The sequence below is a fragment of the Corvus cornix genome, chromosome 12, assembly GCF_000738735.6.
Source record: "Corvus cornix cornix isolate S_Up_H32 chromosome 12, ASM73873v5, whole genome shotgun sequence".
In the NCBI taxonomy this organism is placed as follows: domain Eukaryota; kingdom Metazoa; phylum Chordata; class Aves; order Passeriformes; family Corvidae; genus Corvus; species Corvus cornix.
Genome location: NC_046342.1, coordinates 12,047,318 through 12,191,496, shown reverse-complemented (window position 1 = coordinate 12,191,496; position 144,179 = coordinate 12,047,318). Strand labels below are relative to the sequence as shown.

General features: G+C 37.7%; 1 protein-coding gene across 3 annotated transcripts; it reads left to right on the top strand.

The window, feature by feature from the left end:
• The first annotated feature begins 70,107 nt into the window (after window positions 1-70,107).
• On the top strand, window positions 70,108-142,738 carry CFAP20DC (CFAP20 domain containing). 3 transcript variants are annotated; one of them, XM_010390177.4, is made up of 18 exons: window positions 70,108-70,215; window positions 71,129-71,346; window positions 74,564-74,651; window positions 76,867-76,956; window positions 77,443-77,536; window positions 79,482-79,554; window positions 90,391-90,505; window positions 92,363-92,519; window positions 96,078-96,236; window positions 101,653-101,789; window positions 102,960-103,134; window positions 103,666-103,812; window positions 108,946-109,277; window positions 111,028-111,441; window positions 116,881-117,033; window positions 123,251-123,312; window positions 136,940-137,031; window positions 142,265-142,738. In XM_010390177.4, exons 3-18 carry the CDS (start codon window positions 74,616-74,618, stop codon window positions 142,375-142,377), a joined length of 2,349 nt encoding a protein of 782 aa, XP_010388479.4. In that variant the 5' UTR covers window positions 70,108-70,215; window positions 71,129-71,346; window positions 74,564-74,615; the 3' UTR covers window positions 142,378-142,738. The 3 variants fall into 3 exon arrangements, with proteins under 3 accessions (XP_010388479.4, XP_019135792.2, XP_019135793.3); XM_019280247.3 differs by lacking the exons at window positions 136,940-137,031; window positions 142,265-142,738 and adding an exon at window positions 124,456-125,266; XM_019280248.3 differs by lacking the exons at window positions 70,108-70,215; window positions 71,129-71,346; window positions 74,564-74,651; window positions 76,867-76,956; window positions 79,482-79,554 and having other exon boundaries at window positions 77,453-77,536.
• Window positions 142,739-144,179: the final 1,441 nt, after the last annotated feature.

Sequence of the window (144,179 nt, the reverse complement as noted above, 5' to 3'; positions counted from 1 at the left end):
TATGGGAAAAATGAAAGAATGATAAATAAAATTCTTCTGATTTTGGAAAAAAAAAAAATTCATTGGTGTGTGTTTATCACCCAGGTCACACAGCAGAGAAAACATGGAAAACAGCCTGTCAAAACGAAGATACAAACTCTTCCTTAAAATATAAAGTGAACCAGATCCTACTATGGTTTAGTCCAAATTAAACTCCAAGAATCCACCAACACTGGACTATGACAATCAGGTTCTTCAGCTGCTTCATACGGCAAGCACCAGCTCTCTCTTTGCTCTGAAAAAATCACAGCCTCCATTGTACAGCCTTTTTCAGTCTCAACCCAGGCTCTGTTTTGTAATGTAGCACCAGGCTTGTTTGAGAGACACAGTCACATTTGGTGTCTTCAGCTTGTGGTTTTTCCTTCACTTTGTACAAGTCACTTCCAGAGTAATTCTCTCTTACATGAGCAGGGAGTCAAATACCATAGAACAAAGTGTACTGAGCTCCCAAGGACCAGGACTGATGTTAGTGGAAGAGCAGGGGTACAGAGCATCCCTGGTGGAAAAGCTGCTAATCTTGATCTCTAACGACAGTGATCAAAGTGCCTAGCAAACCTAGAATACACACACATAATTCAGTCTTGAGATTCATATAACAGCCTTTCCCACAGCACTGGAATTCAAGTGCTGTTTTGAGTGCCCTAGCTCAATTCACTAAAGGGAGCTTCAAAACCAGCATTTCAAAAGGTCCTGAGTTCCTTGCAATGGTCTGCCATCCACAGCAAAACCAAGATATATTACCTGAAAAATATTCTCCTAAATAATTTCCCACAAGTTAGGAAAATGAGGAGCAGTCCAGGCAAACTGCTTCCTTTTACTCTCTTCTAGATGCAAAAGCAGAAGCACAAACCTTTCCATTTGCATTTTCAGGTTTTCAAGCTGTAGAAGTTGTGCTATATAACACAGACTTGCTGAAATGCTCCTAATTTGAGTGGCAATTAATAATGAATGTATGCTGGAGTTTTAACTCAGTTTGGATTAAATACCTCTTCATCTTTTACCATTAATTATGTTAATCACTGACTGTCAGCTATATGTTAAATTGTTACATACACCATGAATTGTCTAAAAAGCAGGTAAACACAAGGTCTGTGCAATTATATTTGCCAAGAATGCAGCATATTAGTCTAATTAAATAGTGTCTCAGTTAATTTCATTTCAAAGCAGAAAAAAACCTTTTATTGCTCTGAGATTTCAAAGATTTCTACTCTCCTCCTGTATACAGGGATTGTTTTTGCAAAAAGCAAAATCTTTTCTTAAACACGAGCTGTAGAAATCAGGTCCTTTCAGTAAATGAGCCTAACCTGTTTGTTTCCTTCCTTCCTAGACTTCAAGGTACACCTCTTGACCCCACAGCCTTGACTTTCACCCTGTGCTGTCTGTGTGGAAGTGATCAATGAAAAACATGTTAAGGAGATGGAAGGGACTTGTCTTGCTCAACCTGAAATACTTGTTGGGGGATTTCTGCAAAATTCATTTTGGATTGATCCAGAGCATTTCATTTGACCAAAAGAAAATAATCCTGGGGTCACTATATGGATTATTTAATTTATTTTTTTTGTTGTTGTTTAACCTTGAAATTCAGGTCACACCTTTTCATGAGAAATGCTTCTTTGTAACAACAGGTTGAAAAGTTTTTCTTGATGCAGTGTGGCTGTGCAATGCCAAAGTGAAATGTTTCATTTGATTACTGTGGGGAAGAATACATGGGGATGCTGCACTGGGGTGAGGCTCCTGCCACATCACAGGTCTGAGCCCCCATCATGGGCTTGGCAGTACCTGCAGGAGGAGAGAGGGCTTCAGCCACCTGTGAGAGAGTTTTGACTTATTCTAAGTTTCTGTTCCTGTTTTACTATGAGTTACTGAGAAAACTCGATCTTAATTTGTAAATAGTGTACATCACACCACCAAAATCTTCATGTCTTAGCATACACACTCTTCACCAAAATATCACCAGTTCCTTCCAGACCTCCTGGACACTTGAATAAGACACACCTGAATCAAGTTTTCACTCTGTAGCTTTGCATCCCAGTGAACCTGCACTCCTCCCCAGCCGCTCTGCTCATCAGCATTTTCCTGGGACACTTCCCTGCGAGACCTTGGAGTGTGCTCCCAGAGGACTTGGGCAACCACAGCTGCCTGAGCTTACCCACATATTTCCATCCACAAAACCTTTCACAAGCTACAACAATTGGAAGTACTTCATACACACAGTCCCAAAATTTTACATCCTTCACTGTGTACCACCACAATTAAAAATCCCAGGAGACACAGCAGTAGCTCTCACTGACATGCCAAATTGCAGCCAATTCACACAGCATATTAGTAATGTTGGAAAATTTAAGTACTATGGGGAAAACCAACCTTTCCTCCAGCCAAAACACTGTACTAATTCTTCAGTAGAAAGCCACATTCTGTGGCAATGATCTGAGTTTAAATGTCTCTGTTTCCACTCATTTATACCCAGATGACTGTGAATCAAGGAGTTAGAGCCCACTTATTCCCCCACGTCTCCAAGTATTTTTAATTAGTAATTTCAGCCAAGAAAAGGATCTGGTTTTGCATGTTTACATTTTTGCTACTCTCAGCTCTGACCCCTCTTTGGAATCTGATTTACAAGTGACAGCTCTGCAGAAAGTGCTTTTAACAGAGTGTACTAATAAATTATGAAAAAACAGATTTACAATCTAATCTCCTCATGTGCAGTGATGTGTATTAAAGAAATTGTTAACATCAGAAACCACTGTAAATTTGGTGTATGCCTAAGAAACTCTAGTACATATTATCAACAGCAAAAAGTTGTGGGTTTTCCTCAGTCCTGCTACTTAGATAAACTGGGCTCAGTCTTATTGCAAGAAAATATAATTTTCCTAGCATGCTCTTCATTAGTTCAAAGCAGCAACAGTCCACCCCAAAAAAGAAAAAAAAAAAAAGTTAATGGTTGATTTTTCTGACTAGTGTCTATTCTTTAGTCATTAGCTAGCAAAATGTTTACTCCTATAAAAATATCTGTTTCCTAAGGATTGTTAATTACACTTTATTGAGAAACAATCAGTTATTTAGTTGAGTTACCTACCCCTTAAGAAAATTAAAAAGCTGAGATATTCATTTTTGCAATGAATATCTATCCAGTAATTACCATATTTACTTTTCATTTATGGGGGAATAATCTGTTTTAATTAAGCCTAACTGAAGAACTTTTATCAGATGTAATTATCCCTTTCGATAAATATGTCTCTACTAATTACAGTTAACCATGGGATTTATAGCTCTTAAGTCATTTGGTGGGAAACATAATAAATCTTTAGTAATACATGCTAAATTACAATAAATTAATTCAGATCATTAACATAATAAACAAATTAGGAAATTTTCACTTAATTAATTTGGGTGGTTAACTCAAAATCCCCTGTAAAGCTTCGTAGTAATCAAAATTTTACCAGTATTTTTAGAGGTAATTTTTTTGTAACAGACCTGTTTGAATATTTACACAGAAAATTAGATCACTGCTGGAACCCAGGATGCACATATTCCTTTTAGATCATAGAGCCTTTAGGAATTGATGCTGGGTAACATTTTAAATGCAGTTAATTGTGCCTCACAGGTTTTCAGGTCTGTACCATTGCATAGTGAAGAACCTGCATGGTGGTCGAGTAAGATTTTAAAAGTAAGGTACTTCCTCTCTCCTTCCCTTTGCTCATTTTTGTGAGTCCTCAAAAAGCATGGAAAGGTAACAACTGAGCATTCGGTGACCAGGAATAAGGGATTCCACAGGGAAAACAAAGCAGCTTGACCAGGCAGGGGTAGGTGGCCAGCCTGGATTAACCCACTGCCTGCTTCCCCCCTGCATCAGGAGCGATGCACTGGGGGAGCAGAACTGAACTGACAACCTACAAGGATAATCCTGCAGCCTCTTACCGAGGCACACCCCAACGTGCACTGTCAAACCAGCAAGTGCAGGTGTCTCCTTGCAAATAACTCATTCCCTGTTCCATGCCCAGACAGAACAAGAACAGTGGGGCAGGGAACTGATATCAGGCATGTGAGGTAGTGGCTCTCAGAAATCCCTCTGCCATCTTCTTCTTGAACTGAACTGTCGGTGTATCCACCAAAGACTTTCCTGAGTGGATCCTGTTACACGAGCATTGTTCTCCTCCTCTGCACAGACTGGCGAGACAAGCACTACAGAATGTCGGTGTGCTGGCACACAAACAGTTTACACCTCCTGCTGACAAACACACCACCCCAGCAGTGTTTCCACCTCCTGCTAGTTGGAGATAAGTCTTGAGCTTAGTTCAGACAAGTTAAAACCCATCTCTATATTTATACCAAAACCACTCATCAGATTACATGTTCAAGGTGAGGAATACAGATGAACACAGATGAGCTTTTTAGACATGAACTTTTGGAGCTTAATCTTCTTAGATAAACTCAGAGAAGCAAAGAGCTTCCCTGCAGGCAAAATATCCTTTATAAATAGAGAACAAAACAATCACCAAAACTTATTTTAAAAGAACATTTTAAATCCTTTTTTCCCCAAAGTATTATTGGATCTTTTTGGTGGGAATGCCCCCTTTATTCCATGCTGTCCTACTTTGCTGTGGTGATCTGAGAGGGACAGGGGGTATTTGGCTCAGGCTTGCTGATTATTTCTGCTCTTTAAGTCGCAGCCTGTATAGGTGAAGGACATAGGAGAGAGACAACTTTCTATGTCCTGGCTTCAGGTCCCAGACAATTCACTGCATATAAAGAAAAATGAGAAAACCAGTCTGGGGGATCTTGACTCAATTTTTATGTACCAATTTTGGTTTTAGCATTTTCCCTACTCCCTCCCTGCCTAGCACCAGTCTTTTTGGCTCCCTCTAAGCAGTTTTTCTTCTGGCCTCCATAGGCAGTTCTGCCCATAGTGATCCAGGGTCCAGAGAATATATCCTAGCCAGCAAATGTCACCCTCTGCCTCTCCTTGCTCCAGTCTCAGAAGTGGGGCAGGCAGGCAGAAGAGGCAGAAATCACAACTCAATCACAGGAGCTCTCAGAACATCAGACAGAAAAAGGAAGAAGAAAGCAAATCGAAGTCATTACTTCAAACAGTCCTTTGTTTCACCCAGGAGCCCTGGCAGGACTCAGCAGCACCCGTCCACACCAGTCTGGAGGCTGGAGAAACTGCTCAGCTGATACCCAGTACTGTTTAAACTGTCCCAAGACAGAAGAGTGCACAACAGACACCTCAGGGGAGGAGGCAGAGCAGATCCTCCCTTCCCTGAAAGCTTTGACTTTCAGGGATCAAACCCTTTGGAAAAAATTCCCTCCTACATGCTACATAATACCATGGACTAGGGGAATACAAACAATGCATCATGCACAGAGTTGGAGCTGTCCATCTGCAAATGAATGAATTTCACCCTTAACTGAAGCTTTTAATATATCAGAAATTGTCCATCTTCATGCTTTATTTTCTAAAGATGGATGGTGCAGATGTTTTATTCGACTTAACGCTGGGAAACTCAAAATCCTATTTGTATTTCCAAACTGCCATGCTAACTTTCCTCCCATTTTTACTTAACTCATTTTTTACCTTAGTCATATTAATGGTTATGTAATGATATTAGACAACGTTTGCTAACCATTAACTCAAAAAATAATGGTTGTGCTAAATCAGAGCTAATTAGTGTGTCACAAACTCCAGTCCTAGCACAGGGTGATGACTGAACGAAAATAATGTAATGTCACTTCACTAAGAATTACATATACAGTTTTAAGAGGTATTTTAAATATTTTTCTTAATAGCTGTCAGCAGAAACGATGGGATGTGATTCTTTAGAGAGCATTGCTCTTTACTAAGTACAGGCAAGTGAGTCATCACCAGCCTTACACTGGCTGCAGAAAACAGATTTAATATTAATTTATGAATAGCTGAACTTTTTCTCTTTAACGTCTAACAGTGAATTATGTTCTAAAGCCTTTATATTTCACTGCACATCAGCAAGGTTGACAGGAGCAAAAGATCAGGATAACATAATTCTTATGGCTTGTTCTCACGCACCCCTCATTTACTCCTGAAGCAGCCTGAATCATCCTGAAAGTAAGATGCATGGGGTGGCAAAATTTAAATGTGAATGGAGTTGCTCTTTAAGGGCCATCAAATTTTTAAAAGCGTAACTTCCAGCTGAAACCGTGGGAGTGGGATTCGTTCTCTCAGACAGACACTGAGTCATTCACATTCATTTCCAGCGTCTGTGAGCAAAGGAAGGTCAAGCCACTGGCCGTGCCTATGTACCTGCATCCCAGCTCGCAGCAGGGGCAGGAGGAAAATGCAGATGGCAAAGCCTCCTGAGGCTCAGGATTTTTACCTTTTCAGATCTTCTCTCTAATTCACTTAATGGCACGAAGCAATACGCAGATACACCAGTTCCTCGGTGCCTCAGGGGTTACAGACCAGGCTGCCAAAACAGTAACTTCTGCCATTATAACCAACAGATCACAGCATTTTATGGATTCTATACATTTTTAACTCTCCAATGGCTTTGCAATGTAGAGCTGATACATCAGATCTCCACACAGAGTGGAAAACTACATGACAGCTTTGGTAGTCACCACAACCAGACCCTAAACCGAATTTTACAACTGTGTAGACAAAAACACTTAAAACCTGTCCATGGAATGCTGCAGAATCAAGGTATTAGCACTGGGTTTCACTTTTAACTTTTTCTTGATTTTCACATTTATGAAACATCTAAAAATATACGAAAGATCAGATACCTCTCTACTGCCAGGAAGAAGATGAGAAAAAATCAGGCCTATAGTAATGCAGGGCATCGGTGGATCAATGCCATGTTTTCCCACAGGGTCCCTGGAGGAGACATTGAGGCGGCGCTGTGCCAGCAGCCACGCGTGCACCGGCCTCGCCCTCGCAGGTGGTCGCGAACAGCCGCTCGCACACAGTCTAAGCACGAACCGGAGACGAAAAGAGGAGAGGGGTTCTCTGCCTGCAGTTCTGAGGTGTTTAATGGAACCAACACACTCGAAGGGAAACAGAGGCAAAAGAACCAAGAACAAAAGCCCACACGTGGTTTTCTCCCGAAGGCAGAGGCAAGGGTGAGTGACATACCAGGGGCCAGTGGGAGAAGGGAGGGCAGGGGGAGAGAGCCAGTGACCAGTGGGGTCTCGGTAAAGGGAGAACTTTCTAGCACAGTGGTGTGGGGAGAGACCACTTCATAGTATCATGGGGGGTGTAAAGTGGACTTAGCCACCGCAACACTAAAGGATCCATTTATAGAAGATATCTTGGCAAATTTTTTCTTCTTTTTTCCTTTCAAATGTAAAGTCATCACCTAGGGCTTCACAAGACCAGCAGAAAGGGTGATTCCATCACCACACAATGCAGTACCTTGGCAAAGCCCTACCCACCTTCCTCCCAGTACTTCCTGTGCAACGTGGGATGAGGAGCAACACTACCAAAAAAAACCCACACACAGTTCACTGATGTCACATTGGGCTGAGCTTTTTGTATTAACTTTGAGAGATGTCAACCCCATTCCCCTTCCATTCCTTTCTTGATATTCCATCTTTGATCTCCATAGATGACAGCTCCTACCCTGCCTTAGGATTCCCAGAAAGCACTGAGACAGTCTTTAGCCCTTCAGTGCAAAGGCTTACAAAAAACCCTCAAGAGTACATAGCCACAAATTGCCCTTCTGCTGCTTCTGTCATGGTATGCTTGGACACATGCATTCCACATCCTGGAAGTCTGGGCATCATTTTAGTATTGCCAGTGAGTGTGGAAGGAAGAGGCTTCAAGCTCTAGGGAACAGGCTCCAGTTTAGCTGCAATCAAAAAGGTAAGTAAGACCAAGGTGTAAAGACATCAAATACCTGGTGCAATGTTCAAAGACACGCAGGCTGCTGCAGTATAACTTTCACTGCTGAGCTTTGACAGATGAACTGCATTTCTCTAACATTGCAGAAACCCCAGATCCTTCGATTAGGCCCCACAAGAGAGACTCTCTAACACCTGATGGAGGAGAAGGCTTCAGTTAAGGATCTGACCTCTGGTATTATGATGATTTAGGAGGACAGCAAGTCATCCACAGGAACATCCACAGGACACTTAACAGAACAGTATTCTCTTACCAAGCAGACAATGGAAGAAAGAAGGCAAAAGGCTTTTGTGTAGGATTCTTTATTATTACCACTTCCACCTGGGTGTTCTGTCTGCTCGAACTATCTCTGTGATCTCTCAGGTGTGGTGAAACACTGACTAATACCGGACATAAAATTGGTTAGCCTCGATGATCCTAGTAACTCTCAACATTTCCTGAGCAGTGAAATCTCGACAGGAGGCTGCTCTCTCCTCCCCAGGCTATTTTCTCTGTGACAGTAAATACATCCAGCACTACTGCTGTATCACCCCTTCAAGTGCTGCTGGTACAAACCATCGATTATAATTTTATAATGCCATAGAGGCTGGTTGTTATATTAGGTAATCATGAGACGGTTACAGAACTACACAAGGAAAGTGAAGCCTCTGGCTGTTACGGTAGCTGACAAACCTGTCATTAATTACTGAGAAAAAAACTTCCTGCCTTTTAAAAAATTTATACAGCTGGATCTACAGTAGCAAAAGATTAAACCTAATTAAAATGGAATCTTTAAATTCCAAGGGAAAGACTGACCTCCGGACTCAGCCAGCACCAGCAGAGCACAGATAAGCACCACAGCTAATGACAATCCTGCCCCCAGGCTGGCACACAGCACTTCCAACTCTCTCTCTGGGCTGGGATTCCCTTTATGAAATAATTTCAGACAAAGATAAAGACCTGTTAATCTCAAGCTTGCACATTGGATGCCTTGCTTAAGCATTTTATCCCTATGACCAGCATATCTTTGGAAGGGTTTCTTTGTTTTGGTCTTTGAGGTTTAGTGAAGGGTAATGTAATCTTCCAACAGGGTTACTGCCCTCCTAGGTTTCAATTTAATTGGGCTGTGCTGTAGTTCAATTCCTATGTACATTCAAAAAATTCTTTGGGTGAATTCAATCCATATAAATAATATAGTCTGCTAGTATGCAAAGCAGTGTGCGAATGCACTCCACACTCATTTGCATTCTTCTTTCACAGGAAGCAGCTTTTATTATACTGTATTTTAAAATGAAGTAAAATGTGGCAAAATATTAATCTCATCATTATGCTTCCTTATAGCAGTCCTTGCTGTATCTCCTGTTATGTCTGAAAATAGATCAGTACTGCCCCAGTTTTCTGAACTCCAAAGCTTACTGAGAGGACTCTTTTTTCCAGTCTGGTGATTCCGGTATCAGGCATCAACAAGTTCTCAGATCAAGTGCTTTCAAAACTCTTGGACAATCTGGCTTTCAAACTATAATTTGAGTAATTCCAGAGTTCTAAAGATCTGTCCTTCTAGCATAATATGGAAAAAATCTGCATATACATTTATATATATATACACACATATACACATACATACACTGTATGTCCCATCACTGTAACAGGACATAACTGTGCCAATCCTCAGCCTATGCAGTCCATCCAATGGACATCCCAATCAGTAAAACTAACTTCCAGCTATGCTGAGGCTTTAGGATTTTTTTATTTATTCATTTTAATAGTACTTCAAAGCATTCTACTCTATTATCTCCAGCTAGATGATAAGAGACCCTTGCTTCAGTGCAGATTGAGGCCTTTTTGTATATATCCAATATCTTATTTTCAAATAAAAATTGTTGCACCACTGCCTCCATTTGTCTGCAGGCTCTAGTCAATACCTGTGTTGCTTTATCTCTCTGCACAGAGGGACCACATCACACAGTATATATTTCTCATTACTGTTACAGTGGTTTTCCTTAAAACTACCTACCAGTTAAACTTTATTATTACTTTTCAGTCTTAAGGTTATCTGAAAAATGTTATTTGACATTAGAATCCACCCATTATAGTGAGTATTCCCTAAACCACATTGGTTAACCTCAGCTAACCTCCACATGGTTAAATTAGCCTTTCATGTCTAATTATGCCCTGTGATGGGATATATTAGTTCCAATCCTCACAGTCACAAGGGACCTGTAGTTTTAAGTGACCTCTATATTTGGACAGTAATCCAAATAGAAAGAGACATGAAAGCAGGACCAAGGCCTAGACATGTAGGATTTTGTACCAGTTCCCAAGGTCAGTTTAAAGATTTGAAGACTCTTGCACTGTTCTAGTTGGGAGCTCCTGGAAAATTAACCTGTTTCAAAACTGATAGCAGGAAACAGTAAATAATCTGAGCACAAATTAACTTTTTATCACATGTTTGTATCCTGACAGATTCATGTGCTGTCCTCAGCTCCTCATGCTAGCAATTCACATACTATATTGGAGACCATCCAGAAGCACTTTGGAATGAGCTAATGGTTTTACCTGAATGATAAACTGTCATTATCTAACTGTTATACAACAATCAAAGTGGGTTTTGATGCTCTGTTAATTTATTATTTCACAGGTGATGATCTTCCCATCCATTTACTGTTCTCATTTATCTAGCCTAATTCTGATGTAATTTGGTTGTTTGGTAATTTTGCTAAGCCATTCAATTTGCATTTAAAACTCATTCAATATAAGTTAATAAAATTGTGTCAACTAATCAGCATGGAAATGTTAAATTGGTATAAAATAAACCTCACTTAAAGCAGATCTCAGAAGAAAAGGCAATTGCTTTGCAGACTGGACAAAGCTGTTCAGACGGGAAAGTTCATGGAGCCAAGGAGAAGAGTCTTAAGTCATTGCTGTGAACAATTCTTCATTGAAAATTCAAATATATTAAAACAAAATTAAAAGCATGTGGGTCTTAGCGTTACTGTTTTTCTCACATGGCAACTGTTCCTCACTGCATTCCTCTTAAGGCCACATTTCAGTTGTGCAACTGTGCATGAGCAGGATGAAAGGGATGTGCCAGGAATACTCAGCCAAAAATCAAGACATCTTGTGTTCTTATGCTCCACATCACCAGCCTGAAACTGGCTGAACTTTGCACAGCACTTGAAGCAGCTTCTCTCTAGCAGGCTATAGACTCTGAGGGCATGTCAGGTGGAGGAAGAAAATATCACTGCCAGATGATCTTCACAAAATAAATTGTGGCTGCAGCAGAGAACTGAAGCCTGAAGTTCTTTTTTCTGATTGTTAGATATCTAGAGAGACATCTGGAAAAATGGGAGTTTTGCCACTGGCTTCACTAAGCTGAGGACATTGGCCTTCAGTCAGAAGTCATTCTGAGCCTCCAGTGAACCCCAAAGAGAGCATTTGTTCAAGCAGATCAGCAACTTCCCCCTCTTCACATGTTGCTCATGCTGAATGCTGACCTGGCCCTTTGGTAAATTCCCTGCAGGGTCACACATCAACTCAGCAACAATCATATCTATTGGGTGTCATTATTTTATGTAATCTCTAGCTCATCCAAGAGATACTTTTGGCCCTCGTAAAATATTTTGTTACTGTTTAGCACAATGTGGGGGTTACATTCATTTCCTCTCTCCCTTTCTACATTTAGGTTCAGCTGTCACATACAGTAACAGGACGTTTGTTTATCAGTTCTGCCTCCCCAGTAATGCACCGAGGGCACAGTAGCATCGCTCTCACAGGTCACCCCCTCCCACAGCTGGCAGTCACCATGTTTGCACATCTACCACTCACTCTCCTCTCTGCACCACACTTTCTTCTCAAACACAGCTGAGGGTCCCTTCCCCACTCTACAGTTCAAAACCCCTCTCGTGTTGGATGGTCACCTGGCTAAGAAAAGCAGAGGTGCCTTGCCACCATGGAGGGCTGTTACCTGCCCTGCAAGGACACAGTCCAACAAAAAATCACAGGGCAGGAAACAGAGTATGCCTGAGTAACCCCAGGCTGTCATGTCGACTAACATCAAGGGACACCTTCCCCCAGGCAACCCTCCAGGTCACCTTCTGCTATCTCCAGCTCAGGAATGAAAATGCAAAATGACAAACCCTTGCTCTGTGTTGTCTTCCCTGGAGTATTAACATTTCCCATACCGTCACTTCTGCCACGGACTCCATAGAAATGACAAAACTCACAAAGTTCAATATTTTTTCCAGCTCCAGCTCAATGGCAAGTCTTCTGGCAGCTATTCAGCAGATACAAAGCAAGACAGTCCTGTAGGATAGGAAAGAAGCTGAAAATCCATGAAGTTGCTCTGGTTGTCACGAATGGAGGATCTAGACCACTGTAGTTTACAAGAGCTGGCTAAGGATCAAAGCACTATGAATATTTAGGGTCTAAAGAGCTATAACCAATAGAACATTCAAATCAGGCAGGGAAAAAATACCTGAAAGGAGAGAAGATGTAATTATGTTCTATAATTTCCTAAAGTACTTTCAGCACCCACACCTCAGTGTATGACTTTTATTATTAATGACTTAAATGCATAAGTAACAAATGACTGTGCTACCATTTGCAGTTCATAATTATGCCACATTTGCCTGCCACCACTGATTCACTAATACTAATTTTGTTTAACATATACTGTGTTGAGAACTGTACAATAAATCTTGTGATATAAAGCAACAACCACTCCAGCCTTGCCTGTGTGATTTCTCTCATTTCACCCAGAATAATCTTTTTTGTATTCTCTATACACTGTTTTAAGAATTAATAGCTATAAACGCATGTTTGTATGGCATAAAATGTGAATTTTTAGCAGAATTGTATTTGTTGAAAGGTCAGTACTAAGAGCATCTCACTGAACATGTTGTATCAGCTGGGAATGAAATGTTTAGAAAGTATAAAATGTATTACCAGTGAAGTCAGAACACAATCTAATTCGGCATTTTTTTCCAATACACACTGCCATGAAAATATTTTACTTGTCAGTGCCTTTCTCCATTTGACACAGATATCTTCTTTAATGGTTTATTGGTACAGTCCAAGATAAATTTTACCATTTTTTCTTTTAGCCCTTTAACCAGATTCTTCAGTGCTATATATCTGAATAATTGGGCTAGATTTTATATTCATTTTCACAACAGCCCACCATATTAGTACATTACAAGTATTAGCAGCTAAAATCAATATTCAAAGTTACTTTTATATTCTGCAAGAAGTTTCTATATTTCTATTCTGCAACTAGAGTGTGCATAGTTTGTGTTATCCAAAGTTCCTACAGCAACCCCATAAATATTATAGTATTATTCTAAAATTAACTTTTATGTGCATTTTGCTGCAAGAAAGATGAGCAACGAATATAAATATGGTTAAGTCCAGACATAGTGACTTCTTCTGAACATGTTTTGGAGACAGTCAAAATGTTATATATCTGGGGAGTAAAACAATAAAATCAAAAAAATTGTTTTACAAAGTATTTGGCTTACAGAAACCTTTAATGAATACTCTCAGTAGAGAATTAAAATTCAGTGCTTATTCATTGCAAGACATTGCCATTTCTTACTGACTTTTCTTTAGCTTTTTAAGAAATTTAGGACTAAAAATAATTCAGAATTTGTGAGCCACAAATTACTGCAAATGTTATGGATATAGTAATATTTGCTGCACTTCTTTCTACTGCAATTGATTTTGGTCTGACCGGGCTTATTCCATATCTGTGGAGGACAAGGATGCTCCTGACCAGTTCTGTGGTTGCAAAACTTCCCCCATCATTCTCCAAATATCACCAAAATATCAAACAATCTACACTGAAGCATCATGCTGAGCTAGTAGGCAAACCAGTTACAGGAGGTAACAACTCTCTTCACATCTTTGTTTTCTCTTTTCTTATCATCCCACCAGTACAATTTTCTGTATAAAGCATGGACAAGTAGGATTTAACGACCCACTAAAAACCCAGAAGTGGAATGTGGCTGACACTTCATCTGCGGTTTATTTCCTCTAGTTCAAACCCAGGAAAGCAGTGCAGCAGCATTCATCTCTGGCTTTGTTCACAGTAATATCATAAGCACATGCTTAACTTTAATCATGTCGTTGCTCTCATCCTGGACTTGATTGTCACCTGGATGCAGATGCTTTCCAGAGTAATGTCTTTATGTCAGTTGTTAAGATTCATAGGCACAGAATTAATGGACCAACTCCAGACCCTTTTCTTAGTAATGTCAATGGAGGGTCACCAGAGACATCTGCACATTATGGGCAGGACAATGCCCAGACTTCTGACAGCCACACAGCCTGATCCTACCAACTTCACCTACACAGACGAGTTCTTCCTCAGGCAGGCAGCCCCTTCCCACAGAAGCAGCAGAAAGGGAATAATGACAGTTCTGTGCTGAAGTCACTGCTGGAATAGGCAGACACATCCAAAAGTTTCATCTCACACTCCAAAATAAAGATCAAACAAGATCATATTATTTGGTCCAAGCAGTATCTCTTCTTGTAAATGTATCTTTTTCTACTGTTCTGAATATCTTATGTCTTTTATGAAATAAGTAACATACAGCAAAACAAGGGTTTATCTCCTACCGAAAGGACCTGTGGGCAATCAGCTTTTGGATCAAGGTGTATCATTTCCGTAGCCTTTCAGAAAAAGGGCGATAAAAAATAAAACCTGGTTATATGAGTGATCTCTCTGATGCCAAAAGTTCAGCCTTAAACCATCTTCTATCTCGCAAGAAGGAGCACCAATTATCTGTCCTTGCTCAAGATACAGTGTTTGATCCATGTTGCAAAGAGGCACAACAGCATATTTAGATTGTATCACACAGGCGATACAAAGCTCAACACAAAAAGTACTTTGCACAGAAATCTCTGCCATCACTGCTTGCTATTCTTTACAAGATACCAGAGGTGTGCTCTGTGCTGGAGAAAATGTAGAATATGATTTAGTTTGTGTATCAAAGTGTACAAACCTAAATAAGGAATATTTGGAAGCTGACCACATCCTGCAATGATTTCCAGCCACAACAGGACACTGCCTGCCATGTAATGTGTTTTAGCTGGAATCTGCTTCTTTGTATGCTCAGACTTTCTCAGCTACATAATTACATTCTTTCTCTTAGGGGAGGGAAAATGTATTTTCAGTTATCCATTACATAATTTTCCATTATTAAGTGGAAAATTAGGGAGAAAGATGAAAGTCTTTATCCTTTACAAAACAAGAAGGGCCTTGACTGCATACCTTGGTATTTGAATTTTGGCACAATATTTCTGTAAGCACAGAGCTCCCGCAAATGAAAAACATGCCATTACACAACCATGCTGCTCACTTGATAGAACTTAACACTACATGAACTCCAAAATCTAAAATTTTCATAATGATGCTATTAACTGTCTATGCAGTGGAAAAGTTCTGAAACACTTGCAAAAAATCTCCACAAAGTACAGAAATTCAGATTTATACTTAAGCATTTTATTATAAACTCCAAAGTCCAACCAATATGAATTCATATCAGTCCTTAGAGAATGGAGAAAGAAAAATCTAGTTTGGACACAAGGGAATTTCAGATTTCTTCAGTAAAAAAGAACCTGGAAAAACTAAACTTTGCAGTACCCCAGCTCCTGCCAGATGGACTCCTGAACATAAGGCAAAGTTGAAAAAATGGCAGGATAATCCCTTCTTGGAAAGAAGCTGTTTAACTACTTTAGGTAGTGGCACTATTTTCAGACATCAGCAAACACCGAGACAGCAAAAGAACCCGCTTCACTCCTAAGTCACTGACACAAACCTGGTACACACAAGAGCCACAAAAAAGCCACTACTTGGGCAGCCATGGGTGAAGCAGAGAACTTCTGCACTCTCCTCCTGGCCAATGAGTTACTGGAGACTGAAAACTATGGCCATAACCTGAGTCCTTTCCCCTCTAGTGACAAGCTCCTGAATGAAATAAATGCCTGTAACCAGTTTCTTGTTCAGCTGTCATGATTTCGGCCCTGGAGACCCTTCATTCAGTCCCCTGATACATGTTCACTGCCTAAGAATAGATGGTTGCACTGTGCTCTAGGTGGATTTCCACTGCAAGGCTTGTCATCCTGGCACTGCTCACAAAATAACAATGCTTTTCTCCCCTGATGACTGCTTCATTGCTGTGACTCTGATGATGAATGAGCAGTAAACATACCACAAAATTAATTCAACCCTATGGCAGATTATCGTGAGAAGCTGAAAATTACAAAAATAAACTCATTCTTATTACAGCTTTAAGACTGATAGGTAAATCTCATTCACAAAAGGAAACTGTAATGACACGAACATAAATGTTAATGTGAGGTTCAAATGCAATTTTAAATATTTATCTTGCAGAGGTAAACAGCCACAGTGAATATCTGAAGAGTAAACACATATTAAATCAATTCAAGTGCTTGCAAACTAATCTATTCTCAAATGCATTTACTTAAAGTCAAAGATTCTACATTGCCGAGAACCCAGACATTCACTGATGTCAACGTACTTGAAAAGCACCAGCCCCTTGTAAGCAGCCATTTCAGCAGGTCAGCTCTCTGCCCAGCAGTCACATTTCCTGGACTCTCATCACAAATTTTCAGGACAGTTTTGTGCTCTTTAAAGTAGAGACTGAACATTTTTCCAAAAGGTGCACACTGGTGTCAAAAAAAACAGAACCAAAACCATCCTAACATCTCCCAGCTGTCTTTGAGATGGAAGACAGTTTAAAAAGCCAAAACATGGATCTACATGTGTATACCATTTTTATTTCATCATCAAATTCCTGGACTAGCACCCAATTGCAGTAGCAGATCTAAAACCCAGAAACTCCCATGGGCTCACCTCACACTGTGTAGAAATGTTGACTTTTCAAGAGTTTTGAAGGAGTTTATTTTGATGGTTGATATCCTAACATGCCACAACTTATAGCTTTGGAAACATGAATTGTTGCCTTAGCTTCTTCTGAACCATAGTTCTGGCATGCAGATGAACTACAATAGGAGGTCTCATGAACTGTGGTGGTCTTCTCTTTTAGCATGGCTGGCAAATGTAGGGAAGAACCACCACTGAAGAAGCCAGTAAGACCTTCTGAAACCTTCACTCTCCTTAACAAATGTAATGGTATCCTTAGAATGTAATACCGATTTCCAGGTACAGGGAAATGAGCCATATGGGAAACTAACATCTCTTCATAAGGTAATGATTGTATTTCCAGATAATAAAGCCAACAAGGTAAGCTTGTACCAAGACACAAAAAAAAAGCAGTTAGGAACTGTCAGATTGATCCACATTATACATAACATGGTTTAGGTATCAGTAATGAAAACTATGGAATAGGATAGTGAAGTCTTAATAGCTCTCTAGTTTAAATGAATACTTGGTCTGGAGTTTTTAACACATGAACCTTTTAAGCTTTCAGAATGTCTCAGGACAGTAATTTCACACATTGCCAGAGCAGGACATTACCTACAAAGCAGTAATTATGATATTCAGTGAAGAACAGTTAGTCAGAGCTCTTTGTAGCTTGATGTCAGAATACCAACAAAGAGTTGGAAACAAGGATATCTAATTTTTTCTGCATAATGAAACTAATTATTCAACAATTCACAGATTAAACAAACCTTGTATAAACATAATGCCTTCATTTGTAGGAATTCCCAAAGTTTAGTTAAGCAATTGCTTTTCTAATTCTTGAGGTATCATTAAAATCTTCCTAATTTGAATAGACACAGATGTGTACCATAATACCATTTCCAAATGTAACCCTTGATACTTCCATAAATAAATGAAGGAAGAATTATATTTTTCTCATGTACTACTAATTACTTGGTGTAAGAGGAAATAACAATTGCTAATGACAAAATTAAGGGTTTCAAGATGTAATTCTATTAGGTTTTTGCATACAGGAACATTTTTCAATGTGATTTCCAACTGACATGGGGCATAATGTATTTTTAAAGGAAAAGAATCAAAACCCCTAGTACATTATTTAAACTTGGTCATTTCTATAAAACAGCAGGAAATTCCTTGGCTATAACAGTAAATGATGGCTGGATATGGAGACCACTGGCAGTTTGAGCCAAAGAGGAAGGCAATTAATGGACCAACATCAGATGTTCTTAGATTATGAAGATGCTTATTTTACAGGATGTTATTATGCTAATATGTTATAAAAGAGTTTACAAGTACCTGGCTTTAATGTGTTTACCCCTGAAGACAATCATTGTAGGCAATGCTCATTAGTTATTACAGACCTAAAAAACAATTGCTGTGATATCATTTATTTCAGCTTTCAGGCTGTACATGCAGTAACAATAGTGAGCAATCTAGTAGAAGAGAGATCACTTACAGGCAGAGAATACAGTAATGTAAGATTGATTAGATAAAGTTAGGTAAAAGTAAAACCAGATAAATTAGATAAACAGACACTTTCTCAAACACACATGCACAAAAGAAATGAGGCTTATTCATCCAGGAACTGGAGCATTTCATAAGCATTCGGTTGAACATTAGACACCAAAGTTCACATCTAATTCAGTGAGCCACTTTTCCCCCATTACTGCCAACCTCTCACAGCAGCTGCTCCATACCTGGGAGCCTCTAGCAATGCCATCTCCCTTTTTCCTTCCCAGCTGTTCTTCTTGCATGTGATGAAAGGAAAACAGACTAAGATAGACACATCAGCCCAGGTTGACAGCCATCTCTGGAGAAACCAATCCAAACCAAACTTCTTTGCATCTGTTTACCAGGTCCCTTGTGGCAATGAATCTCACTTGAAGACACCTGCCTGAGGACATGTAGTCCTCACACTTTGACAAGTCCTGGGCCTCCTTAGGCAGACATATGCTCCCCATTCTTCTGCCACATTACTCTTCATTTAAGAGGTACAAGTCTCATCAGGCGCTGTAAAGCAGCAGACAGAGGTACCAGGTAACTGCTGGTTGAAAATGGTGTGTTTTATTTAAAAACCAGTCCAAGGGTGCCTCACAACCTCACTGCTGCAGCAAGAACTGGATCCGAGGGGCTGCACTTGGCAGTAGTGCAGGTCTTGATATAGCATTGTTTGGCACAATTTATGGCTATAATTTAAAAACTAAACTAAGACAAAGCACTGAACTGAAAAGAGCTCAATTAACATGCAGGAGGCCAAACTTCCTGCTGATATAATTTCTCCAACTTCAATGGAACCGTAACAGAAGTGAATCTGGCTCATTATTTCCTATTCTTCTGAAGACATACAGATGATACTATCTGTTATACTGTTATCACAGCGTGGAAGGAGTTCTGCAGTAGTGACCACTAATGCCGAATGCTGGGGAGAAGATAAATGCTATTTTTTGCTTCCAAACAATGAACAGAAAGATTGAATCTGGTCTCAAATAAGCCAATATACAGTGTAAGCCCTTATACCATGATAACTGCCATACCCAGGCTAAACATGAAGAAAGCCATGGATGCAGACTTCTGAACAAGCAAATTAAAAATTTTAAATACTTTTCTCAGGCAAAAGTAAGGAAACGTAGGACCTAGTCTAAATTCCACTGCAAATGTGGGTGATCTCACTGCTAGGAATAGAGGGATTTTTTCCTCAGATTTCAGACTTTACACAGTTATGGAGTTATGTCTCAAACATAATTCTATCTTTTTTGTTTCTAATTTCAAAACTGTAGCCTATTTTGCTTATCCTAGGGTTGGGCTTTTCATATTTTGGTCTTGGCATGCTGGTAATTGCAAAGCTCCATGCTGGGCTTCCAAAACAGAAATTAACTTGTCCCATTATCTCTTTTTATGCACAAACTTCCAGTCTGCCCATATATTCCCTATACCTGCCCTACAAACTAGGTGTCACAATTAAAGAACCACTTCCTGTGGAATCGGACACCAGAAAATTATTAAAGCACGTTACTCTGTGCTTTTATCTTCAAGTATTTTTGTGTTATTTTTTTACATATGCAAATATTGCCACATAGAGCTAACCTATGAACAAAAACTATATTTAGCCAGGCTTGGTGTCCTTCTAGCACTTAGTCCTTTTCAGCAATAGCAACCCAAGAGATTTCATTAGTCTCATTCTACTCTAGTCAAACATTTCCACTGAGGAACAGCAACTAATTAAGCACATCAAGATTAATGAAAAATATAAGAAGCAAAGATACCGCAGTTGTTAAATCTAAAATACTTCCTGTGCCGGTACTTAAAAAAATTATATATCAAATTTCATTACAGTCTCATTTGAAGAAATGGTAAGAATTAATATTAACAGCAAATCCTCATTTCTTAGCTAGTCATTAGCAGTTACAAGGCCAGATTCCAGCAGTGAGATACCTTCCTTTATTTCTATGAAAAATTAAACACAGTTGCATGCTGGACCGGAAAGATAAGAGGATGTCTCACAAAATTCCCTGAGAAAACAGGCACTGTCAGAAGATCCCTGTGGGTCAGATTTCACAGGTAGGCCATGTTCTGCCATCTGCTAATGCTATCACAGAGTATTATCAATTGAGACAGCGTGCACTGTTGCCGGTGAGGTACTGGACATGTCTACAGCTGCTTTGGAAGAATTAGCTAGGACACATCAATTTGGTAACCTTACTGTAATGAAATGATAGATGGCCAGCTGGTGGGAAAGGCCACAGATCCCTGGATCCATGCAGGATTACCTTCTGAATCAAAGCTGACACTAAGACAGGGACATCTCTCCTCAAGTGGAATAAGCCTTCAAGGAAGCCAAGGCTCTTGAAAGAAAAATATAAACCTAAGCTCAGGAGAAACTGAGCTGCAAAGAAAAGCATTGTGTTTAAGGAGTCCAATGTGTCCTGAAATTGTTCTTCCTATAGCTTTTTGGCAGCTGAAGCAACATCCCTTTCTTGCTAAAACTGGCTTAGAAGAAGAAAGATTTGCTTATGATAAAATGCACCACTGTCCAATGAATAACAGCGTTTGCATAAATAAATTGCAATTACTCTTGCACTCCTGTCTTGGAGATGAGTCCAATGTATATTTCCATGTATATTCATGCACAGATTTAAAAGATTTTTATCATGGCCAAGGTGCTACCTAAGTTTCGCACTTCACTATTCATCTTTTCATCAGCTTCCTAATTCCCTCATGCTGCATTTTTGATGGAAAACTGAAGGCCAGCCTTATGTAAATATTCTGTTAATTTCCAGCCTTCAGATTCCAACTTTCTTGAAGCCAAAAGAAGTTTGGCATTGAATTCTGGATCAGGCCACAGCTTTGCCATGGGATCCAAGATGCAACTCTAGATTCCATCCCATTTTGCTTTAGCCTTTACCAGCATTTGGCTTCTAGTGTGGCTGATTACACACCAGCAACAATCCTCTGCTATTCACTATCCCCACCAGATGTATCAATATCCCAATGAATTAAGCTGCAATTATTTTTCTCACACCTTTGGAATATGCTACAACCAATACATTAACAGCTTGTTTCCTTGTTGTATATCTCAGCCCAAATATGCTCACATAAAAACCCCTATTTTCTCATCATTAGGAGGGGGCAATGTCTGACCCTAATCCTCCTGGGAGACAGACGGCTGCCTTGGCAGGTGTAGCCGCATAGAAGCGCCCCAGACACTGCTGTCATAGAATGTTCAAGACTGCTGCTCAGATATTTTTTGTAGCAAGCCCATAAAACTGCCCATGATGTTTCTGGCTAAGTGGGTAAGAAAAAAAGAATGCTTCCTGCATGAGCTAAAAATGAAAAGGACTAATTAAATCAACTCTGAAATAATACTGAAACGAAACAGTAAAAGTTCCTCTCTCTCACGCAAATGCACAAAGTTCAGCCTGGTCTGACCCGATTACTGCAGCCCAGGATGACAAAAGAAATGACCCAGTGGAAGAAGAAATCTTTCTGGGCACTTGCTGGCATGTGGTTCTGAACAATGGGAAAATGCTGACATGCTGTAGGCTCATCAGGATGTCTGTGGGGTAGGTGGCACATGCTCATGAATCACATCCTATTCAAGGCTCTGAAACCTGTTTGTTGTGAGCAGTTTCCTTTGGGAGCTGACTACTGGCTAATGCTGAGAGTGGATCTGCATGCAGGGCTGCTGGAACAACCATAAGAAAGCACTGCTCGAAATTGGCCTGAAAGAAGAGAATGGCCAAACACTATTTTTTTTCTCTTTTTTTACTGGCAGACAGAAAGACAGACTCCTAAAGTCATTCATACATAGCCATGGGGAACATTGAGCTGCTGTGGTGTTCATCAGACAGTTCTCCAGGCTTCAGCTGAGCTTTTCCTCTGCTCAGAAGAATGGCAGCAAAAATAGCAGTCTACCTATTTTGGAGCATATTTTACTCTGCACTCACTGAGGTCGGTAACAAACCTGTCCCTTCAGGAAACTTTATTTGGCTTCTTCTCATCTCCTTTTTACAGCATAAAGGAGCATTAATTGTTACTGTCCAAATTATTAGCTCTCAGTTTCCTTCTGATAAACCAGCAGTACAGGAGAGTCACCTGGCATTCCAGAACTCCAGCTGGCCTTGTCATTCTGGACTCTAGAGGACTAACAACATTTACACTTGCTGGTGCCAAAACCAGGGCAGAGCAGACATAAACCAAACAAAAGGCTGTACATCTTCAACAACTATTTTCCAGATTAAAAGTCTAATCATACAGGTGTATTATTTCAGGCAATGTGACTTGTTTAGGAAGATTTTTCTTGTCTCCCACCAAAGTAGGGGGGGAAAAAAAGGAAAAAAGGAAAAACAACAACATACACACAGAAAAAGAAAAATCAAACCACCTTTCACTAGTTTTTCAGCTGCACAAGAACTACACTGTATTTTTTTATCTGTAGCTTGTTCAGATTTAACCTTTCTGCCCACATTGACATAAACATGCTGCTTGCTGATGCTGTTATTTGCATACAGACTTATGTTACTTTCTTATGGGGGAGAAAAATTACCAGCAAGTGTGCACTCCAGCAGACGGTATGTGCCGTGTGCTCGTTAGCAAGGTATCTGTATAATACCAAAGCAGTTAAATATTGATCATGAAGTTGAGCAAGAGCACAAATGCTTTATCTAAATTACCTGGAGGTCTGAGGAGGTTGCTGAAGATAAAGTAGTCTACAGGGCTTACAAGAAATCAGCCCACACACGCATCTGCTGTGGAACTATCAGCAAAACTGTTCCAAGACAGATCGCAGTCTGATGGCCCAGGACTTACATACTCTGTAACTGCTCTATCAAAATACATGCTGAGATGTATCACCAAGGAATGCTGCCAATTGCCTGTTATTTACAGGGGGAAAGTGCTGTATCCACCACAGCTTGCTTAATTCTGTAAGATAGCTAGAAAGAGCAAAGAGGACAGGAGTGGACATGGGATCCTGAAGTAATGTCACAGCAGGAATTCAGCTTTGGTCATTATGAGGGAAAATAAAGGGCCATGCAGAGACATTCCTTCTGGTCCTAGCTGTGTCTCAAGGATACTGCATGAGCCCACTGGGTATCCATACCAAGAGATTTCCAGACACCAGATAAAACAGGGACATGTTTCAGTATCTCCATTCAGTAGAAGATTAAAAAACCAAATAAATTAATTTGATTACATTTTTTCCAAATCTGACCTTTTCCTACCCATGTCAACACATCTTCCCCACCCATACCTCAGGGTCAGACCAGCCAGAAAGGGAGAGCAGATGCAAAGAGGTCTGAGGAGGTTTCACCTACAACAAGTAGAAGTATCTCACTTCTAATCCATGCAGTCAGCACCAAGTTTACACACCAGAATGATCTGCAGATGTGAAATTTTAAAAAGAGGGACCAAAAGAGCACATCTGCTTTCAATAGGCACACTGAGCCAAACTGAAAGACCGGAACTCTCTCAGTGCTGTTCCTGGAGGAGATGAGGACCAGACTGGACTGGCCTCTGCTCTGCTCCAGCCCCACAGCTCTCAAGAAACGGTGGGGAAAGCTGAGAACTCCAGTTACCATGACATCCCAGACAGCAGCCCTTCATGTCTTACACTAATGAGTCTGGTTTCTGCTGTTTACATGCCTAGTTTAAAAGTATAATGATTTAGGAGTCAGCAGGATTACATCAGAGTAAGAGAAAAGCATTTTGCCTCGAGGCTTTCTTTAGAAATTAAACATATCACTTTCAAACATGCCCAGTAGCATTTCAGTATACCTTTGAGATGTTTCAGCTCTGGCAGAGCATCTCAAAAGCACAGGAAGAAGAAAATGCAGGTCTTCAACATCTAGACTGTAGGAGGAGAGGGGGATGTTGGTGTCCCCAAGGAAACAGTTCAGGGCTTATGTATGGAATCACTTTGTAATTCAGACTTTCTAATAAGACTCTCACAAAAAAGGCTCCTAAATCTCCATGCCTTTTGACAGATAAAGTAGGAGTACCCCTGGGCAGAATGGGGACAGCAGCAAACATGCTTTAAATTAAAGGGAAAACAAGATGAGCAAGATGCGACCCAAATATCTGTGTGCCAATGTACAGGCAGCATTTCTTGTCCAAGCTTCAGAGAATTCACCAGGCACTGTTCAAGCACTGCTGCTCCAGCACTATATAGACACTCCAGAACAAGTGTTCACAGTCACATTCTCATGTATTATTTGCTCTGTACTTCTCATTGTAGCGCTGAGCCAGACAGACAAAACAGACCAAGTAGAGGAAACTAAAATTGCAGATACCGTTGGTGGTGCTTAAGTGTCTAATTGTCACCATTATGGGGCTTCAACTTTTTAAAAATAAGTTTCCCATAATTATTTCTGTATTTTGGGCTAATTCTGGTTGAGACTTTAATGGGACTCGTTTTGACAAGATACAGGATATTGTCCCAATTGAGTCTCATTTGGATATGGGCCACCTACAGTTACCAATGAGCAGAGCTGTGCAAGATTAAAAGCACAGGCAGTATAATTTCTACCTTGTGTCCTGGGCTCTGTGGATTTGTTACTCATCCAGCCTGTCCATCTGGGGAGCAAACAGCATGTACTCCTTGATGAGAAACTCTGGCCAACCGACCAGCTGTGAAAAAAATAGATTACTCTTGTCATTTTTTCTCCTAGGTAATTTGCTGGGAGTAAAAATATAATTTCTTTGAAGGTTTGCAGTTAAAAGAAGATCCAAGGGATGGGTCTTATTTATATTTAAAGTCCACCACACTTTTATTTGCTAAATGCAATTTGGAGATATATTGCTGATTGAACAGTTTTCCCTGTCATTTGGGACACTGGAAAAGTGAATTTCTATTATTCAGAATACGCCAATACCAAAAGACTGTTAAAGGGAAAAGTCCCTTTTTAAAGCACTACTACACTCTCTAAGAGAAAGAAGACTTTTTTTTTTCTATCATTTTCTTAGTATCTTTTTATTAATCATATGTTCCTGCTGCACCCAGGAAACTGAACAGACAGCTCTTGTCTTATTCAAGAGGGTTTTGTGCAAAATTCCATGGTCATTCTGAAATTCTAAGTTAAGAACAAGTCGTGACCTAGAACTGTTCTTAAAAGGCAGATTGCAAGTGACAGACTAAATGGCATTATAATATGAAAATTATTCTTTTTAGCTTGAATTCCATTGTAGTCACAGGTCTATCTGATAGCAGCTCACACATCATGTCTGTTAACAGATTCGCTGCTTGAGCTAAAGAGGCAGAGGGGTTTGCTATAGATTCTACAATTTTCTCCAGAAAACATCACAAGAGGGTGCCAGAAAACCCACTTTTTCTACAACAAAGAGTGAGAAACCAAGCAGCCTGGCTTTTAAATGTATTCAACTAATTTCTACTCTGTTACTCAGACCTTATATCTGATGAGCCAAGACTACTTCAATATGCATGTAAGACTACTGGTTTTAAAATTTTAACATGTTTTCCCAACTACCAACTCATTTTAGGAACTTATTGGTGATTAGCACAACAGCAGGACTTACTACTCAGCACCTGTCCTAAACTATACCAAGCAGTTGTAGATTTAGGTATACCAGTGCAGCAATCACCCTTTCAGGGACAGTAGTTCTGTGGGAGTAAATCATGTCATACAAACTTGAAAGCAGTGAACATAGTATGGCCCCAAACTGCATCATAAGAAGTGAAATGCTTTATATCATCCTTTCCCCACCACCTGCTACAGTTCTAAAATTTAAACAGTAAATACTGTTACTTTTTTTTTATGACTAAAGGAATATAAAAATCACAGAAATGTAGTCTGAAATAGAGAAAATACTGTTCTCCTTTATGATTCCTCCATTATCTCTGTTCCACATGATAGAAATACCTTTCCATGCGTACTGCACTTTTGATATTAGGTAATGGAAAGAGATGGATCTCGGTAATTACGAAGAGAGGAAGTCACAACAGGGGAATCAGTGCTTGCTGTGTCTAATGCAGCAATTGCTAACCTGACCTGACTGGCAGAGGTCATGCACAAGGTACAGCTCCAGTGCTGTCTGATGCCTCTGACTTTACCCACCAAACTCCCCCAGAACTCCGAGAGCTGGTGAGAGCAGCATCTTCAATGTTAAAAGGAGAGAGAACAGGTGTGTTCCCCCAATTGTGAAAATTCTCTGCTAACAGCTGAGCTGTGGAAAGGAGATGATGGCAGGGAATCTGCACTACAAGCAACTGTACAGACTTTCCCTATGATGTCAAAGACAGAATGTCTCAGTGGACAGCACTTATCCAGCACCTGCAGCACTAAAACACCAAGACAGGTGCTTTAGCAGAGATGACCTCAAAAAATTAAACTGCTCCCTATTCTTGTACTCAAAATTGGATCCTAGTAAATAAGAAAAACATGCCAAAAAGCAAAATTTCTTATCTTGCCTTTATCATTTGTATATTTCAATTTATCGTAAAGGGAAACGGTGACTAAATTCGCAGTGGGTTATGTGCAGAGTGAGTCAGATGGACCAGTTCACCTTGTAGGACTCAACCAGTCTTGATCTAAGTAAACTTTCAGTAGAGATAACAATGAAAAACAGCTGTCAGTGACTTAGTAGAAATCAGTAGTAAAAATTCTACCATTTTCAAACACTTTTCACCCGAAACTTATCCCATTTATCTACTTTTCCATGTAAGTATGTATAAAAACAGCATGGATGCACCCAAAGACACACATTGAAGTGGTCAAAATCAACATTAGGCCTTTCTTTCTTACATATTAATAAGTAGTCAATCCAATGGAAGTCATTCCAAATAAGTGCTTACGACAGTTTTATAAAAAAACACCATATATATGAAAGAAGATATTTTTTTGTATCCTGAAGCACCAAAATTCACAAGTCTGATCATTTAATTACAAATATATTCTACACTACACACAGGGGGATAAATATTTGAAATATATCTGCGTAGATGACATATATGTATCTTCAACCCAATATTTCAAGTGTATTCTGATCAATGATTTACCATAAATAGAAGACAGACTATTTCCCATTCATGATGTAGACAGCTGTGGTGAACATTATAAAATACTGACTCAATGCACATTTGTTTTGTTTTGACTGCACTGAAATCTATCTAGTAGTGAATATCCCCACTGCAAAGAGGGTCTGACACTAAATTAGGAGTCACTTAAGTCTGAAAAATTAGTCTTTATCAGACCTGTGCACAGAAGTAAGTTTCACATAATGAAGGCAACACAATTCAACTGCTCAAGGCTATGCTTTAAGTAAAATGGACAGAAGGCAACATGCCAAGAACCTACAGTGTTCTGCTGCTACATGAAATGAAAAGATATTTAGCCAAATATACTGCTGGCATATGCCCATGGACTTGGAGTCAAAGCAGTCATAGTAGTACAGAGTCTGCTAACAATTATCCATACTCTCACACAGAAATGCATTGACATGAATCCACACGCACACAAGCTTATTCCTCATGCAGTTTCCAGATTACTCATCTTGTGGGTACAAAAAGATACATGCTCATATTTTATACAGTACATTTGAAGTTTGAGCTACAAAAAGATTTCTGCATGTAAACGTATGGGTACATTTCCTCCGAGTGGAGAGGTATGTCAGGAGAATATGATTTCACAGCCAGATCTGTAGCAACCACCCCCGAGATAACCTCAGAGGCAGTTTCACGGCCAGCTGTTCCAAGTTCACAAAGAATTCAGGCAGTAAGCCAGAGCCAAGCCCAGATGCTGCTATTGGGAACTTTCCCAAGCTTTACATCTGGATCCTGCTTCTGCCAAAGGCCCCATCTGCCTGCAAGGTGATAAATTCCACCTCTCAGAGGACAAGAAGCAAGAGAACACAGCAGGGAAAGAGAGCACCAACGGCACCAAATCAATACGAGGGATAGTTAACATTTGGTTGGAATTTAATAAAGTATTTTCTCAATACTCTCCTGCTCCACATTCCTACATCAGCTTTCCACAGAAGGCCTAAAGTACTGCTTTTCCATGGTTTTCAGCTACTGGAACACTTCATATCCAGGAGACCTAAAGCAACAAGGCATATGCCAAATGTGCAAGGGCAATAGAAATGGTTTGTGGGGGGTTTGTTCTTCCCCAAGATACCAAGAGATGGCTCAGATAAGTCTGAAGAGTGCATGGATTTAAAAGAGTCCGAACATAGCAGCATCAATATGAGTCTGCCCAGAGGCAGGACTGTCCTTGAGAAGGGTTGTAGTTTTTAAAAAGACTTATCAGGAGACATAATTAGTACTGGGAGAGTTAAAACCATATCTATTTATGCTCATGAACAGCAGGGAGGAAGAGAAAACTGCACAGGAGCAAAATATACATCTACTAGTGGGGCAACATATCTTATTTTTGCAACTGAGGACAGTATCAGAGCAGTCAAAAAAGAAGAATTCAGTCCAAGAGATGTAACAAAGGATATTCTGTATCCAGAATTGTAAAGCAAGAAGAGATGAAAAAAAAAAACAAAAAAAACAAACACTGTGGAAGCAGTTTTATGTCCTTTAGGGTTTCTATTGGACCCCTTTTTGGTACTTTCTCTTTCAAAACCAGGAGTAGCTCAAATACCTCTGAATATCACAGAACTGTGAGCTCTTTGCTCACACTGAACTGCAGAAAGCTCAGCTTGGGGTGGGACCCTCAGTGAAAAGAGCTTCTCTGAAAAAAATCCATAGCATTATATAGCTCAAAGCCTTTGTAAGATCACTATTCTTAACAGCACTGGTTTGTACACCTGCAAGACTGCAATTATTTTTCAGTAGGGCTAAGCATTTGAGGAAAGCTTACATTGCAGCCACGCTTAAAACAGAATTAAGGACCAAACTAGAAAACTACAGAGCTGTAGCACAGGCAAAGATCCTAAGCTCAGTGATAAGGCAAAGAACAGAAGACTATTCACACAGGCTGCGTAGCAAATGGTCCAAGAAGCCTTTTAAAGGGGAGGTCATGCTCAGAAAAACTTTTGTGAGCACAGCAATGAAAAGCTGTTGGGACTGAAGCTAGAAATGCAAGGTACTGGAAATAAAAGGTCCAGGAATGCTTTTTAGATCATACTGTATAACACTAGTATATAAAGATTAATAAGTGTAGCAATTATAGCACAATTCATAGACAGGAAACAAGCTCAGTGCTACATGTAAATTCAGTGATTAGCAATAGATGGGTTCAATTTGGAAAGAGGGAGAAGTGAATTGTTTTACAATCTGGTTTTGTACAGGACCCAATTAATAAATAGGGCACAACCAGCACTGTGGAGGAAGCAACTGAGCTTGCCTCCTGCCTATACGGCCAAAGCCTTTATCAATCCTGAAAAGCAACACAAAAACACTTACACATTTTAAAGACAAAAAGGTAATTTGCAAGCTAATGACTTACACATAATATTTTAACATTAAATGTCACAGAGAGCTGCTTAGAGGCCTATCAAGCTGGTAACCCTTTGTACAAGGTACCATGTAAGCAGAATAAATATCACCCCCCACTTCAAAGGCCTTACAAAATAGAAAGTACATGATGCAGTGGGTTTGACATTTCAAGAAGATAAAAACCTAATGGCAAACATGCTAAAGAATCCACAGGGAAAACAGTCCAGAGCACAAAGACAAAAAAAATTTGGAAACCAAACAACAGGGGTCTGGCAGTGAGAAGCCATGCAAGCAATCGAGATTGACAATAAGCAACCCAAAGAAACCTCCTCAGAAGGTCTTGCAAAAAAGAGGTAGAAAAGGTTCTAAAGACAAGAGCTAGAACATACAAGAAGATATAGGCATGCATACACATACATGTGTGTATATTGACATATATAAACTGACACAAAGGATGAGACTTTCCTGGAGACCAAAGCAGAGATGTGAGCTCACAGAGGTGGTGACCGAGGACAGCGAAGGGAAGCAAGAACAGAAGTGGACTTTCAGCACAAAATTGTGGCTTTTGCTGTTGCTTTTTACTATTTAGTACAGCTAGATTCCCTAAAGCCCTTTTGGTTTGGGGTCTAATATAGGAGATTTTGGGTCCTTTTAGTTCTAGAGTGACCTGCACTATTTCCCAGTGTTGAAAGCTGAAGATTTATGTACATTAGTGAAAAGTCAGAATCTTTTACAAGAAGGCAAGAACACAGTATGTTGCCAAAAGAGCAGAGCCTCTTACTGGCAGGAGTGGAACACATTTCTGCAAAGGACTGGGCACATTTTGATTTAACAGAAAAGCAATGCTGCATTTCTGTCTATCAGCCAGTGTAAGATTAATGTCTTCTGATGTGAGACTACTGCACACCAGAGAGAGCTGACTGACAGAAGCATTAACTAATGTTTGTAACATGATGGTTTTACAATCACTACCCTCATATCTTTTTAACTAAGGGCTCCTATAAAGCAAGAGGCGATACCACATGTCACTTTAATAAATCTCTAAAAGCTAAATTAAAAATCTAGCTGTTTGTGCATACAGATATACATACGTGTGCATGTGCACATATATGTCCACTCCATGAAATTTCTTTTAAGATTAGCACTTACAATTACTGGTACAGAATTGCACAAGCTGAGAAGAATTGTCCCTCTTTAAAGCAAAAAAACCCCAGCATTGTTGAATAAGGGGTTTTCTAAATTTTAGGGAGAATATTTTTGGCCCTAAAAGTACTCCTCTGAGAACTCTATTTATTTATGTCATTTTCTATCAGGGCACATTAAGTTGGCACAAAAATCCTACCTCATTGCCAACCAAGTAGTCAAGTGGATTTACAGCAAACTTAAATATGGCTTACAAGGGGGAAGCCCAAATTCCAGCTTTGACTTGTCCTTTACCGCAAAACTGATATTGAGCAATTTTAAAGTTAGAGATAAAGAAAAATAAAAGGGCTTGTAGACTCAGGCTCCATTCTAAGCAAAAGCAAAATGAAGAACAAAATTAGTATTTTGAGGCCTGTGGTGAACTCTACTGAGCTGGAGACTTCTCATTTATCCATTGCTGGTTTGCAAAATTTAAGACGTGTCCCCAGCTTCAGTAAGACTAAAATCAAAACTATTTCTACTTTTCCTCAGCACTAATGCAGATTAATTCATTAAGAACTAAGCAAAGACCATCAATCTAGCTTCCAGGTAATCAATAATGAAGTCCTGTAGGTTCAGACTGACCCATCTTATTTTCACTGAGAAACAATTAGCAGGTTGAGTGTTATTAGAGCATATTGGACAAATTCCAATAGAGATGTAATGAATGGAATTCAACTGATTTCATTAACACCTACATATTGAAAGACATGCAGAACAGGCTTGGTGAGAAACCTACAAGAAATGTGAAATGTGATCCCAATCTGAATCTTCAAGCTGCTCTCTGGAAAAAGACAACCCTGCTCCATTGACTAAGTCTCTATGCTCCAGCCAGAAGATTTTTTTTTTTTGTTAGTTAATTTCTCATTCCCGTCCACTTGCCCTCTTCTTTTGCTTGCACATGAATAATAAAGCAGGATTTAAAAAATAATAATAAAGAAGGATAATTTGACAGCAATGCATTCATTCTTCTTTAACTCAACACAGTGACAACTCCAGCAGCTACCTCCTGTCTCCAGGTTCCAGCAGACTACTGGAAGGATTGATAACCAGCCTGAAAATAATTTCTATGTCTGTGAACACATTAAATACAGGCTGTTTCTCTTCTGTGCTAAGGAATTTCTGTATCATCATCCCGGTTCTCCTTAAGACTTTTCTTCTGCTGCTTTTATGTTTCACTTAGGGTGGGGAGAAAAACATTAACAGATCTCTGTTAATCTTTTCTCGACAGGCAGTTTAGAAGTGGCAATAGAGTAGGTAATGAGTTTGACCTTGTGGGAGTGGTGGGGGCCTCAGGGTAGCCTGCTCTCATGCTCTCTTTCTTTCTTTGGGACCCTGCAAGCAATGGACAGAGGCTTATGAGGAGATGAAAAGATTCCTTTTCAGTTGCTGTTGAAATTAACTGATCAGACTGTCATCTGCAGGGTCCTGCTCTTCCTTTTCTTGTATTCTCCCTGCTGTGGGAATAAAACTGCAAAGAGAACAAAAATGCCACTCAATTCAACTAAAAGGAGTTCTCCGAAATGGCGAGCTGTTAATGTACATACTAAGAATCATCTCCCCTTGTGCTTGTCAACCAGTTTGCCCATCATTTAAGCTAACGTTATCTCTATGCTTTATCTTAAAAGTCCATGAGTTGCCATGACAAGTCTGGGAAAAAAATCTTAAATGTTTCTTCAGATAATTGATGACATATTAAGCTTGGGTAAATAATGGCTAAGTACCAAATCCTGTCCATTTCAGCAAGGTAGGGATACTTCGGAAAAGAGCTCTGCAGACTTCACACAAAATCCAGCTACAAAAGAAAGGCTAAGGAAGTCTCCAGAAGTTTGCATAAGGGATACTCTCACTGGTGAGCAATGCCTGTGATGCTACAGCAGTAGAAGATAAGCCTAAGGACAACATTCCCAAATAATTCATTTTGATAGGTAGGATCAAAACCCAAATGATGCATCCACTGCAGAACAAAGTTTTATGAGAGGGACAGACTTGTTTTCCAGTACGAAGAAGAAGCAGACAAGTGTAACAAGTGAAGACTGTCAATGTTCTTTATGAGGGTCATCATCTTTACGTGAAACTCCTAAAAGAACAGAGTCCTGACCTTATATTAGGATATGCAGGCAAAACTCAATACATTATCAGCCTTCATGGTTAACTGTTTGCATTGGAAGAATTTTGGTTAAGTCAGTAGTGACTCAAGGATATTCTTACAATGGAGAATTAGTTTCAAGGTGGAATAAGTGTGATTTTCTGCAGGAAAAGGGCAGGGGGCAAGAAGGAACAAGAGCTAAAAACAGCTGATGAGCTAAATCTCCATGGAAAATAATTATTGCTACCATTTTTAATTTTTTCTTTAAATCTCAAGATCACCATTCGAAATTAATGCTTGCCATGCAAAGGTGCAATACAGCATAAATTTGATGAAGACTATGGTTAGATCAATATTCCTTTACATTGTAAAAAGGTGTCATGACCTAAAAAGCTCTAAAATACCTGCTGTCAATAAAGCAAAGTACATTTGCAAACTCTTAGGTAACATTATCTAGTACTTGATGAAAAACGTTTATAAGAGCACTCTAAAATGTTTGGAAATTTCTGCTATCTTTATGTTAAATTTGACAATTGAGCTACAATACTTGAACATGTGCATGCACATTGTTTGTGCAAGCAGCTTTCAAGCTGAGGGAATTTTAGGACACTGAAAATTTGTGTTTCCTTTTCATATGTGCATACACTGAATTACCTGGAAACCAGATGCTTTGAAAACGCTGGGACTCCTTTGTAGCTAAGGCAGAAATTTTCTACTAAGAGTTTCTAGCGTTTTAGAGAACACCTTACTTTAAATTATCTCTTCTTTCTTTCATCGAGATCATTAATTGCATGTGTATTTGCAGTGCTATCTGCGACAGGTGTCACATATCTTTGCCCAACTCATTTGATTAATTGCCTCCAAAGCCTGCCTCTGGCTAGGGGGCACGCCACCTCTTACTACAATCCCTGCCAGTCACCAGCAATTTATTTGTCACATGTACATACATAGCCCTAGCTAAGAACAGTAAGGGTTCATGTTACCATGCCCATCTCATTCAATTAATTGCTTCAGCAGCAAGCCCCTGGCCAGGACAAATTTGGATAACTGTAGTGTTAAATCACCCATACAAACATTTTCCACATATATACTAAATCCATTTACTGGATTTACCACTCACCCATTTTCTGTCACCATATACCCCAGTCCTTGCCACTCATTTGAAGGTTAAATATCACATGCACAATCTCGGCTCCAGCTGTTGATCTTGACTCTGTCTGCCCTTTGCTCCATGTTCTGCAGTTAGAATACACTAGGTAAGATGTTGTTTCTCCCAGATCCAAATCTTTTTTATTAGGTAGAAAGTGTCAGCATTAAGAAGGCAGATGGTGTGACACATAACATCACATTTTTTATTTTGTGGAATTTACCTACATCCCTTGTTGCTTCTGCCCAGAGAGCTGCAGTTTATACCAGGTATGCAATGACCAGGAACTTACACACCCTGAGGAGGATACAACAGTCAGAATGGGGAGTTCCAGAATCCCCAGCTCAATAAACAGCACATGTCATTCAGGCCAAGAAAAGTATTAGATCAGGGTACACACATCCATAGACTTTGATGGAGAAGATTCACACTATAACCATAGTTGTGACCTATGCAACGCGAATCAGGAACAGGCATGAGGAAAGGGAGGGAATACACTGCAGCAAGTTCCCAAATACAGGAAATACCAGATGAGTTCCCTTCAGCAGAGCCCAAATTTCACAAAATCAATGAGGGTTATGCAACTATCATTACCTACAGCAGGACTCCATCTTAGTCTGGCACTCATAGCTGATTTTACAAAGTTGGAATTACAACTGGTACACATCACTTCCAATTTCTTCATTATAATGATTAATCACTAAACTCTGTCTCCCTTGGAAGATACCCAGTAATGAAAAAGCATCATAAAAACAGGATTATAAATGTGTCTGATAAACAATTCAGCCTGACTTCTAGTAATTTTGTCGTGGTTTAACCCCAGTCAGCAGCCAAACACCATGCAGCCATTCACTCACTGCCCCAACAGTAGGATTGGGAGAGAATTGGAAAGGTAAAAGCCAGAAAACTGATGGGTTGAGATAGAGTTTAGTAGGGAGAGCAAAACCATGCACACAAGCAAAGCAAAACAAGGAATTCATCACTGCTTCCCATGGGCAGGCAGGTGTTTTCATCAATCTCCAGAAGAGCAGGGCCTCATCATGTGTAACAGTGACTTGGGAAGACACGCCATCCCTCCGAATGTCCCCCTCTTCCTCCTTCTTCCCTCCACTGCATATATTGAGCAGGATGTCATGTGGTCTGGAATATCCCTTTGGTCAGTTGGGGTCACCTGTCCTGGCTGTATCTCCTCCTAACCTCCCATACAACCCCAACTTCCTTGCCAGCACGGCAGTATGGAAAGCAGAAAAGGCTTTCTTTGTATGCCCTGCTCAGCAGTAACACAAGCATCTCTGTTATCATCATCACTGTGTTCAGCACAAATCCAAAACACAGCCCCACAGCCATTGGGAAGAAAATTAACCCTATCCCAGCCAACACCAGCATGACATTATTTAACTTCAATCTCTACAATAAAAGTGAGTCAAAACCATCTGAAGTATTAGTGCAAGTAATTTATGGAGCAGAATGTAACGATTCATAAAAGAAACAATACCGGAAAAATCTTGCTGGTCTGGCATGGGTGAGTTGGTTCTGACAAACAGGCACCTGCTGCCTGTGAACCCTTCATATGTGACAGTCACACTCTGCATCCCATCAGTCATGAAAGCACAAATTCTACCCTCAGACAGAATCAGAAAGAAGCTACATGACAAGCAGTTATCCTCCAGGTTCACAAAATTACACAAAAGGTCCCATCTACCCTGGCCATTCTTCATTTAAGAGTCACCCACACAGCCATATGTTCACAGGAGATTTATACACCAGTTAAGCAACTGCTGTTCATTCTGGATGCAGGACTGTGCTCAGACTAACTACTGTAGTATAGCTGTATGCATTGGGAATGATACTGTGATTTCTCTGGATATTGTCCACATTTATGTAGCCTTATTTATTGATATAGCAAAGGTTTCTAATACAGTTGACCGCACATTTTTGTTACAGCAATTTAACGTGACACAGATTTTACTGTAGCTTGGTTTAGCAGTAATATAATTGGTCACTGGGTATTATGGGGAAGCTGGCATTGCAACAGCTCTGCTGTGTCTGTGCAAAAAAGAAAGGACATTCTATTCCCCCAGATTTTTGGCCTAGCACCCTCTCCAAATATGGCATATTCACTCCCCACAACCTGCATGAGTCCACTGAAATGTCTGTGACAAACACTCACTTGTCTTCTCCAATGGAACCTGTCCACATCTGGCAGCCTGGACAGATGAAGATACAACAATTTTAAATACCCTCTCTGCTCCTCTGAGGAGCAACCTCAGAACTCAGAAACCCCCAGCATCATCTTCCAGGCTTTCCCCAAACTCAGCAATTTGGTATTTAGTATCGCTTTCATTTCATATCATTTCATTCATATCATTTCATCTCATCCTAGCAGATGTCTAATTCTTAGGCTTGCAGAAGGATGTTTAAAATCCCTTACAAGCTGCAGTAAGTGATTTCACTTCAGCTGACAGCAGTTTATGTTAATATGTATGTTGTTTTCAAAAAAGTACAAATGCAGAGAAATAGTTAATTCTGTGAAAAGAAGTGCTTCCCGCTTTATTTACTGTGCTTCTCATCTACCTCCCACAGCACAGGAATACAGAGGAGAATCTCAGCTACGGGAAATCTGCATAGTGTGGCATGAGCTTGTAGGTAACAGGGCAGTTCTGGTCTCAGAAGTCTGGCAGGATGCAGACAGAAGGAAGGAGCCATGGCAGGACCAGTACAACTCTAGCATCCAGGGAAGCAATAAAGTCACCATTGCTGGCATCATAAAACACCGGAGGTCTAACTAAAGAACAGGGTTTGAACCCACTAGTCAGCCTGGAAATGGAAGGGAAGAGAAGGAGCAAATCCAGGAATGCCTCTGGGCAGGCCCTTTAGTCACAAGGAGCAGCAAGCAACAGCAGCCCTTTATTTTTCTCAGTACTCAGCTCAAGTTTTGAAAAGTTATTGTAATCAGCTCTTCCATTTCAGGGGCTGATCATCTCCCAGAGCTAACGAAGAATTTACTTTCCTCCCAGTTGAGCAGATGTACTTGGATTCTTTAGATTTCTCCACCCCCAGCCCTAAAGCATCAGAGCACCCGTGTGTTCCTGGGTGCTGCAGGTGCAGGGGGGAGGCATATCCCTATTTCTCTGCCTGTGACACGTATCTGCTTTTTCCAAAGGCTAAATACTTCAGTCTAACTAAAGCACTGGGTTGACAGTGCAGGCATCTGTGAGAGGTAATGACCTCTGTTATACAAAATTTACTTAATATTTAAGGTGATACAGTGTCCTCATGTCACCTTTAACCCTATGATGACAGTATCTTAATAAGTACGTATTGCTGATTAAACTCGATGTTCAGCAGGAAATAGCATGCCATCTCTAAACTGAGCAATTAACTCACTTTTTCATACAGAATATAAAATAAATTGAGCTTTGAATGCTATATAGCACTTAAGATTATGGCTCAGATTGCCTTCCTCAAAATTCCTTAGCAGAAGCAATGAATTGTCCAAAGAGCCACCCATTGGAGGGAGGAAGGCAGAAAACATTCCTCCACAAAGCAAGGAATATAGGGAGATTGTCTCTCTTATCCCAGTGGATCCTGGAATCCATAGCATGGTCCTTGATAGAACTTCAGACGTGTATGCAATACTTAAGTGTTACAGTATGAGCACGTATGGCCAGGAGCTGTCACAATCTTACATGTGTTGTTTGCCCCATGGAAATAGCTGCTTAAATTATGTCATACCTTGAAAGAAGTTGTTGCATTTACACTCTGTAGTATGTTTTCTTTCTATTTCAGTTCATCTCAGATGATATTTCCATACTTTATATGAAAAAGCGAAGCTGATCTCCCTTTGACATTCTGATTAAAGGTACTGGAATGCGTTCCCTGTACACTTACACACAAAATGGCTTAGGTCCCATTCCAAATTATATGCACTTACTGAAATGGGATCCAAAAATGGATAGAACTTGAGAGCACACATTTATATTAATTTTAATGTTCTCAAGATTAGTCAGAATTTTTTAAGTAAATCATTCATTTACTTGAATCTCTGTTTCACATTAGAGAGGATGGTTGTACTGAGATTTTAAATCAATTTTGGAGTCCTTTTCTACTGAGGATTAGGTTTGATGATTAAAGGGACTTCATGTTAATTTCAAGAAAATTTTGCTTCCCCTTTCATTTACTATTTTATCAATTCAGTAAGAGAATTTTGCAGGCTCATAGCTCATCTCTTGAGGTCTAACACAACCGTTTCTTGGTAGGCTGTTCTTTCTCCCTTTTCCACTGACTATGATAGAGGACTAACAATGGGCTCTCTCCCCTTTGACACTGACCTGCTGGAAGACTCCTAATGTTCTCCTCACACCCCACTGTTCTCACTAAATGTATTTCAACAAAAGATCAAAAAGGTGAATGACCAGCACATCCCTGTGGCTGCTCCGGGTTACCCCCATAGGTTGTAAAGAGAACAAATACAAATCACAATCTGTGTGCAAAAGGCCAAGAATAACTCACAGGCAGTACTTCTGGTGCCTTTAGAAAGCTTCCCTCCCAATTTTGAAAATACCAGAAACTGCTAAACAACATGAGAACAAAAAACCAACAGAAAATTTCAGCCCTATCTGCAGTCTGTGTTAGGGAAGCCCCAAAAGCCCCAGGCTAAAAATCACACAAGAAAGGGCAGGGAAAGGCTCCAGGTTCATCAAACCCATTTTCTATCCCAAGGCAGGAACACACCTAGCTGTTCCTCTGAAGTATGTACCTGTTCCACAACTCTGCCCCCCTCTGTCCAGGTCTGCACAGATGAAAAAGACCCACACTGGCATCATCAGGATTTCCCCTGGGAAGGAACAGTTTTCCAGCATACATGTCCCCAACACTCCATCCCAGGGCTCAGATGGGACCTCTGTTCCATATTCTTGTGCAATGAATCTAAACAAAATCAAAACAAGCAGTGATTGCTTTTGACAGAATAGAGAATTTTTCTCTACAGTGTGGTAATAGTAATTTTCCACTGATTTTCTTGGCAATTTGCTAAAGATTAGATTTTTCTAATTGTAAGAGAAATATTCACAACCACACAAAATTTCATCTTATTTTCACCATTAAAAAAAGAGAATCCTTTCAATAAAAGCTGCTGGATTTTCAAATTCCAAAGTCTTTGTCACCATAAGTTCCATTTTCACTAAGTACACCTACCAAGTCCATAAAATATCATCCAATTCCAAACCTGATATCAGCTTTGCAGACAAAGTACTCAAGGCCAAGCCAAATGTCAAACAGCTCAACAAATGGTGAGGCCAGGAAACATACTCTCAGCTTCCCAATCACCTCCATAGCACCTTGTTCCCGTGCCGTCTTAGCCCTCTCAGCTCTGTACTCATATTAAGAGAAGCTACATAACTGACATCACCTACATCCTGTCCATGGCTATTTTTAACACTTCAAATCTGTTGCAAGTCTCTCCCTCATCCCTTTTTAAAGTAAACCTATCAAAGAAGTATGTCCTGCTCTCTGCAGAACATGGATATTTTTTCCTCTCAGGAGACAGGATAAATTTAAGACCCAGCACCTAATGACTGAGCAGAGACAGAAGAAAGAAATGTTCAGCAGCAAAAAGGGAAGAGTTTCAACTTTTTACTCTGAGAAGCATACCATTTCCTTCTTCCATAAGTGCTCCCAGGAAATGTGTGCCTAGAAAAGGGATCTGAAATCATTTTTAACGGGTTTTATTCTCCCACTGAGCTCTGTGCATTTGGACTCATGACAGCACTACTGAAAGATTACAGTGGATTCCAGTCATTCATTCTTCACCACACATATTTCAAATTCATCAAACAGGAGTGGCTTGCTCTTCCTGCTTCCAATGGAAATTACCAAGCAACAGCAATACTTCAAATGCTTTTGCTCATAGAATGAGGACAAGTTTTGCCATTGTAAATAGTTTCCTTACTACCTCAGATCCTTTACTACCTCAGATCATGGATGTCTTAACATATGTTTGTGCTAACCTTTCTCCCAGAGTGTGGTTTTATTGGTATCTCAGAAACAAGACCACATGGGCCTTTGGCTTGTTATTCCTCAGGCTTTATCCAAGATCTTCTCAACACTCATTCCTCCTGTCAAGGGAGTAGCTCTCTCCAAGGTACTGGCACAGGTTGCCCAGGGAAGCTGTGGATATCCCATCCCTGGCAGTGTTCAAGGCCAGGTTGGATGGGGTTTTGAGCAAGCTTGTCTAGTGGAAGATGTGCCTGCCCATGGCAGGGGCTTGGAACTGAAAGATCTTTAAGGCACCTCTCAACTCAAACCATTCTGTGATTCCTCATCCTCACTCAAGCAAACAGGCAGAAGCTCCCAAGCATGAACAACCTCAATGCACCCTTAGAAAATTCTGCTCCTTACAATTAAATCTGGAGTATGTTGTGCTAATCTGCTTCTCAGTCTCACTCAGACTGAAAAAGGGTACAGAAACTTTGTTGCCCTATTCTTTAGATAAGCAATGATTCTTGTATTGCTTTCAGCAGTTTGAGTAACATAGTTACTGCTCAGGGCAGACTCCAGAGCTCCTTTTGGGAGATATTTAGGCAAAAGCTTTGATTGAGGAAGTCGCTAGAATCAGTCTGGGTTTAAACAAGTAGTTTAACATGCCAGTGTCACTATTAAATGGACAGAAGCTTATGGCTTCCTTGCAGCTGTGAATGCAGAGCTGCTAGAGACCATCTTTATTATAACAAATATATAGAAATCCTTTGTGTTCATCTAGGGTTTTGAGCTGAGCCCAAGCTGAAGCCAACAGTATCTATTTCATGGTACACGGTTCTCAAGATGCCTCTGAAGCTTTTATCAGATATTTCAGCACACAGGTATTGAGCACAGGTGACAAAATACAAGTGCTTCCATCTCCGTCTGCACTCCTTGATGGAAGAAAACAGGTTCTCTGTTCTGTGCCACTGCTGCCATCCAGAGCCAGTATGAATGGCTGTTTTTTGGAGGTCTGACTCCAGCAGCAGGATATCTGCTAGAATTTCATGCTGCAGCATTGAGATTTTATTTGCTGCATTTGCAATGCCATCCTTTTTCCCCTTTAAACAAATGGACTGTTAGAGCACATCACAGAGGGAAAACAGCTCTGAGAATGCTGGCACTTTGAATGTTCTGCTGTAGTATGGGAAATTTCTATCTTTTGATGGAACAAAGTCAGTGGCTTTACTTTGCTGTCACATTGTGTTAAGCATGTGTCCAGTTTCACTTACATGGCTGTTAACATCCCTTTTTCCTCGCTTAGAAACACCAAGGCCAATAACACAGAGCTCAGACTGGAAATGGAAACACAAGAATGCCTGTCTCTACATTTATACACTCAGAGCCATAATGACAGAGCCAGGGGCAGCAAGAAGAAAAATACCCGTGCATCTTACCTATGACTACCAGATGAAGTCTCATATTTCTGAATTTGATGCCCAAAATATGCATGTTTAGTTTTCTAATTAACCAAAGCTGTACTTGCCACGTGCTGAGAGCTTTTTATTTATTTTTTTTCTTGTTGTTCTTCAAACTGATGTAGGGATGTGGAAAAGGGGAGGCATGCATCCTGCATTTTACTGCTAGATGCTTTTACATAAATCCTGTCCACTACATTATGTTCTCTTCTACTTTCCCAATTAAGACAGCTTCACAGCAAGCTCTTTGGCATAACATTCCCTGCCAGCTAATGCCAAAAGTACACAGTATGTAACAGTTTTACATGTTGGATATAGTTCCCAAAGGTGACAGAGCTATATTTGTGACCAGAGTGGACACCGGTCTTCCCATTTGCGAAGCTGTGCATGTAGCAGAGGGTGGTTATCAAACAAACCAGCCCCTTCAGGGTAACACTGCACCAGGTAGAAAAAGGTTAAGGCAAGGGCATTTATAGGACTTAAACACAACAGAAAGGTCTTTCCATATACAATATGATGCATAAAACAGCCTGGTAACATGTGAGTGGTGCTGGACTGCATGTACTAGCCTAACCCAGGTGGTGTCTTTGAGGTTACTCTAACTCACCAGTATCTGATGTGACCCAGGATGTTCTTTGGGACCAGGAGCTCATTTCAGCTGCACAGACTCTCAACAGCACTGTCCTGCATCAGCATCTCATTAAAATGACCTGGAACATTTAAAGACATATTAATTATTAATAAGGTGGGTAGAATTCAGCCTATAATGACTTCAAAAAAGTTAAGTGGTTTTAGGCAGCATGAGGGCTGTTCTATCAGAGTGCTGAATGCAGTGAAGGCATTCGCTCACTTCCACAAAATGACTGCCTGTCTCAGTCAGTTTAGACTCATTTGACAGTGTTCTTGGTAGAATCAAATATTTCTAAATTTAGAAATTCAGCAGGGAATCTCTCTTTGTCTGAAACTTGAGAACATTGGCATCTTCTAGACAAGTTACTACTAGCACTGCAATTCAAATTTTCTTTTTACATCTCAGTACTAATAATAGTGAAAAATGCATCAGGCCAATTTAACAAGCAACAAACTCATTTTAGGTATAATTTCCAAGGGCTTTGCCTTATGATACACTTAGTGAAACCAATATTTATGCTCCAAAGATGAATATTTAATTTTATTTTTTAAACCATGTACCCTGCGTTATACATAAGAAACAGGCAGGGTATGTGCCTGTGCCTTAATCAAAACCAACTCCATTTCACTAAGACTCATATTCCCTTTGAGAAGAAAGGTGTTAGGCTGGGATTCAGCAGGTGGCACTGTTACACATAATTTAACACTTTTTTACAGGATAGGCATACTTTTTGATATGGAGATTGATTATGCCTTTGTTAGGTTTTCCAGTGAAGTTTCTTTCTGGGGAGCAGGAAAAAAATGACAGCTCTTCCAAAGTGTAGGAGGCTCTCTCTCCACTTTAATCTCTCTCACAGGAGTCAGCAGTTGAAGCAGAAGTCAAGGTGTACATTGGAACCGCTGGGAGACATGATGCATTTAACTTTGAGACCATTTCTGTTTCACGAACCAGTTGAACATTTAAATAAATCTCACATCACTTTGAAGAGAGACATCATCCATATTACTCTGCTTTCAACAGGGAGTCAACTCACAAAAATTCCTGAGGGGTAAAACCTTCACACTGAGAATGCTTACAGTATTTAGTGGCAGTTATAAAAAAATAAATAAATAAATAAAATTGAGTACCTAATACTTTTTCTTACACTGAATGTTACTTTATTGCACTGAAATTGGTCCTCCCCTCCATGTGAGCACCAGCAGGTCTACTGGGATTAACAGGGGAAGAAATCTGGGTATAATACTTCAACTCCACTCTCTTCTCCTGCCCTTGTATTTTTCCTGGATTAGCTGCAGCCCAGGTCCTTGTCTTGGTGCCCTCTATCATAGCTATTCCCACCACTAGAAGCTCCCAGATGAGAGGCACTGACTTGCAGTTCCACACCAAGGAAGAGTTCAACATTATGAGAAGCCTTCTAGCAGCTGGGAAAACAAATTTTCTACTGTTTTGGCACATCCATCACTCTCTAGTTTACTCCTTAAGATCACCAAACACCTCCCAACAATGTGCACTGCAGTTATGAATTTGTCTTGATGGCAGAAAGCTTTTCTCTAGGCTCCAGCCTTGTTTTCCTAGATCTCCCTCACTCACCCACTTCCACTGTCACTCACAGCAGAATTGGGGAGGCCTGCTCCCTCTCTACTTCCCACAACACAGCACGGTCAACCTCTGACTGTCCATCAACTCTTCACAGTAAGTTTTAAATGTGACTTCAGTTTCAAAGAATTGGTTCTTTATCACCTTTGCTAGTATTGTAAGGAAAGAGATTTTCATTTGCTTTCTGCTGTGCAGCCAATGATGGTAGCCAACACTTTTGAATCAAATCTAGGGTTTAGTGTTTTGTTGTTTGCTTTGTCTGGGGTTTTTTTTTTTTTCCTATCTACTTGCATGGAATTCACCAAACATGAAACAAAGTACTTTTTTCTTGCTGATTTTTTGAGGGGTTTTGGGGGGGGTCTTGTTTGTTGGGGTTTTTTTAAGTCATATCATTTAAACCAATTTGTGCCAACATCAAAAGCTTTGAAATTTTATCTAGGAGGTTGAGCTGAGCAAATAACAGATATTGCTGCCTAAGCTTTTGGGGAAAAGTGAGGATGTGGAAGCATCAGGAAAGATTTATGAGAGAGGATTTTTGTACCTTTTGAGGCAAATCTATACTGAGATTACAACAGCTTTTAAAACAGATGTTTGAGCCAGGAAACCACAGGTGGGAAGAGTCAGATGGCATCTTCTTATGAAGGCTAAAGGAACTCTGGAGAAAAGATCTATAAGAGGCAGGCTGGTATCCATTACAAACTCTGGAGCAAGCAGTCTTACTGGCAGATGATATGTGGGGAAAAAAATGAGGAAGTTGCCAAAAAAGAGGAAATTATCAGATCATTCTATTTTACTAGTGAGCATGCTTATTTCTTTGCCAAGAGAATGATCAGACCCTGGGATAGGTTTCCAAGAAAGACGGTTGATGCCCCAAGCCTGTCAGTGTTTAAGGAGCATTTGGACAACGGCCTTAGGAAACATGCTTTAACTTGGTCAAACAAGTTATCAACCTTGTGTGGGAATGATTTAAATATAATTTGCTCCTGGATACTAGACAAGGAGACTGTACTTCCAAAGACATGCTGCTGCTTTGAATTAGCATTTGCCTTTGAACTCATGTCCATTTGTAAAGTTAAGGCTTTGGCACCAAGAAGAGCATCAATGCTATACAAAAGCTGCCGATTTGGGAATGAATTTTTCAGCGACCTTCACAGGACATGGCCCATTTCCATGCCTGCAAGTTATTCTGATAGGAAACTAATATATGCAGTTTGAAGACAATGCATAAGCTAAGGAAACCAGCAGAGAAAAAACTCAGAGACCAGTATCAGATGGGCTCAAAGAGACTTTTAGTATGGCAGGACATGCTGGGCTATTCTCTCTGTAAAACAATACCATCTGCCTTCCCCCTTTAAAAATTAAAATTCAAATGGAAGCATAATTCTGACTGTTTCAGCCTTTATCAAACTCAACTGTTCAGCACAGCATTAAATAGTATGAAATAAGGACTCTTGGAGGACTGTGCATACTGCATGAAAGCATTCATTAAGTCTAAGTTATGGTTACTTCTGCTGTCAAGTCAACAATGCACAATCAGTGGTGGCTAAAATTTTAGGCTGGTATGCTAGACTAACAAATAGCTTTTGAGTCATATAAATTCTGTTTCCTGCTAATGAGGACAAATTATATGTCACCACAGAATTAATTTCTTTCTTCGCACTAAACAAAATAACAGGAAGAAACTTCTTGCAGATACAACTTTGTAAAAACTTGAGATTTTTGCCAGAAACACCACTTCTGCTTTCAGCATAAGTGGACACAAAGATGGGGCAATGGCTAAAACATTTGGATTCAGACTTTTAAGAGAAAGAACAAAAATAAATTGAAAATTACACCTAAACATGATTCTGCAAGTGCCCCATGATGTCAAAAAGATTTGGATTCACATGAAAATGAAGCATCTCTGAAGTTCAGGCTGTACTGAATCCAAACACAAACTTTATGACCAGGACCATCACTAGTTAGGCATCCTACCATATCACAGACCACCAACCTGAGCTACTAGATTTTATTGAGCACTCTTCCTAAAGTTCATAGGCTACTCCTTGCTGGCTTGCCGAATGCCAACTCAGAGTCATTCAAAACAATGTCCCCATCTCATTTCTCCCTGACTGCATCAGCACCATTTCCTATAAACCACTTGGCATAAATCACAAAACCTTGTCATAGAATTATTCAGTAGTTTGGGTTGATAGGGATTTTAGAGATAATTTATCTAGAAAACATTAGATATATGGTATTTAGAGTAGGATTTGGGAGTAACACCACTGGCCACACCACCATGGCTCACGTTAAGAGCATGTAACCCCTCATGGAGGACAAAGCTTATGCCTCAAGGTCAGAACAGGAATCACAGAAGCATTCTACAGTTACTGTACTTCCTCAGGATTACTAAAACGAAAAATTACATGTTTTGCAGTCCAGGTCATGCAAGTGAATCAAGATAAAATGGCCCATAGCTCCATAAAGCTCTATTCATCTAGTGGGCAAAGACCCCCAGAAAGCAAGCACTGTATAGGCACTACAAGGTGCATAAGTTCAACTTGTGTCAAAGAAAAAGACTGGTTTTCCATTAAAAGATGGTAAAGCCTGCTATAGATGGTTTGGAAGAAAACACAAATAAGAGGCTAAACCTATCTTAAGCTTGTGTTGCACTGGAATGAAAGAGAAAGCTTACACAAAGTAGCCTACCACCAATAGCTTCAAATTTTCTCCCAAGGCACAAAGAGCCCGGCTCCTCCACAATCCCAAAACACCTGAAGGCATTTGGTTGATATCTGCTCCTCAGCCCAGGTGCTCCTGGGAAGTGCAATTCAGGTAGTTAAGTGACAAAGCCTGTGGATCTGAGAATTACAGACTGTGAGTTCAGAGAACTGTGTATTTGTATGCAAGATAAATCATTCATCCCTTGATTACAGAAGACAAAATCAAGTGTTTTCAGGTGAAAAGACAAAATCTTTGGGCTATTGCAAGAGGTTAAATTCCTTCTACAAAGCCAAATTAACAGCATCTCAGGTAAGGGAGTTGGGATAGAGTTATCCTAGGAAAAGGTTCTGTAAACTTTGATGTGCTCATTGTTATATTTGATAGGAAGTTCTAAAGGCTTAAATATTTTTTATTAAGTCTGCTAATATTTTTATCTAAAAGAGATCTTTTAAACCATTTTTTCCATTTCTCCAGGAGTAAGCCTGCCAGTCACAATTGATTCCTGCTTTCCCAGTACCTCACAAGGATGTCATCCCTTTCATTTTAAACCAAATCCTTACTAGCATTTCAGAAGACAGAAATAAAATCATCTACTCACAGTTTTAGCTATAATAGTTCTGAATAATTTATATGTAGGAAGAGAAGGAGATGTACAGCATATGACTGATCATATTAGCATAGAACAGTCAGATAAACTGTTTTCCAGAGGAGAGGCAGTTTAGTTGCATCTTTGTAAATTTTACACTGAAAACTGAACAAACCACTTCCAAAACATAAATATTTCTAATTAAATCATTGCATATAAGAGTAGCTTTCCCTATCCTATTGCATGCATATTTTTTTTTCTTAGAAAAGCAGGTAATTATTTGACTTTATCAAAATTCCGATTAGATTAGGAGAGGGTGCACTGAGTTATAGGCCTGAGAAGCAGGAATTCAGGTCTCATCTATCCAGTTAGCTGTTCTTTCGGAGGCAGTGATGGATGGAGCATCATGCTGAAAGGCAGAAGGCAAGTTCTGTTCCCAGTTCTGCCAAGTGATCCCAGGCAAGACACTTGTCCTGTTACAATACTATGGTCTTCACAATATAGCAATAGACTTCTATGACTTCTTTTTTTTAAGGTCTACAAGACTCAAAAATCTGCAAAGTTTAGTGAGACCAAAAAATAAAAGGGAACCTTGGCACTTGTTCTAACATGAAAGAATTAGTGAATTGCCCAAATAATTAGATATAATTACACACTCCAGTTGGCAAAACACACAAACTCTCACAAACAAAACCCACAACTCTCAGTCCTATTCATCTACCTTCATGTGCATTTGTAGGCTGGCATCCACATTAGCACTAGAAATTTTCCAGTATATGCCAACTAAAGACCTTACTAGGAGGTGAGTAGGTCCCCAGGCATGGGAGTAGTCCTTTGCTCTTCCAGCACAGCCATACAGATTTAATGATATGGAATATTTACAGTTTAACAGGCTCAGCAGATTATGCAAATTTCACCCTTTGTCTCTCCACAGTATTTCCAGATTGTATCATTAACAGAACAGCTCCTACCAGGAAAGAAGAAAAAGTGGGTGTGAGTGAGAAAGACTTCATGTACTATACATATACAGAAAAGTACATGGGAAGAAGCTGATGCGAAAAAAATTAGTCAAATGACTGAAAAAAGACAAGGAGAATACAAGCAGAACCACTCCATAGGTTGCTGTATGCCACTCTGCTCCCTAAAAGGATCGATCATGACGGTCATTGTCATGTATATGGTGGGAAGCTATTTACATACTTAAAAATCCCCTTCTATTGTTGGGTCAGACTGCTGAGAGAGGAAATAGCACAAGAGCCAACACTTGACCAATTCTGTGGGAAGGTTAAAGCATTGCCTTTTAAATTTAGACTGAAGTGACCGCTCTTCCTTTTCTGTCTCTCTGTTCTGAGCTGCTTGCTGAGAAGTGACAGCTTCCTTGCCCTCATCCCAGGCCCCACTTACAAAGTGGATTCTGGCAGGAAAAAAAAGAGGTGTTCTGCTCCTGTTTGGACAAGGCTGCTCTGTGTTAGTAACCCAATACAGCCAGTCAAGCAGGTTGTATCAGTGTCACAGCTTAGCCAGTCCCGCCTGAGCACACTGACAATGGAAAATTGAGCAACATTCTGCTTTCTCTTGTAATAGAGGAAAACAAGTTAAACTTCGTCAGTCACCAGGAAAAGCGCATCTAAAATTGATATTCAACTTTTCAGAGACATTTTTTACATCCAAGGAGGTATTTTCTAATCATCTCTGATGCTTCTTATTTTCCAGACATTCTAGACACTGCCATGAGGAAGCGGATAATTGATTGAGGCTTCAAGATTTAATGTATTCACTGAACCTTGGTCTACTAACAGCTCATATTCATCTCAATAAGAATTGAATCAGCAGGTCACACCATGCCACCAGGATAATTATAGACAAAATGTATGAGATTTTTAAAATCCACTATTTTTTGTGTAGCTTTAGTTTATATCAAGCATGAATGACAAGGAAGGTCCAAAAGGTTAAAGCAAATGCTTAGCACAAGAAACAGACAGCAGAATACTGTGATATTCAGAACCAAACCTGCGATGTTTAGGGAAGTAAAACACAGTTATTTTCACTTGGAAGATTGTTTCTTCAAAGGGTTTTTTTTCCCCCCACGTAACATTTGGCCTTCTTCACATCTGAACTTAAAGGCACTTTATTACAATTTATAGTGAAACTCAGAGTGTAAATATGCATTTAAAAGTATTTATAAAAGCAATCACTTCTACAGTCCAAATTTCCACACTTCAATTTGGATCTTATTTCTTCACATTTTGTTATTTACACAGTAATTTCTGCTTATCCAAGAGTGCACTGCTCAGATGTAATATCTCGCTTTCAGCAAGGCCCTGCTTTTTATCCAATTTTTCACAGCTTAATTCACTGGAGTAGAAGAAGGTCAATAAGCAACTCTCTCAAGAGTCTTAATATATAATCCAATTATTTTATGCATTTTTTTAACTTGACAATGTGAAGGGTTGATAAATTGAGAGTTAGATAGATGCACTGGAAACAGATGTTGGAGGCAAACTCTTCTGGCTCCCTGGTCTCTGGGCCCTGGCCATTGGCCAGATTAGAAGACTCTTGCTCATCCATACCAAGAACACTTCATTTAGAAAGCACTTATATCCACCAACTGTATCTCAAGGCTAATGACTCCCACAGACCTGTGCCTGTGTCAGAGTTAGGTACCTACATGATTTTGCTGAATTGTGACCAGCACCAACTTTGCAGCAGATCTTGTGGAGCTGCAAGTGCTGACATTTCCATTGCATGTGTTGTGAGCATACAGGTGGGAGAGATGATGCTACCAGAGCATTAGGAGTCAGACAGAGACTTCTAATATTTTCAGATATTCTTAGGTATTTTGGAAAAATAATTTATCCCTGAAGCAATGTTTAACAGCTTAGACTTTAATGTAGGCAGGCAAAATAATGTTTAGCAATGGGCCAGATGACCAGAGGTAAATCCTACAAGAATGTAAATGCTACCAACGAACAAGCTGGTAATTCCTCTTAGAATGACTAAGGAATGTGTTACTGGTGTGTTGATGGGGGAAGGCAGGTGTAGTAAGTGGGACAGTATAGGAGGGATTTGGAGATAGACTCAAGGACAGAAGTCATTTGTAATTGCCTCGGATGAGATGACAGCAATAGCTGTTTCCATCTGACAACTATGCATATTCCCATGCCAGTGGAATAAGGGCTGTATAATAAGATGGGATCTGTGGTGCTCTGATTCCCATAAAAAATAAATAAAGGTATTACAAATAATATCTCATAAATAATTATGATATACATAAAAATAGAGCAACAAGGTTTATAACTGGACAGTCGGAAGTGTTTTGAGTGACTGAAAGAAATTATCACATTTAATTTAAAAACATACTTAATGCTGATAAATTATTTTCAGATGGGGAAATTTCAGGCCATTATGCTGCAACTTGCTGTTTGAAAGATTCGGGATACAAATATGGTTGACTTGGTATCAACAACCTGGCACAGTTAATCACTGCCAAAGTAACTGAAGTGAAATTACCATCATACCACTTAGGACTCACAGTTAGGCATTGCGAGTCCTGTATATTAGAAAGACAGAGCAGAAAGTCAGTACCTACTGTGAGAAGCTTATAGACTGGTTTGTCATATGAGACAACAGAAGAATAGACACAAACAAGCAAGAGAAAACACACACTGGCAATGCATAAAGCTCTTAGCAGAATGCCCTGCAGAGACCCCCCAGGTTTGTTTGCTAAGGCCACACCAGAAAACAGCAACGTGTAAATTAGGTCCTACTGCTTGAGCACCTGCATTAGTCTACACTTGTGCAGGCTGAATTGTGTTTTGGTCAGTAGAAGCCAAGGCTTCAGCAGAAGGTAACAGCTCCCATTCCCTGCAGGAAGAGAGGACCTCACTCATAAGGTGAAAGTCATCTGAACCACTGCCAGCAGTTCAAACTCAGCCCACCTTCCTTTGATACAAATGCTGCAATTGCTAGCACATGCCCTTGGCTGCCACCAGTAAATGAGTTAAATCATTATGATTTGTTGCCATAATTTCTTTTTCTGAGACATTTTAAACTGTTTTAATCCTAAAGGTTGTCCATTCCCTCCTTATACTGCAATTTTGGGATGTCTGCTCTAAAATTGTCATGTGGTGGGGCACTATATGATACTACTGGGTGTTGGTGATTAAAGATAAACAAACTCCATGTATGGTTCAAAAGTTCAGCTCCAATTTGAAGGCTTTGGAATATAAAGTGATAAAAGAGGAGAGAAAAAGAAGGGAGAAAATATGGGATAAAAAATGCAGTTGAGAAGAGGAAGTAGAAAGTTGTAAATAAGCATGAAGCAATTTAATTACCATATACAGCACAGTTGTCAAATGCTACATTTCCCTGCTTTAACACCTGATCTACAGAGTAAAGCTGTTTGCTGCTCCTTCAGAGGCAGTTTGGTTTTGCTTTACTGATTCAGCAGATACTATTGGATCCTCTGCTCTTGACTTCTGCCAAATGTAGCCCAGAGAATTTCACCAGTCAATTCCTGCATGGAGCTCAATAACATCTTGTTGAGCTGGGGCACAGCTTTTAGGAAGACATCTGTTCCTGACTGGATCCATAGGTGAGTTGTTTCAATTATTAATTTCCCTTGCTTTTAAAAAAAAATTGACTTTATATCCCATTTGAATTTGCCAGCCTTTGTTCTAACAGTCACAGGTTTGTACCCTGATGACAGCTCATCTATCAGTTCAGTATTAGACAATTCATATGTGCCAACAATCCTGTCTTTGGAAGGACTTTCCTTTGGAGGGAGAAAGAAAAACAACCTTTAATAAAAACTCCTCAGCAAGAAAAACAGCCTTTAATAAAATCTCCTCTGTAACTAAAAAGTGAATCAGAAACTACAGGGAGAAATGATACAGGGATTAATCAGTAATGACTCTAGAAGCTAGAGTGACAAGCTTTAATGTTACAGCCTGAAAGCCCACTGCTGATGCAAAACCAGAACACCCTCTCAATGATTTTTTAATGACTCAGTGGTTCTGCATTGGACTCTGCAAATCATCTCTAAAATGGAAGGAATGAGGTGCCCAAAATTCGTCAATCTTTATCATCCAGACGGAGGCACTGTAGCAAAAAGTTACCATAGTTATGTCTTAATGACAGCAGAAGAAGGTTTCAGAGTGGAGCACTGCTGCTACTTTTAACTACTCTCCAATATTTGTTGCTATTCACAAATATCCAAATACCACTGCATCACCACCAGCTGCCCAAAGCAGGGAAGTGCCAAGAGCAGAGAAGGGTCTACTTCCCTTTAGCACCAATGAATGAAACTCAGCTGGCTGAGGAAAAGAGCTGTGTGATCTTGGTGTAGGGTTAACCCACCAAAGGCAAAAGGGCTTGGCCAAGGAACATATTATTGCTAAGACTGGCTTTGCAGAACATGCAGTTTTGACTGAAATGCAGTCTTCAGGGACACAGATGACTGTTCCATGTATATGCACCTTCTGCCAAATTCCAAAGAGGGAAGAGAACAGAGAACTAGCCATAAAATAACTAAAATCACTATTTTTATAGGTAGTATTAAGTATTCAGGGGCACAGTAATACTGGCCAGATAGAGATTTGTATTAAGGCAACAGAATCTTGCCTATACCCTCTAGTGTCTCTCCATCTAGATTTTCGCAGATCTCTGTTAGCAGGTGTGCTATGTACCTTCCTAAAACCCAAGCTGAAATCCATGCATCCATCTATTTACTCACTTGCAAGCTCCATATTATTTTTCTCCTTCTATTACTATATATAGACACACACATATGCAAACATAGCTATCTATATACAGGATGCATGTGTGTATCTGCTAGTTTAATTGTAGTCAACACAGCACTTACATTTCACCACAAAAGAATTATTTCTTGCATTATGCATCTTACATACACTCATTATCTTCTCTCCATTTGAGTTATTTCAAGTCCACTTTTTCTGGCTACCGTCGTTTTATGTTATATAGGTGGACATGTGTGAGACAAACCAAAGGACTGGAATTGTATCACTATCTGAGCCAATGTCAACCAACATTTCCTACATATTCCCCAATTCTGACATTCTCAATCTGAGAGATGTAAATGCACATGAGATGGAACAACACCCTGACCTTGCACGGAGAGCAAGAAAAAGTGATTTCCAGCCAAAACAGTTTGCTTTTTGCTCTGTGTATCAGGCATGAAATTAAAAATCATCAGAGCCATGTCTCAAGAACTAAGTTCAAGTTTTCTTGCATGCATCTACAACTTTGTCTATGAGAGACTGGCAGGTAGATTGCTGAGCACTTGGAAGGGTTTGAATCAATATATGCTTCTGACTGACAGGTGGTCAACTACTGTGAAGGAAACTTCCCTGTCTGCCAGTCCAGGAGCCACTCTGGCAGCCACATTCACACCACCTGAGCTGGGACTGAGGCCCCTTCAGAGCTACACACCCCACACCCACATAGACAAGTTTTCCTTTCCTGCTCAAGACAAGGTTTCCCATAGCAGAGCCACAGATATCTCAATTTTTAAAATACTTTAGTCATGGTGCAACAACAAAGTAACACCTCGAGCTTGACGTGGGTGCCTCCAAGGAGGGATCCCAAACAAAGGAAGCTGTGGGTTTTATACTCTTAGAATCTAAGCACACGAAAGTCTGGGGTCATCGGCTCCTGTCATGTCTCTGAGTGTCCAGTCAAAGTTTCCAGCCTCTTGCCTGAGGCTCCTGTCACCCAGAGCTGAACCTGCAGCTGCACACTGAGCTACCTCCATGGAATGTATTCCTCAACACCACACAGTACAAAACTACTCCATGAAGAGCCTCCTGGATGCTGTACTGAAGCAGCTAAGCAGCTATCCAGGTTAGTGTGGAAAAACAAAATGGGAAAGTCTAATGTCAAAAACCGTGAATGAGCCAATTACTGCTCTGTCTTCTATAGAAACCCTCTCCAGAAGGTATGGTAGACCACATAGGACATGTGCTGGACTGCAAGCAGACTGTTGACTGTCCATGTGGGGGACACCAAAGCCGGATGAATGGCCATCCTACAGCAATTCAGCTTTTGCTCAGAGCACTCATTGTGCAGGCTCACCAAAGTAGTTGCATTACTATGAATTCATTGTCATTAATAATCACCAAAAATTATTATTATGAAAAAAAGTACTAGAATAGCCTGTCCTGCTGCAATGTCTCCTGATTACAACAAGGCATGTAAAGTTCCCTAGAAGGCCACCCCAGTTAATAAATTGGTGAAAACGCAGCAAGATTTTTTGTCTCTGCGTTGTGACCACAGATCTTGTGACTAAAGAAAGACAGGAAAAGTTTCAGTGCAGTAAGATTTTCTTAGCTGCTTGAGAGTGCCAGCAGCTGCCTGGTGGAACAAGCACTGAGGTCTGGCTGGCAGGAATAACTTTATGTCCTTTTTGAAAGTCTTCAGCCAGAACCATTTGCCTCCCCACAGCAGCTAAGAATGTCATCTTGTGTTACTGTCCTTTAGTTCCAGCTCTACACCCCCTTATTCCAGCCCCATCCATCCTTATTTCTTTGGCTGGCACTTTAATAAGAATTAAACCTACTCACACTTTTCTGATGTTAACTTTAATTTCAGTTTCTGCAGAACAGGTGTCATGAGGAATTAGTACCATTGCATTTAGCAATTCAATTAATGAAAGTATATTAAAATTACAGTAGTAATGAGTAAAAAACTATTTAAACCGTTAGCAGTGTCAGAACTCCCAAATTTCAGTAAAAATATGCAACTCCAATGAATTAATATTAACTCTGGAGCCTGAGAACAAAATTTGAACTCCTTGCCATCCAATCACATCTCTGCTCTTGGCATAACCAGTTATTAATAATTTCTCTGCTGGTGATGAGGGCTATTTTGCAATTTTATTTCATCAATTTCTAGTAGAGCAAAGAGGACATGTAGTTTGGTTCCATTTTTCATCTCTAAAGACATGCGTAAATTATCTGTGGAGGCAGAATTTGAGTTTCTGACATTTAAATAAATCATTTTCTCCTGTAGAAATGATAATAAACAAAAGTCAAACTCTTATTGATCTTCACCTTGCATTCACCACACTGAATCATAGAATTGGCATCCAGAACCTGAATGTATAATAGATATTTTTTAGCGTTATGATTGTAGAGCTAAGCCTGAATTTTGACAGCAAAAAAGCATATGTCACTGCTGCCTGTCAGCATATGTGGACAGCTTGAATAAAGCTCTAGAGGTGTCAGCTGCTCTCCTCTTCTTCTCCCTGACAGCCAGGTAGACCCCAGAGCTCTGCAGCTGTTCCATGTGTCAATTAGCCAGCGTGCAAAATGCAAAATTTTTGTTATGAGAATTGCCCGGCCCCAGCAAGATAGGACTTCCTGCCAGACCCACTTGTACTTGCTTCAGCTTTCCATCTTTTAGAGAGAAAGGCTTGGAACAACTTGAGGATCACTTGGGAGGCAATGGAGCAGGCAGGAAGATTGCTGGATTGCAAATGATCACATGTAAGAAAAGGGAGATTCTAGGTTGGATTGCTCAAAGAGCAGAATTTTAGGAGAAAAATCATGAAGTTCTTCTGCAAATTATTACAGACAACCCGATCTGCAAAGATAATGACTGACAGAAACAATCCTTCACACATTTTATGTCATCTATTATTTTCAAATATGGGACTGTAGATGTGCATGCTTTGGTGACATCACAAAAAGAGTGAGAATGACAAACATACCCTGCTAAGAGGACAATTTAAGGGAGTAAAACATTCTGGAATTACTAATATCTAATGTAGGATGGAATGTTGAATAAAGTGATTCAATTTTGCCTCACACTTTCACTGAACATAGCGGTTGCACATGAATGGATTACAGGATCTGATTGATTTATGTATTCACTTTGAGATTTCTAAAAATATAGATTAAAAACACATTGAATAAAAATGTAAAATTACATCCCATTACAAAGCCCTAGTAGTGGTAAATGAAAATGGAAAGTGGAAATTGGTGGAAAGTGTGGTTTTGAATATTTCTCCACACCCTCACACTCTTTGGACTATGTGAGGCAAAAATATCTATTTTCTACATTTAGAAATGAATAGAAAAAAAGCAGCCAGGATTTATAAAAATAATTCTCATTAAAGCTCAGCATTTCCAGATTACAGAAAATGTTTCACATACAATCAGCTATATTCCTTTAAGTAGGAAATTTCCCATTGATAGTTATGGAAACAAGACTGGATCCTGAACTATAGAGAACATTTGCATTTTTCATTTTAGTAATTGCTCAAAGTTCTGTTTGACTAAGTGCCCACAAACAGCCACAAGAATGCAGTGAGCAAAGAGCCGATGCCAGGGAGGACTGGCAACTGCCATTCCTATCACACACGGCCAGCAAAGCTGCCAGTTATGTCAGGCTCCCTCCTCTTCCCCTCGAAAGCTATAAAATCTTTTTAAATACTCAAGAAGGGAAAACAGGTTGGGAAGCCAAGTGAGTTGAATAAATGATCTCTGGAACCAGATTTTTAGCTACATAAAACACCTTTCGTGAGTCAAAGTCAAGATGTGTTGAGTCAAGACCCCCCAGAGGGACAGTGCTTTGAGCAGGGAGGAAAGAAAAGCCCACAGAGAACTGCACGTGCACTGTGCACAACAGCATTCCTGAGCTGGGGGGACTGGATTCATGCATGTATAATTTATCAGTCTAAAATGTGAACAAAGCTTTGCCCCCCATCAGAGGCACTGTCCTTTCACAGGGCTTATGTTCTGTAAACACTGCAGATCCTCAGTGAGATTTCCAGGACACTATTTTCCTCAAAACCTTCACCTAGGTATCACCCAGCAATTCTTTTTCTTAAGCAGTTTTATAATGACAGTGCCATGACCTGACTCCAATGAAATTAATTCTATAGCCCTTTTTAACTTAATCCAACAAAAACCTACTCATCTCAACACATACTCATGAATCATTTTAAAATATACATTTATACTAGTACAATTAGTGTTATTAATATAAATTAAATGAGAACCCTAACATTATTTTACAGAGTAGTGATAGAATTATTAATGCCAGTGAGTATTAGAACAGTATTGAATATTGAATATGCTGTAGATCATAGGTGTTTTTAAAGTATATGATCAGAGAAAATTTGTTGACATAAAAAAAAGTAGGGTTTTTTGTTCCATGTCATGTAAGTGATTTTTTATTTACACAAGTTAAACACACACATAGAGAATGGTTGACACAATAACCCATTGTTAAATCCCTCCAGTGAAAATTCTTAACAGCAGATGCAAGTTTCATTTCCTTAACCTACTTCTGTACCTGCATGTCTTCACTCAGATACTGCCTTTTCTGATGGGGACTAGTGTATGTTTTTTTCTTAGTGTGACAGAGACCTCCAGCAGATCACTCTGTCTCTGCGTCATTAGAAACATGAAAGTATGAGAAGAAGTATCTGTTGTGTCCTATATTAAGTACCTACTCAATTAACAGATTGTTGTATTCTTTTTCAGCTCTATCCCTCTTCTCTGGAGAAGCTTTACTCAACTTTTCCAGGGTCTCCACACCACATGCCTACAAAAGACAAACTATTTTTATCTGCGTTTTTTGTTTCTTATATCTAAGAGACAACCATGTTCAACATGTTCACCTGTTCTCCAATTACCAGTCTTCATGTAGAACCTTCCTTCTCCAGAACACCGGCTGAGAGCCCCCTCCTACTTTAATACCAACAAGAGCAGTAAGTCACCAGCCATGAGGAAAGATGGAGCTTCTTTATAGAAGAGGATTTTATAGAATAATATCCTCAACATCTTTACATTTCAACAAGTACAAGTGCAAATCATTTTCCAACAAGTGGAAAATCATCATTTATTCGAAACAAAAATTCAAATGTATCCAAGTATAAATTCATTAACTTTAGGCAGCTTGAGAAGTTCAGAGTATTCTGCCTGGCAAAAAAAAAGTCTGAAACTAGGCACTAAATTTTATTAAAAATCCATTTTTAATCCAGATTAACTCAAAATCCAGATAAACTATCACACTTGAAGATTTACTGCATTTTCTGTATAAGATAAATGCTGAAGTCTTCATTTAAACTCAAGTGCAGACCCTAACTATAAAATTACCACTAGAACTTCTGGAAATCCATATGGAGAGCTTTTCTGGTGCGGAAAGACATATATTATTACATTAAGATCAGCAGGGCCAAGAAAGTGGCTCTGTATTTGAAACAGTTTTAGCACAAAGTACAATGTCTTTGTAAGGGATGTGCATAGAAGAGAACTTTATCTTAATGCTTTTGCTGTGGGAAATGAAGTTTAAGGAGTATGATTTTGTTAAACCAAAAAGCAAGTGCAAATATCTGATAAGTGATATACCAGATGTGTGTGAACAGAATGAAGGTTGTCTTGTCAAGTATTGCAGAAAATGATATCTATGTTTGTATTAGGGACAGATACCTCAGGGAAAAAAAAAAAAAAGAAAAGAAAAGGAGCATTTGATTTCATGAGTAGAAAACATTCATCTGACAGATTAATTATTTTTGAAGCAACAGCAGCAATGAGCTGATTAATACATGGAGCTCTCTATCTCCATGCTCGTATAACCATCACATTAAGTAAATTCCATTTCCCTGAAAAGATTCTGACTTACTGAAAGGTCTTTATGCACTTATAAATGTGTCAACAAGTGACAAGGAGGTAATAGTTTCCAGGAGGTATTACTGCAATGTATATTTGATAATGAAATTTGCTGGGTAAATTAGCCAAAGAAAAAGTATAAAGGTCTAATGGGCTTAGTATACCTTTCAAAGAAGCACACACTGCTGGCTGTAGCAAAGATATGATGCATGCTTTCTGCAGTGGAGTATCACAACCAGCCAGACAGAGAAGAACTTACCTGTTTGCAAGGGAGATATTTTTACAAATAAATTTGGCCATGAGCATGAAGTCTTTTCTTTGACAAACCAATCCTCATTACCACAGTCAACAGTTTACCAAAAAAAATTACTAGATCTACTAATATCTAGATCACTGCAACTTTCCCACTTCAGGAACCCTTTACTGGATATCCACCAAGGGTCCCTGACCACTTAAATCATAAGGTGTCACTGCTGTTCTGATCCCTAAACAGATTGTTCAAACTAGAAAGTGATAAACAGCAAACCAACAGGTCCATTCTGAACATTTGGATACTTTCAATTTGTACTGAAATTAAGATTTTTAGATTTGCAATTAAGGTGGAGATTCAGAGACTTCTGGGGGCTGTTCAGAGAGCACACATTGGGAATTTTATGCCCCAAAAAATTAATATAAATCAAACTCAAAGCTTCTACTCTACAAAAATCACTTAAAATCACTCTTGTTAATAGTTTAGATTAGCCATACCAGCTAAATAGGGTAATGAGTGCTACTTATTACGCTGGAGAGCAGAGCTGCCTAAAAGCAGAAATCAAAATCTCAAGGATTTGAAGATGCAGAGCACTGGGGAAGCCATTTGACCAGTACTCAGTCATACACTCAGATTATATGATGAGTGGCTTACAAGGAAGGATTCAAGTGTCAGAAATGTGTCATGTGCTATCGTGGGATGCTATTTAACATGTATATCACTTTTGTCACTTCAGCTCATTGTCTAAGAAAAGGAAAAACCTAGCAGGATGTAGTAAAATGGCAATGGTATATTTATGTAAATGCATCCTTCTCATAAAGATTCTCATCAAACAAGATGAATTACAGTTCATTGTCAACTTGAGACAAATGATAGAATATCAGAATATTTTACAGGTATGCAATTATTATCATCTGGAAGAACCCAATTGAAAGGGGTGATGTGAAGCAGTGGAGAGCTCTGGGACAGGATTTCCTTAAGTAAATACATCCCATATTTCTGTAGAGAAAAAATTCACGTTGCAGAGTTCTATATTAATATAGAACCATGAAAAAAACTTTGTAAAACTATACTGGTATGTTAATGGACTAGGTCTTCAAAATAGGAACCAGATTTATATTTCTTCTTATGAAATGCAACAAGTCCTTTCAGATTCTTTCAGAAGTGAAAAGAATTAATGTTGATTTCTGGAAGTGTGAGAAATTATGTTTTATCTGTAAATACAATATCTTTATGGATTCCAGTGTGAAATTAATACATCACCACTACATAAAATGTATAATTCATATACTGATGCCCAGTCAGATGTAGCAGCCATGAAAACTGGGGCATCTGCAAATCATCAGCATACATCTGCAAAATAAGTGATGGCAAAAATCCTCTAAAGGTGGACTATGTGGGGGGCTTTTTAAGTATCAAATTTTCACTGCATCTACCTGTTACCTTTGCAAGCTAAGATTCAAAAATGGAAATAATACCTAGAAAAGAAGATAAGTTTGTTTGTTTGTTTGTTTGTTTGTTTGTGTGTGTTTGCTTAAAATCATTATCATGTCTAAATAGGAAGCAAATTAGTTGTTTTGAACTCTAGAAGACAAACAAGTATATACAATGAATATAATTATGGTACGAGCTCTAGGAGAACAGTAGGGGCATATATTGAAACGATGTAGCTTGTCAGTGCTGCTGAGAGCGGGATTTGGGAAATACAGTGAGCAAATCAGAAGCTAGTGACACAGACCATAGGCAGACCCTCACAAACTCCCATTTACTTTGAGTCCTTCTCTGTTGTGGACCAAAGTGTGAAGGATCCTCCCTAGCACATCCAGAAGGTCACAGATCTCTGATGAAGTCACTGTGAGCAGATTGCAAGGGACACCATGGGACAAATAACAGGTACCATGGAAGTGAATAAAAGTAGTGTGTAAAGTTGTGGATTAGCTTGTCAGTAATTTAAACAAAGAAAAGGTAGATATCCTGAATATAAATTTATATACCAAGAAACAAAAAAGTATCCCAAAGAAGCCAGAATCTGTACAATATATTTACTGAGAGAAAGAATTGAGTGGATTTGAGACAGTGTGCATAAAAAGTATTCAGTGTCTGATGTAGTGGATATCACAGTCACAGAGTAAAAATGAGGGAATAAAAATGCCATGTGTCTGCCATGGCTGGAGTGCCAGAGTATAGGGCTCACAGCAGGAAAAGCAGGAAAAGCCAGTGCAAAACACCTCATTTCTGTGGCTCTTTACAGGGATCTCTTTCACATTTCAGCTCAGTGCCAATGTCCCCACGTAACCAGAATACGGCCTGAAAAACAATTGACTTTGTTGCATGAACCTCAGAGTATTCCCCCAAAGCATTCCTACTCATCCTTAGGGGAAAATGCTGACAGGATTTGCAGGACCTTGCACAGAAGCCACAGGAGACGGAGGCCTCATTCTCCTCTCAATTACCCAAGGCTATACAAAAAAATCCCTCTCCCCCACTGAGCCTGATCCCGCTTTGCTCACCAGCTGCCATTCACTGTTCTAATGGCTTCAAGCAGCCCTAAAGCCCATTAGCCATTCACTGGCAAGAAATGGGACATTTCCAAAGCATCCCGAATGTGCTGCAGTCCCAAGCTGTGAGCACAGCCTCTACAGACACTGGCAGAGAAATGAGGGGAGGTGAGTTTTCACTAGGAATTGCAGCAGAAGATGGATGGCTTCAGGGTGCTTATGGCATAAAAGATGGCCTTTAAGTCACCTTCATATGTAGCCACAAATGAGGGTCTGGCTCTTTGCACAGGACTAAAACATGAAAAGAATCTTTTAGAAGGATACAAGAGCAAAGAAGCATTTTGTACTGGCTAGTCCCGTTCTCCCTGCTGTGATCTCCACACATTGGCACACCGGCCTTGACAGATGCAAGGCATTTTTTGTTCCTTCACTCTCATTTTGCAGTGGTGGCACAACTACAAGAAACACTGTGAATCCATTAATCAATTACTCTCAATATCCAACTCCTCCTCAGACCAAACAGATGTCCCACAAACTTGTCACTGCATGTCTCAGGGTGCCTTTGTGAAAAAAGTTGTTTGGTTTGTTTTACTTAAATAAAGAATTAGCAGAAGAAGCTACATGTAAGGTTTGAGGAATAAGCAGAACTTGGTATCACAGGATCATAGAATGGTTTTGGTTGGAAGGGAACTCAAAATCATCTTGTTCCAACTCCCCTGCCATGGAGGCAGGGACACCTTCCACCAGATCAGATTGCTCAGGTCTCCATCCAACCTGGTCTTGAACACTTCCAGGGATGAGTTATCCACAATTTCTCTGGGCAGCCTGTTCCAGTGTCTCACCACCTTCTGAGTAAAGAAGTTCTTCCTAACATCTTACCTAAATCTCCCCTCTTGTAATTTAATTTTTCTTTGCCCCTACACCTCTCACGGGAAAACTGTTCCAGAATTTTACTTCATCAACAACTAAAAATGTCCTTTTAGTTTCCAAATTTAATTGTATTTATGATTGCTTTATACTCATTTGTCCTTTTGCCAACACTGCTCTTTAGCTTCAGCACTTCTTTTGCTTCCTCAGTCATTTCCCATACACAAGCTTGCAACTTATTAGTCTCCAAATGCATGACCTTGCACCACACAGCAGTGAATTTCATCTGATTTTCACTACTCCAGGCCTTAAGTTAATCCACTTCTTCCTAGCTGACAGGCTGCTCCTATTCAGAGCTCTTTCATCTGTGTATTTCACACATACACATCTCTTTTTTGGGAAAACGATATGAACAAAAATACCAAAAAAAAATTAGTCAGAAGACCAGTTCTTAAAAATTGTACTGTAACCTAGTCCTTCAATTAAAATTTTACAGTGTCTCCTGCAGTTCTCAGACCCTCACATGATTCTTTACTTGCTTTGTAACTTTCTTTCTGATGAGCATTATCCCTAATTTCCCTAGGAGATGCCAGATCACATACGCAACTACAGTCCAGCTAGAGTCCAATTGCATTTTCCTATATAGAAAATGAGTTATCTTATCAATGAGGTCCTGATAGATTTATCCTCAATGTATTCCATCAAATCAGTGCTGAGCAGTGGCCAAAAGGACAAGTTGCTGAAAGATTGTTTGCAAAAGTGCCAGGTGCTGTATATTTTATCCAGCCCAGTTCACCTTCATTGCTCATAACCCAAACTTCTGTTAGTGGCTAATGTGACACCAGTGCCAATGTTTGCCCCTGCCAGGCTGAACCAAGTTCCATCATCACTTGGACCTGAGTACCCCTATTTATCTCAGCAGCTATCCAGGGGCACAGAATCCTCCCTGTCTTCCCTGTCTTTAGATTCATGTTGTAGCAAGGTGCAACATAGTCTGTAGTAGACTGTGGTAGAAAATTGCAACTCTAGCAGTAAGCTCCAAAAACAACAGAAAGTTCGGTCAGGGAAGGGACAAGGCAAAAATGTGATCTCTTCTTCCAGATTCGTGACATTCATAAACACAGTTTCACATCATCATGATGGCACTGGTGTGCAGGACTGCTGAATTATGCCAGTTTGATTTGCGTCCCAAACTTCTACAGAAGCTGGAGGTAACACAACAGAAATTGAAGAGATTGAAAAACTTTTTCTATTTTAGCAATTCCCTAAAGCCTATTATTCTACAGTTACTTTGCATCTGGCTTTATTCATAAGACCTAATGATGAAAGCATTCAAACTATATTAGCAGAGTTCTGTGAAAGCTCAGATCATCAGTGCAAACAAAAGCATCGTGTGCTTTCACCTTAGCAATACATCCTGGTAAGAAGTAAATAAATGTACCACTCCCCAAACTATCCTCTGTGAGAGTGGCTGCTGCTCTACAGGCAACCCCAAGAACTTGGTTCATTAATTTAAAATTAAAGTCAGAGTAATTCAAGTTTTATCCTTTCAGAGGAATCAGTTAAAAGTCATACAGAAGTCATGCTTTGGAAGGGAGCAATGTATTTATGTCACATATTTTGCCTACTGCAAAGTCATTGCAAGCAAGCACATAAATGTATAATAGGAATTTCACATTCACTTTGGTAGGTTTAAATTTGTTCATGCTCCCCTCATGACAGAAGAATTTGTCAGCTCCCTCTCAGAAATATATAGAAACATTTGTTTTAACTTGTTTAAAATGAACCTACTAAGAAATTATCTAAGACATGGCTCCCCTCCTTTTCAGTCTGCTTACAATAGAAAAATAAAATCTGGCTGCATCTGAAAGAGGAACACAGCCTTAATTTCTACCAGCACTGGAGGTTTTGACAACCAGCTACTCAGTCATAACGCAGTAAATATTGATTTACATTTCAGATCAAGGATATGAACAAAAGACCAAAGACAGTTAACTTTCAGAATACACTGTATTACACAGAAATGTAAGACATTAGGTCAAGTACTCCAAATCTTCCTCTCAAAATTGGTGACATTTTTTAGTCTTACTTCATATGGAATATCCTAAGACATTAAGCTCCTGAAAGGTTTATGAGAATCAACAGCAGGGTGCAGAACAGATGTTATTGATGCTGCCATTAGTGAAAGGTGGGAAGAAATTAAGTCACTACTCATTTTCTTTGGCAGCAGCCAGGCTGACTGGCTGTCCACTCAGCACAGCTACTGTTGGTCACAGCACAGACTTTCTTTTCTGGCTGCTGAACAGAAAAAGAACAGAAAGGAGTTTGGACATCTGGGAACTCTGCACTGCAGGAAGAGTTTTAGGAAAGGAGAAACTGGTCAAGATACAAGATAAATGACCATGGATGTAGAAATGTGAAAATATTACAGAGGGAAAAGGAAAAACAAGTGGGGTTGGTGTTTTAAGGGAGTCACGAGAGACAGAGGAAGTTGAGGTTTTTAGACAGGAGGAACTCAGGGCACAAATCTGCATGATATCTGTCTTTGTGAAGATTCTTTTTCAGAGAACAATTTTGTAAGAGCCAAAATGAAGAATGCTTCATGGAATCCAGTGACTCAATCCAAATGAATTAATTGAAATCTGCAGATGCTCTTTATTTCTCAAAATCTGTATTTGTGTTTTTAGGTTTAGTTCTATTCCCAATGTGCAAAGAATTTTATTTGAAAGTGCTTGGATTTCTGAAAAACCAACATTAATTTATAAAGATTAATGTAAAAGATAACCCAACAGAGGCATTTATATGCAGTGCATACTGTGAGAAACCTTAAACCCTAACAATGTGAACAATAATTGAATAAAAAAACAGTATCAAAACACTAAACAAAAATCTGACAAGTTGGATGAGCAACATCAAACTATATATCGACTTCTTTTTCTATCTTGTCAGTAAAAATAAAATCAAAAGTAGAAAGAAAGGAAAATAAGCCCCACAGTTATCAGAACAAATAAAGGCTCTGTTTATCCCATCTCAGCACAAAAGAACACAGGAAATGTCAGAATAGAAGAGCCCATTTTGATCCATTGCAACCAATATCTTTCTTTCTAATATTTTATGCTGCTTCAAAGGAAATACTCTGTGGCATTCTTGTTCATTGTACAAAGTATGTGATGGAGAGATGAAGAAATTCCTCTGTGAGTCCAGACAGCCATCCATTTTAACGCTGGATCATGAGGCTGCTTGTGAAATTCCAATTTTTATTCTTGTCTGGGCAAGTTACTAAAACTTTTTAGGTATTATAAACTATCTGCCATAAGAATATCCCAATAATAGTAAATAACTGGTTAAATTTTTTTTTGTATATACAAATCACAATCAATGGGATAAAGACCATCGGTACATTTCAGAGGCAAAACTCTGCAGCATTGGACTGGTGTGGGAGAGTGTTTCATTCCAGACTGAGAACACTCTTCTCCGATTTATAATAGATAATGTGCTGAGTGCATTATACAGAAAATGTACAACAATTTCTTAAGAAATCATTGGCACCTTAATTGGGTTATAAAAATCAATAGTTTATCATTTAATGAATTTACTGGACAGAGAAGAGTGGTTATGCTATTTAGAGTTCCCACCAGTCATCCAGAGGCTGTTTTTTTTAATCCTATTCAAAAATTCTCTGAATCAAAGAAGCATGACCAAACTAAAAAGGCATTAGACAAAATATCCTTTTACACTGCAAACCTGAAATGAATCAATCGATTGGTATTGTTTGGGATGTTTGAAGAATGTAACTCCTGTAAGCCCAATAGCAGGTGCAAAGAGAACGTTTTTCACTCTAACATAACTCGGCAAACTTAAGCACAGGTTGCTTCAATAATAAAGCAAACCATGGCAGGTTTTCACTTTTCCTGTACGCTTTCCTTGTTGCTACATAGCTTTAACAAACTATCTTGAAGGAATGAAGGGCATTAGCACATACACTGCATAAAGCTGATGGCTCTTTCAGTTACAGAAATTCACCACCTTTCTTCAGATGGTACCACATTTATTTTTATCTGTAAATAGATTCCAGTTGCCTCAAAATAAACCAAACAAAGCATAAAAGAGGAACAGATTCATAATCTCTTTAGCTGTGTGCTGGTTGTCTTTCTACATCCATGAATGCTGGCTAACTAGCTAGGCATCCTCATTAAATACATCTTCATGATTTTAAGGGTTTAAATGCCTGCTCTGAACTGAAATGTGGCCAGCTGGTCACATGGGTGGATTCCTATAAAGCCTGACAAGATATAAGCAGCCAGTTTTCCACTTTCAAGTATTACTGTCTGTGGACTCAATGCTTTCTGGAGTGGTGCAACACATTTATTTTACAGAAAGACCATGATTTTTTTCAAGCTTTGTCAACAGAATTAGTCTGGTGGTGGAGAGTTGTCTTTGCTCTCAACTCAACACTGTCCAGTGTGGTGTAAAGAATAGGCAGATGCAGAAGGAATGTCTCCACAACTTTTCCATCCCTGCTGCAGCTGTCTATCCCCTTGACAGTCCCTTTGACCATGACCCTCCTGGAGTCCCCTTCCACATTTGAGCATCAGGACTACATCAGTAGTAGTGTGAGCGTCAGTGAGAGGAAACTTTGTGAAAGTCTAATCTTGGAAGTACACACCACAGAAACTGGCCCAAATGTGTTTTGTCATAACTATCCACAACCCTCAATAAGGATTCTTACACAATGTCTATAGATTAAATATTTTTGTGGCTTTGGAAAATAGGTTGTGAACTGATTTGCAATTTTAACATATTTACCCAAGAACAGTCTTCTGCAAATTGCTGCTTTCTGAACCAAAGGTGTTACTCCACCCTTCTAAAAGCAAATACTAAAGCTGATGGAGAGATTATATGCATCTCTCACAGAATTTATTTTGTTCTAGAAGATCAAACAGACAGTCATGCTAATTAATAAACTTCACTTTTTTATTTATTTGAACAGTATTTCTATCAAAAGACCAACGTAAAAATAAAATCAACAAAAAATTCAGAGCACATGTACATGGCTGAAGAAGGATGAAGCATTCTGCTGGAAATGGTTCAGAGATCCACAAATAGTAGCAGATACAATGGTGACCATGCAGTTAAATTACCCTGCATGATGTAATCTTGGCAAACGTACTCCTAGGAAGGTCACTGGCTGAGCAGGAATGTTCAGAGGAAATGCAGAGTGGCTTGGCACTGGGGCAAGTACGCCTTGGCTCCATGGCAGCTGTTACCAAGTGAAGGCTAAGCAGGCAGCAATTCACATCGTGTCTTCCTTCCCTACACATCAAGAATGGCAAGAAGAAACTACAGAAAATTTCATAGGATGCCTGGGTATCTTCTTTTTTAGCTTAACTTGCATTTATAATATATATAGATCTCAAGACCTACCATGACATTTTACAAAATACAGTAGGAACTAGAAAGACAAGAGATCTCCAGACTACATGAACTGACAGTCTTAAAAAGCACAAACCAAACCTATTCAGAACAATACTGTACAGAACAGACTGGCCAGTGGTTATTAGAGCTGAAATGGAGCTTTACACAGAGGGAAGGGAGACTGTTCCAAGTGTGAGCAAGAGTATGTAAATGGTATGTTTGCAAAGTCAGAAAAGGATGAAGGAAATTACAGAACTATTCCTATGGATACAAACCCAAGCTATGTCAGTGGGGGTCCTTTAAAAATGGCTGGGTTTAATACCACACATCAGATATCTAGTGCACATTGAATACTCTCCTAAATTAAATCAATTCATTTCCCAGCATGATGCTCCTAACTCCTCAGTATTTTAATTTAAGACAGGAGACCTAACCACACATTGTGCTTAGGTTATTTATGAGAAGAAGGGATGTTCATGTGTTCCAAGACACAATAGGAATCTCTTCACTGAAATATGTTCTAACATGTAAGGGGTGAAGATAAATGTATATGAGTTCTCACAGTTTTTCCGAATTATTACCTAAGCAGCTGGTGAGCACTCATCAGCCTTTCCAGGGCTTTAGTAGATGTACACTGCACAGAGGCTTCAAGTATTTAGCCAAAGAAAAGTACATAACCCAGCAGCTCAGGTACCAACAGCAGCTGACCTAAAGGTGCAATCTTAAAGAATTCATCATTCACACCTTGATTGTCTCATCATTACTTTTACAGTGTTCCCCACATCACCGTAATTCCAAAATAGACTATGGACGCATGATGTGCTCAGGCTACAGATGAACTAAATTTAATGACACAAGATTCCTGGCTAGTCTTACATCACCTGCAACTTTTGAGTCATAAGATATGAGGTTTTCTCTGTAAAACTGGAAAAAACAGGGAAAAAAATTCCCCTCACAGTATGTCTAAAACCAGTTTCCTGTGGCAGCTGGGAAAGGGTAATTGGGCAGCCCAGATTTGCCCCCAGCACGCAGGTAGCTCCTTATACCTTACACTCACAGATGGCTGCTTCATATGCCATTTGAACTTTAGGCTCTTTAGCCCAAATCTCAGCTTTTAACTGGAATTTCTAAACTACTCAGGCCTTTGCATAACTCCTGTCAGAGAGGATGCATGATTTTTAGATACAGTATTATGTGTAACTAATTTCAAAACTACTTCAGGTTATACCGCCTGTAATGAACTATGTAGTTTCTGTTGGCTACTGAACTCCACAATAGTTTTTTAACCTTTCTTTTGCTATCATCATCTCTCTTCTGTCCTCGTTCTATTAACTGTTTTTATTTAATAACCTGTAGCTCTGCTTTGGTATTATTGTTTTCCTTATCTCCAGTACCCAAGAACTCAAATCAGTGTAATCCAGTGTATGATAAAGCTACACTGGATTTCTTTGAAAATCCTAAGGTAAAATGAGAAAGCTAAATACATCCTAAAGCTGATTTAACTCATTCCCTTCCTTGGCAAAATCAGGATAGTACCTTTCAGGAGGAAAAGCGAGGAAGGTGAGCAAGTGATGGTGGGCTGAGCACAGTTGGTCCCATTGGTGGCTCAGCCCTTCCAGTTCATATATGTCAATATGCCGTGATAGGTTACAAAGTTCTTAATAATTGCTCTTCGTAGAAACATTAAGACCCACTTTGAGGAAGAAAATGGTATTTCAGCATTTTTCTGTGAAAAGGCTACAAAGTTTCATGAAGAAACGCTGTGATCAAAAAAGCAGTCGCTTCAAGGGAAGATCTTGTTTGACTAATACCGCATTATAAAACCCCAGATCAAATTAGTTCCCCATAACCTTGTTCCCAGAGATTTTTGAAGCCATCGGGAGGTGTTTGTCTGTACTTGCCAGTGATGTTAAACCAATGGGGCCGTCCTTCTTGCTTTCTTCTCGTAGGGAAAAATGCCAGACCACCGAGGCCAGTGTAATTCCTTAAAAACCAAGGACTTTGATATGGCTGCTGTAGCTCATCCTTCATCCCTCTCACAAAAAAAAAAAAAAAAAAAAAAAAAAAAAAAAAAAACAAACAAAACGAAACGAAGAAGAAAAACGAAACAAAACAAAACAAAAAATTTTAGAGAATGAAGCCTTAAAGGGTAAAGGGCAAATATATTGAATGAGTTGACATGTCAACGACATTTGCGCTCGAGGGACCTGCACGGGCCCTGGGTGTCACGGCGTCATTTCACACACGCTGGGGGCCAGCAGAGGCTCTGCGGCAGCCCCGGCCAGGTGTGAGGGACTTGGTTGCGGGGGCGCAGCCGCCGCCAGACACCGGCAGCCGCCGCCAGACACCGGCACCCCCCGCACCCCCAAGGGGCCGCGCAGGCGAGCCCGAGCCGGTACCGGCCCTCAGGGGCCGCCCCGCCCGCGCCGCCATCTCCAACGGCCCCGCCGCCCTCACGCAGGTGAGACCCGGCGGGGACGGAGCTCCCCAGGCTCGGCGGCCCCGGCCCCAGTTCCGATCCCCATCCTGACGCCGACTGCGATCCTGAACCCAACAACAGCTCCGGCGGAGGGGCGGGGGGGCTGCGGCCGTGCTGCTGTAGCTGCGCAGGGAAGGGGGGCCGCAGGTTGTCGTGGGTGTTGTGTCAAAGCGTCTTGCGGTCCTATTTTTATAAAGCAAGAGTCCCGATTTTAAGTTCTTTTTCCCCTTAATTCTGCACGTTATGCATAAAAGCCGTTCTGCTTCGCGCGTTGGAGCACCAGTAGTTTTGCAATAGCTTATTAATGGTCTTCTTGCCCATTTATTATGCTAACTTGTATTTTGAGAAAATATATAGCGGTGTTACAAACCCAGCTTTAAATATTTAATGTGTGGAATTCATTTGTCTGGGAGATACTAAAACCTTTCATCAGTGATGAACTGCTTTCCCTGGCGTGTCCCAGCCGCCATAAATCAGCTCTGGCTTTGGGCCCATGATGGTGAGTTATATGTATGAACAGTCGTGGGTCTAAGCCTGCGTGCCCTGCCAAAAATAGTGTATTCGTGTCATTTTTCAATGCAAATTAGTAGTAAGTGCAAATTCACTTTATTTTGCTTCACGAATTTGACTTTAGAATAGAAAATCTTAAATAAACACAGCTTTTCCAACATCGGGATATTTATCAGAAACATGTATTCATATACTTATGTAAATAGTGTCTTTTAAGACAAGGGACTAACCATGACTATGAAGGGGTTTAGGTTTGTGTGAGTCTGACCATCCCTGTCTCTCCTGAATTTAGAACAGTGCTTAGTACTAATTAGATTAAGAAAGCATGAAGGTCTGTTTGCATTTGCTGTTCATGAAATACTCTTTTTGCTTATTACTTTCAAAGGACCAATTGTTGGAATCCTGGGGCTACATAAACACCAAATATTATTGAAAAATACATAAGAAGCTGTCATAGAACGGAGATATTTCTGCGGAGTCCTAAGTGGCTTGTGTGAATGGAAAGAATAAGGGGCACTTTGGACACTGCTACTTTATTATCAATTATAAGAAACATGGTGAAACTAATGATCAAAGTCACTGCACAAACCAAGGCATCACAAGGTAAATCCTGATAGGACTCTATTCAAAGATAAGTATCTTTAATTGTTGCTTAACTTTATAAGTTACATTCTTGATTGTTTGTCATTGACTGATACCTTAAGCCTGTATTTCCAGTTGGACTGACATACTAAAGTACATGGTTCAGGGCAATAAAAAAGTAAGTTTGATCTGTGACTGAAAAATGAGAAAGCTACTAGTTTATGGCATTCTACAAAGATGTCATAAAATTCCTATTTATTTGATAACTATGCAAAAAATTGAGGACTTGCATTTCAAATTGCTGTTGATTTTTTTAAAATAGTCCCTCTGGATTTCAAATGCTCTTGATGTTTAGAATTTCTGGAGGGACTGGGAAGGGGAAAGGTGAAAAGAGGAAAAATACTGCAACTATCAATTTTCCAGACCATTCTCTGCTTTAAGAATAGGTTACTATTATTAAAGACAATAATACTTGATGCAAAATGAAAACACTTTTTAACATTGCCTCAGTAATTACATGACAAATACATCATTCACTTAATGTTGGTAGTGGCTACAAATCTTAATAGCAAAGGTAATTTCTAGTCTTCATTTGTAGTAATGAAATTTGATAAGTTATAATTAAGCAATATATGAGCAAAGATGTGTTGCAATGTCACTTGCAGTATTTTTCCTGCCTTTTTGAAAAACAAATTGACATTTTGCTGATTTCACAGAGGTGTTTACAATTATCAGCTTTGTAGCTGAATGACTCATCCAAACACAAATGCTTAAAAACTTTGGGTCTAGTTTACCTTCCACTGAAGTTAGGAAGACGTTATGAATTTGGTACCTACAACAGTCATCAGTTTTCTGAGTCTGCATAAAATATGTTCTGCAAATTAGCAGATAGCCTACCTTGTCAATTTGTGTATCAGTTTAAAACACAACTGCATTGATGACAAATTTTAAGCCAGAATACTGGTAGTAGTCCCTGAAAGAGATGAGTTACTTTTTTCAGTCTCAGAACTGATAACTTTTTATACAGTGACTTTTAGTTTAGAATTCCTCAGGTTTATGTAGTCCTAATATTTTTCCCTAAGATGTAATAAGGCATAACAGAACTGCAGAATATATGAGGGCTGTGCTAGGTGCATTATGCTTGGCAAATCTGAAACTGATCTTTAAAGCAAAAGTTAGTGAAAGTACTTTGACCCAAGTAGAAAGCAGTGTATTCCTCTGCATCTCCTTCACTTTAAATTAATAATAAATAAAAACTGGGTGATGGTGAAATCCTCAGTCCTCGAATGACAAGTGCCTCAGAGTGTGAGTTACAGGGAGACACTCATCGTAAATATGTCCTGCAGGAGGGCTTGGCTCCTGTCTCTTATTCCCTACTGGTCCTTCACACTTTGCTCTGGCAAAGGGAATCAAAACAGTAGGTCACTGAGATTAGTTTCATGGTGCCACTGCTTCTCACTAAGATGTGAATCATACCATTTTGAGTAGTTCTGGCTTGTTTAAAGGCTGTAGATAATAACAAAGATAGGGCTGCAGACAGAAAAGTGAACAGTGATTTCAGAAATAAGTGATCTTTATGTTAAGTGAATATTTAGAGAGAAGGAAAGTCTAATACAGTCGCTTTAGAAGTGCATTTTTTAAAATATATTTCTAAAATGTCTAGTTCATAATTAAGTCTCTCAATATAACTATTAATGTAGTAATTTAAAAAAAAAAAAATTAAGCCACCAAGTGGAAAATTTGTATAGAAAATGGTCTAAAACATGGAAACTGGTGTTTTAGAAGTGCAGTGACAATATTAGTTAAATTTGATCAAAATACTAATTACAAGTTTTGATAGGCCTGTTATAAATGCTGTGGTTTATAATTTCATTTTCCTTATAATAAAAAGTAAAAATTAACTACTATTTCTGGCAGCATCATGGGATAAGTTTATAATATCTGATTGTTTTTCCATTTTTATTTTATTTACAGACAACTTTAAGATTCAATTATTGCTGATTAAAATAATTGTGAATAAATATCAATAGATTTCATCACATTTTCATGAATGAGTGATTTACTTCTTGAAATAGAATGCTGCTCTAGTCCTTTAAATGGATTCATTCTTCATGAACTCATGCATATTGTCACTGAATTTCTAGTACATTTGTAGTCATATTCATATTTCATAATTTTTTTAAGCTTTGTTACTTTTTGGTTGTGAGACTTGAGCTGTTCATTATGAAAAGCTGTATTTATAATCACCTGGTCAGCATATTGTTACTCTTCGTTAAGAAACTGGTTGCAGTCTGAAAAAATATCCAGTAATTAAAAATAAATTAATTCTTAAGTTGTTTGTACCCAAACTGAACAGGAACAGAATAAAGTATTTCAAATAAAAGTGAGGCAGAGTCTTGTGAAAGGATTTTTCTGTGAGTTGAGAAGCACTTTCAGTTCTCAGTGAAGGTGCTTGTTGTCTCTTGTGGCTGATTCACCCTGTCTGTGGAGAGTGACAACTTCCTTTGTGTTCAGGGTCTCTTCACTTTCTGTTGATGCCAGGTGAGCCCAGACACTCAGCGTGATCAAAGAGGAACGTGGGAGGCTTCCAGTATCAGTCCCTTCCCTTCCCACTGTTCTGATTCTATAACTGCAAGCATGTCTTAATTCACAGTGACTTGAGCAGCCCTCAAATAACTGAAGTGCTTGGTTTGAGTCATACAGTAATCATCCTCAAAGAAGAGTGCTGAATGTGAAAGAAGATAACTTGTCTCAGGAGTCTCTGCCAAATACCTCTAGATGAAGAGATTTCTCCTGCAGCTGCTCTATGTTTCTGCTTTTCTATATTGAATGTTAAGCTCCTCTTCAATGGATTCTGATGTTTTCCAGTGGGCACTTGATAACAAAGAACAATAAAAGATATATATCAAAGATGATTTCTAAGCATTTTTAAAGAATGAGGAAGTCTTCATTGATTAAAAATAGGGACTGACGTAAATGTACTAGTTTTACTTGGAATATAAGAGAAGGCGGCCCTGAGTACTTGATGCACAAAGAGAATATTTTCCAAGACACCGTCAATATTAATATTATTTTGGTGTTAATTCTTTTGCAGTAGCACTCTGAGGCAGTTGATATACATTTCTACTCTGAAAAATACTTTATAATAGTATTCACATATTTTAAAATATGGCTGGAGTGTCATTATAGGATTTTTTTCCTGTCAAATCCTAAATAAAGTTGTTTGTTTGTTTTTCAGCATAGCTTGCAAGTGTCTTTACTATATGAGAAGCTAAAATTATTTTCTGCTTATGAAAGCTGGAAAAATGTTCAAAAACCACTATCAGGTAAAACATAAATAATTTTATTTTTTACCCATTTTCATTTCATCTCTGAGAGAGCTCAATTAAAATAGCTTATCTTGAGAGGCAAAAAGTCCAGCTACAGGAGTATTTTGGAGTGTTTCATTATTCAGTATTTTTATAGAAGTGTTACGAAGTAGTGGGTAGCTGCTGATGCTGTCAGGTCTAGAATGGGCACCAACATGCGTTTGCCAGTGGCTTTTGTTCTTTACCCTTGTGGGCCAGGGAAGGCACATCTGCTTCCATGCCGTCATGGAAGGAGTCCCAGCTCCTAAGGTGTAGTCAGAAAAGGGGGTTGGTTTATTCTCTTGGTCCAGCACAAGCTTGTGACAACAGCAGTCACGTCATTTGGAACTTCATTATCACTTTTACTCTTTTCTGGCCTCTCTTTCCACCACACTTCACCTCCCTTTCTCTGCACTAGTCCCATCCCAAGAGAACAACCCACCCCAGCTACATTTTCCCCGCTGGTCCCAGATGTGCTACTTCTGTACCCAAAATTGGTATTTCTGATGCTGTTCCCTAGGCTGTGTCAGCTTTTCATGGAATTTCTGATGCCTAGCTGCCACTGGCTTTGCAGGATTGTGCTCCCCAAAGATGCCCCATACTCTCCTCCAGTTGATTGTGGAGTTTGGCAGTTTCTTGCCTAACTTCACTGGGGCCCCCCATGAGACCCAACCATCCTCCACAGCTCCAAGTAACTTTTGTCAGCTTCTTGCATCAGTGTTTGTTTGATATTTTCTCATGTCATGTCTGATCCTTTTCCATGTCCTGTCCACTCAAATCAGGGCCAACTCAAGGCCTGTGCGATTAACAAAATGTATTTGTAAAGATGGAAGAAAAAGCCTCGTTTAAGATTTGCTGCAAGCACATACAACTTGGCAGTTAAAAATCTTTTTTAACTTTTTGAGAGCTTGATCCTGTAGTCCTTAAATAAATCAGGTAACTTGGAAATTGATAATATACCATATTAAAAAATTCATCCATTATAAGTATAAAAAAGATTTTGAGTGCAGTTTATAGAATGCCATTTTGAATTTCCTTAGAACTTGCTACGTCCAGTCACTGGGATCAGCTGTGTGGCTGGAGCTGCCAGGTGCATGTGGGCAGAGAAAAATACCTAATTCATATACAGTGCAGAGTTGATGTTCTCTGAAAAACTAATCTGAGGAGCGTTTCTTTTGCTTGCCCCTCTTGCTCATTCTGACTTGCGGGCAATTGCTTGGGCAGCTGAGCATAAAGAGAATTGGGGAGTGCAGGCAGCTAGAAATGAGAAGGGAATGGCAGAGTTGTAATGATTGATTAGGTCAACCATGCTGCTGAAAAATGCTTAGCAAACTGTAGGCTGAGTGCATCAGATGTCACAAAAAATGCAACATCAAATGAGAAAAATATAGAAGCAAGTAATTCCCTAAGCAGAGGAGATAAAGCCAACCTCCCCAAGAGCCTGTGTTTAGATTCCTTGATATCTAATAGGGCACCTGCTCTGTGTCAGGAGTGTTCACCTGACAGGGACATCCATAATAATCTTTTTCCAGTAATAATTCTCTGTTGCCTCATGAAGGCTGTAGCCCTTACCTTTTCATGGTGATACTGACTGGAACAGATCTACCACCAGGCCACATAAATTGGCCAGAAAAATTAGTAAATTTTTGTTTGCTCAAATCAGGCTGGAATTTGGTAACTAGTAGAAAAGTTACTGCAAAATAGATAGGCCAAGCCATTCACATATGTAGACAAATGGTGTAAACTTCATTTCCATTGGAAATCAGACAAAACATCCAATCTGTAGCACCTTTTATTTTTCAGCAGCAGGTTTTAAAACTCATTTCATTTGGCAAATCATATAAATAAATCTTATCTAAATATAGATTAGTCATCTCCTGCATGGTTTTAGAATATTTACAGTAATTTTGCTTTTAACAGAATGACAGTATAAATAAAATCATTTAAAATACTCCATAGTATTCCTTCAATTTTATCTTCTGATCCTCTAGTAAAGCCAAGTATTGACTACGTGAATTGATATATTATAGTAGTCTAGAAGCTGTTATTGATATTGTGCTGTCTGACTGATCAGTAATGCTGACTGTGGTAACAGCATGATACAGAGAGGGATTCTTAGGTTCTCATCTTGACCTGAGAGCATTTGAGCTGAGCATTTGGCTGGATGATGTATCCTTAAAACATTTTGTCATAGGGTGGGCGGTTTGTTGAAGTATTCAGTGCTCAAGGCAAGAACCCAGGAGCAAAATGGAAGATATTTGGCAACCCATCAGCTATATCAAAAGTAAGTTTTTTAAGAAATCTATAAAACCTAGAGTATAAACCAGAAATATGTGAATGAAGCTTAAAATTAGAAGGTAATGAGGGCTTTGACCTGATAGTGGAGTTGTCACTTGCAGTTCTGTCATTATGACAGACTAAATGACTACTTAAATTAGTTCTATATGCCTGCTTGCGGACTGAGTTGGTTACAGTGTAATTTTACAGTTTAAATATCTAGACAGTAATTTTGATACTCTGGTAACCAATTAATTGAGCTTTGCACACTGAATCATGAGTCCTTTTTGTCAGCATTATTTATTCATAAAACACACAAGTAAAAAACAGATTTATATGGATTATATTTTTGCCATCAAATTTGGATCAGTCACACTTGCAGTGCCATCTGCATTTTCTGATTTAAAAAAATAGCTTTGCATGTTAGTAGCATCGTTGGTTGTCAGGAGGAGAATTCTATCAGGATGCTTATGTTTGTTATTCCTTTTTGTAGGAATATGACAAAGAACTTAAAGGCTTTGTTTTTGTACTTGAAGGAAACAGTCTAATCAACAAAATGAAGCTACCAAAGGAAACTAGACAAACCTGTGAGTATCAAAGAATTAAATGTCTGTGATGTTGTTCTGATTATTACATCAGTCTTACACTGGAATGTAAACTTACATTATTCTCCCTTAGTTCAGGCATAATTCAGCATAGGAAAAGTGGTTTTTTTCATTTCAATTTTTAATTTTTTTTCATTTTTTTCATTTTCATTTTTTAGCAGGTCAGTCACAAACAAGTAAAAATTACAGAAATGCCATATTAGAGTAAGTGCTGTAGGGAAGATCTTACATGTCCTGGTGCTGCCAAGTTCAATTCTGTACCTGATTCTGCTGCAGACCACTGTCTGATAAATAACTTCTGACTCCATTCAGCACTTACTAAAGTCATTAATTCAACTGGCATTGATGAATGTGAAATAGGTTCCTGTCCCCTTTCTCATTTTACTTTTTAGAGAATTTTTACTTTTGTATCAAATAAGCACTAGCGGTACAAGAAAATTACAGCCAAATTTCCACTGTGTTTGTGTAAGGAGTGTTTAAGGGTAGTGTGGAGTGTTTTCCCAGGATGTCTGTTGCACTACAATAAACCAGTCTGCAATACAGCAATCACCATACGCCTTAAACTCCATGACAGGGTGTTGTACCTTATAAGGCTTGTAGGAGTGAATTGAGCTGGTTTAGAATTAACTAAATCAACTGGTTTTGAAAAAAAATTGAGATGGTGATTTTAAACAAATGGAATGGGAATCTTCTAGTATACTTCTAATGCAGGGTGTACAGTAAGACATAAGTTTTTTCCAATAAACACAAAAAAAAGGAATAAATTTTTCAGTCTGGTCATGCAGTAAGGCCTTGAAGTCTAGTCTGATTTTCATAAAAGAAATTGGCTATTATCTTCATTAAAATAAATATTAATGCAATGTATATTTTTGAGAAATTTCATTCATTTTCAATCATACAATGAACTAGTATAGCAAATACTAGTAAACAATTGAAAGAAAAAAATTCCTAGCTGTTGCTAAACATTAAAATGAGGATTAAGAATTAATTTTGTGGGTAATCACTGCTAAAAATTGTTTGGTTTTAAATTTACTTTAGCTGCTGCTGCAATAATGCAGTCAGGTTTCCATCTGTTACCATTCTGTTCCCTTCTGTCTTGGTCTCTTCCTCTCTTGAGGTGTATGTACCTCAAGTATTTAATTTATCAAGTATATGCTCTCCCAGTTGCACTGTAACTTTGTATACTCTTCCAAAATAAAAGGTACCATATATGCAAATCTAATTTGAAGTTTTAAGGTGTCATTTGGCCCTCAAAAGAAGAAAGTTCTGATCTGTAATTTTCAAAAGAGGAGCCAATGTTTCTGTTCAGTCTTGTGAAGTCAGTGAAAAGCAGCCTGTATCCTCCCTGATGGAATACCTAAGAAAACAACATATGGTTCAGTTCAGGCAGCTTTGTACTGTTTTCCCTTGATAGGGAGCTACCTGAATTTTTTTTTGCTCCCTCAGTCAAGCTCCTTTGCTATTGTTCTAAAAATCAGAAGTCTCCACTGAGCAGTGTTGTCATGATCTGAATTGCATTCTTACCCAAGAGCTTTTTCAAGTTGTTTAACAAGGTGTACATTGTCACCAACATGAGTGCAAGTTTAACATGACTATAAGATAATCTTGATAGGAAAGTATTACTTCATTTTATAATTCTTACGGGATATTTATTGTCTTCATGCTCTTGGAAACAAAAATTGTAAGCTAAAAGAAGGTTCCTTTTGCTTTCATGAGAATTCCACCAAAGCCACAGGTGGGACTTTTAAAACAATACTTTTATTGCAGTTTGAATTGGATTTCTTCAGGTTTTTCTTGTGTTCATATGTTGTGTGAACCTTGGGAAATAGGGTTGCAGGAGCATAGCTTATGGTACAAAATTGAAATGCTGGATACTGAAATGTGCATCTCCATGCACACAGCACTTTTTTTTTTTTCCTGTTTCTAGTGGGACTGATGCAGCAATTTCTGACACTTCAGATTTTTGTGCCATTGGGAAAAGACTTCTCCACTGAGTTACTGTAAGATGCATAAAATTTCCTTCAATACTTAAAGTGAATTCTTGATTGCAGTCATTAATTGTGGTGGCATATTTTGCATTAAAGCATGGTGACTTGTCAAGTCAATAAAAAGTAATTAAGCTAATGAGATCATTATTTCTTAGATGTTTTAAATAGTGACATTCCTTTGAAGACAGAACAAACTATAAAAAATCCTGAATTAAGGTGAAAAATCTGAAGAAATGGGACGCAAGTTTATCAAACCTAAGAAAACACCGGTGCATGAGGACTGCCTGAAAATTCCTAAGAGACTTATGAAAAAGCCATAAGAGGGGGCCCTTTGGTCCAGGGCAGAAAGAAATACATATTCTAATAACTGGGGGAGAAAAACACAACCAAACAAATGCTAAAAAGCTAGTACAACAAATGGAGTGCTCAACTGGTATAATTATTTTCACACTGTGAAGAAGGAGAGATACAGCAGAAACAGACTTTTTTATTAGTTCGGTGTGAAATTATTTGACAGAGTTTTAAACTTGGGCAGTTGTCAGGCTTTGGACAACATTTCTCCCCTAGTGACACCATCTGTTTATATATAAACAGCACAACTCACTCAGCTTTGTAGCCTGTAGAATATCTGAGACTTGGATTAACAAAAGAAATATTAGGCTGTTAGAAGCCCTGCAAGAAAAAATGGGTTGAATGATATGCAATTAAATTGTGTAAAGTGAAAGAAGGATTTTATTTTTGTTTGACTTTCTGTAAGTTTGCATTTAAAGGGACGAAGAGACAAAACAGGATATGTAATGCAGCAAACAGAGACCAAATACCAAGTACTAAACTAAAACCAAGATTTGCTTCTCATGGGCATCCTGTAGGCAGGGGCAGAGACTTAATGACAGGTGCAGGAGTTCAGATTTTTCTATAGTGTCATATTGAGTTTGATTGTTTTGGGTGTTTGCCACCTTCTTAACAAGAACCTCTTTTCCACTTCTACTAATTTTATTTTTCTCACAGCTTGCTTTTTTTTGATAAAAACATTTTCTATCACCTCTCCCACCCTTATTTGTCTTTTCTCTTTCCAGTTTATATTTAGACTTTACATTTTCTTCATCTTTTCTCTCTACTTCCTGTTCCTACCTTCACTATGTCCCTCTTATAAAAGCAAATATATGTTCTTATAATATTCTTAGGAACTTGTGTACATTTAAATACATGTATTTTGTATTTGCTATATATATATTTTATGTAATATATACTATATTATTAAAATGCCCTAGGGTATATTACCATGTCCCACAGCCATAGGGAGGAGGAGAGAAGATCCAGCAGGCAGGAATTGTGCAGGAAGATTGATTTATTTAATTATTTTACAAACTCTTTTATAGACTTTTTTCTTCATAGTCTAATTGGACAAAGGATCAACCACCCCTTGGGGTGATTGGCTAAAATCCTAAAACATCCATTGTCAAAATATTTTTCTACTGTACCATAAACAAGACTTTTCAAGGTTGCATGTGTTTCATTGTTTATAGAACTCCGCTACTATCTTCTGTGAGAGAGAAAAGTCTCTCACGGACTTAGAAAATAGCAAGAAAATCCTTGCTAGCAGCATTTTTATATCCACACTATATTGCTATATACTGTATATAATATAAACTGTATTAACTATATATTCTCTCTGTAGCTCCAGTGACTTTGAATGAAGGTGTTTATATCTTAAAAGTACAATACTAGTTGTACCCCACTTAGTGCAACTATAGAAAAAGTTAATAAAACTTCTTTAAAAATAGTTTTAATAGTAAGTTTTGTATTTGTAATCAGCTATAACTTACTTGTACCCATAAAGTCCTGCAAGACTTGCAGAATAGACAATGCATAATTTTATCCTAGCAGACTGAAGATAATCCAGTAAATATCAAAGTCCTTCTTGCTTCATGTGACTGCCATTCATTTCCCTTCATTTCAGATGTTTCAAAAGAAATCTCTTGCTTGTGTGCAGACAGAATATTGTATTGTTGCTTCCTGAAGTTTAGTGTTCAAAGATGGTTTCTTACACAACCTGAATATTTAGTGCTGAATCTTTGAGCAGCTTCAAGTGAAAATTGATAGCATACCAAGCTATGAAATTTACTTTATGTGAAAAACACTGACAAGTTTTGTAATAGCTGGGCATGAAGCTTTGTGTTACATTTCTTGCTCTCCCATTCTGAGAGATGGAAATAGAAATTTAGTTTGAGCCTCATCCTCTTTTGCATTCTGTTCAGTGACTGATCTGGTCAGCAAACAAGAATTTCTTCAAGGCCATCCATCACTGCTGGCACCAGCTGAGCTAAACTTTCTAACTTGCTGCTGCCAACCAGTCATGCAAGATTCCTGTCATAAATACTGAAATGTGCAAACTACTGTCTGTATTAGCTGGTTTATCTTTCTTTGGAGGAAATTTAAGTAGAATTTTAGATACTTTTTTACATGGCATGATTAGATGAATACCACCACATTAACAATCAATGTATTGATCTGCATAAAAATGTGTAAAATAGATTGTGGATGAAAAATTTGATGAAGCATAATAAAATCACAACTAAGGTAGAGAGCATGTAATTTATGCAGCTTCTTTGGAGCAAATAATAGCAAAGCTATTAGTAATGCTGAATATAGCTGTCTGCTGCAAATGCAGTAGCCAGTTGTTAAATCTTCAGTGTTATGGATTTTGCTACTTTTCTAAAAAGCAAAGGTAATTCAATGTTTGAAGAAATATTTGCATGTAAAAGAAAACAGCATCTGGCTTGTGTTGTCATTTTTGCTTTAATTCCCAAATATGGACATGTGGGTGTTAGTACTTCTGCTTGGCATTTTGACAAGCACTCAAACATTTATTCCTAAAGAACTGTAATGCCAGTCATGGTCATGCTTTGTTTCTGATAGGGTTTTTCTCAGTGTTGGGTGTCACATGAAATTAGCACATTTTGTAATGGAAAGTTTTACAGCAAATGAGTAGAGCTGTTGATGTGAGGAAACAGACCTTGCAATTGTACCACAGCATCAAAAAAAAAAAAAAAAAAAAAAAAAAAAAAAAAAGTCAACTGATCTGGTGTAAGAACAAACAAGGATGAGATGCTCAATTCCTGGTTGTGTACTGAAATATTTTGTGGTCTTGTATGAATCCCTGTGGATTGCTCAGCCTTTTTTTTTTCCCAGTTCAGGTGTGGTACTTAGTCATCCATTGCTGCAGCTCTGAAGTCATGCTGCCTCTCTCAGTGATGGCCAATTCATGGTGCTTCAAACTTGTTTAAATCTTCGCATGGTAAACAGCTGTAAATCACATGTGGCATAGTTTGTAGCTGGGGAGGTCTGAGTTCTCTTATGAGATCCCCTCACCTCTGACATGACAACCTGCAGAGCAAACATGCCCACTGTCAGTGAAAACTGCTGCTCAGCCAAGTCCTGCCCCAAAGCCCAGACTTGGTGCTCGGTATTAACATGCCATGGGGTTCTGCTGTGTTGCCACTTCATAGAATCACGCAGTACCTTATGGACCATCTTTCAAGCCAGAATGTGCTTAGCGTCACATGATGGCTCATTCACTCTAACAATACTTGTCTCTTAATTTCTTAATTCTTCCTGATGTTTCAACCTCAAACCTTTCAACCTTTGCTCAGCTGGTAAAGCGCATATCAACAGGGTTGCTCAATTACTATCCCACTGTTCATAATCAAATTAGCTTTGCTTGCCACTAGCCTTTGCCAGCTCCAGAAGGCATCAGCTCTTGTTATATTCTGAATTAATGCAAGCTCTGTGAGAGTTTCAAACTCTAGAACATGCCTGATAAGTTTTCTGTTGAAGCTAGTTATGTATGGAGGAATCTGTAGGGAAAAGGGGTTAAAATCTCTTTTTTCCTGAAGTAGTTGTGCTTGCTGATAAGAAATCTTATTACAAGGCCTGTGAACAGTACAGTAGAACATATATTTTGGTACCATATTTCCTGTTTTCAAACAGTTGGTACTATACATATAAGTTTATTACTTTGAGATTTTTAATAACCACAACATAGTAGGTTTTACAGGCATAGCTAATTTATTCATAGATACCGTAACCGTTTGAATTTATGTGAGTTAGGTGCTATCATAATCAGTCATCATTTTAGCTTTGCTGACAGAGATAATCATAAATTATTCCTGCTAACCTAAACACCCATCATGTTTTCAGATGCAGAACAATATGAATCTAGGTTAGTCTTGCAAAACTTAGACCAACCTCTTAAAATTCAAAGCAGGACATAGTTGCTAATTCTATCACGTGCATCTGAAATTATTGGAAGATTTTAGATGGAGACTGGAGGTAAACTTTATTGAATAGACTTAGCTGAAAAATTTTTTGAAATTCTGGTATTTAATAGCATGAGACATGTTCCTTGATTTTTTTGTGAAGCAGGAGTGAAATACAGAAACATTCTTAAAAGTATTTGGTTTGTTAAATTTCATAATTTACAAAGCAGATTTTAACTCATATATTTGTGTCTTGGGGTGACCTTATGATGTGTATCCCATATCGCTGCCCTATGCCCAGAAATTAATTTTTGTGCCTTTCTATGCCTTTAAACTGAGCCTGAGAGAGGGGAGGAAAAACTGAGCAAAACTTTTTCAAAGCAGTTTGCAGCTTGTTCAAGGTCACGCAGAGATAGAGACTTTTTTTCAGCTGCTGCAGGGGAGCGAGAGGGAAGGGAAGCACCCGGCTTGCTTTCCTTCCAGTCAGCTTTCGGCAGTTTTTTTTCCCCAGCTCCTTTTCTTCCAGAGAGTTGAACTTTTGTTTTCCTGGGACTTTGTTTTTTTCCTTTTCTCTCTGCTGGACAGTTTCAACATCCGAATACATTGGGAGGACCTTCCACCAAGGCCTTGGCCCTGGAGGTGGGCCCACCACCCTTTCCCAGCTCCAAGTAGGGAGAGAGAGATCTACGGAAGGACTCTGAATTTTCCCCCAGGTTTCTCTCAGCAGGGCAAGGGATTTTATTATTTAGCATTATTATCCTTTTCATTTGTGTTTGTTAAATAAATGGTTTTTATCTCTTTCACCTTACTTGGAGGAAAATTTATTTTTTCCCAAACCTGGTGGGGGAGGGGTGGTTGTAGCCTGCCTTCTCTCAGAGGATGTATTTCTAAATTTGGCCAAACCGGAACTATTTGAAAGTAAAAATTTTTTAATAACTCTCCCAGTCATCACATCTCCTAGAACATTAGATGAAAGCAAAGTACTAATTATTTATATTTTGGTTGGTGGATCAATGTAAGTAACATGAAGTAACTAAATCCTGTTTATATTTGGTTGGTAAGGTTTGTTAGTCAGGATTTTCATATGCCAAATAAAGTAAATTCTGTTAGCAAGAAAGTTAATCTTGTCTTTTTAAAGGGAAGACTTCATAGTAATTCATAATAATTAGAATAAATGGTTTAAATATGAGAAATAACAGCTGTACTTAAGAGAACTGTTACATTAGCAGGTGCAAACATATCCTTTCCTTTGTCTGAAAAGGATGGATGAAAGGATGGATTGTCACCTTAGAACAGAAAATTCATGGAAAGAATAACAAAGTGGAAAAAATAACAGCCAATAAACTTAAAACAAAAAGCCAACAGAACTTGCTGCAGGCATAAATAACTGCATTATAGAGGTAATTTGTTTAGATTCTGGAAAAGAATTCAGCACTAAACTTTCTACGTATTAATACTCATTAGAATACTTTGTTCTGAAAAATTAAAAACTATTTGGTAGAATTACAGTTTTCTAAATGATTTGGCAAAGTTAGCCATGCTTCAGAGGAACATAGCATTATGCTGTAAAATGGAATTTACTAAAGACTTGAAAATAAGAGAAAGATGAGAGTAGTTCAAAACCAAGGATATTAAAATACTGATAGAAGTTTCTAGAATATATGTTATGAATATTAGTGAGCACTTCCAGAACAATTTTTGAAACATGCGGAGTTGTAAGAGTAATTAAATTTTCACACTAAGTTATTCTTGGTCAGCAAAAATACCAGGTCATTTTTTTATTTGGTGAATTGATTGCAAATAAGTCAGTATCTTGTAGGGAGAGGTCAGGATTCACCATTTCTTCATAACTGCTCATATTTTGAAAGATTTCTATTCTAACAACCAGATTTGATGATTCTTGTTTTGTGCCTGCCACTTGTGTTACTCCCTCTTTATGGATACTGGTTAAGGGCACTTTGTGGGTTTTTTTTTCTTAATGCTCTCCAGAAAAAACACTATCAACAGGAAATTCAGTACACAACACAACTTGTTCTCCAGGTCTGGGTGACATATCAGTCTTCCAGATCTCTTGTTTTGTAGAGATTTGATTGATTTTCAAGGTAACTACATCTGTTTTTATGAGGGTAGGATACAGTGCTGTGGATTTCAGATCATCAGGCAGCCACTTCAGTAACATAGTATCTCCTACAAGACCAATTTACAAGTAGCACATAAAAGAAAATGTATGTGAAGTACTGGGTGCTCCTGAATAAGGAAACTTGAGAATTTGAAAGCATGGCAAATCAGCTGCCAATTGCTATTCCCTTGTTTTTCTGTCTTTAAAATTGAGATGATGATGTTACTATCTAATCTTTAGGAAGCACATGCCTTTTATGGAGAAAATGGCACTACGATTGTTAAGTACTAATATACTAATGTACTAATAGTGAACCATTAGCAGAGAATTCTCTCTGAATTTTGACCAGGATACAAAGAGATTTCTGTTAGTATTAAATTGCATGGGAGTTGCTCTTAGCTTAGCAACATCGATGAAATACCTGCTTTCGTGTTTGGTAAACTTCCAGGTTACGTCATTTATAAAGAGAAAAACACTTTCATTTGAAGACCAAGTGATCCTGACAAATGAAGCACCCTTCCAACAGTTTAGTGTTGTTTTTTTCTGAGTTCATTTTTAGCCTTGAATTGAACATTAACAAATGGTTATAAATTATTATCCATACAGAAGCAAAGTGAATACGGTAATCTGAGCAGATGAGTCTCTCTGTGCTCTTGGGTAGTTGCTACCATTTGCTTGCAATCCCACTATAGTTACCATTGTGAGGAAAACAGTCAATCAAATTTGAAGATGTAAAATAAAATTGAAAATTGAATTGGAAGGTAATTTTACTTTCAAATGGTTTGCAAATGTAGATGTTAAGTGTGAAATGAATGCAGTTAATGACCATAGCTGGAAGAGTTATGCACCTGCTGATCACAGGAATATTATTATAAATGAGGTTGATTTTCTTGTTGACTACCTCATTTTTCTCAACATGGTCTCATTACTTTTCTATCACATGTCTGACCCTTAGATATAAATACTCAAGCACAGACATAATAAAAATACATTAACTCCCATATAGATTTTTTTAAATTCGTCTTTGAAAACCAAGATGTGTGCTGCAGATGTTTCTTGTCATTGTAGGTTCTGCTTTTTGATAGCATGAAAAAAAAAGCTGAGTTTCACCAGAAGTACTCTGGAATCATTTTGCAACTGAGAGATCTGATGTTTTAGCTCCCATTGTCTGAATTATTTCAGAAAAGAGTTTCTCCAGACCCTTCCTGTATTTTTATTGTCCAATAAGCAGTGTAATTGAAAAGTCTGAAAGTTACACTAGCTCTTAAGTAATTATCTTCCTTCTCCTGGGAAATAAATTATTTTACATTATTTTAAGGCCATCTTCTTTTTCTTAATTTGTCTGTTTGAATGTTTCACCTACTTTTGCCAGTGGAATATAAATATTTTTATTGTTTTAAATGTATTTACAGAAATAAATTACACTACTTTAGAAGTGATTATATCTATGTATCTAAGGTTTCCCCCTTCCTTTTGGCACATCTATCATCATAAAAACAGTCTTATTTTAGACTTATATGACAGAGTCTGATATAAATGTATGTCTTTTGATCTAAACAAATATGTTCAGTGTTACATTTTGGAATGTAACCAAGCTGTACATTTACCAATGGCCTTTCTATAACTAAGGTACTTATTTTTTTTCATGAGGTAGAGAGATAAACCTATTCATATAAGACATAAATAATAAAATTTAAACATATTGAGCTGATATTATAAAGTGAACTTTGGCTTTTATTGCCAGATGTTTGGAGATATGCATGACTTAATTCTAGGCTCCTACTGCTCTGTTATAGCCTCTTTAAAGCAACATTCTCTGTTGAGAATTAGCAGTTTGAGGTTCAGCAGGGATAGTATTTTTGTTTCTCAGCAGTCAGGTTATTGCAACTGCCTGGTTTCTCCGCACAGTTACTCAGCTCTACACGTAACCAGGAAATCCAAGGAGCTCCAAGCAACCACTGCTCCAATACTTGGAGTTCTTTGGTGCCCCAATTTCTTAGCACTTCTGAACATCCAAGATTTAGAGTGAAGAGTTTCTGGAAACTAGATCCATAGTTTTTCACCAAAGGGTATATGGGAAGTAAAGTGATGAGTGGAACTACGCATTCATTTGGGACAAAGGCTTAGCTGTGTGGCCAGTCAGCTGGTGATCTTAAGGGAATTCTTTCGCATCTTGCTTAAACTTCTTCAAAAGTAAGATCAAACCCAGGTTCTAGCACTGTAAGACACTTGGAGGTTTTCTGATGAAATCACTTTTCAAGGACTTGGTATAATTTGTCCATTCATAAAAGTATGTGCCACTGATTCTGGAATCTCTCATATCAAACAATAACAATAGTGAGGATATAATATTTTTGTCTTGGCACAGTAGTGGAATTTCTGCTTTTCAAGTGCATGTGATCTATAAGAGGAACTGCTAGTCTTTCAAACTGAAACAGATAGTAGAGTCTTCCACTTTGTTTTGGTTTGCCCACTCATGTTATGAGGATGAATAGTTTAAAGGTCAGGTTATCTGCAAGGGAGAGAAAAGAATCAGCAAGTTCTGGAAAGCCGGTGAATGGTTTGCTTTGGATGATGGTCTTAATGACTGTGGGGGGAAATGAGAAGGTGCTTATGTATTTTTATTGCCTGTGCTAGTAGAACCTTTTGATATTTACATACTTGCAGTATATTTTGTACTGTCCTTGATTAAACTCTCATTTGCAAAAATAGCTAAAGTATGTAATTTGCCCCAGAGTTAATGTCCTCCTAAGTTGATCTAAGGAAACCTATAAATGTTTTAGGGTGTTTGTCTACAAATTCTGGGTGATGACATTTCATTAGTTAAGCTACAGGTAGTTCTTACCTAATGAAAAAGTGTTCTCAGTAATAATTTTTAAAAACCAAATCTACAGGGGAGTCTCACTATTCTATAAAACCTGGAATTTGAATGATTATGAGTAATTACTTTTACCAACACAAAGTAGTGACAAGAAGTTGTTTGTTGTAATTATTTGTCATCTTCTCAGAGGGGATGCTAATTACAGAGAAATACCCATCTGTTAGAAATAAGCTTGTTCAAAAATAGTAGGTAAATTAATCATTGTTTCCCCATACTTTAAGCATATTCTCCCAGACTGAAGCCTTTAAAGTAATATTTGTGCTCTGGAGTGTTAAGGGAGGACTGCTGGGGAATGTCAAGGTTGTGCTGCTGTTGTGGTTTAACCACAGGAGGCAGCTGAGCCACAGCAGCCTCTCTCACTCCTGCAGTGCATGGGGAACAGAAGACACAAGGGTAAAGTGCACAAAAACTTGTGCATTGAGATAAAGACAGTTTAGCAGGGAGAGCAAAAGCTGCACATGCAACCAAAATCTAAACAAAGCATTAGCTCCTTCCCATGGGCCTGCAGATGTTCAGCCATCTCCAGGAGCTCCACAGCTCCGGGCTGTGTAATGGCTACATGGGAAGACAACATAACTCTGAACTTTCCCCATTCCTTCTCCTTCCCCACAGTTCTTACTGCTGAGCATGGCACCATATTGTCTGAAACATCCCTTGGGTCAGTTGGCATCAGCTGTCCTGACTGTATCACCTCCCAAATCTTCATACATCCCCAGCCTCCTGGCTGGTGAGATGAGGTGAGGAGCAGAAAAGACCTTGACTCTGTGTAAGCAGTGCCCAGCAGCAATGAAAACATCCCTGAGTTACCAGCATTGCTTCCAGCACAAGCTCAAAGCACAGCACTCTCCAAGCTCCTCTGAAGAAATTTAAGTGGGTCCCAGCCAAATACAGTACAGCTGCTCACAAGACTTGAAGGAAACAACGTAAAAATTACCCTCTTTATCAGTTTAAAGGAAACCTAATTTTTTGTTGTGACCATGTCTGTGGTCTGAATTTATTAGAAATGTTGAAGTTCAGTGCCCTTGGTGTCATTGTGAGATGACCCAAATAGTGAGCAATAAACTTCTGTATTATAATTCACCTTTGAAGATATGTCCTCATGAAGTAAAACAGACAGACAATAATGTATTGTGTTTACCTTTGAGCTGAAAAGAATCTATGTGCAGTGACAGGCATTTTTAGGAACAGAAAGCAAATAATGTTTTTCTAGTTAGCAGGTCCCAAGATAACACAAGCTTAAGCGGCCCAAACACGTATGATTATTAAAGGCTACTGGGTTCTCAGTTCATACAAATTGAATTCTTTCATAGTCTGAAGGGCTGTGGAAATCTAGCAAAGAGTGTAGACTGTTGAAATGAAATTAGCATGTAAAGTGATTTTATATAGGCAGGGATATAGCCACGAAGTTTGAACTGGAGAAAGAAATCTCATTACTCATCTTGTAAAAGAAGTAGTTTTTAAATTCCATATTTGCTATCACTGACATAAAGGTTCTGCACACAAAGAGGGTTTTTTGTGATTTCCCAAAGATACTGGATTATTGAATTGACAAAGATCTGTTCCATTCTCTCCTGCCTTTTCTTTTATAGGATAACTGATTTTGGCAATATTAAAAGAAGATTGTATTTGTCAACGGTCCACAAGGAGTTGTCTGTAAGCCCTCTGCATGCAAAAATTCCTCTGTTTATGATCAAGCGCAAAATAGTAGGTACCTTGGGAATATTCCCTGGACTGAGGTTGAGCATGTTTTCTAATCAGAAATGTTTTGTGTATATTATAAACTTTTTGAAATTATTGTTTGGTTTAGAACTCAGCTCCTACTGATTGAAGATACTTGTGTACATCCCCATTACCAGATGGTAGCAGAACCACTTAATGCTGCACCTCTTCTATCCTTCTTCTGTTAGGAATTCATTCTCATTTTACAAAATTATTGCTGTTTGTGATGTTTCTTCACCTCTCCTGTTGATCCAGCCTCCATAAAATTCTGTGTGTCCCTGATACTTCTTCATGGTGGTGCTCCTGCTCACATGTCCCTTCTCCTGTGGCGACCTTTAATGACATTCACTGGAGCTGCAGGTAGACTGTAGCTGATGGCTGCTTTCACATTCTTCAGGTTCTTCCAAATTCTGGCATATATAGAACAATCTATATGTCAAACTGATGAAAACAAAACAATAACCATTATCTTCTCCTCATTCTCCTCTCCCATGCCCAGCCACAACATACGGTAATAGCTGACAGGATACAAAGCCTGATGGTTACTGTGTAACCGTGTAAGGACTGGAGTCTCAAATACTGCTTTAAAAAATAAACTTGATATGAGAATAGTTAGATTTCAAGTATCTTAAAATACATATTTGCATGCAGGAAACTAGATAACAGTATACTAAGCAGTTGTGATTTAAGGCTAGACATGAGAGAGAATATTTTACAAAAACCTCTGAATTTATAATTTTTTTTGAGATAGGTTAAGTGAAAGCAGCTGTGGTATCTAAAAATTGAGGAGTTTTCTGCTTTGTGGGAAGAAGTAATTGGATTTTTTTTTAATGAATATGTGTCAGATCATATACCTGAAGTTGCTGTTAATTCAAAATCAGTGAAATAAAATTATTTTTCTTCAGTGTAATTTCAGTTAGTTGGTGTCAGACTACTACAAGTATTTCAGGAATAAAGTGTGCATTAATGTACACCAATTTAAATTCAATCAGAAGATGAACTTCAGTTATGTATTTTAACTTAAATAATAAAGCATGAATCAGATATGTCTAGATGCTCTCATCAGTTAGAAGGACAAAATATTTTAATAACCTTAATGCTTGACCAACCTTAAAGAGTAGATCTGTATTTCTTAGTATATCTGAATACATATCTGTCTCCCTTAAATGGTTATCTGCCTTTTTATCATTGCTTTTGCTTAAAAGAGGGAGCATGCTGCTTTCAGTGATTAGATAGATCTTTAAGATGGCTCTGGTAGTTCAACTTAACTCTGTACACAAGCTGATCATTATTATCAGCATGAGGGGTGGTGAATCAGGATATATAGTAATTTGTTTGTTCCATCAGCAGAACACAGTTTGCATTTTCACATGCTAGCTTTCTATATTGTATTCCTACAAATTATTGTATTTTCCAATCTCAGCCATAGAAATATCAGTTATAACTAAATACTGAATTTTTCAGTCCATTGCTTGGTGTCTTCAAAACAAGTATTATTTTCCTTCCAAAATTTCAGATTTAAGACCTGAACAGTAATGTATGCACCTAAATTTCTTCTCAAAAATACTTGCCATTTGGCAATTAGAAGCTAAGATTTCTACCTTGACTTTATAAGGAAATTAGGCATGTACAATCATTGTGTTGTTACTTTTCTTTTCCCTTAAAACTTCAACCATTGATCAGCTAAATTTTACACGAGTAATCGTATAAAATATATTACAGTTCTGCAAATTGAATGAAAATTGCTGCATTTCTCCTCAAGGCCATCTTGTTTATTTGTATAGAAGTTATATTAGCCTCAGCTGATGGGTTTTACTAAAGAGTATTGTTTCTCTTTTCTAGTGGTGCAATATGTGTATTGACTTGGTAGCATTTACCAGGGAAATATTCAGAGGAGCTGTCTTCCGGTCTTTGGATGGAATTATTATTTCAGCTAACTGTAAGCTAAGAAAGATCTTCACTTTAAAATCCAAGCCTCAAGATACAGCTGAGGGAGATGGTGTGTTTTAATTTCTATCTAGTCTTAATCATAACTGTTCATATTATAAAATCAAGAGCTTCCTATTAATCAGACTGGCAATTTGAAGGACTGCATGATTTCATAAAACTTAAAGTCTGCTAGTGTTGGACTTAAGGCAACTAATTAAATATGTGTGTACTCCTGTGTTTTAAACACTGAATTCCTTAGAAGTATTTTATTGAAGAAATTCTGGCAAGATTTATCAAGTACAGAGCTTGTTTTAATGAGGATTTCTTATGCTGATAGAAATCAGGTTTTGGCCAAGAACAGAGTATCTGAAAGGAAAGAGAAATACTTAAACCAGGAACATTTGCTGATTGTTTTCTTAATTTTGGACATTAGCAGCTGATGAAAAATTTCTTTATAAAATAATGCAAATGAAATTGTAACAAAACATTATATGAAACAGAGCAATGAAACTATAAAAAACACCTCAGATCTTATGTCCAGTTATCCTAATGGGTCCTTGTTTATTGGGAAGGTAATATTGGTGGTGAGCTGAAAAATGAGAGGGTTTTTTGTAACAGATCAGGATACTCGTCAAAGTTTACCAGTCTCCAGACTCAGATCATAATCCTGAATCATCATTTTCCAAGGGAGAGAACTTCATTCCTCACTGGTATTTGCAGTAATAGAGGAGAAATTTCAAAAGCAGAGCAGGCACTTTCTTATTTTAAGGGCACCCCTAGGAATTGTTCAGCTTCAATTTCGTTCAAATTTTCATTTTGTGGCGCTTTTTTTGCCTGAAAAAACGTTTCTGGTTTCAGAAGGAGTATTAGTCAACAGTATTGTAAGTGTAACAAAATGTATCCTCCATTTGGAAACACTAAACCAATAGGGGAGAGTAGGCAAACCTTGTGATTACTCCTCTGATTTTTTGTTGGTAAGATTGGAAAAAAATTAATTTAAAAATGTCTACAGAGAGAATATGGTAAATTCTTAGCAGGAAACTGCAGTTTGAGCTCTCACTGGCATTCACTTAATTTAATTCCATTGGTGCATTGTTTTTTCCCTTCCATTCTAAACAGTTTCTGAAATGTGATTAAATATTCTAAATGAGTTCCAAAATTCTAAAATGTAGTTAACATAATGAGTTGACAGCTTTAATAAACTGTAGGCATAGTAAAATATTACACTTCTAATTACTTCATTATCAATTCTGTGATTATTACACAGCTGGTGGGCATTAGTACTTTCTGTATGCTTTTGAATTTCCCTATCTAGGCAATTCATGGAATCAGAATCATGGAATTGTTTAGGTTGGAAAATACCTTTCAGGTCATTGATTCCAACAGTTAAGCCAGCACTGCCAAGGCCACCACTAACCTGTGTCCCTAAGAACCCCATCCACATGGCTTTTAAATACCGCCAGGAATGGTGACTCCACCACCACCCTGGGCAGCCTGTTCCAGGGCTTGACAACCCTTTTGATGAAGAAATTGTTCCTAGTATCTGATCTAAACCTCCTCTGGCACAACTTGGGGCCATTTCCTCTTGTATTGCTGCTTGTTACCTGGGAAAAGACACCAACACCTACCTCTCTACAAGGTCTCACTTCATCCTCCTTTTCCCCAGGCTGAACAAGCCCTGCTCCCTCAGCTACTCCTCTAAACTTGCTCTCTAGACCCATCTTAAATTTTCATTGCAACTGAAAGTTTGGCTGAATTAAAATTATTCTATACTTCATACTCAATTACAGAAGAACAATAGTAAAGGGTTTTGATATTATTAATAAAGTTTCAGGTAACAATTACTCTTTGATAAAGCTTTTTCCCTCTCTGAATGACTGGACCAGTTAGTTGAGCTCCACTGAATGCAATGACATTGCAACTTGTGTTGAGAGTTGTCATGCTTTAACCTCGGCCAGCAACTAAGCACCACACAGCCATTCAGTCACTTGCCCCCTAGTGGGATGGGGGAAAGGCTCAGAAGGGTAAAAGTAGGAAAATATGTGGGATGAGATAAGAACACAATAATAATAAATTGTAATGACAAAAAAAACAAGATAAATAAAACCCAGGAAAGACAGTTGGTTTTTATTTGCATAATTTGTTTACCACCTGCAGCCCCCCAGTCAGCTTTCCCTCTAGCTGATATGCAGAGCACATTGTCATTTGGTCTGGAATATCCCTTGGGTCAGTTGGGGTCAACTGTCCTGGCTGTGTCTCCTCCCAGCATCTTGTGCCCCACCCATCTGCTCACTGACAGGGCAGCTTGGGGAGCTGAACAGCCGCTAACACATCAGTATGTTTTCAGCACTGGTTGCACGCCAAATCCAAAACACAGCACTCTACCAGCTACTAGGAAGAAAATTACATCTTTCCCAGCAGAAGCCAGGACAAGGGTCAAGTTCTTTGCTTCAAACTCCTTGGTGTGGTGGAAGTAGTGATTTCAAGGTGCAATGAGTGTGTTACTCTTCAAGTAGCAAGTATACAGTATGTTTGGAATTTTTTAAATGATAGGATTTGCAAAGGAGAAACCACATATATGAAGAAATTATTTCTGTATGAGATAATTGAGATAGAGGAGGAAATAATTCATCTTTTCTGCCTCATGATACTGAAGCATACAAGCTTAAACTGCACCTAGTTTCTTGTTTCCATAGTGATCCAGAACTTACATATGGGTTTTTATCACTAAGTGTTGCCCAACAGTGATAAATAATGCACTGGCTTGGCAAAAATAAATGGTTAAAAAAATGTGTCCACTACTGAAATACAACATGGGACACTTGATTTTTTTTATTTGAATCTCAATACTTGATCCTTCATTCATGTTTGGGTTTCAAGTTATGTTTTCCTCTTCTTATCCTTGGAAAATAGTCTAGTATTCATTAGCTTATTATATTCAAGTCTTCTAAAATTTGGAATCAATTTGCATTGTAACATCAGGAAAGGTTCTGACATGGATTCCTTTCTTTGTATAGAGCAGCATTCATAAACTCAGTCTGTATTGGTTATCAAAGGGAAAGCAGAGATAATCAGCTCACATTTTACTAGTGCCTGATGTCACAAGAATACATAGGTTGACAGCTTTTTGGTTTGTCATGAATGGGTAATGGTGTCCAAAGTTTGGAATAAAGCTTGTTAAATTCTTTACTTGCATATATGGGACTTCTCCTTTGCTACTTCAGTCCCACTGATATAAATACCATATTTAGCTGTTCATTTTATCTGAAAATAACTGCATCAGTGTTACAATTAAAGCTGAGTTGTAATAAAAATTAACAAAATGTATTTTGTGATTGTTTTGTTTGCTCTCTTGAAAAATCAAAGAAGTTGATTTTCTACAGCTATTCAGCAGTGAGTGTATATTTCTTTAACTGTATTCAAAATTTTTGGCCTAAAAGTATACACAAAATAATTTTTAAATTTACAATAAAAAGTGACCAGTTGCAGCAAGTTTTTCAAATTACCATAACCTACTCCATTTTTATAGCCATATAAACTAAAGTGTATGTAATCTACCGAATAATGTAAGTCAAATTTAATTCCATAGTGTCACAAGTGAAGTAAAGCCCATGTTTTTTGATTCTAGGTACGGGAGGTTTTCCATCTACGCCGTGTGAGTGCTTAGATGTTATTCCTCAAACCTGCCAGCTCAATTCTGATGTGCCACAAGTTACACAATTGCTGAATCTAACTAAAATTCACAAGCCAGAAATAAAATGTAGGGAAAATACAGTGCGGGAAACAGGTATTCTGTTATATTAAAATACTGTGAATACAATCAATACAGTATGTGCACAAATAATTGTTTTGTAAATGTCCATGTGAAGAGTTCCAATGTCTTAAAGGGAAACATGTGGCACCTGTAGTGCCACAAGTACATAGACACATCTGTTCTATAGTTTGAGGTCTGTGTGCAGCCTGAGCAATTCTAATTTAAGCATGAGATTTATAACAATGTTTGAGATGTCATATGAATGTACATTGAAGCATTGTACAGTGAAGTTGTTACACTTCTTTTTAGAATATGTTCACATCAATGAAACTTTTCTGGCAATATGACCATGTAGTGTCCTCAGCTTATACTCTGAAAGGGAAAATCTTGTCTCATTGGTGTCTTGGAGTTATTTGAATGTTTCTGTAAGCTACAAAATAATAAACCATGTAATTTAGACTTTGGCAGCATTGAATAGAAGAGGTCTATTAAAGAAACTGGGCCAATATAAGCTATTGACTTGGATAAAAGCTAAGAGAAAGCAAACAGAAGATTAAATTTAAAATTATTGTTACAGCTGAAAGCTAACAGCAGGAGACCTCAAAAGTTTTTGTTTTAGTCTCTGTATTGTTTGTTGTAGTTATGAATAATCTCAACAGAGAAGTGAATAACAGGGGAGCAAAATTTTATTATGATACAGATACTGGCTTAATAAAGACTGGGACATCTGAGAGTTTTAAGCTTTTGAGATGGGCAATCCCATATTTACTTTTTCCTGAAAAACAGAGCAGGTAACATGCAGGAAACATGACAGTTTTCAAAGCAACGTTTTCTGTTTACTGGTTTTATGTCTTTTGGCCACTGTGTTGAAGAATTATGCCCTAGGGACCATTGTATGGGGTAAATGTGGAACATCATGTAAAATCTAGCTTTGCTAAGTGCAAAGGATTGTGCATAGGGGAGGAATGATAACTACAGTTAAGCTTTAAAGGATCAAAATTAAATGACTCAAGGCAGGAAGGTTATCATCACCATAGATATAGCTCAGTAGAATTTTCAGTTAATGTTTTAAAAAAACTAAGTAGCAGGAAATTCAAATTCATAGGAAATGAAAAAGGTATCAAACCTTTAAATCATTTTTGCATTATTATCTGAAATACTTCATACATTATCAGTTAAGCCATCTCAGAAAATACCTTACAGACCAAGAATTGATTCAGGGAGAAGCAGTATGAGTGAAAAACTCTCACATACGATATGTTGAAAACATTAAAAATTTACATAAGGGCATTTATAAAGTAACCAGTGATACAAAGGAAGTTCAATAAAAGCTACTTTTCTTATCTCATGGCACAAAAACAAGACATCACTTGATGTGATGATGCAGTTGAACATTAAAAACTCATAAAAGAAAATGCTGTGTTACACAGAATATTATTAAAATATGGAATCTACTGCTAAAAGAAGCTGGTAAAGAAATTGGTATGATTCCAAAATCAGTTGGCAATTTATATGGGTAACAGTAATGTTGTATTTAGCAGCAGCAAAAATGTGAAGAGAAAATTCAATTTTGTACTTCCAAGTTTTTCCAACATTTCTCTAAGAATTGTGTTGAAGGCAAATGATTTCAAAAATCCATACTGAATTATCTTGTGCTATTTCTGAAGCACTGGGTTTGGCCTTTGAAACTGAATGTTAGAGAGATTATTGGCCTGTTCTAGACTAGCATTTCCTGTGTTTTTATGTTTAAGTTGGCATGTCTGTTCGAATAAGATCTGTAAGCCAAGAATCAGTAGAAACTGAATTGTAGATACGAATGCCAAGATGTGAAATTGCTTAAATAGACTTGGGTCAGACAATTGAGAGCTTTTTACTAAAGCTGCTATTTTGCTTTAAAATTGTGTATTGCTTCCTACCCGCAGTGAAGTCAACAGCAGAATTTCACTATGGCAAATAAATTTAAAGTCCTTATTGTCTTGATTCAAAATACTGATTATCTCTTTAAAACAAATTTGTAAAAAGATAGATCATCATTAAAGAACAGCAGTGGAGAGAAACATAGATTATTTATGTTCATTATTAGAAATCTGGAGTTGTAAAATTATTCATAAGCAGTACTGGTCTTCACAGAACTATGTAAAGAATGAAATAAAATTGACAAATTTCTTTGTATTTGAAGAAAATAAGGGGGGATTTTAATCAGTTTTTTGAGTTTTGAAGACATCAGCTACAATGTCAATGAGGAAATAAATCAATGTAGAAAAAAAGGTGATATTTTTCAGTAATATGTCACTAAATTTCATTGATTAGAATTCTAAACATATCAAAAACGTAATTTCCTTACGCCCAGGATATTTGGGCATAAATTCAGTCGGGTTTGTAAATTCAGTTGCATGTACACATAACTGATCTTTACTCTTTTCTTTTTTTAAAAAAGTTCTTCTGTAGATCCATTTACAACAGTAAATATCTTGGAATATGTGCAAGCCCTTCTTAAAAATGATAGTTACAATGGATTTTAAATGAGGTGCTCTGATTCATGTCCTTCATGGAGAACTGATAATTTCACTCTTCTTAAAATGTTGGTTTGATTGTTACTTTCATCTTAATCTGGAGAAGTACATAAACTTCTTATTGCTGTAACTTAGAAAAATGCACAGGTGAAATCTCTCTGTAGGCATCCTCTTTCCTCTACTCTTTTGTTATGTTATTATTGGCCTCTGAACAAGACACAAAGCTAAAGCTTTGGTTTAGCCCATATAATAGTTGGAATGTTTTCCTAAAGTATTTCATTTTCCCCTTCCTCTGTGACCCCTTTTATTAGTGATGTGATCATACTACAACAGGGTGGTAGAACATCTTCTGAGAAGGAAGTAGGACTGAAGTAGCTTCAAAGTGAGTCTGAGCAAGCAAATTAGATAAAGAACCCATTTTGAACACATCTTCATCAGTACAGGCAGTTTTAGAAGTGGTGCTGTAGTTAAGGAAGGTAGATTTTTATTCCACTGGGTTTAGAACTTTCTCAGCCTTGAGGATTCTCATCTTTAGTATTTGAATTCAGTGAATAATCATTTCCACTATTTTTGTTAAAATGCTCTGAAGAAACATGTGCAAAGTATTGACCAAAGCAATAAGGTTACAGAGAATGATAACTACTGGTTAAGTTTAAGACTGTACCATCTCATGAAGCTCTAAAGAAAAATAAACTTTGAGAGCAACCTTGATAATATCAAAAGATTTTAAAAACTACTTTTTAAACTTCTTTTCTTCTGCTTTAACCAGAATATGAAAAAAACAGCTCATAAAGATTTCATCATCTGCACTAAGCTGCCTCTGCTGGTGCTTTTTCAAGTTGTTAGCTTTTGCTCTCTCTCAATATACCTCATTAGCAAAGGCAATCTTTGTCCTACAGCAGCTGAAATGAATAGAAGGGGTTTTGAATTTTTGCTTAGAGTAAGACCCTTCATATATTTATGTATTTAAATTACATTCAGCCTTTTTTTTACATGCAAGTACCATTTTTGTAGTATTAAAGGGAAAATCATACTTTTAGAGTATTACTGCCCTACAAGTAGTCCAGCCAGAGTTCTGTTGTAAAGTTGGATTATAAATTTGCCTTTGGAATAGCAGAGAAAACTCTGTAATCCAATTTCTTAGTGACTATGTTCAAAAGAAAAGCTTCTTGGCTGGATTGTCAAAATATGAGGGACTGTAAAATTTAAATAAGTACAACAGTGTGAATGATGCATCTAAGCAGAAAAAGTGTATGTTTATTTAAAACAAGACTCAGATTTTACCATCTGGACTACAAAGATACATAGCCCTTAGGAATATGTGGTAATTAATGATAACATCCCTCACCTACATGAAGATGAAATGTCTTCAGTTTAAGGTTTAATCTCTTTTTTAATCCCACGTTATGAAGATAGGATGTGTTCTTCCAGACGTGTTTTTCAAATTTCAGAAGTTGGCGTACTTGAAATTGGAATCTTTGGTATGTTTAGGTACATTTTAATTGGAAAATGTTCTTTTAATACACTAAACTTTTTGTTTATTTGATAATTAAAAGCCCTAATTATTTTTAGTATCATTCACTTTTAATTACACATATTATTTCATTATGTCATCAACACACTGTTACGTGTAGATGTAGGTAATTAATTGCAGTCAATTAATGTGGTCATTAAGACAGACTTTAATGCAAATCAGCTTTTCTAATTGGAGCTAACAACATCCCAAGGTAGCCAGCAAAAAGAAATTGATGTTAAACCAAGACAGGTCATCTGATCTTGTGAAATGGCAGCTGTTAACAGCAACCAAATGTCACATCAGGAAAAAGGGAGGCAGGTAATGGCAGTAAGTAGCTTCTTCTGTGCTTATTAGTACAGTAAATGATGATGTTGGTGGCTAATGCATGAACTGTTTTTCATTTCCTTGATGACACTGTAAATAAAGCTTAATCTTGAAATAAGGTTATGAAAAATGCTCAGGGGAATCGGCAAAATGTTTTGTTTCTACTTTATTGCTTTATAAAGGTGTCAAATCTCTAAAGTGAAATAGCAATTTAACACTGAAGTTGTAGCAAGAAAATATCTTTGGACGATGTAAATATTAAATATAAATTAATGTGAAGATACCAGTTTTATCAGCTGTGGAAAGGAGAATTCACTGACGATCTTGGAGAATTATAAAAGAGGAAAATAGATAGTACATGCAGCTCTGCAACCCTGATAGTAAAATTAATGTGTAACCATTTTACTGTCCTTTTTTAAATTTTTTTGGGAACATTCACTTGCATTCCATGTTTACTTTTTGTTTGTCTTGAAGACTTGCTGGCAACTTCTGTGCTTTGAAAGACTTACAAAAATAAATCTCCAATTTAAGCAGTAAAAAAAAATAAATACTGAAAAGGGTAGAATATTTTAGCAGCAATAGTTTGTTTGCAATATTAGGGCTCAGCCCTGGTAATACAGTAGATTCAGTAATTTCAAAAAGCAAGCTACATGTAAATAGTTCTCTGAGCTGTGACTAATATCTTGACAGTCTTGCCTCAGTTTTTTTGTGTTATTATTTATTTATTCTGTTATTTATTAATTAGAGTTCTTTTTTCTTCCTGTCAGAAGTTGGGTTTGCATTGAAGTTGTAAAGAAATCCTGCAAACCAATTTTTTTTTGTTTATAAATAACCCACTTTTAAATAAAACTTTAAAGCAAGAAGATTAGAAATATGTCTCTATAATAGACCAAAAGTTTCTTGCTGATATGTTGACATACTTTTATAAAATGTGTTATTCCTATATTTCTAGGGATTGCACTTTAAAGGACCATAATTTTTATATATGTTTAGTATTCATAATTCTCTTCTTTTAGTTGATTTTTAAAAAACATTACTTTTTATTGCTTGTAAGTACTGTAAGTTTTTTTTTAAACCATTTTTTTTCTTAACTTAGGTAACTTGGTTAGTAGAGTCCAAGGCAACATATTCAGCAGTAAAACTCAAGATGTATCACATATTGCATTTGGGTCAAAGATCCTTGGACCACCTCCATCTTCAAACAGAAGACCCAATACAAAGGTATCTGGAAAGGTAAGAAGGGCTAAATTCCAGCACCGCTGTTGGCACTTTTGCAAAGGAAGACATTGATAAGCAGAGGAGTTACACTAAATGTTTATTTCAGAGGCTGCCTCCAGAGAACTGTGGTAGGTCATGAACCTCCAGTGCCAGAGATCCTGTAACATCCAGAGGAGGGCAAGGAAAATGCATGGGTGGCTCCAGCTCAGGGCATGGGTTTGTTGAGCCCACAGGAGAGAAGGCATGGGGGGAATCTAGTTGCTATTTTCAATGAATGCGGGGCTGTAGAAAAGCCAGGCCTCTCCTAAGAGGTGCCCTGAAAGGCCAGGGGCAGTGGGCCCTAATTGCAGGGAGGCTCTGACTAAATATATCAATGAAGAGGTTCAGTACTGCAACAGGGTCATAAAGAGATTGGAGAATTTCAGAGCTTCTGAAGACATCAAAACTTGACTGCAACGGGCTGATCTAATTTCAGCATCAGACCCAAAGACGTCTCTTTCTACCGAAATTACTCTGTGATTTCTCATCCTAATTTTTCTGAAATTTTTTTCTAGACTGCTGAAATTTCCTGTGTGTGTGTGTAAATATTTTTCCTTATGATGAGAGCTATAATGCAGAGCAGAAATTACATTTCAGTATGCTCTGATAGTCAGCCTTACAGTAGCTCATGTGATGCTGTCAATTACAATGCCAAGGAAAACACCTGGTCCCAGTCTGCCAGCAACAAATATACAGGTTTTTGGAATCTGATCAGGACTACAGTTCTCATTTTAACAGCAAGAATAAGGGATCCAGCCAAAGGAAATAGACTCTTGTGTAGGAAGTCACTTGAAAGTCAAGATGTGAAGTGATATTACTTCCTCCAAGGAAGAAAATACTCCTGAGGTCCAGAATAACTACAAGTTTTAGTCTTTTTATTCTGATAGTGGATTTTAATTTTTTTCCCTTTTCTTTGCATTGTTCCATTCACTCCATGAAAAAAAACCTCTGCCTGCTACTTGACTGTAAAGATTGGAGATACCACACTGAATAGAGCCTAACATGAAGTTTCCTGAAAAAATGTTTAAGAAAAGATTTGGAAATATGTATTTGAAAAAGACGTGTAATTCAAAATGTGTGTTTATCTTTGAGTATTTTGAAAGCTGTTATATTTTTATCTTTCATCAAGAAATAATGTCTTTCAAGGTAAAAAAGACCTTTGGTAACAAAACATCATGCCAACTTCAAAATTCAGGAATGCCAGCTGAATCCATACTAGATACTGAGAGATTGGAGCTATCATTCAGGCCATCCAATGATACTTTAGATCAAGGAGACAAAAGAAATACTCTCCGAACAACTGCAAATGTATATCAAAATGGTAAGAGCATAAAGCAAAGAATATGAAGAGTTCTCAGACTGCCAAAATTTTTGCATGATTGTGCCTTTGAACCTAAGACTTCATTCTTGTTTTTCTAATCCCTTATCTACCTAATTAATTACTGAAGACATATTCATTAAATAATGACTTACTCTCCTGTATGAGGGTGAATAAATGCTCATTCTCTCTGCAGCTATTTGTATTGTGAGTGATTGAGCCAGGGATCAGCACCTGCTGGCAGTAGCCACAATTTATACACATGCTCCTCCTTCCTCATGCTGCGAAAATAACTGAACTGCTGCAGTGGTTCTTGATTGTTTTGCAGACTTTTGCAAGCCTGTTTTTTATAATTACTATGGTTTGCCCTTCTTCCATGCCTAGTGTTAAATTTTTACTTCCTTTTGGCTGACATGCTCCTGCTGCCCTGCAAGATTCCCACACTGTTTGGAAGATGTTTGCATCCCAGTACAATGCCCCACATGCACTCAATATGAGTCTTCACAGGCATTTCATTTCTGCATTGCATTTCAGACCCTGAAATTCAGACTCAGAAAACATCTGTGAGTGGAGAAGCAGATTTTCAGCTCACCTCACCACAAGTACCATCACCAGACAAGAGCAGTGATAGAAGATTATCTCTAAAAAATGCAGCCAAACCCGCATGGGAGATAACCAGTGGTATGGTACTCATTTCATGTTATTTTACATTTCAGTTCTATGTGGTGTGAGGGACTATCTGCTGTAAATTTCAAAGGACCCAAAAGCAGTTCACATAAAAAAAAAATGTCTGTGTTGTGGGGGATTATGGAAATCAAGCACCCTGCAACAGAATTGCTTTTGAGCACTGATAAAGATTTGCAGGATTAAGCAGAGTACCAGAGCAGCGAATGAATATAAAAAGAAAAACTCCATGCTCTCATGATTAAAGGAAAAGAACTAAAAATAATTTATTCTTTAAATCCCTAATAAATTTAACACTGAAGACTCCAAATATGAAATGCACAAGAAATTTTACTTTTCCCAGATAAGAGTTTAGAATGTTAACTACAGTACCTATGTAATATCGGGGTGGGGGGGCAGGGGGGAGAGGGTTATTTTGTTTATTAAGTTCAGTGGTGATTTATTTCTTTTCTTATTCACAGAAAGACACCTCAGCTTATGTTTTGGGTTTTTTCCCTTTCACACCTGTCTACCAAAAAGTGTGGATTTTTTTTTTTTGTCATACAGTGTCAATCAACTTCCTTTTCATGTGTCTGGGAAGGGCATTATTGTGGCCAAAGTATCCTTTGTCTCTATGAAAAAGTAGTGCTACATTTTATTAGAAGGCATAGCCAGCAATTTGAAAAGTAGTTGGACTACTCAAATGTGCTCAAAATTGACCAATGAGGTTTTCCTTCATATTGTGAATGATTTCCATTGTGTGTATTCTTTGGGGATATTTAGAAGTGGTTATATAGTATGGCAGCTTCAGTAATCCATAATTGCTATTATGGGTTCTATAATTTGACTGAAAGAGATGCAAGATATTCAGGCAAATAGAGAATTCTTCTGGAGAATATTTTAATTCCTTCCTATTTACCTGAATTTTGAGAACTCTGGGGCAGGAATCACTGTCTTAACTTGTTTTTCATCTAGAACACCAGGACCTCTATCTAATGCCAGAATTTTAAAAAAATTAATCAACACGTTATTTTATGTAATTTTAAGTGATATGAAAAGACAGCCTTAGGGCAGTAGACTGGCCTGTCTAAATGCCCTCTCATAAATTCAGAGGCAGAGAACTGAGGAAGAAAGCTATGTGTAAACTCTGCTCTTTTGCTGTTTGTGTTTGCAGGAATGAAAACTGTTTCCTGATAATCTTAATTGTGTGTACAGGCAGATAAATGCATTATGTGAGTTTGTATGGTACAATTCTACAAACTGTTCCCTGTATTTTCATTGTTTGTCACTGTTAGCTCAGTCTGCAGATTTCAGTTTCTTTTCAATACATGAAGTTATCTAATTGTATGTAGATGACTTAATGATTTCTTTTTCCATTAATACTGGATTTATTTTTTCTGAGGAACTTCCTATGAGCAACTTCTTTATCAAGGAAAGTCCTCTTCTAGGCTTTGTTCTGGACTTCTTCCAAAGTGGGATATACTTGACCTGAGAGAAGAAATAAAATGAGTTAACATTGTTTGCGCCAATCTTATTTATTCAATGCTGAAACCTTCATTAAAATGTTAGGCTGTGATTAGAAGCTTTAGCATAAGTCTGACTGTGTAGAAGAGCTAATTAGATGGTAAGGTGATCATTCTTGCATTTATGTTGTTTGCTGCAATGTTGCGATTACGTAGTAGTTTGCATATTTTGCTAAGAATGTATTCCAAATTATTCATTACAATTGACATGGAAATTATGAGTTAAAAAGAAATTCTAGTATAGTTTCTGTTGGAGAGATAATGGGATTTTGTTTGGTCCAAAACTCCCTGCATCTTTCACTTTTGGACTATTTAAAAAGTGCTACACACTGACTACAGGTTACAGAAGTTGCTGAACTCTGTAACCAGCATAAAATGTCATCTTCAAATCATACAGACTTTTCTGTCTTCCCCATGCATATTTCATTAAGAATAAATACTGTGCTATGCAAATAAGTGTTTGGGTTTGACTTATTCCTAACTCAAGTATATTTCTTCAACAACTCTGTAAATGAATGTAGCTCTTACAGGGAGGCTTAGGCTAAAAAGGCAGGATATTCAGGCTAATGTTATATAGATTATATAATTATTTTAAAGTGCTTATTTTTATTTCTGAACTCCTTTTGGTCTGGGGAAGACATTACAATGGTGACTAAAATGTAAGAAAATTTTGGATGTCTGAGGCAGAGCCAGGAGTAGAAGTCAGGAGTTCAAGGCTCTAACTGCCTCATGTTCTCTAAACACTTGACAAAAACTGTTACTCTAGGACTTCTTTTATAAGTTTTGATACTTCTATCAAAATTGACTTAAAATCTTAAAAAAGCAAGTGATACATCATGTTGTTTCCTTCAGAATTCATTACAAAATTTTATCTGTAATTCCCTCTATGAATTAAACAGCAACAACTGCATTGGACATTATTCTAGAATGAGAATAGAACAGGTGAGACTGCAATGTGGGAAGTGGGTTGTTGCTAAGTCAGGAGACAAAAAGGTTAAGCCACTCCCCTCTACTCCTTCCCAGTCCTTTGTGCATAAGAATTCCTGAATTCTCTTGAAGTGAGTTGTGCACTAAGGGCATAACCATACCCTAGAGGGCTCTTTACAGTGGTCTGAGCTATTAGTGCATATTGGTAAACCATGAAGGCAGCATGAAACGTGTCAAATCTAATTTTATGATGAGGAAAAGATCTTCTGAATATTGAGGAGTGTATGTTATGTATTTTGGTGTTAGTCAAGACACTGCCAGGGAAACCTAATAAAATGTGTCTAGATTAAACTGGAAGGGTGGGTGCCAGACTGGTCAGAAGACTGCAAAGTGCTGAGATAAGAAAAAATACAGGAAATTCCTTAGCTAGCTAACTTTTGAAGATTTGTTTGTTTGTTTTGGAAAATGCAGCAATTTAAAAATTTTAATATCATTGCCTTAGGAAAAAGGGTAAACAGTCTTTTAGACTTAGCAACCGGAATAGCTGGGAAAAAGATTCTTTACATCTAGAAGACTTTTCCAGTTGAAGTTTGGGGATAAGTAATATTTTTGTGGCATTCCTGCATAGTGCTTTCTGGAGTTGTGAACAAGGCAGCATCTTCAGGGCCAAAGACTTTCAAAACAATCTCAGCCATGGTGGGCGAGATTCCTACTGGATAAATAACAGAGTAATTGAAAATACTGATTTAGTGTGTCAGAGTTTTTAAATCATGTTAGGTCACAGGATCAGTTGGGGAAAAAACATTTCCTGAGTCTTTGTTCTTGAACATCCAAATACTGTGTTCAGCTTCACTTAAAAAGTTCATGAGAAAATCCCTCTTCTCATTTCATTTTTATAGGAGAAATGATTGCTTAATAAAGGCAGCTTTTATAGATAGCAAAATATAGAGAAGGTATAAAATCTGTGAAATGTTCATGACTGTGTTTTCTCTTATGATTTTGTTTTATTTGTGTACCACCCTTCACATGTAATTCCATTGCCTATGAAAAATATGTTATCAGAGGAGTGTGACACAATCTTGAATGATAGTAGATAGCAGAATTCTGCTCTAATATCCTCCTTTGAAGAACCTGTAATTATAGATCAGAGCTAAAAGTCATTTGGTTTACTCAATGAAGGCTGTTTCCTAGAAGTTTTGAAGTCTCACTCATTTCTTGATGCTCTTGGAAAAACTAGTCCAAAATATTTATGAAATAAATAGAATCACTTGCATGTTCAGCTTTCAAGGCTTATAATAATTAAAAGAACAATCTACTAGATTGTTTTAAACCAGAATGACTTTCTAATATAACAAGAGTTTACCTGAAAGCCCTGGGGGTTCTTTTTAAGATGGTCTTCATGTAGAGATTGAAAAATGGTCTTCTCTGGAACAAGAAGATGCAAGCCATGATCATACAAGTCAAGTCCCTACTTTTCACTGTTTCCTGGATATTAACTGGAGTTTGGTAGCTTTACTAGCTGTCTTCAATAAACTGGAAAAATCACAGCAACCCAATAAGAAGACAGCTGTTTCTCCTGGCATCTCATTTTTCTTTCTTTTGTCTTCATTTATGGTGATTCAGACTTCCTCCCACCCACCCAAGCTGCTGAATGTGCCTGAAGTGGTAATTCTAACAAAACTAAAACTAAAATATCACAGTAAAGCACAAAATATCACACTGAACTTACTGTCTTCTGTGATGGCAAGCATTTTATTATTGCAATGCAACTTCATTATTACATTTTTAGTATTTTTTTATTGAATTTTTTTAGTGTGGTTGATGGTAACTTTGTTTTATGGAGCTGGAAAGTTTCAATATCTAGTGAATAATCCACACCACACTACCTTTAATGAAGATAAGGGAGTATTGCATACTTGAGCAATTCTCCTTTCCTTAGATGCTATTTGAGATTGGTTGCAATCAATCAAATTGCCTTTTTTTTCTATACCAACATTCCAAACGATAAAATATAAGTTAACAATAAGAGTATAAAAATGGTCTTTTCGTGTGTATCTGGTGCACTCCATCTTTAAATCCATTTCTGTAGTTTATTGTTTGTTTTTAAATTGTCCGATTAGTTGTGGCTATATTCAGGGAAACTCGCTGAATCTTTATACATCTTTATACATTTTTCATGTCACATTTTTTTATCAGAACAGTAGTTTTAAATTGAGATTTAAACCATAAGTTCTCAATGTAAAAGTGTGGAATTCCAGCAATAAAGAAGGAGCAGATTGTAATATTATGAACTTTCCACCAATGTGTGATTATTTTTTAAATGTCAGACACAAAAAATGCCTATAGCAAAATATCAATGGCCATATTTAATAAAATTATGTTTTCCAAGAATAAAATTCAGTTGCAGGTTTCAAATCTTGACAGCTAAATAGTTTCAGGTTTGCAAATTGCAGGCCTGCATGTCATGTACCAAAGCCTGTGTGCTTTTTGAGCTCTGATTAGAAATGTTTTGATTAACCTTGCTGCACTTTGAAAGCAACCTGATCTTTTTCACTGCATCCTCATCACTCTTACTCTTCTTTGATAGGCAAAATATTTCTGTATTAGAAAAATTTACTTTGCTCTACAACTTTCTGAGAAAATGAGAATGATCAGAGTAGCTCACAATTTACATATTTGCCATTAAAATTGTATGTTTCAGATAAATGGGTGTTTCCAGAGAGCTTCACTGAGAGTATTCAGTTGGATGGGAAGGAGCACTTCGGAGCTACTGGAAGTTCAGCTTGCTGTAATTTACCCTCAGCCCAGAATGCCTCTGTTGAACATCACAACAGGGAAACAGCTGATCATCACAGGAATAATAAAGAGGTTTTCACATTTTCATCAAAACCTCGATCACCTCCTCACGGAAAGTCTCCAAATATGTCACCAGAAAGTTGTGTTTTCCCTTTGGATTTGGAGCCAGACAGTAACGGAGAAGATGAGAAAACCGAAACTGAAGATAGCTTTGAAGGAACTGACAGCAGTGAGGAGGTAGGCCACTTTGTAGATGTAACTCTTGATAAAGCAGTCTTCATCCTAAAATTCCTCGGATGAGATTCTGTCTTCAAGCCAGACAGAGAGGATAAATCATCTTTTCCCCATATACCAACAGGTATATCTGTCTTTGCCGGGTTGTTGTGTCTAACTGGATACAGGACTCAATGCAGGTGTCTTTTGCAACAAGTTGATGAAAGAAACCTAACTTTGTCAGGCCCTATGCTAACAGAGAGATGCCAGATCTGTGCATCATCGCTACAAAAAAATATTGTAGGAAAGCCTACATCATAGATTTGAGTGAGATCCAAGTCCTTTGTGGTTGCTCAAGAATTCAGTAAATAAGACTTCATTGTACCTTTTAAAACTATAAATGGAGACTGGTTTTGCTCATTGCCATTGTTGAAAGTGGGTTATAAAATTCCAGCTTTTGAATGTCACTTGATTATTGGTGTTTCTGCTGTATATCCTGTCTGAGCATCACCAACTTTAATTCTTTAGCAATGTGGAAATCTTCCAGCAATGAAATTAATGAAAGAAAATTTTTTAGTTTATACTAAACATTTTTTAGTATCTCTATCTAGTATCATGTGATACTGTATAGAAATTTGCTGGATTGTCAATGCATGCAATAATTTCATTATGTCATTACAGTAACTGCTAAAGTTCCTACCTTTATGAACATTCAAGTATATTTCACTTTTAACTGTAAAATTTGTTTCTTAGCATTCAAATCTGTGGCTCACAGCAGAGAAATAAAATGTAACTGAGTTGCATAATAGCAGGAAGGACTGAATTTAACTGTTCTACAAAATAACTGAGGGAATGAAACTATAAATTTCCAAAATGTGTACCATTAATAAAACTGAGGGATTATCTTTTTGAATGCGCACTTCGTGCTGTGTAATCTTGGACTCACTGAAGTCAGTAACAGTCTTGGTTCACTTTCATGTGCAGCAGGATTGCACCTCAGCTGTGAGAGGCACACTGCAGGTGATACTGCCTTACATTCTGTGTGGGAGCATACGGCAGAGGAGCAGCATCACCAGATGAAGATGAGGCCTCTCTCATCCTTTCTTTTTTGAGAATAAGAATGTTGAGGCAAACACTTCCATTATTTCTCTTTCCCTCTGTTCAGTCCTGCTGATTGCTGTTGAGATGGGGTATGAGTGAACATCATACACTTGATTCGTGGGATATTTTGCAGAGACATTGTTAGAAGCATGCATTTAAGGTTAATAAACTAACCTCTAAAATTCTTAAATTGCATTCAAATGGTAATGAATATGATACCCAGTACCATATGATTACCAGGGCAGAGCAAAATTATCTCAGCGGGAGTTATTTCTTCTACATTTAAGTTGAAGATGCAATGTGAAAATATGGAATATTAATAATTCAATGGAAAGACATCATTGTCAGGGACTCTTTGCTTAGTTTTGGTTTTCAGTTGTAGTAAATTCTCTTGAAATCATGACTGTCATGTAAGACACAGGTTTGGGAGGTTACCAGCATTCAAAATTTGGCCTGACATTTTGAAAAGAGTAATCAGCTTCAGATGTAAGAATATGTTTATGGTATAGTCAGTGTATTTGCCAGGAGAAGCAGCTGTTTTTCAGAATCCTTGTAAATTTGGAAACAGGAAGCAGAGATTAAAGAGAGATTTTGAAGTGTTACAGTTATGTAAAACTGAATTGTGTGATGATGAGAAGGAACCAACCACTCTTGCTTTGTTTCCTAAATTTAGGATGACAACAGTGAACTCATCCAGGCTACTGAGGACATTGAGGACAGCCACAGTAGAAAAGGAACATCTGATTCAGCAATTTTTAAACAGATCCCATTAAATAAGATGTCACAGAGAAATGAATACTCGAAGAATAAGGAACACAGCAAAAATAACTTCGAAGAGACCATCTTATCAAAACCACAGAGTTCCACCGTGAGAAAAACAGAATCTATTAGCTTTCAGAGAAGTTTAAAGCCTATCCTCTCTCTTTCTCCAATTCAAAGTAAATCTAAATCCTTTAGAGTAATTAGAAATGTATCTGAAGAAACTGAAAGATATGAAGGAGTTTCAGATCAATTAGAAAGATCTGTCAGTAAAACATCTCTCAAGAAAGTCTCAAAAGAAAATTCATGTCTGACAGGGCAGACTTGTGTAAGTGATTTTTTCTTTGAAATTAAATTGCTAGATTGTATAGAGAAGCTGTATTAGATATACCCATTTGCATGAAGTGATTAATGTACCTCTTTCATTCAGATATATTCTGGGTTCATCATAACAGCATTTACTGTGCTCAGTCTGTTGAAAGTTGATTTTTTAGGGGTTTGTGGCACACAAAATAATACTCCAGATATAAGAGAAATCACAAAGGTTTGTAGATAAAAAGATGTGTCATTGAGCTACTCACATTTTGGAAATATGTGAGTTAGAAAATAGTTTGGGGCTGAAAGGTTACAGAGGAAAATTGGCAGATTTTAAATTGCTGCATTAACAAATGACCACAGAAGGAGTGTTAATTTGGGTACTTCATGGTCTCTCTGTGTGAGCCCTGAGCAATAATAAATTGTGTGATTGAGAGCCAGCAGTGAGGCAGCTTCTGTCCAGCAGTCAGCCATAGATGGCTGCAGAGAATAACCGGGCAAGGACAAGGAAGGCACCTGGGGGTACCTCAGCAGCATGGCCCTGCAGGCTTCCTTCCAGCGGTCCTTAGTTTAGCCATTTCTTCAGGAAAGGTGGTGTCTATGGTAAATAACTGGTGGTGGAATTTTTTTCCACAGATTTGTGTTTGCTTTTTGCACTTATATGGCCTTTGCCTAGTGACAGTGAATTTCAAACATTAACTGCTATTTGTGGGAAAAAATATGTATCTTCATTTTTCTTGTTTTGAATGCTTTGTCTCCTTCCTGGTGCTTTCTTATTCTTTTGTTTCTTATAAAAAACAATGAGTAATCTTTTTTTTTTCAATTCATATTCTTACCTGTGCCACTTCCTACTTCATGGCTGTGTATCATATTCCCTTGCAGGTGTCTCTTTTCCAGGTCAAAGAGTTTTATGGTATTTAGTCCCAGGATTGCTGTTTTGTGAATTTTTTTGTGTAATTTTACCCAGGGATGTTGAATTGAGCTACTGCATGATCATTACTGTAAGCATGGAGTTTGTTTTCTAATATCTTGAATATATCTTGAATTTCTTGTAATATCTTTTGTCCCCAGGTATTGCACGCCTCTGGGGACCAAAAGAATAGACACTTCTCTTTTTGGGGGGCTCTATGAAGTAGTTATGCATTGTTCGAAAAAAAAATTCTATTTAATGTCTTGGAATATGATCTGTACCTCATTTACATGAAGGAAATGGACATGTATAATTTTGAGTCCTTATAGTTTGTCTCATCTGCTGTAGGAAAGGGAGTGTGCTGTCATTCTGCTGTAGGAATCTTGGTCTGTAGCATTTCTGTGAGCTGTTGATACAGTTAATTTTAGTTACCTGATTTGACAGCCTCTGTAAAAGGGAAAGCAGGAGCCATGACTTCCATGGGACATGGCTGCTGCTGTTGGGGCAGGGCCATCCCACTGAAAGGTTCTACCTGCCTACCTGGAGCTGCTGTGGCTGCTGATGGACAGCCCTGCAGTTAATTGTGGATATGGAAATCCAGGCATGGAGCTAGGAGGAGCAATCCAAACTGGGCAGCAGATTAAAGAATAGTCTAGGAAAGCACATATTCAGCTTTTCTGTGTCCTTGATGGGGAAATGCTCGTCCTGCCATGCCACTGATGCTTCAGTGCTTTTTTGTGAAATGAGTCTCTTTTTGTCCTGGTGCAGGGGCTGGGGTTTATGTGTCTCACAATGCTGTGAGGTTGTCTCTCAGAGGGATTCTGGAAATCTCTTCCTGTATTCTGCAAGTAGATTATTGGATTGGTGGAGGCCCTGTGCTTTTCCTGATAAAAACAGAACATCCTTTTCCATGAAGGTTGTGGAGACTGGTTTCCTTTGGGAAGGAAGTAGATTAGGGGAAAGCAAGGGGAATGAAACACAATAGTGCAAGTGAAAATCAGAAACAGTGCTGAGACTCCATGATAATGAGAAATATCAGTGGCTGGTAATTTTAAAGACTATGAAAAGCAAAAAAAATAAAAAAGCAGAGAAAATCCTACAAATAGCAGCATATGTTCTATGTATTTATGATCTGGAAAGGACATTAGAACTGCCACTAGTGGTGTAGAAAATGTGGAAGAAAGCCATGCATGGGTTCATTTCTGTTGAGAAAGAAGATAATGTTTCTGTAATTTTCAGTTTTAGGAAAAGCCCCAGTTGATACTGATAATCTGATTCTCTTTTTCTTAGAGATGGTAATATGCAGTGAGTGTGTATGGTAAAATTTGTTTGTATTTTGAATTCCCTTTCCCTCCTAGTATAGTTTTTAGGAATTTAATTTTTCTCTTTTCCAGTAACTACTTACATCTTTGCAATTAAATGTATTCCTTGTTTCCTGATCTTTTCAAGTGTTAGAAAATTTTTCCACTTAAAATTCAAGTATGTTTATTACTTATCATAACTGTAATCTATTTGTCCATAATAAATGAAATTATACATTTATTACTTTCCTAAAAGATATTATCAGTGTTTAATGCAGTCATCAACTTTGTCCTGTAGAACACAGCTAAATGTAGACTCTCTAGGTGAATTGCAATAGTTGATTACTAATTTAGACAATAAGGTTATTACCATACTGCACTTGTAGCTGTAAATGTATTGCACATGTGACTTGTTACCTGTAATTATTTTTGTTCAAGAAAAAATCCTATTATTAATGTATAGGAACTCATTAGCTACAGAATTTGTTTTACTGCTACAAAACATAAGATTAAAGTATCTGGCAGATCTAGGTCCTATACTTGATTTAATCAAGTCTTAAAATTTTACAGAAGCCCTTCCTTGGAGTTCTTTGACACTTCTTTTTATGCTCATACAGAGGACTAGTGAAGAAGGAAAAATGCTTAACCAAGTCTTCCTGCAACTGATTTGCCAGCTGCTTAATATGCTTTAAAGACCTGGTTTCTTGCAATGTTTTATTCATGTTTTAATAGAGTTCTCTATTATTAAGTTCAAATATTTTTAATTAAGAAAGAAGTATAGCCCTCTGGGTAATATTGCAGGCATGTAGATAGCTGGTAATTAAAGTTTTCCACACGTATAACTACTTTCAAACAATTCTGAATAAATCATTTGAACCTAGAAGAATGCAAATGTCATTATATATGAAAAAAATCCTTTAAACAACAGGTTTTGTCAATCTAGCAAAAGTTTTAAGTGCTTAATAAAAATGCCTTGTTGTAAGGGAAGGATATGCAAATAGACAAGATAAGCTTTTAATTACTAAATGAAATATTAATTTTAGACAAATTTACGAATATTGCAAAAGTTCTTCTTACATCAAAAGATTTTCCTAAATTACAAAGTTAACTTAATTTCAGATTCAGTTTTCAAATTCTCTGTTTGAAAACCAACAAAGACAATATGAAATTTGTGAAGAGGCTTTTTGGTAGTAGTCATCTGAAGTTGAAGAATAAATAGTCCAAACTATTTCTCCTTCATTAGTTTATTGTAGGGGATGCTTAACACAGAAAATGGTCATAGCATCTCTTCTCCTTCCTGAGTATGGTATTTTCAGAGGGAGACCATTACAGGAAAAGAAAACAGAATGACAATTTGAAATAAGCTGGGGAGGGGGTGGGGGAACAGCAGATGTTTAGAATTATGCTGTGATAATTCCAAAAATCTATGCATCTTTCTTCATAGATGTAAAGGAACAGACAAGCAAGTTTGGGCAATTTTTGTGCTTTTATTAAAAAGAGAATGAGAAAAAAAAGTTCTTTCAATAGTTAGTGCTTTTATTCTGCAGAGCACCAGTTCATTCAGTCAGTTTAATGACTGCATACCAATTATATGAGGGAAGAAAGACAAGCCAAAGCTTCTCTTACAATAATCAAATAACTGCAGAAGGTTTATATATAGGAAAATTAACAGGAAATCAGCATGTTCAGTAAGATCAATAAAAGTTACAGCAGCTGCAGATCTGGTAGAAGACTGATACATCAGAGCAAAGCAGGCTCCCCAGGTGTAACAAAGCAAGCTTTGGGTGAGGTGAACAAATGACTAATAGTCACTGAGCTAGTAACAGGCATTCAGAAAGGGTCTAGAGAAAACATTTCATATTATTTCAGGATTAAAAATGATAGTAGTAATCACAATATTCAGGAATGAAGCTTGGACCTCATAAGCCAGGGGTAAAAAAGGAATGGTAGCTGTGCAAACTGCTTTGTATCTTCTGTCATCTTCTTGTACCTTGTATGTTATATACAGAGAAAGCAAAGAGTTGTAATCATAATTTCAGTATGAATTCTGGTGGTAAGGTGACTTTTGTACCCCTAGAAGACACACTTAAACATTACACACTGTATTTCGTAGCAGGAAAAGCTGTCAGTGTTCGTATCACTTGTACTGCTGACGTGTGTGTTCTTGAGGTCTTCTGGTACCTGGTACCATCTCACAGCAAAACAGACTGAGAGATCCTCCCTTCTGCCAGGAATATGATACACTCCTGGTCTAAAAGCTCCATTCTCTTCACTAGAATCAAAGCACTGTCCTTCCTTGGGATATTGTTGTATAGTGTCTCACAGCCCACTGGCCAATATTCCAGTCATCTAAATCCATTCAAGTTCTGCTCACTGCCTGGATTCACTTTTCAAGCAGAAATGTTTTCTACTTCCATTTAGAATCACAACTAGATGTCTCAAGTATTAGACTTGTTCCTTTGTGAAAGAGCAATCTATGTGGACCCTTTAAAAAAGGGATAGCTTTTCTCAAAGAAGGAGTTCTTTAAACAACGATGATGCCACCAGCAGGTTGGGTGACTTTAAAGTATCTTATTTTAAGGTTTTGAGTGAGGTTCAAGTACCAACTGCAAAATGGTTATTATGTGTTTGCAGCTTTTGACTTGTGGATCAAGTTTGATATAACAATTAGGGTTATATTAACAATTCAACTAGTGGATATGAAAAAAAGTGAAAAGACATTGAAATTTACTTAAAAATTCATTCACTAACAAATTGCCAGAAAAACTTTTGAAATTTAGTGTTGACATGGCTTTCCAGAGAAATTTTATACTCTGTTTAACCAGTAACTAAATGGTATGTTGATGGTGTTGATGATAACATGATAACTGTGGGATTGGGTTTAATTCAAGGTTTGCATTTATTAGCTAGGATTTTTGAACTTCTTAAAGCCTGCTTTTATCTTCTGTTTTTAATTGCAGTGGAACAGCAACTTCACCAAACACCCTGGATAAAAACTGCCATTCATTACAGTGTTTGTGGTGTTCTTCTTTCCTGTAATTATGTGTAAATATGCTTGATCTTCATAGCTGAACAGAAATCTGTTAACTTATTTTTTCTAGTAAACATTTTGTTTCTCTTTCAGTATTGTACCTTCTTGAAGATTCTCTGAGAGATTCTCCAAGGTCTCTCTGGGTTTGAGTCATCTATTCTGTTTGGTGATCCTGTCCGATATTGTTGACTTTTCAATTTTATTTCACAGGAGTATGACAGGGAAAAGTACCAGTCAAATAGACTAAGTTCATCTGAACTACAGATGCTGGCCAGCATGAAGAGACAACAAAATGAAGAATTATGGGATGCTGGGATCTCCCATGAGCTGAGCGTGTCACAGATCGATATCTGCAATGTCAACGTAAGTACCAGCAGTGATGATGATACAGCAACCTGGAACTCCTGTTTCCCACCAGTAAGTCTAAACCCACAGTATTTTCTCAGGGGTCTTGAATACTAAATCTTCTTTGAGTAGAGTTGAAACTTAAGGTATCATTACCAAAGGCTCTTAGAACTTATCAAGTAAAATATTTAACCAAGATACACACGCTTCCAGCAGGTTCTCTAGTACCATCACGGATAAAGAGAAATCTGTTATATATATTCCTTCCTAGAATCCTGAATAATCATGTAGGCTGTACAGTTTGTCACAATAGTGGCTGACAACCTGCAGGTGTGTGATACAGTACTTAAAAATAGTTCCAAAATGAATGAAACCCATATACACCAGTCAGCAGCTGCATTACAGTGTGAGTAATGGAAAATAATTGCTTCTTACAATGATAAAGTCTCATTACTGGAAAGCTATATGTTTAAAGAACTGAAGCAGGAGAAAGCAGCAAAAAGCTGCAGTAGTTCTGTGTACTTGGTATATGATCATTATGAATTTTACACCTTGGATCATTACTTGTCCTGGTACAAAGTGGTACAGAATCACGCAGACCTGCCCTATGTGACAGTACTGCTATAAGAAGCTGAGTATTTGTTGCAGTACACCAAAAAGTATTGAATGTATGAAAGCACAGAATAACATTTCAGGAACTATATAAAGGTACTAGCAGGAGCTGCTGTAAAACTAGATAACCTCCTACTCTATTTATACATTAGCAATATAGCTGTTATTTTATTACAGTTGGAGCAATAATAAACAATTAATGTGGCTTAAGTAAAGCACACAGCATAACTCTGAGGCAGAACCATCATTAGAAGAGTAAACGCAGCTGTGTTGCCCCAATATTAACTATTGCAGAGTAAATGCTCTAAAGTGTCAGGTGCAAATTACCTTCAAGGTTCTACAGGGTCCAAATAGAGGCCTGTAGCAGCAACTTTCTGTAGTGAATTATCAACACAGTGCTGGAACTTTGGAGTACCCTGTTAAATGAAGGTTTCAAAACAGAAGAAATGTATTGGTAAGTGGGTAATTGTACAAATAAGAACTTGATTTACAGAGTACTATTTCACAGGACATCAGAAAAACATTAGTTGGTATTAACTATTTGGTATACATCTCCATTACACATTTTGTTAATTTAATGATATTTCCAATGTGTTTTCTCTGTGCTCACTAAATAGGCTCAAACATGGTTCAAATCTGCAAGACTAGGCAAATGGAAGTCAATTAAATATAGAGAATAGCAGTCTCATTAATTTTTTAGTAGCTTAATTATAAGGAAACTGATAAGAATATTTAGATACATCAGGTTTGGTTAATACAAAGTGCATGACTAAAACATAACGAACTTTTAAAGTAAAATGTACTCCTTCAGTGTTCAGTGAAGCACAATATGATTGCAAAGACTATTCTTTGATCTTACTGCCTTGATCAACTTCTGTAGCTTCAATCTAAAAAAAGTGTTTAGACATAATAGGTTAGTAATATAAATTGCAATTTAATATAATTGTAGTTTTTCATAACAGCCCTTTATGCTCATCTTTCTCTACATAATTCAAGTGTAAAAGGCAAGATTTTGTCTTTGAGAGAGTTTTTCATGTTTCATTCAGCTGACTGAAGAGTTTGTTGTACCTTACACATTCAGCCTTAGCAGGTTTTTCCACTGCATTTTGCAAGGCGGACACTGAGACTATTTTAAGATTAAATGGCAAGAAACTCATTTTCAAGGAGAAATAACTTAGGAAAGAAACCTGATCTTTCTCAGATAAAGACTAACCACTTAGTTCCTCACAAAAACAAAGACATTCAGCTTTCCAGGTCTTCCCTACCCATTTACTCAGCCTTTATGGAGAGAACTCTGAACAGTGTCAGTCAGTCCCCAGCATCTGGTGTTTCACTTCATATTTTCCTTTCTGAGATATCAGCCAGAGCACCAGCTATTCATAGATATGATAGAAGTTTTTTGAGTATGGACTTCTGTGTTTAACACTGCTCGATGTAATTCTGTTCCAGCATTTGGAAAAATGCAGAGTATCTATGTGAGGGGGATAATTCACTCTGTAGACCTTTGGTATCTAAGAAGGCTGTTAACAACAATTGTTAATGGAGGTGATTATTTAATCACCCCACATTCTTTCAACACAGAAGCTTTTAAAAAGTAGTTGGGGGAATTTTGGTATGCTGATGGTGAATGTTAGTATATTTTGATATGCTTACAACGTTTCAGAAGACGTGAGAGTAGCAATGCTGTGCCAGTATTTAAATGGTTAGCTGACATGAAATAGTCTTTAGTCAGGCATTCTCTTTCTGTAAGACCTAAAATCATAGAATTATAGAATAGTTTGGTTTGGAAGGGACCTTTAAAGGTCATCTAATCCGTCACTCCTAGCACTGGGCAAGGACACCTTCCACTAGACCCAGTTGCTCAGGTCCCCATCCAATCTGGCCTTGAACATTTGTAGGGATGGGCAGTCACAGTTTCTCTGGGCAACCTGTTCCAATGCCTCACCACCCACAATGTAAAAAAATTCTTCCTAACATTTGGTCTAAATCTACCCTCTTTTAGTTTAAAACTGTTGCCCTTTGTCCTACCACAACAAGCCCTGCTAAAATTCTGTCCCCCTTTTTCTTGTAAAGCCTCCTTTAGGTACTGAATGGCTGCAGTAGGACCTTTCCAGAGCCTTCTCTTCTCCATGCTGAAAACCCTAGCTCTCTCAGCCTGTCGCCATAGGAGAGATCTTCCAGTCCTCTGATAATTTTTGCAGCCCCACTCTGGACTCACTCCAGCAGGTCCATGTCTTTCCTGTGCTGAGGACCCCAGAGCTGGACACAATACCCCAGGTGGGGTCTCATAGGGGCAGAGTAGAGGGGCAGAACTTCCTCCTCAACCTGCTGCCAATGCTTCCTTTGGATGCAGCCCAGGATACAATTGGTACTCTGGTCTGACAGGTCATGTCTAGTTCTTCATCCTGCAATACTCCCAAGTCCTTCTCCACAGGGCTGCTCTCAATGCTTTCATCCGCCAATACTAGTAAACTCATCATTTCTTCAGCTTCCAGTTTTTATAAAGAAGTGTTTCTTATACATGTATTTATTCCTTATATATTTTTATTATGTAAAAAATATATGTGCAGAATAAAAGCAGATTTGTTTTTATGTCCCTGATCTTTAGCACCACCATCATTTGAGTTAAGAGAATTTTCAAATGCTCAATCCTTCCAAAATCAGATGTACAAACTGCAGAAAAGTTTAGAGAGAGAGAGATATAGATCTGTAGCCATCTTCCAGTTGCATAGGTAAATTACTTTAGCACTGCAGTATATGGAAAAGAAATAGAAATAATCCTCATATTGGAATTTGAGAAATTAAGGACAGCTTGAAATTCTTGTCATGATTAAACTTTCATGCTTACATGTGTTTCCAGGTTGTATCTTTCTGATTCTTTAAATCAGTAGTATCAATTGCTTTCTTTCTCTTATGTTTTTCAAAGATAAATAAGGAGTATTTTCTTCCAAATTTTTCTTCATTTTATGCATTTGTGTCCTTTAGTTGGAATCTATGGCAACAGCACCACCAGAAGGCAGTTTTTTGTGTATCTTTAATTTTGAAATACCTTTGATGTTTTGCAAGGCAAGACAGGGTATAATCATGTTAGATAATGAATTTATGTATCCAACCATTATTTTATATATAAAGCACATTCTGAGTGAGTTTAATTTTTTCATCACTTAAACTTTTTGGCTTGATTTCCAGACTCATTGAAGAGTGTCATGTTACTGACTTAAATGAATCTGAGAAACCCTTGTGAATGTAAAGGCACATAGATCAATCACATTACTGAGCTGCAGTTAGAACAGATGTTCTTAAACATGTACAAAACAGATATACTAAAATTGTGGTTTTATATTCTATGATAGTTTACCAAGAACTGGATATATGCTGTCAGGAGAAAATGTTGAAATGGAAGTGGTTTATCAGCTGCTGTAAACTATGACAGCCAAAAAAGAATAAAATCACTTTGAATATTACACACTACCCAGCATAACTTTCAGTTATAAATATGAAAAACTTCTACTTTAAAATGGGTTTACTTTGAAGGAGGATTGTAAGCCCTTGTAAAATGTGTGTGGGGCACAGTTTCAATTCAATACTATGTGTATATAGAGCCAAATATTTTAAAATATTTTATTTGACGGTGTCTTACCTAAATGTTCTCTTAAATCTTAAGACCTATGAAAATCCATGCTAGCTTTGCAACACTATGAAGACACAGTTATATATATTGCAGAGTTTAATGTGAAGTTTATACCCACACATATAAACATTATCCAAGAAAATTTGCAAAGCTTACAAGACATTTCTGCTTAAATGCCTTGCTTTATTCTAGAGATCCTGTAAGACTTCCTTGCCCTGTCAGAGAATTGGCCCATTCAGCTTCTTGGATAGTTGTTTCCACACTTCAGACATCAATTCAAATACAACACAAACATTCTGGAGAAAGATTGTCTACAAGAGTATTCAAGATTTCTTACTGCATATGGTCCCTGTTTCTCAGTCAGAAATGCAAAGGAGAAGGAAGATTCTCCTAATTGCTCACTGATATATCCTGGAAGCTTGTAGTGGTATAATAGTGGTATAATGTTGCATTAGCAGAATCCAAGTTATGCCCACCACTAAGATATGTCTTTCGGGTAAGTACTCACAGAGAAGAAAGATTACTTGTTCCACAAGCAACTGCCTAAATATAAATTCAGTCACATAAGTCTTGATCTGAAAAATATTTGAAAGAGTACTTCCAGGTTCATACCTAATTTGTGGAAGGTCTTCTGGCCTCCTTTGTGAGTTTTCAGAAAAGAAGGTCACTTAACATGGAAATGGTCTGGCAGAACTGAAGTCTTACAGACAAGAGGAATGTTATTTAAACCCAGAATTATGCCAACTGTGAGCTCAGTTTGACAACCCCTGGAGGGATCTGTTCACATCAACTCAAATCGCAAAACTGAGGCAGGGTATTCTTTACTATGAAATAAGACCAAAAATTATTTAGACAGATATTCTGGTTCATAGACTGACTAATTCACTCTCTGTCTTGTCCTCAATCTTCCACTAGCTGTCATCAGGGAATTGCACTATCCACCACCAGGCAGTGAGTCATATTTGGTAGTAATTAGGATGTCATTCATCCTGAACATGTATTTTACAACATCCCTTTCCATTTTCTGAAACCATGAGAACATACTCATTTTTATATTGATCTTTTTTAAAAAGAATCTTTTCACAACACTTTTTATTATTTTAGCATTTTGTGTACTAAATTGTGTAAGTATTGTTAGTGTATGCTTACATTTTCATTTACTTTGCATTTCCTCCAGTGATTTGTTTAGAATTGCTTTTGAGGTGTGTGATAATGGCAGGGGAAGTCTCTTCTGGTAGAACTACATATATTCTGGGAGAAAATGTATTTATGGATTTTGAAATTCTTGAATTTTTACATCAGTTTATGATATTGATCTTTCTTGCAAATAACTCTTTTTAATGCCATAAACCAAATGTAGTTTGAAACTTTTGGGACATGTACTTACAATGGGTAGGTAAGATTTGAAGACTGGAAAAATATTGTATTTTGTATGAATATTCATACAGTCCACTGTTAGCTGTTCAGAACAGCTTAATCCAGGCTTCAAAGCTGCAGTGCCATGGAGAATCATATGTGCTTCAGTAATCATCATTTGGGACTGCTAAAATAACTGCTATTGGTGCTTCTAACCTGATGTACCAGCTCTCTTACCTCTCCCTTGGTGTTTTCTACTCTTAAAAATGGTTTGTTCTGCACAGATCCTACTAAGAGTTCCTTCCTCATGCTTCCTACACATGCTCAATCCAGACTCTTCTGTCAGACAAGACTTTACCACCCCCCATCTCTGAAGTTTCCTGACTGTCCCAACACTCTCACAGGCAGCAGAGAAATGACTGTGTGATCGACTCCTTAATTTATATGTATTTCCACCCAGACAAAAATCATCCTTAAAGTTGTGCTTTTGTACAGTTCGGACCAGAATATCCATTTTTAATTTCACAGATAAGAAAAAAGACTGTAAAATTCTAGTATTGGCAGCTGCAAATGTGTATGCTCATACCAGGTCTCTGACATACTTCTAAACAATCTATTATTTTTTGTTTTCCATAGCCCGTCAGTCAGGAGCATCATTATCAGAAAGAAATGAGCCCACTTTCTCATTCCAGCCCACAGTAAGATTCCATTTATAGCCCAGGCAGTAAGGATTCAGTTCTGAATATTAAATGTGACACTCTTTGATTTAATCTTCAATCTCTTTTCAATTGCAACCTCCTCTCAGAGGGCTTTATTGCTCATTTTAGTCATTGTCTACAGTATGTCTGAGCTGTCCGGGAACACAGAACCGAATTCTGCATGTTTTGGATGTACCACTGTGTATTTAAAGTATCTGACACAGGCCTTGCTCCTACATCTGCTTTGATGTGTGATTCAGCAAATCGTCCTCATCTCACATACATGCACTCTCATCTATTTCTTTCTCCCTCTCTCCCTCTCTGCTTTGAAGGCTTAGAACTAGAATTCTGTATGTGACTGTAGGTGTCAGGGAATCAATTTGTTCCAAAAGATTTTAATGTTACTTATTATGAAAGGGTTTTTTTTTCAATAGATAGCCCAGTTAGGAGTGGGGGTTACAACACTCTGGGATAGAGCAAAGGGATCCTGTCTACAGCATATTTTGTCTGTCAGGTTTTTAGCTTGATCTGTTTTGTTTGGAATCAGCAACAAAATCCCTGTGACTTTAATGTAAGGTGAGATGACAAGGGGAGAAGGTGACTAGGGAAAATTAATCAGATTGAGACTATTGAGACAATCAAGATTAATTGTCCAGTCTCAGACCTCCTTTGTACCTGTGAAACCCTCACATCACTGTCAATTTTTTAACTGCCCGAACAAGAGGTGTACTAATTTTTAAAAGCAGTCCTATTTCACTTTCACTTGGTGTCATTAATGTGGATTTTGCTTGTCTGAGTTTTAACTGGATGAGGTATGTGTTTTGGGGGGTAGGAGTAGGGGACATTTCAGATACAACTTCTTTATATTTTACCAAGTCTGAAATGTTTTATGAGAGCTCACTGTCAGTCAGTTGTGCAGGATGTTTCTCCTCGCAGAGATGTTTTCAGCCACTTGAATCACTCGCCATCCATACTTTTATGGATTCAAAATCTTCTGATTAGATTTTATGAACTGAACAATATGAAACTTTCTGTGCAAGGTCACCCAGATGCATCAGTTATTGCAACATGCAGCCATATACTTCCGATATATTACTGGAGTTAAAGAATAATCCTGGATTCCTGTTCCCTTTCACATGCAAGTCAAAGTACCTATGTTTGTCTAGAAGACCCCTCTGCCTTGGGTTGTCAAAGGAACCATCTCCTTATGAGTTGTTGAATGGATGAAGTGGACAGAGATCATTGACTACAGTCCACAGAGTGCAACGGGAGGTACCTTGAGACAGAACTTTGAACTCTTTATTCCAAAATTGATTTTATAATTCTGATGACATTAGAATTGCCTATATTTTAGTGCAAGCTATGTTGTTTGTCTTCTTTTTGCCCATACATTGGTTAAGTCAGGTTTTATTAAGTTATTTTCATGCATGTGCTAAAGCAATTTGGTACTTGGTACATTTTATATACTGAAAAAACAAATAAACACCATCATCTGTAAAAATAAAGTGTTTCATCATATCAACTTAATATGATCAAAATGAAAACTTGTATTTCCATATAATAAAATTTAAAACAAAAGAGTATAATTTATGACTTAGTTCTTATGCAATTTTAATCCAGTACACACAGTAGACTTAAATTTCCCTAGAAATCATTTTCGAGAAATGCAGGTGGTATTCATAAAATACCTGACTTGCAAGTGCCTCGTAAATTCAGTAGCCCTTGTGAACTGCCAGAAAAGCGTTATTGGGCTGTAAATACAGAAGATGACAAAATTATGAGGTCAGTTTGCATCATGATATAAAAACTGGAAATGATGTGACTTGAATACCATTATTCACATAGTTACCTTTCATTTATAATGGAAAACTCTGTAATGTTTTTCGCAGAGGATGTGTACCTAAATAAGAGGGAAATAAAGTTAATGGTAATTCTATAACTTAGTTCCTAAATTTTTTTTAAAGGCAATTTTAACAAATCCTGTATAAGCAACCAGAAAATGTCTAAAGCTTTGTAAGCCTGCTATAGCTTTGTAGGGAACACATAGAATATTTGAAAAATTGATACAGCCCCTTTAGGTGTGTGGGTGTAAATGCTATGGTAGGAAGACAGTTACATGGTGCATTTACTGAATGAACAAATAGTTTGTTGTAAAGAGGGGTAAAGAACGGGTCTTGAGTAATTTTAAAAAGTGTAGTAGTGATATTTTCTGGGAAATGAAAAGAGCCCAATGTGGAAGCTATTGTCCAGTAAATGTAGGTTCTGTCCATAATAAGATAAAAGGACAAGCCAGGAAAGAAAGCCTGTGAAGGTAATGGAAATTCAGTCAATAAAAAGACTCAGCTCGACTCATTGTCCATTGGTTCCACTGGGTAAAGGTCATAAGTCTGCCAAGAATATTGCTCCTGCCATACAAATCACCTCACCTCATGCTGCTCTGCAAGGCAGAGAACCAGTTAATGAAAGGAGACGACTGAGTGCAGAGGCTGCACAGCCAGAAGAGTGAGGTGGTGTGCAGTGTTTCGGCCCTGGCCATGCAATTCCCACTGACTGATGTGCTGCGTGGTCCTGGCAGAACTCGGGAATTGCTTTCTTCTCTCCAAATAGGGAGCTGTAACTATCTGTATTGTTGCTTCCTCCAGTGCAAGGACTAGAATTTTCTGTGTAACCAGCATTTACTTCATAAGATTTTGTCATCCAAACTAGTTGTGTGTCATAGAAGGTTTGGAAGTTTCACTAAAGGAAATCCTGGAAGACAGTAAGTGTTTTACAATTTCAGCCATACTGAATTGTGAAATGCAGAGCTGCTCTCTGTAAAAGATCACTTGAACCTAATTTATTAATAGACTTTTATAAACTTCAACAGATGCTGTCCAGAAAATTTATTTCTGATAAAAGCTGGTTTTTCTACCTTAGAGAAAGTTTTCAATTTATTAGAAAAACCCTGTCTTTATAAACATTGCCTCACTAAATCCTGTCTTGGCATCCTACTCAGCTCTTCCCAAAATACCAAATAAAATTCGTTCCTCTTGTTCAAACAGTTGTTCCCCAGAAACTGCACTAAAGTACGGCACAAATATTTCAACATTTAATTGAGTATCCTTTCACAAGAAGAATATTTTATTTAAATAATTTCATGCCAGATGTGCATGGCCAAATTTTCAATTAGGTTTTACCCAGATGTTTCTTTTTCAGTTTCTTTTATCTAAAATCAGCTGATAAGGCCCGCAGCCTCTGACAAATGATTAAGAGCCACTGACCTCCCTTCAAGTGGGCTTGTTACAAGCTGACGAAAGCAGGTTGGCTTGTCATTGTAACCTACATTTTTTATGTGAGACTGATTGGGACGTCATCATTATTCTTTCCTCTACAACAAAAAACCCAAAAAAACTGAACAACACAGTCGACCCAAAGAAAAGTAAGTAACATTTTCATCCCTTTTATGGTAAATGTTATAGATTTGAGATTTGTCACCACATAATGTTTCATTGATATGGAGAGTGATGTGTCTGAGGAGGACAATAACTTTTCAAAATAAAGTTGTTGGTTTTACCTTAAGGAAAAAACCAGAACCCAAATCCTCAGTTGCTACTTTATCCAACAATGTGATTTTTTTATTTTTGTAATGACATGCATGCACAGTACTTCAGGTAATGAATCATGAAATGCATAACCATGTACCCTTAACTGAAAGTATTTTTAAATTATATTCAAACTTGATGACTGGTAAAATTTAGGTATGTTAGTTATAAATATAAATTATATGTAAATGTAATGAACACCTCTTTCTGTGCATTCTGACCACTGCTGGTTTCAGGGAATAAATTATTTCTTTCTCTTTCTTTGAAATTTTCTTCTAGAGAAGTCTTTTTTTAGAACCTATTGTTACCATATATATTGCCATTATCATGGCACCTGAAATTTGCATAATTTGCATAATATCAGTGATTCCAGCATAAAACTTTACTGTAAACTGTAAACTTTCAAATATTAAAAGTATCTTTGAGACTACCATTCAATTACTCTCATCCATCCCAGATGAAAACTAAACATTGCAATAGCTGATGCATGTGTTATTAAACCATTGAGAGATTCTGTAAAATTAAACAAATGGTGCAGCAAATGAGGGATTGTAGCTATGACATATGTTTGCACTACAGCAGAACCTCTCCCTCATGTAGAGTGTGAAATTCAGGCACAAGAGGCCTTTGTATTTCCATGCAAAGGTTTGACTAGCAGAATGACTTAGTTAAGAAGCACATTTAAAGACTGAGTTTTTCAAACAAAGAAGCATATTTATTCTTATGATTCATTACAAGATCAAGGTCATACAATCCCATTACTTCTGCAAAACAGACAATATTACATTATGAAGTAGTATAAAATTACACAACAGTTGTCAAAGTAATTGAACAAGAACGATGTATCACAAAATGTACTTTGGTTTTTATTTTACTTGTTCAGTTACTTACCCACAAAATAGAGTAATTTGCAGTAGATCTCCCAGTCGTTAATCTGAATTAGCGAAGTTCTGCTGCATTTGTCAGGCAATAATGTGCATGAAAAAGAACACGACAAAAGAAGCAAATGGCAAAGGAACCATCTAATTGAACAGGTTACATTTTTTAATCATGATGGTAAAAAGCCTAGCTGCAGAAAGGTTATGGAGAACCGAGTGGCTAACGTGTTAAAGCTTGTTAAAATAATCCAAAAATGGCTTTCCCTTGTATGGGAATCTAAGAACAAGGAAAAATGTGGCAACATATGCACTAAGGATTTAAATATAAAACATGGCAAATACTTTCCAACATGCTGTTACATCCATGTCAGTGTAAGGTAGTCTATCTCTTTTTTCTGTATCTCTCTCTTTTTTTTTTTTTTAGCTTCAGGACTTACTGAGAAGAATTTTATTGTCAGTCACACACTTTTTATGGATATTCCTGGGCCATTCAAACAAAGGCCTTGCTTATATGTTAAGATGGACAAAAGGCAGTAAAAGACCTTACCTCTCAGATATGTCAGATTGAAAGAATGAGATCCCTGTTTCCAGACTGTTGCAATCTCTCTTTCCATACTCAGCTGAACTGTTGCTATGGCCCTTTGCCAGTGTGGCTTTTTCCAGGGTATCTCCAGTGTTTATGGATGATGGGTTGCTTTGGTCCAGCCACAAGTCAGCACCTAAAGTCTTAGTCCATCTTCTGAAAACTCTGAGAGCCTTAGGAACTGCACAGAACAGTCAGATGCTGTTGGTGGCTAGTTATGGAAAAAGGAATTACTTTAATTGCAAGACTTCTTAGTCACTAGATTCAGGTGCTTCCTGAACTGGTAGAACAGTAAAATAGAATTTTTTTTTTTAATTTTATTTAATTGTTAAAAAAATGTAAAAAAGTAAGTACATCCTACCTAAAAGACACTTCACTAAATGTGAAAATCCATTTGATTCACTTATCAATGAGTATCTAATGTATTTACTAGAATTTACTTGCTTAGATTAGATTAACACAAAGGAATTTTGACACACCTTTGCAAATTCATTACTTCCAGTTTATACAGCTGATCTTCTGATAAATGAATCACAACTAGCAAGGAAGAAAGAGCTAGTACTTTACTCATATCGGATGTTAAAACTGGTTTTCTCTACTAGTGCCATTTATATTGCTAGTGAATATCAAGACTATAATCTAGACAGCAAACTAACATGGTGATGATCTAAAGGTTCAGTCTTCAAGTAAAATTAAATGTTCCTCCCACTTAACCAAGCTATGATAGAAATTTCATTTATTTAACTACAAAACGTCGACCAAATAGCAAAATATTTTAATTACTAAGTTGTTAAACCTCCAAATTCAGGTCATTCATATTTTTAGATGTAGATGACTGTGTATGGTTTTAATAACCTGCACAAAGTTATCATTTCCACTTTGATAATGAAACAGAAACTGGAAAGCATTGACAGGTCAGACTTTCAGCAAATACCAGTCTGCGTGATTATAGTGTACATAACTATAGTAGCACCTAGCATTATCTAAATATCTTGTTTAGCAAGTAGAATTCACATCTCCTTTGTTATCCTTGAATCCAATCTAGCACGCCTAAGATAGTTCATTTAGAGATTTAAGGCTTTAAGAGCAGATTCAAATGTTCCCTGCACAGTTGTACTTGTACTTTTTATGATCTCATGTTACTAACTCATGGACAATTAAATTATTTAGGTTTTAAGGAGGTCCCTGCCTCCATTAGAAGTGCAGTGTTTGGCAAAATGGACTTGCTGAAGTGGTTTAGAGGAAGGGAAAAGGCATTTTCTAAATATGCTTGTGATTTTCTCAATCTTAGTGCTAGGAAAAAAAGGAAGTTCCAGTAAGGCATACAGTAAATGAAGATATTATGTATTAGGGATGAAATGAATCTGTCACTTCGATGGATTGTGAGGCAAAGAACAGATTAACAGATTACTCATAGTCAGAATGCAGCTCACTGTGAAAAATGTGCAGGAAATGATAAGTGTTGGTTTGTGCTGATTTAATGATATCTTGAAACTACAGTGGCACTCCAGGAAAATAACACAATGTAGCTCATGGCTTGCTTTTTTTTAAATCATCAATGTATTGCCAGATTGTCCTTAAATACTTTTCAAAATAGAACTTCCAATTCATGCAAAGTCATAGGAAAATATATATTTATGTTATTTTTCAAGATTTTTGTTAAAATATGCATTCAAAAATCCTTGATTTTTATGTATAAGTATATTCTGTATTCTTTTGGTGGTATATCTTCTGCTTCTGTGAACTCACTCAGTTTTTCATTTTAAAAAAGCTGGTTTCCCCACCTGGAACTGAGTAGCAGTGAACAGTTATTGATGTATAAATTAATACTGAATTTGTCTCAGTTTATGGAATTTTTATGTAAAAACTTACAAATGTTCAAGAATTTGAATTGTTCAAAGCATTTTAGATACAATAATAGACAACATAAAGCTCAGATGATTTCATAATCATTACAGTCATATGTGGTGGCAGTACCTGAAATTAGCTTCAACATATTTTCAAATAATGTTTGTGTTTTGCACGTATGTCAAACAAATCTCTTTATTAATAGCCTACAAAAGTCCTTGCTTCACTACTGAAGCTATTATTGAAGAGTTTATTTCTATGGAGGTACTTCCATTAAAAAATAAACCCAAACCTCAGACCTCCCATTATGAATACAGGATTAACATATGACTAAGCAGAAACAAAATAGGTGTGTGTAGGTAATTTGGCATAAGTTAATGAAGTTGCACGTGCCTGAGGCTGACCAGATATGGAAATAATGGAAAATTCACATCTTTTAATCTAGAGGAGCCTAACCAGCAATGCATGGTCCAAAAAGAGATGCATCAGGGAATAGATGAGGGGTCTTACAAAGCCAGGTGACTTTTTATTAATTTATCTAAGAATTGAAATAGTCTCTACTAAATTTTCTTAAGTAGATATAATTAAAACTAAAAACAGAAGTGTCTTGGGGTGACTTTATGATGTGCATCCCCTATCTCTGCTCTATGCCCAGAAATTAACTTTGTGCCTTTCTGTGCCTTTAAACTGAGCCTGAGAGGGGGGAGAGGGAAAAATAACCGAGCAAACTTTTCAAACAGTTGTTTTAAGGACACAGAGATACACAGATTCCTCTGCTTCCAACAGCAGCAAGAGGGGAGGAAGTGCCCTGCTTGCTTTCCAGCCAGGTTTTCCAGCTCCTTTTTATCTGTAGGGAGATGGAGAGTTGAACTTTGTTTTCCTGGGACTTTGGTTTTTTCTCTTCTTTTTCTGGTCTCCACCGAGGCCCTGGAGGGGGGCCCACCACAACCCAGCTCCAAGGAGGGGGAGAGACTATGGAAGGACTCTGAAATTTTCCCAGGTTTTCTCTCCACAGCAAGAGGTTTTATTATTGAGCATTAGTATTCTTTTCCTGTGTGTTTGTTAAATAAATAGTTTTTATCTCTTTCACTTTCCTCCGAGGAAAATTTCTTTTTCCCCAAACCTGGTGGGGGAGGGATGGTTGTAACCTGCCTTCTATCAGAGGATATTTTCCTCCAAATTTGTCCAAACGGGCACAAGAAGGAAAATAAGTCTCTATCTTAGCAGAACTGAACCATACTTTAGATGTGAGCTGGCACTCTGCATTCAGTGCATCATGGTATGATATCACTTATGCACTTTGAGCATTTACAGCAGGATTTGCTCCATGTGGTATTAAATATTGCTAATACAGCAGAAGTATGCACTGAGATTTAAGTTGATAGCAAGATGTCAGGAATTGGTCCTTTTTTTGTTAAAATATTTTTACACTTGATTCACACATTGACATTTTCTGGCCCTCCACAGTTAGTCAAATAATCCAGTGTAAAAACACAGTTCAGCAAATGTGCTCCTCTTCTTTCACTCAGGCACAAGTCCATTCTCCTCTCAAGTTCATAAAAATTCACTAAGTAGATGCAGTTAAATACGATCTTTTGTGTTTCTAGTGACTGTACCCTTCAGGTGCTGAATAGACTGTCAAACTGATGTGTTGGTAATGATACAAAACTGATGCTGGTTTTTCATTCCCTGATTTGATATAATGGAGCCATTGCCTTGCACTTTTGCAGTATACTACAAGGCTGAACAAATACTCCTTTTAATTTTGGTATAGATTGTTGGACAAAACCATACTAAAACTTTCAAGCATTTCAATTTTGTTAATAAAGTGGATGAAATGATCCCATTGATTTAAATAATACAACTTAAATTTGATTCAAAAGAAATGCAATAAAGTATGCTATCTCAAGTCAGTGCAATATTAAAAATCTTTATACTAAGTGATTTGACATTTTCTCAGTCTCCCAGTCTGCAAAAGTATCTGTGAAAAAATCAAAGTATCAAAGGTGTTCATTTAGATTTCAGTGAAAAACTTCTGATACTAAGGATTTCTGTTGATGGTAATAATTTTAAGACATTGTCATTGATAAGAGCTACTTAATAAAGCATCACTAATTCTCTCAACAGACTTTGCTGATGGAGGCCTTTTTTCTGCAAAATTTAAGATATTGTCATAAAACTGAAATTATGTTCATAAGGTCAAAAGATTCTCTTGCTTTCCATCACAGTTCAGCTGCCATGTGATATTTCACTATATGACCTCTATTATCTGAAAGTATTTTCAAAGAATTTTTAAGTAATATTTTTTAAGAAAAATGTAACAAGATTATATAACATTTGCATTATATTTTGGTATGGAGAATAGCTTTCAGAATAAGGAAGAATTTCAGTGCAAGCACTAAAGGTACATGATGCTGTTGAGTGTGTGTGGTAGCTGTTCTGAGCTTTCCTACAAACAGCTCACAATGTCAAAAGACAGTATTTGGCATTCCACACTGTTATCAGTAAGCTCTAGATAGTTCATTGCACATTGATTGTATTGATTACAGCTGGAGGCATTGATAGCATAAATAGAGCGTTTTTAATTAGTCAGAATGTGTGATTAAATTTTCTGTTTTAATGAGATAAACTAGCTTCTTTAATAAGTTCTCAAAAAATATATACTCTTTATTGACTCAGAATAAAACCACAATAAACAGGAACACAGGCCACTGTGTTTCTCAGAATATTGCCAGTTGCCTCCATGCTAGTCCTTGACCTTTTGTCAAGGTCTAACACATTTTTCAGGGTGCTTTTTTAAAATTCACTGAAACCCTCTGTCACACATACACATACAAACATGCTTTAGTTGCTTCTTAAAAGCAGCTGCAGATTTTACTGTGGAAAGTTTGTTGTGACTGCTCAGCTGCAGCATCTGTCAGAATTCCTTCTGTAAACCCACTCCTCAGAAGTTTATCCATCAGCTGCCAGCGCTTATTCCCTACTGTAATTTGACCAGGAAGATTTCAGCATGCATGAGATTTTTTTTAAATTTCTCTTCAAGATTTTAGGAGGCTAATTTAGACTTTGCTAACTAACTTACCGAAGTAGTAAACCAGTTTTTAATATATGTTGGGTAAAATGTTTTGTTCTTGAAAGTAATACTAAGTCAACAATGAATCCCTAATACTGTTAATTTTTGATTACTTGTCTTGGTGGGAGGTGGTTGAATAGCAAAACTATTTGTTTTTCTTGGACACTGAGAGAAAAAAACATGAGCTGAATCAAGACTGTCTTAATAGGAAACATTAAACTTTCCAACACATCTCTGTTGCTTCTGTCATTGATAAAAACTTCTTTGCCTCCTTCTAGAACCATCAAATCATTAGATCTTACACTTGTACCTCCTCGAAAAAGTAATCATTCATCTACTGAATCAGATACATCAAAATAAATATGAATATGAAACTGAACAACACTTTTAAATAATATTTGACTCCAATAAATGAAGGACAAAATCAAAGATAAAATTACCCAGATACTCAAAAAGCACCCCATCTCTGATTTCTCAGACTAAATATTTCATGCAGATCTTCCAGATATGAGACTTCAAACTAAAATTCACCAATTTCCTGAGTAATAAGAACTATTACTATAGCACAAGTACTGGTTTAACAACATACTATTACTTCATTCCCTCACTGTTTTCTAAATGAATTGCCTCTTTCTTTTTCATTGGAGGTAATTACCTTAATATCTTTCTTTCCTTCTTGCTAACATCCTTTCTGCTTTACAGGTACCAACTACTTTCTTTAGGAATTCCCGGATACATGTTTTATATGAAAAACAGGAATCTTTAAATGCTTGTGGTTTGTACCAGACCTGTATAACTGCATATGTACTCTAAAGCTTTTATATTTTGTAACTGTGTTTGTTGGTCTGACTAAGGTAACTCTCTTTAGAAGTGAGCACTGTCTTTCTCTCTCCTTGCACTTTTGCTCCTGCAGTTGTCCAGCAGAAATATTCTAGTTCTTCTCAGGTTCTCAAACATGGCTGCCTTTTGCAAAAGCTGTAGTGAATGTGGAAGGAAAGGTAGCGTGGCAAGCAGAGGTGTAGATTGGCACTCACAGTAGTTCCTTACCTTCCCTAAAATTGATGCCGTTTCTCTGAGAGATCACCTTTGCCTTTGCTGACTTTGTGTTTCAGTGCAATTGTAAAGAATCAGGTTTGTGCTGCTGCTTTGTGCTGTCAGCCCACATCCTGTGAGGATGGTCAGATTCTAGTGTTTATGTGGCTGATTTTGAGGCAGATCAAACCACACATGCAAGGGACAGGAATAGAAAATATATTCTACCATGCTACTAGGTATCAGCCTGCATTTAACTGTTATTCCTAAAAACTTCTGAAGCTTTGGTGTAAACAAAGAGCCTTTGGCTGCATTCAGGGAATGCAGATATGGTGAGCAATGACAGACAGCTAATAATGAGAAGTCTAGGTAAGCATATGGCTGTGTACATTGGTGGTACCAGCTCCCACTGGCCCTAGCTTACAGCAGAAGAGAAGGATTGGCTGTGAAGTTGGCCATATATGTGAAAATAATATGACAGTGTAAGAAAATTTTAAAGTATGTTTTTTGCATTTTGACATGATGGAAAATCCAATATCTCTTCCTTTAAATCTGATATACTGCTTGCTGGATTTCTACACCAACAGTTCTGTTTCCTGAGGCAGAAAATTAGTTTTTTCCATTTTGACTGCAAACAGAGAGGTGATTGTCCCCAGATTCAACCCAGATTATGCACACAGGCCAACAGGAGATGATGTAGAATCAATAACAAGTCCAGAAGTAGCAGAAAAACTAACAGAAAAAAAAAGCAGCTGGCATATTTTAGCAATTGTACCAGATGACTGAGCCTTGCCAGATTTCTCTGACAGAAGCAACTTGTACATGAGATCATGAAGGCCTTTCAGAAAATAGAAGTGTATTACCTGTTTCCTTGCTGTTGGACAATCAAGTTGAGACAATTACAGTCTGGAATGTAAAGAAATCTGCCAAGCTTTGGAAAAAGTTATCCCTTTTAGACAAAGCCATGGATGTTGAAGTTACCTCTACAGCTCTGGCTAATCTCCTTGGCCTGTAGCACAAGTTCACATGCATAATTCTTTTGTGCCAGCTGTTGGAACAGCCAGACATAAATTGAATCAATCCCAAACCAAGTTTAATTTACTTTTTAGAGCTGTACTGCTCCCATCAGCATGAAGCAAACATATGGGAATTTATCCTCTTCCATACCTCTTGCCTTGCAGTGAAATAGGTTGGTCAAAAACGATGAATCTGGTTCTATCAAAATGAGGTGGTTCATTGAGGTCCCTCAAATTCTGTGTTCAAGTGTTGACTTTCAGTTTTTCAGTCTAGTTAATGATGATATGGAAGCTTTAATGTGTTACAGCTCTTTACTGCCAGAGAGGAGAGATGGGAACGTAAGGAAACAGCAGCTATGCACAGTGTGCGGGGATTAATTTCAGATGTGGAAAAAATTACAAAACATGGCCACCTGAACAAAGAATGTCTTTGTGACTTAGATGTGTCCTTCCAGGGCTATCTTTCTCTGACTGATAGCATAATCTGAATGACTTGGTCACTGCACTGCAGTTTACAATAAAAAACCATGACAACAATAACAATAAAAACAGCTGTTCTGTTTTCCTTTCTCTGAGATGTAACAATCAAAAACAGTGTTTCATAAAGTGGAATATGTGAAAGGAACATTGAACTTTGCATGAATGTATGATAGCATGAAAATAATTTTTAGAAGTTATCACACTAGTGTCCAGGAGAGACATAATTTGTCCATGAACAGGACAAGAAAGTACTCTCTCCTCGATGAAGATCCCATCAAAATCTTTTTCTTTACAGAAGTGAAATAGATACATGACACCTGTGATAAGAGTCCTCTATATTGTCTTGCCAGTGGGTAGAATCATGTTATGTTCAGTAATGAATTTTTATTTATTACATACAACATTTTATAACAATAGGAAATGGATATAAAGAATTATTTATAATGTATTTGCCTAAGAATGTTTTTTCCCCCATATCAACGACAACATTCAGACTCAATCCAGTGTTTCCTCTTCAGAAAACTTAGTGGCATCCATTTCCTGTCTTAAGTTCAGCTCTAACTCACCACCCATCCAGACAGGGAATGTTACACCACGTTCTGTGTCACCCTATTGCAAGGGCACCAAGCGCTGCCAAGTCAGTGGTAACCAAACCAAACACATCTTGTGATTGTCTTTGAGCCTCTTTCCTTAGAGAGGGTAAGGATTTTTAATCAAATTGACTCCCACAGGTTGTTCATTCCAAGCTTTTATTCCTCAGAAAAAGACTCTGATCAGTCCTGTAGGCTTCCAAAGGATAACTCTGTGTTACGGATCACACCTCCTGTACACCCTGTGCTGAGAGACCCACACCAGCTGAAATCTGAAAAGCAAACCTGACCTAAACCACAGATTTTAATGTGAACAGAACAGGTGAAAAGGCTAAGGAAGTAAGAAAGCCTTAATGTTTAATAATTGTATTAACTGTAAAATCTATTTTTATAATAATGAAATCTAGCTTGATTTTGTTTCAAAACACTTGACAACCTGCAATTTCTTTTTGGTTTTTTGTTTTTTTTTTAATAATCAAAATAATTAGAAAAAATAGCAACACAAACTGTGCTTTTATTAATGATATTCTGATTTTTATTTTACAGGAACTGGTTAAATGTGTTCAGTCCCCTCATCATTCCTGGAAGCCAACAACTAGAAGAGCACACTAAATCTTCAACAAAACAGAATACTCAAGGTAGGAATTTATGAAGACAATGAAAAGAACCTAAGTAGAAAGACATTTCTAAAAGTTCTTTCTGTGGTGCTGGTACTGCCTTCTCATAGTCTTCTATCTTACTACCTTTTGGTTTCAAATTCCCTTGTTTATTAATCTCAGCTCAAGGTAGCAGAGTCTTCCATGCAGTATTATTTGCCTCTGCTAGAAGAATAACATGCTGTTGCTCTTTCCTGATGTTCTGACTCTATACAGATTAACTCATAAAAAATGCATCTTATTTGTTAAAAATAAGGAATTTATGCTAATGGGGATGGCAAACCTACATAAGAAAGAACACAAAGACTAAACATTCTTATTCAGAGGCACGATTATACTTGCATAAGAGATACTTCTCTTATGAAGAAAAATTGCAGATTTAGCTTTAAATGAAATCTTAGTGTGATTTCCTGAGGACTACTGTCACCAGAGTTACAGGTTTTTGCTTATTAATGGTGTTTGCTTAGAGGATGGTAAAGAACTTCACTGAAACTGGAAAGTCAATGACACAATAAAGAAAATACCTTGTTTTCCTCAAATGCCCTTTTTTCTTTTCAGTTATCTTAGGAAACAGGGTAGAATCATCATCATAGAGTATCATAAAATGGTTTGGGCTGAAAGGGACCTTGGAGTCCAGTTCCAACCCCCCCCTGCCATGGAAAGAGACACCTTCCCCTCAACCAGGCTGCTCAAGGCCACATCCAGCCTGGCCTTGGACACTTCCAGGGTAGACATTTACATTTTTCTTCAGGTCTCAGAAATTCATTGGGAGCTCTCATAAATCGGACCCTTGTATTTTGGCTGTCCAAGGGGTACAGACATCTCAGTGATTTACTGTCTAAAATAAATTATGCCCCTCAAAATGGGAACATTTTCATAGACGTAGATTTGTAATTGTTTGTGACAGCAAAATACAATTTTTCTGTCAGGAAGGGACCTTGCTTTGAAGAATCAAGTAATATGTAGTGTTAAGGGTCCTGAATAAGCCAAACAGAATTGAACAGTCATCCTTGAGCTATAGGTACATTGGACAAAAATTCATGAAAGGTCCCAGAGAACTTTTCTCGTTAGTATTATGAAATCCAAAGCTTGTTGCATTAAACCCATAATTTTTGTAAATTTTTTAAACTGTATTATTACCTTTAAAAAGCTTTTAAAAAGAAGTATATTTGGGAATTTGTATTTCTCCTGTTATCCACACTAGAATTTCCAAATGGTTTTGTGTATTGTTCCTAAACTCATTTTCCTTTAAGCTGAAATATTTTACATCATGTGCCTTTGATTACACATTTGGAGAACAGAAATTGCCTATATACCATAGCTTTTTATTTTGGCTTTTTATTTAATACCTTCATTCAGTCAAATTTATATCATCATTTATATGTAGGATGTTTGTGATTTTGATAACTTCATACAGAAATTTTTCTATCTCCAGATACACAAAAAAACGTGCTGTATTGAAGTGATCATTTCTCCAAGAGAGAACGACAAAACCAGTCTATGACCTTCCCTCCCCAAACAGGACAGTTTGGATTTTTTCTGAACTACTGGACACTCCTCTCTATGAAAGTAGCAGAGAAGCTGCAGTGCTGTGTGATAAAGGCCTGCCAGATTAGATCATCCCCATCAAACATTAGAATCTGGGTATTTTCCTTGGTTTAAAAGAAATCCTGATGGATGATAACTAGATGGTTTGGAGTATCATTTTTGAAAGAGGTGCTAAATAAATTGTGTCCTGTGATATATCTCAAGGACTTTGGGAAAAACTTTTTTCCTTAATCACTTCACTTGAGGTCAGTTATTTGTGCAGCAAAAGAGCTGGTTCATTACTGACAATTACATACCAGATCTGAATAACAAACTGAATGCTCAAATCCATTCCAGAAAATTCTGCTGCCCTGCTTACCCTCACCTTTTTTTGATTTTTTAGTATCACATTGGAAAATTACTTCATTCTCATGTTGGGAAGTGTCCCAAGATTATTTTCTCTGTGTTCCAAGTATCACAAGTGTTCCAAGTATCACAGGATAACAAAAGCTCTGAAAATCTGCAATGAGTCATAATGTATTCAAGATAGGAATTTTATCTAAAAGTATCCTTAAAGAAAAACAGTATAGCATTAGTAAATTAATAAAAGATTTGTCAATTCTTATATTTTAAAAAAATCTTCAAGTTGAGACTTAACTTTGGGGAAAAAGGTGATTCCTTTCTAAGAAAACATTTCACTCTGTAGTTCCTTTCTCAATATTTGCACCATCCATTATTTAAATGGTGAGATGCAATGAGAAGTAGTCTTCTATTCAACAGGTTTCCCAATAAAATGAGGAAAATTTAGACTCATAAATATGATACATTTCCATAGATTTTTTTCATTATTGGGCATTGATATTTCTGAGGTATAGACAGTTTCATTTATCTTGACATAACAAGAAAGTCTCCACAGTAAGTGACAGTGACAGAGCCATAGATTCTCTGGAACTTTATGGTATCTTGGTCTTAAGACCAAGGGATAAGGTTATAAAAACTCTAGGACCCACACAGTCTTCTTTTTTGGGCTACAGCTGCTGACAGTATTCATATAGTAATCCTGCAGTACATAATTACAGTATAGATTTGAGCATTGTAGTTCAGTGTTCAAGGATCATCTTGGAGAAAATATCAGCAGTGTTCTTTCCAGCACACCATCTGCTGACAGCTGATGCAGTGCACTTGACTTCCATCAGGGTCAGAATATGATCCATGCATCTTAAAGTGAGATTTCCTACAAGATGTTTTCTAATATTAAAACCTAGAATATGGTAAAAATGTATTTCTGGGAAAAGGGAAATGATTTAGTTTAGTTCTCCAGACTGTGGTGACTATGCAAACACTGTTAACATAATCCAAATAACAACACATTTATTTGTACATTCATTTCCGAGCTCAGAAAAAGCTGCCACATGCCTGCCCTGTTCTTTGTTATATGGATTTAGACATCTTGAGCAAGTCATTTTCCAGAGAAACAATAGCTCCCCTGATTTCAGTGGGACAGCATTTCATTTAGCATAACAGGTATTTACAGACACTAGCTACTTTCAGTCTTCTTTCAGCTCAACAAAAAAATACTCATCCCTCTGTAATGTACATCACAGACCTCAGTTTTCATTTAAAATCAAGTTATTTTCTCACCTAAAATACCATTTAATTTTTTAGTGATTGAAGAACAAAAGCTTTGGTTTTGCTTTCACCCTGAGATGCAAATTAAACTGCCAAGAGGTTTTTTCATGCAATTCTGAGCAGCTTCAACCCCTAAAGTGTGGGCAGTGGCAATATGAACAGCTATGGAAATTTTCTTTGAAAGTGACCTGTTTATCAGTTAATTTGGCCACAAGCACTTCTTTCCTGCATATGGTCAGGTTGCCCACTTGAAATAAGAAAGACACCTTCTAACACAACCATTATGTACTATTGGAGTCTTTTAGAAGAATATCACTTAATTTAAGCAGTACTTCTATTTAGGAAGAAGAACAGCAGTGAGGTTTTCACATGTCTGCTCAGAACTGAACTCCATGCTGCCATTGGAAATTTGTTGCAACACCTAGAAATGCCTTATAATGCATTTGGGGGTACTGTGAGGTGCTAAAAGAAAGAAGCCTGACTTTAAAAACAAGATAGGTCTAGAAAACTAAGTTCTTCTTTTGGTCACATGACAATACCTGCAGGGAATTATTGATATAAAGGTATAAATCCAGCTAGTCCTGGATGCAATATAATTCTGATTTGGTAGGAATTCAAGCCACACAGGGAAAGAGGTATATCTCTGATGGGTCTGAAGAATTCCTAACTCAAACCAGGGAGTATATTGAGTGGCCAGTTCCAAGGTAAAGCAGGAGGGACATTTAAGCTCAGGGGAGAAAAGAGAATAATTTTGAAGCAAAGCATAGGCACTGAAAAGCAAAATAATAAAAGGAAGAATGCAGTGGAAATAACAGCATGGTTTCAGGTGAAATTGTAAGGCTGTGTGAGGGAGTGAGGCATGAACACTGTTTGCTTGTGTACTGTGATCTGAAATGGAGAAAAAGACATTCAGTTCTTTACCTTCTTTCTGCACTACATAACTTTTTCCAAGAGCTGTCCAAACAAAATATCCCAGTTAACCTCATTTAGCTTCCTAGGCCAGATGAAGCTCCCACAGCAGGGAGGGAAACAATTTGGCTTTACCTTCTTGTCTTTGGTTACAGTGAAAGACAGTTTCTTTCTGATGGTATTTGTTACATGCTACAAAAATGAATCTCTTCTAAAAGGGTAAAGTGCACACTTCTGTATGCATCAAATGCACCAACCTACTTTCTGGTCTCCAGATAATGTAACCTATATACGGCTGTGTGATCCTGGCTGTAAATAGACTCTGAATGTTTGAAATCATTGCCATTTGCATAACAGGCCATTATTTATCATGAGGTGTTAGGGCATACAAAGCACTCGGTATTAGCAGGCTAAGTGTGGGATGAACATTTATGATGAAATTCAAGATACAGATTGCATTCAACTGTGAATTATCTCCTATCAAAAAGCTGTAGATCATATGACTTAGATTTAGCTTATATGAAAGACAGGTTCAGAAGAGAAGCTACAATATATAAAGTATCTGTAAGAAAAGCCAGTAGGGCTTTATCAGTGTATTTTAGACTAAAGGTTAATTTCTGTTACCTGAAAACTTTCTTGTGTTTATATAATTTTAGATATGCTCGATTTAAAATTTTTATTGTCTGGAAGAATCTTTTTTTCCACTCTGATACTAAAAGATCTTTTGTACAGATTCACCTATCCTGGATATTTAGGTGACATAGTGGATACCAGTCATCCAAATTCTTTCAGTCTTACAGGCCCTAAGTCTTTGTTCAAGCTAAAAAATTATTGAGGTTATTGAGGAAAATACCAGTTAAGAATACTTTGATCCACTATTAGTAAAGGTACTTTTGGTGAACTGCTCCATTGAACTTTGAAAATTCCAGTTGTTAAGCAAACTCCAGCTGACCTCTTTTCACCTCAGTTAAGTACATGTCTTCAGAAATATAATAAAAATGTGAATTGCTGTTACTTTGAAGGCAACAATTCAGAAGTCAGAAGATTATACATTTGAAAGAAAAAATCTCACATCTGACAGAAAGATATTTCCATGTTATTGTTTGAGGGAATAAGAGTGATTTATTCTTACTTTTTCCGCTTCACACAGGTGAAGATCACCTCAGTGCTGAAGAAGATGAGGAAGCTTTGACTCTTTTGTATGATCCATGTCTGAACTGTTACTTCGACCCGAATTCTGGGAAATACTACAAATTGGCATAGTCAGAATACCAGAGGATATTATTTTGTATTCATAGTTATCTTCTAACTTCTTGCAAAATCTGACTGAGCCATATAATTTATTATATAACTTAAAACTTAAATTAAACAATAGTTTTGCAACCAAATTAATATATTTGTCAAACAGTGTCTTATTTTTATAGCTTTGTATTAAATTGTAATGCAGTGGAAAATCACATAGCATAAAAGTTGCTTGTGTCTAAGACAGTTATTTGTTAGTCTAATTTATTTCCAATATTCACAGCTTCCATATGAAAACAAATGAAACTGAATCAAGAAGGTTGGTGGTATTTATGTGTAAATTATGGTTTTACTCAAAAAAACAAAACATTACTTGCTTACTGTGTATTTTTAATTGGGGTGAGATGCTGACGGCATCAGCTACCGTCGGCTTTACAGCTGTAACAACACAGGGCTGAAGAGCAGGGAGGGATTGGTCCAACACTCAGAAACTGGAGCCTTGTTTCAGGTAAGGCAAGGAGGTCTGTATGTGATCTATGTGGCAGGCTGTGCTCGAAGGGCAGGTCGAACATGTTTGTGTGAGTTTCTCCATTACACTTGCAATAAAATAATGCAATTCATTTAACACGTCTGTATTGGGGTTCAGTGCAGTTTTCAGTGAGGGTCCTAAAGTTCCAACTTGGAGTTTTAAATTGCCTGCATCAGTGTATATTTTGCTTTTATGGTATGTAAAATACCTCTACTGACCACAGAGAAAGAATACAGATAAAAAACAGACCATATGTAGCTTTTGGAAATGAAATCATTATATAAAATTAGTCAAATACTGTGTATGTATTTTATTTGTTTTATTTATTCATGGATTTATTACTGTGCATGGATACTGTGTACTGTACTTTGCTCTAAAATCCAGTTAACCTGACCCTGAAGTTTCTGGCTGCTACTTGGCTCCGAGCTGCGCCTGACATTCCCAGCCCCAGAGCAAGTGCAGTGCTGCTTGCTAAGAGCATCCCCCAGCCAACAGGACACTTGCCTAAAGGGTAAATAAATCATTAAAACATCAGGTGCTGGGTATAGGAGAAAAGGTGTTGCTTAGGAGTTGTCCATGACACAAGAAGTCCAAGGAGTTTTGCTGTAATGGAGGTGAGTCAGTGGAAGAGCTTTGGAGTCCACCAGTTCAGTACATAACACTTTCCTGGAGACAGCAGAAGGGAATGTGAAAGCCACGTGGCAAAAGTGATCTATAGGCATTTCTGGTGATTCTTGTTCTAAGTTTCTACTTGATTATACCCAGTGCTACCCACTGTAATTATTTTCAAGCTGACTACTCAGTGAATTTTTAAGAATAATGTATTTGAATGTCATAAAGCGAGCTTAGTAAGCTCACTGCAAGTGATTTAAAATTATATGCCTGTAAATTATATGTAATCGTGGATCCCAGTTAATGAATATCCTAGAATCAATTGAAAATGCAGTTGTTAATAGTGGCTTGGCATAAGATCAAATTGTGTATTTGGCTCTGTGGCAGGTACAAACATATCATCACAAATTGATTGGAGGAAGAGTAGCACTGAAATCCACAGGAAGACAGATACTGCACTGAGATAATTTACTTACCCCACCTTAGCCAGAAAGATTTGTACCTGTTCTTGCTAACACCATCATCAGTTTTAAAGTTCAATGAAATCATAATTTTGACTTTCAAAAATCAGATGCTGGCTTGTACATGCCTGTGCATATCTAGGCATTTTGGCATCATTTAGTGATCAGGACCACACTCCCTCTGTCTGTGGCAAGGGTATTTAAAACATGTTATTAACTTT

Excerpts from the sequence above, each read along its gene's own strand:
- CFAP20DC (XM_010390177.4), top strand. The coding sequence starts at position 74,616 with ATGAAAGCTGGAAAAATGTTCAAAAACCACTATCAG. Across the intron at positions 103,135-103,665 it reads TGCAAATGTATATCAAAATG|ACCCTGAAATTCAGACTCAG; the intron begins GTAAGAGCATAA and ends ATTGCATTTCAG. Across the intron at positions 111,442-116,880 it reads GTCTGACAGGGCAGACTTGT|GAGTATGACAGGGAAAAGTA; the intron begins GTAAGTGATTTT and ends TTTATTTCACAG.